Source organism: Haemaphysalis longicornis, unplaced genomic scaffold (assembly GCF_048455015.1).
Source record: "Haemaphysalis longicornis isolate Haplotype H1 unplaced genomic scaffold, Haemaphysalis longicornis Haplotype H1 scaffold_9, whole genome shotgun sequence".
Lineage (NCBI taxonomy): Eukaryota > Metazoa > Arthropoda > Arachnida > Ixodida > Ixodidae > Haemaphysalis > Haemaphysalis longicornis.
The window spans coordinates 54,350,423-54,494,601 of NW_027526460.1; the positions used below are offsets into that span (position 1 = coordinate 54,350,423).

At 47.0% G+C, this 144,179-nt stretch overlaps 4 protein-coding genes, 1 long non-coding RNA gene and 1 pseudogene across 7 annotated transcripts; 1 reads left to right on the plus strand and 5 right to left on the minus strand.

Annotated features, from left to right (window-relative positions):
• Positions 1-10,708: 10,708 nt before the first annotated feature.
• Positions 10,709-14,822, minus strand: LOC144152715 (uncharacterized). The gene is made up of 3 exons (XM_077684122.1): positions 14,665-14,822; positions 11,376-12,904; positions 10,709-10,842 (listed from the first exon to the last, which is right to left on the minus strand). The coding sequence occupies exons 1-2, from the start codon at positions 14,699-14,701 to the stop codon at positions 11,394-11,396; spliced, it is 1,548 nt and encodes a 515-aa protein (XP_077540248.1). The 5' UTR covers positions 14,702-14,822; the 3' UTR covers positions 10,709-10,842; positions 11,376-11,393.
• A 10,639-nt stretch (positions 14,823-25,461) lies between these two features.
• Positions 25,462-28,616, minus strand: LOC144153195 (uncharacterized; annotated as a pseudogene). The gene is made up of 3 exons (XR_013319316.1): positions 28,598-28,616; positions 26,452-27,565; positions 25,462-25,880 (listed from the first exon to the last, which is right to left on the minus strand). The product of XR_013319316.1 is annotated as an uncharacterized LOC144153195 (transcript).
• A 10,033-nt stretch (positions 28,617-38,649) lies between these two features.
• On the minus strand, positions 38,650-106,969 carry LOC144153197 (uncharacterized). Its single transcript, XM_077684851.1, has 8 exons — positions 106,813-106,969; positions 103,663-105,641; positions 60,664-60,811; positions 57,682-59,040; positions 50,562-50,578; positions 45,909-45,975; positions 39,336-40,654; positions 38,650-38,806 (listed from the first exon to the last, which is right to left on the minus strand). Exons 1-7 carry the CDS (start codon positions 106,847-106,849, stop codon positions 39,354-39,356), a joined length of 4,908 nt encoding a protein of 1,635 aa, XP_077540977.1. The 5' UTR covers positions 106,850-106,969; the 3' UTR covers positions 38,650-38,806; positions 39,336-39,353.
• Positions 61,190-79,185, plus strand: LOC144152717 (uncharacterized). Of its 2 annotated transcripts, none has more exons than XR_013319213.1 (3): positions 61,190-61,448; positions 71,376-71,491; positions 79,082-79,185. It is a non-coding gene; the product is annotated as an uncharacterized LOC144152717 (long non-coding RNA). The 2 variants fall into 2 exon arrangements; XR_013319214.1 differs by lacking the exon at positions 61,190-61,448 and adding an exon at positions 61,639-61,726.
• On the minus strand, positions 81,997-87,729 carry LOC144152714 (uncharacterized). The gene is made up of 3 exons (XM_077684121.1): positions 87,573-87,729; positions 82,668-84,842; positions 81,997-82,122 (listed from the first exon to the last, which is right to left on the minus strand). The coding sequence occupies exons 1-2, from the start codon at positions 87,607-87,609 to the stop codon at positions 82,699-82,701; spliced, it is 2,181 nt and encodes a 726-aa protein (XP_077540247.1). The 5' UTR covers positions 87,610-87,729; the 3' UTR covers positions 81,997-82,122; positions 82,668-82,698.
• A 28,477-nt stretch (positions 106,970-135,446) lies between the features above and the next one.
• Positions 135,447-138,587, minus strand: LOC144152716 (uncharacterized). The gene is made up of 3 exons (XM_077684123.1): positions 138,431-138,587; positions 136,600-137,034; positions 135,447-135,606 (listed from the first exon to the last, which is right to left on the minus strand). The coding sequence occupies exons 1-2, from the start codon at positions 138,465-138,467 to the stop codon at positions 136,607-136,609; spliced, it is 465 nt and encodes a 154-aa protein (XP_077540249.1). The 5' UTR covers positions 138,468-138,587; the 3' UTR covers positions 135,447-135,606; positions 136,600-136,606.
• Positions 138,588-144,179: the final 5,592 nt, after the last annotated feature.

Genomic DNA, 144,179 nt, shown 5'->3' on the forward strand with positions numbered 1-144,179 from the left:
CTGTAATAAGTAACCGATAATATTTTTCGTAATAATGAAGTGTCCAATAAACACCCTTTCCGGGCTGACGTCATGCGTCGCTAAATCTACGTATTACGGCCGTAAACGAACCATGAAGACAACATACAACATTGGGTGCTTAAAAAAGCTGCTATCGATAACAATGATGCCAATTTTATCTTAGTCTTCAAACAGATAGATGATATATAGAACAAAAAGAAAGCGAACCACACATTCTTGGGTAAACGCGTAATATTGGCGTTTATAGATACAAAGAGCAGGATCCAAAGAAGCAGGGTACCATAAAGCAAACGAAGGCGGTCAGCAAATTTTGAACGCATTTCGCTGGTAAGCTTGTGAAATGAGCTTTCGTATCTACAGTGTTCATCTCGTGACAATGTGAACGCTGGTCGTACAGAGAAGCTAGGTCCCTTCCCTCTTTGAACGGCTCAACATCAGAGACCTTTATTATGACAGCAGAGCAATGCCATTCTGGCGACAATTCAGTCTTCCAGAGTGGCGGGGGGGCGCTGCGGTCGCCGGAGCGAGCGTTCGTGCCTTGCATCGGCTCCGTGAAATATGCCAAATTTCGGCGGTCCATCTCACCCCACCTGGCCCACTTCGACACGTGAGTGTTCCGTTTGATCTCCGGAACCCGTGGACACCAAGTTTGGGCCATTTCGCCCATTTTTGGCGAATTAGCGAGTGTTTTCGTGTGTGAGGCGAGGCCGGCCCGACTAAGCCTAACGTCGCCACCGGCCACGGCGGCCACGTGTACGGTCGCCGCCGCTACCGGGGAGGCCTTGCGCCTCGCCCCGGCGGGCTCCGCGGATTTTCGCGGAGCCATGGAGAACGAAGACAACGAGTTCCAAGAAATGGACACTACGCCCGCTGCCACGACGACGACGGATCCGACTCGCAAGTGTCGCCGCGACCCGACCGGCCGCGACGACGCCGGCAACGCGGCGAGGAAGACGGTCGCCATTACTGCTCCTACCTCTCGCCGGACTGCTACCGGGGGTGCCGCCAGCGTCGACGACGACGACTCCGTTGCCGCCGCCGCCGTGACACTCGCCGACGACGCGGAAGGTGGGGAGGACTCTGTGGTGTTGTGTGCCGGGTGGACTCAAGTGGTTTCCCGCCGCGCAAAGAAGAATTTGAAGGCATCGGGAGCCCCGTCGCAGCAGGGCTCCTCGCAACCAGGTAAGCCGAGCACCTTGGGCTCAGCTTCGAATTCTAATAGCAACGCGCGCGCGGTCGGAAGACAGCAGCCCACGCGGGCTCAGTTCGCCGCCAAGGTGAATGCCGAGATGGCGAGGGCGGCTCGCATGCCGAGCTTCGCGTCTCGCGACGAGATCCGCGTGGTCGTCCGGCCGCGCGGCGGGTTGGTTGTCGCTAAAACACCGATGACTGCGTTGCGGGGAGCCATCTTCGCCGCGGCGGGAGTCGGTGAAGAGGAGGCGGACGAGGATTCTGTGTCCCCGAATGCCGCCCAAAATATTATCGTCATCAGTACGCCCAGTGAGAAGCGGGCTAACCAGTACGGATCGACCCGAGCGATCACAGTCGGGGAAGTGATGTACGAAACGTACGCGTACTGGGCCACCCCCGAGAACACGTCCCGCGGCGTTATACGCGGCGTAGGCCACGAGGAATCGGAGGAAGACATCCGGCGCCGCGTGGTCAATGCTCACAACCCCACGGCCATGGCCGCGCACCGCCTGGGTGGGTCCACCTCGGTAGTGATTCTGTTTGAAGGCCAAAAGGTGCCGCATTACGTCAAGTACGGCGGCTTTATTACCAAATGCACCCTGTACCGCCAACACCGAGAAGTCTGTAAGACCTGCGGACAGGTGGGGCACAGAAAGGACGTGTGTCCTACGCCAAACGCCCAGGTGTGTTTCGCCTGCGGCAGGAGAAATCCGGGCGCGGACCACGCCGAATATTGCCGACCAAGATGCAGACTGTGCGGCGGCGCGCACGTTACGGGCGCCGGCAGCTGCAAGAACAAATTTAAGACGCCGCTGCAGATCAAGAAACGGCAGTGGGCCCGACAGCAGGCCGAAGAGCGAACGACCACCAAGATGGCGCCGGCGCCCTTGCAACCGGCCCTGAAGGTCAGACTTTCCAGAAGGGACGAGTTCCGGAAACTGGAGAGGAACCACAGGGACGGGAGCAGGGCGGAGAGCCGCGATTGGCGCAAACTGACACCAGGAGAAGGCGGCCCCACGTGGGCCGACGTCACTACCGGAGGGGCGGCGACTGCGGCGATGACTGCGACCGCAGCGCCGCGACGGCAGCGCTCCGCATCGCGGCGGCGGCAGCAGCAGGGAGCGGGGAAGAAGAGCTCCGGCGGCACGGCTGCAGCTGCGACAAGAGCAGAACAATGGGAAAGAGAGGGGTCCGCGCCGAGGGGAAGAGGCGTCAGCAGTTCCGGCCCGACGTCGCGTCGCGCTGGCAATAAAAGCGGCGGAGGCAGCAGCAGCGACGAAGACCACAGAGCAGCCATGGAGGAGATGCGGGAAGCCATGAAAGAAATGCGCGCAGCCATGCAGCGCCAACAAGCGAAGATAAACACGATGCAGCTGACGATCAATCAGCAGCGCAACACCATCACGCAACTCAAGGCGGGCAAGAGCCCGGGCCCAGCCGTCGCAACGACTGCGGCGGTCCAACAACAACAGAAGAAGCCGGCGATGGCGGTTGTAACGAGGGATTCTACCTCGGGTGCACCGTCACCGCAACCGACCACGTCAAGGGCCTTCCAATTCACCGCAACCGTATCGTCTTCCAAGAAGAAGGAGACGGAGCGGGAGGACAGGAGGAAGGTAGAAGACCAAGAAGAAGACGACGAGGAGGTGTTCAGCGCAAGCGACGACGATGGCGAGGATGGCGACGGCGGGGACGCCGCTGCCAGGACGTCGACGTCGTCGGCAGCGATGGCGAAGACTGCGGTCGATGCCGCGGCCGCGAAACAGCCCCTGGGCTACGCGGGCCTGAACAACCGCATCCGTCAACTGACCAACATCACAAACTACTGGGGGAAGAATCTCGAGAACCTCGAGCACCGTCTCCTCAACAAGATCACCCAAGTCATGCAGCAACAGCAACAACAGCTGCAACAGCAGATGCAACAGCAGTTCCAGCAATTCCAACAGCAGATCCAACAGCAAATTAGCCCCGAGAGGTTGCAGGCGCTCGTCGACACCGCCGTGCAACGTTACTGCAACGCATCCGAGTCTCCACTGCCATCGCCATAATGGGGGGTCGCCGCGGAGAAGGAGTGCTACGCGTCTGGCACTGGAACGCCAACGGCTTTCGGTGTCGGAAGGCAGTACTGCAGCAGCACCTGCGCTCGCTGGATCCGTCGGAGCTTCCCGACGTGATAGCGGTGCAGGAAACGCACGCCGAAGACCCGAAGGTGATGACTTTGCCCGGCTACCGTGCGCACGCCAGCCCGCCGAGCGCCCGCGCATGCGGGAAGGGGGCGGCGCAGGGCGTGTGCACGTTCGTCCGCAAGGGCATCGCCTGTATCAAGCACGAGAAGTTCCTGGGCAACAAGGACACCGCCATCGAGCTCTGCGTCACCGAGCTGGTGCTAGCCGGCAGGAACAGCAGAGGTCGAGACAAGAACGCTAAAGGGAGGAAGACGACGACGACCACGGTCTTCGTCGCGAACGTCTACAGCAACCCGCAGCACGGCAAGCAGAAGTTCAAGACCCTGCTGCACAAGATCAGAGACGCGGTCCACCAGTCCGGGAGAGACGGAGTGGGAGGAGGAGACGCCGCGGCGATCGTCTGCGGCGACTTCAACGCGCAGCACATGGAGTTAGGCTACACGCGCACGACGGCCAAGGGCAAATGCCTGCTGGACGACGCGAGCGAGGCCGACTTCACGTTACTGACGAACCCGGCGCACCCGACGCGCATAGGGACGTCGACTGCTCGGGACACCAACCCGGACCTCGCCTTCGCGCTCCTGCCTGACGGCGGCGTGGCGCGGTGGCGGAACACGGGCCACAACCTGGGCAGCGACCACTACATCGTGGAGGTGACGGTGCCGCTGAGCCATCCCCGCGAGGGCAGTGGCTACGGCGGTGGCGCCGGCACGAACATCAAGCATCGACTGACCGACTGGCACAAGTTCCGGGACGCGGAGCTGGGCGAAGTCGAAGACGTGGAGAAGTGGACGGCTGACTTGGTGGCCGCGACTGAGGGCGCGACGACCGAGATCGAGACGTCGAACGACACGGAGAGCGTGGACCCTCGCCTCGCGCACCTGCTGGAGGCCAGGCGTTCGCTGCAGCGCCGCTGGAAGCTCCAGCGCCACAACCGCGCGCTGCGCAAGCGGGTGGCGGCTCTCGGTCGCGAGATCGAGCGTTACAGCCGTCAACTGAGCGCGCAGCAGTGGTTCGCGCTGTGCAGCGAGGCCGACGGACAGCTCCACCGCGGAGGCACGTGGAAGCTGTTGCGCCACTTAATGGACGAGAGCAAGAGCAAGGAATATCAGCGCAACCGCATGGCGCAGATCTTACACACGGCGACCAAGCAGCTGGGCGAAGAAGAGATGCACAAGCGCCTGAACGAGCGCTACCTCCCTTCGACCCCGCACGGAGACCACCCGGAATACGCGGGCCCGCCGAACCCCGCCCTCGACCGAGACATCGAGGAGTGGGAAGTGAGGCAGGCGACGCAGTCCCTGAACTGTCGATCGGCCGCCGGCCCCGACAGGGCGACCAACAAGGCGCTCCGGAACCTGAGTGATGCGGCCATCTCGTCGCTGACCCGGTACTTCAACGAGTGCTGGCGCAGCGGCCGTCTCCCGCGCCAGTGGAAGACGGCCACGACCATCCTGCTACCGAAGCCGAACAAGCCGCCGGGCATCGAGAACCTGCGCCCCATCTCGCTCACGTCGTGCGTGGGCAAGGTGTTGGAGCACGTCCTGAACACCCGGTGGCAGAGGTACCTGGAGCAAGAGGAGTTGTACCCGGACGCGATGCTGGGCTTCCGCGCGAAGCTTGGCACCCAGGACGCCATGTTACTGCTACAGCGGGAGGTCCTGGAGCCCCCCGGGGGACTCCCGAAGAAGGACAATCGTGCGATTCTGGGCCTGGACCTGCAGAGCGCCTTCGACAAGGTGCGGCACTCTGCGATCCTGGCTCAGGCGTCGCGCCTCGGTCTGGGGCGCCGTTCCTACGAGTACATCCGTTCGTTCCTGTCCCGGCGCACGGCGCGGCTGGAGGTCGGCGGAGCGAAGCTGGAGGAGCGCGAGCTGGGCAGCGTGGGGACCCCGCAAGGCTCGGTGATCTCGCCGCTCCTCTTCAATCTAGTCATGATCGAGGTGGCGCGGCGACTGGAGGAGCTCGGGCCGGCCATCAAGTACTGCATCTACGCGGACGACGTGACTATCTGGGCAACGGGCGGCAGCGACGGCGACGTCGAGGCCGGGCTGCAGTCGGCGGTGGACGCCGTGGAGGCCGCGCTCTCGGGCACGGGACTTCGGTGTTCGCCGCAGAAGTCGCAGCTCCTGATCCTGCCCCCGCCCGGTCGGTGGAGGAAGCGGGCCGCCGAGGAGGCGGAACGCACCATCGTGGTTCGTGCCGGCGACGGGGCGCCAATCCCGCACGTCTCGGGCCTTCGGGTCCTGGGCATGTTCGTGGACGCGCACCGGACCAACGGCACGGCGGTCAAGCACATCGTGACGAAGATGGGCATCGCGACGCGCCTGGTGAAGCGGGTGTCTTCCCGCTCGCGAGGCATGCGGGAGGCGAGTCTCCTGCGGCTGCTGCAGGCCTTCGTGGTCAGCCACGCGGCGTACGCGGGGGCCTTTCACCGCTGGACCAAGGGGGAGCGGCAGCGCATCGACGCGGCCATCCGCAAGGCCTACACGGGGGCCTTGGGGCTCCTGAACGGCACGAAGACGTCGGCCTTGCTGTCTCTGGGGGTGCACAACACCCTGTCGGAGATTAGCGAGGCGCAACGAGCATCGCAACTGGCGCGCCTGGGCAGCACTGCCGTGGGACGCCGTATCCTGGCACGAGCGGGCCTACAGCCTCCTGACACGGGTGGCTGCGGAGGGCCCACGGCATCATCGGCTGCCGGCGGCGTTTCGGAGGCGGACGAGCTGGTCCCTCTTCGGGACGAGATCGCCAGAAGTTTGATCGTGTACCCGCTCCCGAGGAACGTGGACCCAGAGAGGGATGCCGGCAGACGGGCCGCGCGCGCGCGCGCGCTGGCTCACCAGTACAGCGAGGACGACGGTGCGGTGTTTGTGGACGCGGCCAAGTGCCGTGGGCGACCGTGCACGTTCGTGGCGGTGGCCGCGCGGGCCTCCACCGGTGAACTACTGACGGCGGGCAGCGTGTGCGCCCGGTCGGCGAGCCAGGCAGAGGAGGCGGCGATCGCCTTGGCCCTGGGCCTGCCCGGTGTGCGCACGGTGCTCAGTGACTCAAAGACAGCCATCCGCAACTTTGCTCGCGGCGTGGTGTGTGGTGGCACTGCGCGGCTCCTGGAGTCCTGGCGGACGACGGGGGCTGCAGCGCAGGGGGTCACGAAGACTACGATCATCAAGTGGTTCCCGGCCCACGCGGGCCGGGAGCTGGCACCCGGACTATGCAACCGCAACGAGGAGGCGGACGCTGCGGCCCGTGGTCTCGCCACGTGCCGGGTCGCGACATCCCGTCCGCTGTCGTCATCCCTCGAGGACTGCGGTGAAACAACTGACATCGACGACGACGAAGAAGCGGAGCCCCTCACCGACTACGGCGGGGTGCTTCGTTGGCATCGGGACCAGAGGCGTGCTTTTCCGCTCCCGCACCGGGACCTGTCTCGGGCGGAGGCGGTGAAGCTCAGGCAATTACAGACAGAGACTGTTCTAACGCCGGCGCTCGCGCGGCACGTGTGTCCGGACCTCTACGAGAGTGCTCGGTGCAGTGTGTGTGAACGCGAAACTGCGACCCTGACCCATATCATGTGGGGCTGTGACTGTGCAGTGCGCGACGGTGGGGGGGATAGACAGGACCCACAGGACCCGTACCCACCGGACGTGCGCGAATGCGTGGGCTCTGCGGAGCCCCAACAACAGAGGAGGGCCATCCAGCGGCTCGAGGCGGCTCTGGCTCTGCAAAGGCGAAAGGGGGCCCCGCGCCCGCCCGTCCCTCCCGGCACTCCGCCCTCCCATGCGGGAGGTGGGGGTCGGGGGCCGACGGTGGCGGCCGGGAGCGCTCCGAGTAGCTCGAGCGGACGCCGAGACCAACCGCCTCGGGGTCTAAGCCCGACGCCCTAGGACTTTTGCGACTTAGGGTGGTTAGATAGAGGGGACGCGACCGAGCCCTGCGTGGCCGGGAATCGTGTCCTTTGCACGCCGGATGCCTGAATAAAGTTCCATCTCTCTCTCTCTCTTCCAGAGTGGCACTTTTCGCCCTATCTTCTGGAACATTTTGTTACTCTCGAATCTGGATGACTTCAACGAGGGGCGACGCTAGCGCCTTTATTTCATGAAGTTTTGTTTTGCTTTTTATATTGAACTACAAACAGTCATGTAGCTTTAATTAAAAGAACACTGCACGTTTTAGTCCGATGTTGAGGTGTTCCGTAAAAAATTGGGGTGGTCGTCTTTTTGCCTATGTGAAAGTGTGTAAATATTGCAGCCAGATTTATTACTTCAAAACATTTCGCTTTGTATTCAGGCCACGCAGTGTAGCACAGAATAATATAGCAGTAGAGCGTGTTTGTTTTCATTTGAATGATCAGTGCTTAAACTTGCAGTCATAATTGGAATGTTTATAGAGCACAGGTGCTCTTCCCTATTCTTGGATAGGTTGAAGTAAATGCCCTATGAAATAATGACCAAGTGACCTATTTCGCGGTGCCTCACACTGGCCTGGAGGTAAGCGTTTGTAAAAGTGCTACGAGTTGTGCCGCGCCTCCGCCAGATGGCGCCACGGGTCCCGCGACCGAGAGAAGACGCAGTGAAACATCCCCCTCGCGAGGGGCACGATCAAATGCAGAGCATTTCCGGGGCGCACGACGTTAAGTAGTTTGCGTTACGTTAATGTTGTTGCACTTGTGGCAACTGCTGATGAGAGAGCGCTCGTCAGCAGTAATTTGAATGAGTCAACGATATAAGGCGCGTTCGTAGCATCCCATTCTGCGTCGGCTTTGTGGCGCAGTGGGTAGAGCACCATGTACATTGCGCTCCCCAGCCACTTTCCGGGGATTTTTCAATTACGTCGCAATACGAAAACATAAGCTGTTGGGGCCGCCTACCCAAGCCATTGCTGAGATGCATGACTGGGTGGGGCTTTAGCCGACAGAGGCTCTACAGTTATTAAGTTTGGGGGCTCGCCTTGTCGTCGTAGCTCGCTCGCTGGACCCAAGTAGAGCCACCAAGTAGAGCGTGCCGCAGGGACTTGAAAGCCAGGCGGTTCATATAGTCATAAGCGTTCGAAACTCGTGAACCGCTGGCGTTTGTCAGACACCTCCCCGTTGATTAGCGCAAAGGAAACTGGAGGTACATTTGAGGCAAAATATACGTAATTATCCGGCAGCACCCGCGTTCATTTAGTAAGGAACGCTGGTTCGGTTGGTTTTTACGATTGTAAGCGAAAAAAATTCGCCGCGTATCTGCTACTGTCGTTGCAAATGTCGGCAAAAACGATAGTCTTTGTCAACATTTGCCAAGTAAATGCCTCCCCTTTGCTTTCCCGCTCACCTTTCATGCTGTTTCTGTACCGTCGCGCTCATCCCAAGGTAAACAAACTAAAGGTTTGCTCACGTTAATTTAAATTTACCGCGTTACACTGCTACAGGCCGGGTTCATCGATGCCAGCGCTGCAGTACGGCGGAGACGCGCGTGAATCGAGGAGACCTACTTCAACGTTTATAGAACCGCGTTGCCGCACTCCACGTGCGTTCCAAGCAGAGCGTGGAACCTATCCAATGGAACCTTTCATTGCTGTTGCCGTGTGATTTCTCAAATGCCGCCAGGAGCGCGGCAACAGCAGGCGACGGTTTTCTGCAGTAGATGTAGAATATCATTTGCTATCGCAAAAACCAACCATTTATTAATTTTAATAAAGGAACACTGCAAATATCCCTTATGTAATGATGTTCTGCCTTACGTTTTCGTAATGTCTTGTTCTCGTTCAACAATGTAGAAAAGTATGAACATTGACCCGGGACCTAGACGTTTAGATTTGGCTGTGAGTATATAAGACTTTTGCGCAGATTTTGCTTCCCTTTGGCCGGGTGGCTGAATCGAGTCACAGACAGACAGACGGACAGACAGACGGACAGACGGATGGACGGACAGACAGACAGACAGACAGACAGACAGACAGACAGACAGACAGACAGACAGACAGACAGACAGACAGACAGACAGACAGACAGACAGACAGACAGACCAAAATTTCTGGGTTTATGTAGCCCAAGAAAGACTATCGTCTTCAATAGTGGCAGTGCAACACCGGCACATGCGCGAGCGAAAGAGAGAGAGAGAGAGAGAACAACATCTTTATTGGTCGACTAAATTAGTCGCAGATACCAGCCTCCTGTAGGGGAGGCAGCATCTATGACTGCTGGCGTTGGAGGGCCTCCATCGCGAACTGGACGGCTCCCCGTTGAGAGTCTAAGTGTTCCTTGCCCACCGCACGAGCAAGATGGGGTGGAAGCACGTCTTTTGGGTCCGGAGTCACAGCACATGTCCATAGCATGTGCGCCATAGTAGCGCGACTAGCACTGCACAGCACACACACATCACTCGGCAGTAGTTCGGGGTGGACGTGTTTCGCCCATACAGGGGTCCACGTCGCACGCACTTGTGTTCATACAATTGCTGGAGGAAAAGCAAGACCAAAAAGAATAGAACTCCCGCTGGCGCAGTTTCAGGCAGGGGGTACGCGAGCACTGCTAAAGCGGGAATTTTGAAATGCGTTGCACAAGCGTCCGTTGAATTCATCAGGAGAGGAATGAGACAGGGGGGTGAAGAGCGTGATGGGTTGGTAAGAGTTCAGAGATAACGGCGCCACAACCCATAAGGCCGAATCACTGCTCTGCGCTTCCGACAGCTTTCACATTGAGTGGAACGGCTTTAATATTTTTATAGATTGCCATGTGACGTGAATACTGCACATATTACGTCACTGTAACGTGAAATGCGAAAGGTATTCTATATTTTCTGAGTTTTCTAGTTTAAAAACGTTTTTGCTGGCTAGGATGAAGCGGAGTGAGTATCCGAAGGCTATTGCTTTCAAACTGAACAAAGTTGTAGTTTGTCTTTATTGCCCCTTAAATTTCTCCATCTATCGCATTGCATGCTTTTGCGCGTTTGAAAATTCTACCAGCATGATTATATTTTCGGTGAGGTGTGCAAGTTATTAAATGATTGAATAAAAAAAAATACACATCAACCCGACTATGAACACGCGCTTTTTAAAATTTAACTAAGCACCAAGTGTAAGCGTGTATTTCTCCTCGTAGCTGTTGCACTTTGTCATCATGATCATTGTGTCATAATTACAATTAACCAGACAGATTTTCTGTGCTTGGCCGATACTTTCCCAGAAGCTAGGATGCTAGAAAATTGGTGTCTATATTTGGTGTTTTTTCTTCCAAGTTCATGTGTTTAATCTTTGCGTCGTGCATAGGGTGAGAACTGCTTGCTTCGCAAAGCAAGGAATAGACGGGCCAAGAGAAGACACAATGCTGGCTTCAAATAGTTTATTTAAAGACCCAGCGACGCTTTCAGTGATGACCATAGAATATAGATAGTAGTTGATCTCAAGGTACCCTTGTTGTGTATGGCCCTGGTAATTCTATGGTCTCCATCAACGCCGACGGCTGAAAAACAAACAGAAAAAGCACCTATATAGCAAATATATTCATGAAGGTGTCAAGCAAAAATGTTTCGTTGTTTGGAATTGTAGTTGTTGATCCGTGGGCAAGTTGATCAATATGTCTAAACACGCTGAATTACGAATGTATCTACCAGGCTCATATTAAATTCTCTCCTCTTCCAACTTATTCTTGCAGCTCTAACAAAATACCGCATACCACGTTAGATTCTTGTGAAAATCTGGCTGCGCCTCCGATTCTAAATCAGGTTTGGTATCCGGTTAGTCGCGCCTTGAGAGAAATATTCTACGTTCAAAGCTATCTTGCATATTTAGGCACTTAGTTTTTAAACAAGAATAATGATAAAATGTATGATTCAGGCGTCACCGTTGTCATCCTTTCGTAGTTGATGCGGCGGAATTTTTGACTCGGTGAAGTTCAACAAGCTCAGAATAGAAACAGCTTTATGGAAACGCTGACGCTTCACAATTTGATGGTGAACGACGCGTACATGTTTATTTCACGATGCATTGTCTTACCTGCGTATATAGGCGAACCTATGCGGAAACCTGGAAGCTACCAGATTGAAGGCCACTGTATCCTCCGAATCCACCAAAGCCGCCTCCGAGGCCGTATCCTCCGAATCCGCCAAGTCCTCCAAGGCCGTATCCTCCGTAACCGCCAAGTCCGCCAAGGCCGTATCCTCCGTAACCGCCTAGTCCTCCAAGGCCGTATCCTCCGTATCCGCCAAGTCCTCCAAGGCCGTATCCTCCGTATCCGCCAAGTCCAAGGCCGTATACTCCGTATCCGCTAAGTCCTCCAAGGCCATATCCTCCGTAACCGCTAAGTCCTCCAAGGCCATATCCTCCGTAACCGCTAAGTCCTCCAAGGCCATATCCTGGATATCCGCTAAGTCCTCCAAGGCCATATCCTGGATATCCGCTAAGTCCTCCGAGGCCGTATCCTGGATATCCGCTAAGTCCTCCAAGGCCATATCCTGGATATCCGCTAAGTCCTCCGAGGCCGTATCCTGGATATCCGCTAAGTCCTCCGAGGCCGTATCCTGGATATCCGCTAAGTCCTCCAAGACGACCGTATCCACCGAATAGTCCTCCTAGGCCATATCCACTGGGTCCGTATCCTCCGAAGCCGGATCCACTGAGGCCACCATACCCTCCGAGACCACCATAGCTTCCAAGACCGTATCGTCCGAAGAGGCCATATCCGCCAAGGTTGTATCCAACGGGCACTGGAGCGACGACTGGAGCTGGGAATGGCACTGGCCTAGGGACTGGGACTGGGTGGGGGACTCGAACTGGAACAGGGTGTGGGCGGGGGAAAGGAACTGGGTATGGGCGTGGAACTGGAACTGGGAATGGGCGTGGAACTGGGACTGGCCTTGGAACTGGGACTGGGAAGGGGGCAGTGACGAGGTGGGTTGGGATCGGGACTGGGAAGCGGGCTGACCTTCCACTCAGGGGGTCGACAACTTGTCCAACTCCGGTTTGGAAGCCGACGAAACCTTGACGGACTCCGTTGCCAAGATGTCTGACGCCACGGGCACCAGCGAGGAGTCCTCCCAGGCCACCGTATCCGGTGAGGCCACCAAGTCCTCCGAGGCCACCGTATCCTCCGAGACCACCGAGTCCTCCGAGGCCACCGTATCCTCCGAGGCTGCCGTAGACTCCGTATCCACTGAGTCCTCCGAGGCCGTACCCGCTAAGTCCCCCAAGACCGTATCCGCTGAGTCCTCCAAGGCCGTATCCACGAAGTCCTCCGAGGCCGTATCCTCCGTATCCGCCAAGTCCTCCAAGGCCGTATCCTCCATATCCACCAAGTCCTCCGAGGCCGTATCCTCCGTATCCGCCAAGTCCTCCGAGGCCGTATCCTCCATATCCACCAAGTCCTCCGAGGCCACCATATCCGCCTAGAAGACCATAGCCGCCGCCAAGGCCGCCGTAACCTCCGAGGCCGCTATATCCTCCCAGGCCATATCCTCCACCGAGGCCGTATCCGCCGTAGCCGGAAAGGAGGCCACGGTAAGCCTGGCCGAAGGTGCCATGGCAAGCTGAGGGAAAGCATAAAAGTTCCACATTAGGGTTTCGGTGGTTTTGAAAGTTAGGGTAAAATTTATAGAAAACCAACGCTTTAAACCAGCTGGTCTCGTGGGCACCAAGAAAGCCTTCACCATCAGGGTAATGGCACTATTTACAGAAAAGTGATAGCGATGAACTGTTTAGCGATCACTCGTTACCACCTCATCGAATAAAAGGAATAAAATACGACAAAAACAATAACGGCTGGCATCGGTATCTCCAAAGGGCGTTTTGTACTGATTAAGTCGGCCGCCTGCAGCATTTGGTAGAAGAAACCGGGTATGTATATGTGGGATGGGAAGCGCGCATGAAAACGCTTAAATGAGTTGCAACCCTTACAATATCAATTTCTCCGACACCCGTCAAGACTCATATCTGCTATCGGCGTTCTTTGTTCGCCATCGCAAACTTTGAACAATGTGTAAGCATTGCTGATACGCCACATTTGTTTTAAGTCAAATGCGGAGATTTCTAGAGTGTTCGGCGCAAATAACCAAGGCAGAGAACTTTAGGCTTTGACAAAACCGATCTAAATGGTGTAACAGCGCTCGAAGTACCATAAATAAGGGAGGGTAGTGCGATACATTAAGTAAAACAGGGAAAACAAATCAATTCCAAAGTATAAAACAAAACAGAAATAGAGCTACAGGGACCGGCCACGAGCCTCCAGCATGCAAGCCTGGCACGATATATCTACTCGGCTGGGATGAGTTCACAGAGGCTCAAACTGGCACTCCTATATTTCAGCCATGGTGTTGGATCGCTGAAGCTAGGTGTGAGCTTGCTGTACTTCTAACAAGATAGCGCATGGTGGTGCTAAAGCTTTGCGAAGTTACTACACCGATTGTGAGAAAACATTCTCAAGAAGCCAAAACGAAATTCTCTGCTCGTGATCTCGATTTCCTCGCAAGTTCCTAACGCACGTTCGCTGCCTGGCCCAGTGATACCCTATGGTAGGCTCGTTGCGCACCCTCAGCGTCCCGCTCCTTCTGTAGCCGGGCGAGCTGTAGAGAGCCTTCTCTTCTGCCCAGGGATTGACACGACCAGCGCAGATTACATAACTGCTCGCATCCTGCTGTACGTTCACGAAATATAAGAAACAGACCGGTTGCATGAAGGGCCTCAAATGGTCTCGTGTTAATGTAAGCGTTTCCGATTAGGCGCCATTATTGCTGGAGTAGTGATATGTATTTCTTACTACCGCTGTTCCAATAACGAGTGCTGGCGGACAGTGCTTGGCGTTTTGAAATTTGGATGTCGGGTAGGTCACAATGGAGGCGTCTTCAAGCTATTTTCTGGGTGTGAGTGCAAACAGGTTACATTAGGGCGTATCGGTGGATAAAGGCTTGCTGATTAGTGGCTAACACAGTGTGAACAGCTAACCAGCTTAGCACAAAATCGGTTTCCAGGACATCGTAACCAGAGGTTCCTAACTCTACACAAAACTGTGGGGCCTATAGAAATTCAAGATTCAAGATCGCTAAACTTCAAGCACACACGATCAAAAGTCGCACTTGTGTGGCAAAGGTAGGCTTTCGCGTTTCGCGCTCTGGGTACCCAAAAGAACAAGTCGTCGCTGGGGTACTACGATTTCCTTCGCGCTAGTGATTTTTATAGGATATAAAGATGCAGTCTAACTTTAGGTCACTTCGCGTCCCTTAGTTTCAACTGCAGCGTAGAAAATTAAAATTAGTTTAAAGGAAAGAAAAAAAAAATCATTGTTGACACTCACCGACGGAAAGGAGTGCGACCACGAGGAAGGCCTTCATCTCGGATGGGACCGGGCTGCAGCCGAAACTGGGTGCTGTTGGAGGCTTCGGCCGACCATTTTATACGCTTCAGCTGCGCATTGTTCGTGTCCTGAGGACGTGGAGGTGGGCCACAGTAGTTGCCACGGGCAGAAAATTTTGACTCCAACAATGCCAAAAAATCAGAAAGAAAATTTATTTTCGAACTTCACATTCTGAGAATGTAGGTTATTGCTCCTCACACTCCTAGTTCACGAAACAATGTGAACAATATAAAGGGGTCACGGAAGTCAGCAGGTGAGCTGCTAAGAGGGAGGGTGGAAGGTGCAAAAAAAGCGCGGCGTTTTCAAATAAAAACGCAACAATCGTCCTCGAGGGTTGACGTAACTGCACTGCTTCGCTAGAGTATAGGAAATTTTCAAGGATGGGTCTGCATAGCATGGCTGTGTGCAGTGGTACAGCTTCAACAATTGTAAAAGGACCGTTAACTTTAGAGCCCACCCGCTGAGCAGACGGGACTTGAAATGGCACATGTGCATTCGCAGATGACCGAAAAAAGTGACCTGAATTTTCTTCTTGAATTCGTGTAAATGCGAAAACGTTTGTTCTGACGCCTCGAGCACAATCTCTTTTGTGTCTCTACCCAGCAACAGAAGCCCAGTTGTTTTGTGTACTATGTGTGTGTACGTGAGGCTACGTAAGAGTTAACTAACGTAATACTACAGTAATAATCATAACAATTATTTCACGTTATTTCCCGGTTTTATCAGCGCGCGTACTTTCCCATCAACGACCTCACAACGTCGAAATTGACGTCAGCTGAGACATCGTTCCTGGGGAAACATTGAAGTGCCGTAAAAGAGGTAGGAGGTCACCTGTCTCTCATTAGGCGTCTAGGCGAGGGTTTAATTGGATTGTGCAATGGAATTAGGCAACCACATTTTAAAACATTGAACTCGACATTTGGCGAATTAAACCAAGAATGAAGTTTCCACTCAGAACTTTATGAGTTGGAGGGATTGAGAAAGAAGCAAGGCATTTTTTCATCAATGCCGGCCTCGTCCCGTTCTTAAAACAATCACATTTCGTTAATTTAAACTCCGCTGGAATAAAAAATCTATTTGAATACAGCGGTCGAAGTTCGAACTAACAAGGGGCACTACAATCTTCTCTGGTACGCAGTGGCAGAGGTGACGTGGCAAAGCTGCTGGTTTCGTTATCTTCTGGTGTGTAGTGTCTTGGCGTCCAATTAAACCAGAAGAAAGTTGAGGTCAACCGAACGAGTAGTCCCTTGCAACAGTTCAGTAGTCGATAGTAGTAACTGTTTGGTGGTAGCGGTAGTCGTGGGGTGTATACATATAGTGGTTGCTTGTGCGGGAAGGTCTTCTTGGAATGATGCGCGCTGAACCCACGGAACATTTTTTGCCTTTTGGTATTGTTTGCGCGGTTGGCTTCGGAGATGATGTCGATGGAGGCAGCCTGTTTCGAACTTATTGGTACAAAGGCGATGGCCGCCAAGCGTAAGCTTTTATATATCAGCGCGTTATGTATTTTGATATAGCAGCACACTGCGAGTCCCAAAAGTACCAGTTTTCAAGGAGCTGGTAATAATTTAACCGTTCACTTAGTATAGATAGCCTTAGGCATATGCCGAATAAGGGAATCACAGTGACTGAGCCCCAACAGAGACCACGATAACCACGTTAGTTGTGTCGTCTGCTATAATCAAACACCAAAGTGGAGTCGGCAGCTGACGCCCTGTGGCGCCCCATGCAACCAAGCCTCTGTGCAAGTACATTGTAATGCTGTGTGGGAGCTCACTGTATTTTTGTGGTAAACGAAATGGACAACGGAGAACGCACGTATTCTGCACCTTCCCAGGTTATCATATGTGCGTCTTTCAGATGTTTGAAACGCGTACACAGTATTTAAAATGTTGTTTTGTTGCTACTTAAGACTGCACGAAGGACCGCTTCAAGATTTCACAGAATTTGTACCGTTAAGTGTTGCATGAAACAACAGAAGCACGTTTTCGTTGCACGCAGAGGCGCTTGCTTGCTTGCTTGCTTGCTTGCTTGCTTGCTTGCTTGCTTGCTTGCTTGCTTGCTTGATTATGAGGGTTAACGCACCAACCCTACACAGGCTATGAGGCGCTCCGTAGTGGAGGGCCCCGGATTAATGTTGACCACCTGGGGATCTTTAACGTGCGCCTAAATCTCGAACACACGGGGGTTCTCCCTTTTCGCCTCCATCAGAAAAGCGGCCGCCGCGGCAGATGAGCGGTTAGTGCACGTGAAGTACGCTGCACCAACGCTTTTGTTCGTCTTGGAAAGCAAAGCTATCTTAAGAAACGGGTACAATTTTCTCCCTGGATGATACATTACCTACTCATTTTAGCACCGAAAGGTGCAACAATATGCGCGAGGCTCCATGAAAATATTATAGTTCCATGAGTTCTACATATGCCACCGCTACACAATGGGTCACAGACTTCTGTTGTATGCGACCACGCTGCAGCACCGTCACTTGTACGCTTCCTATGCTCACCAGGGTGGTTTGAAGAGCGGTGGGTGCGCGTTGTTCCCACCACAAGCCATCTATGGACGTATGGTTCCTTCACGGGTATGTTTTACACAGGATAGCTTTTCCTGGGCTACGTAAACAGGAAAATTTTGGTCTGTCTGTCTGTCTGTCTGTCTGTCTGTCTGTCTGTCTGTCTGTCTGTCTGTCTGTCTGTCTGTCTGTCTGTTTCTTTGCTTGTCTGTTTGTTTGCTTGCTTGCTTGTTTGCTTGTTTGTCTGTCTGTCTGCCTGCCTGTCTGTCTGTTGGTGTGTTTGTTCCTTGGTTTGTTCGTCTGTTTATCTGCCTGTCTGTCTGTTGGTGTATTTGTTTGTTTGCTTGCTTGCTTGCTTGTTTGTTTGTTTCTTCTGTCTGTCTGTCTGTCTGTCTGTCTGTCTGTCTGTCTGTCTGTCTGTCTGTCTGTCTGTCTGTCATTCAGCCACCCGGCCAAAAGATAAAATAATTCTACAACGAGACGTTTATATAGACAAAACTATTCCAAACAACTAAATCTGATACCATGCTTTACTTTCAACAAATAAAAGTTGAGCAAACATAAATAGATTAGGCATGGTTGAGGTGAAATATCAGTGCATAACTAGCACTACGCAGTGTTCCTTTATTGGAAAATAGTCAGGGGCTTGATATTTATGAGAGAAAATCAATATTACGCGTTGAAAACAATATTTAGATCCAAGAACACAAAAATAGCTCGCGCGCGACCTTGTAGACCTCGTGGCGGCATTCGAATTCCAACAGTAACGAAGTTTTCCAATAGATTGCGCACGAGCAGTGGAAGGCGGGAACATGGAATTGACTAGAGAGAACCTCCACAGTGTTTATCGCGGGCAGAGCGAGACGGGAGGCGAAGAGCGATAGAGGTGGGCGGGGAAGGGACGACATGCATTTACGCGGCAGAGGCGGCAGAATAATGCATTTAGACGAGATTTGCTGCGAAGTGAGCAGGTATACACCCCTATTTATTTTTTCGGTGCCATTCAACCACACACCGCCGTTTTCAACAACAACGAAAAAATCTTGGTGAATTGATAAGGTGCTACAACAAAGTTTAACGCAGATTCGCTGAGACAATTCGACATTAACGCACGAGGGGGGGGGGGGGGGGTTGCCTTTTTGTGATTCTTGGTTATCTTTTTTCAAGAAAGGTTATAGTTGCGTTAAAGGTGGCTTTGAATGAACATACAAATTAGCACGCGTTATTAGCACACATTTTGCATGGCTACACTACTGGGAGAAGTTAAATGACGCCGATTCCCCCATTATTGCAAGTACAAGGTAGTTAGTTAGCTGTGGTAAAGGTGCGTAGGCGCGAACGAATCAGCAGTCATCCACGCGGTAAACAACTTGTTCAAGGTTTCAAGGTTTAGACACACAGCGCTAAAAGCACTGATTTTTTATCGCTTGACTACCGTGAGAAGTTGAACAACGCTAACGACACATAATTAAATAAATATATTGTTGCGTCAAATAAAACAGAGCTATGAGGTAAAAGACGAGAAGCGAAGTTATAATTTGATATTTAACGTGAAGCAGCGGTACATTTTTATATTTAAAGGGACCCTGCAACACTTTCGGTAAGCATTCTCATTCTTTCCTTCGCGACTGGAACAACTGCGAAAGCTATAGTTATCGCCAGCATAGAGCGGAACTATGTGATTTGCTCGTCGTACCAGATACGAATTCCGTTTCTGCTTGGTTTTTGTAGCTTTTTTTTTAAGTTGCTATCGAACAGCGTTCATTGCTTCAACTGAAGGAAAACCGGCGCCGCTACATAGCTTTAGTGACGTAACTCGAACCGTCGAAGAACGTCAAGACCGGGAAAGAGATAAAAATCCTTTGAGCGAGTTTACAAGCTATCTGATGGGCATAGAGCAGTAATTTTTGGCTCAGGTACTTTGCGACCCCGTAATCTAAGTACTGGGTGTGTGTTGGGTGACTGCGTTCTGCAAGCATTTAAGATTTCAAAAAAAAAAAAAAAAAGCTGAAAAAAGTGTTTCAGGCTTCCTATACGAAATTTTGCATGGCGTTCCGCCCCGAAATGTGGGTGCAGTTACGCAATTGAAAAAGCACAGACCAATATCAATACAGTTAAACCTGAATGTAACGAACCTCTAGGCAACGAAGTCCTCTATTTAACGAAGTTTTTCAATTCCCCCCTGCCAACCCCATTTAAACCTTTGTTTTTCCGACATCCATGTAACAAAGGCGTTGCGACGGTTAACCTTGATATAACGGACTCGCTACGCTGTTTATCCATTGGTTTTTGCACTTTTCCAGAAAATCGATTAGCGAAATGCACTACTTTAGCAAATGTTGCCCGCACCGCAAACTACCGCGTGTTTCAACGTGCGGTGGCGCTGTCGGTTGGGTGCTAGGCCTAACTGCCTGCTTGTAGTCATGCGTCTCCACTGCTATCTGTGGTATCGGTTCGCCGGTGATGATTTCTGCCGCCAGAAAACGGAAAGTTTTTTTTCTTTTTTTTTTAGGACAACCTCGCAATTTTAAATGCCGCCTCCGACGGTGAGAAAGAAGAACGGAGCCACCCTGTACAGTATCCCAGCTAGCACCCTCTCAGCAAACTTGAGTGCGGAAAAAAGCATTAAATACGGGGAAAGGCATTCTTTCAGCATAAGCTACCTCCCTGAAACGGGTTAAGGCACCTAGAAATGTCAAAACCAAAAGTGATACTTAATTTACGTTTGTGTATACGGGGCTAAGTCACCTTGCTTCTTCGGAGTGCCGTGCAATGGCTGATCTCGTGGGAAAACAGCAGTTGCAAATCACGCAGTCTTTCACTGTGAAATAAATTCTCGAAGGTTGAGTTCGCCTTCACTGATGTCTGGCACTTTGGTTTCGTTTCTACTACATTCACGCGAGCCTGAACTTCAAAACCTGCATGTAACGAAAACCGACATGTAACGAAAAATTGCGAAATTTTGTCAACTTCGTTCTATTTAGGTTTAACTGTATTACCCGTTTTTGCGACGCAAACCAAAGGCATATGTAATGCAGACTTTCTAAATATACCTCTCGTGTAGTTTGGTTCAGGCTTTTCAACATGCCTCTCTAGAGAAAAAACCCGCGATACTCAAGGAAAAAGAACTAACATTGAATATCTTTTCCCAACAACGCGGTAACACCAGGATTTACGTCGATTTATCCGCTATCCTTCGATTGTTGAGTCTTAAAATTCTGATGTGTAAATTACACTCAGATGGTATTTGCGGTACAACTTATGAGCTCACTAGATCTTTGACCGCCTGCAACAGCACACGTTCCTGGATAGATTTTCGTCCGAACGTAGATGCAATAAATAAATAAGGTACACAAGGAGACTTTTATGCACCTTGTTATACCCCTCGTATGTTAATAACATGTTCCGTATTTCCTGGTATATAGTACTGACGACACTGGCTTTCTAACTACAGAAAAAAGAGAACCACCGTTAAAAAAATCGCCAACAAACGTAGTAATTTTTCAGAGAGGAACAATAACAATTGTTTGTGCATCAATAGCGATAAAACGAAAGGCATTGTTTAGACCTAAAAATAACGTTGCAACTCTACTAAAAAAACGCTTGGCAGAGAACAAATTGTTATATTTGAGAAAACGAAAGTGCTAGGAGTTCGGTTTTTAAGAAACTTGGGTTATAATATCCAGGGGAAGGGTTAGAGCCACAGGAAATAGGCAGAAAAATAGCTATACAGCTAGAATTTGCAGCGTTGTTTCTAGGCATAAAGGTTTTAACAAAATTTTTTGCCTTTTCTTTTCTAAATTACGCACATTTATTTTGAGTACAACCACAAAAATCAACCTAAAATAAGATGCTCGTGTTGCAGAAATAACCACAGGAATCGTCGGAAATGCTTCGGGTGCATGCCATTAAAAAACACTGCTATACCAGAGCGGGATTAACATTACTCACCCAAGGTGCTTTCACTTAACCTAAAGTTACAATAATGCAGCTAAAACGAATAACCCATTGCATGCTGAACAATTTTACCTATATAAAAAATTGGCCGCGTATCTGCTCTTTTCGTTGCAAATGCCATCAAAAGACGATAGTCTTTATCGGCTTTTGCGAAGTAAATGCATCCCTTCGCTTTCCCGCTCACCTCTCATGTTGTTCCTCTTGCGTCGCGCTCCTCCCAAGGTAAAGACGCCAAAGGTTTGCTTAAATCATTTTAAATTTTCCGCGTTCCACTGCTCCAAACCGGGTGTCTCGATGCGAACGCTGCCGTACGGCGAAGACGAGCGTTAATCGAGGCGCCCTACTTCAGCGTTTACAGAACCGCGTTTCCCTACTTCACGTGCGTTGCAAGCAGAACGTGGAACCTATCTAGTGGAACCTTGCGTAACTGTTGCCGGATGATTTCTTAAAACGGCGCCAGAAGCTATAGTGGCGCTGGTGACAGCAGGCGACGGCGGAGTGAATTCTTTTTCTGCAGTTGATGAAGTATTTAATTTCGCAAAAGTCAAGCATGTTTGATTTCTTATAAAGGAACACTGCAAATATCACTTCTGTATTGATTTGTTGTCTCATATTTGCGTAATGCCTTGTTCTTCTTCAACAATGTTGACAAGTGTGAACATTACACCGGACATAGACGGGTAGATTTAGCTGTGACTATATAAGACTATTGCGCAGGCATTGTTTTGCTTTGGCCGGGTGGCTGAATCGAGTCACAGACAGACAGACGGACAGACAGACATACAGACATACAGACAGACCAAAATGTCTGGGTTTAAGTAGCCCAAGAAAGACTATCGTCTTTAATAAACCCAATGTACCACATGTTTCACTAACGTACACAGCAACACTTAAGAGTCACCGCTTGCAGACATTGGAATTGAATATCCCCGTTTTTCTATGGAGTATTTGACTTCAGTGTCGAAGAAGAAGTTGTACAAAGATCTCGTTGAAATCTGCTTTCCTGTGCCACTATACAGATCCATGTTTCGAAGTGGACCAGGACAAAATGTTTTGAAACGTGTAAAAGCAATGGTTGTTCCGCCGGGTGTTAAAACGTTTTTCTTTAAGCTTCATGTTGGTGTGCTCCCGGTTAAAAGGTGGATGCTTGAGAAGGGTTTGTTCGTGCCCTGGGGAGCAGACTGCTGGCTATGCAAGAAGCCGGAAACTGTTGAACATGTATTTTTGGACTGTTGGGATGCGGTGTTTTTGTGGGATGTACTTCAGAGAACTTTGAAAAAGGAACTCCCCTTGGATCCTCATGGTATACGGTTTCTGGCAGTTGAGAACGATAATGGAGTGCCTTACGACCTATTGAGAGAGAGAGAGAGAGAATAAACTTTATTTAATGAGACGAGTCAAGCGGGCGGTTTCCTCAGTTCAGGACCCCGTTGGAGCGTCCAGCCGCCTCAGCTCGGTGGATCAGCCGAAGCTGCTCTTCGAGGCTAGAGCTGGCCAGCACTTCCTCCCACTGCTCAATCGAGGGATTTGATATCGGGGAAAGTGAGGGGTTAAGCTATTGATGTTGCTGGTCCTCCACGGAATATTGAGGTCTCGAATGGCAGCTCGTTACTCGGACGTTGATGGACGGCCCGCGAGGCAGTATTTCTGTGAAAGCGTTCATCGCATTGTAGAAATGTGGAAGCGTCAACCTTGTACACCCGAGTGGCTGCAGGAAGTAGAGAAAGTGTTGTCTATGCCCCGTTTTTAGACATAATACGCTGGCTTAGGCTAAGCTAGCGTTTGTTATCTGTAGCACGTTTTTGTGATGTCTGAAACCGGTAATAAAAAAAAAAAGAATATCCCCGTCGTAACAAACAAGTCAAGTGCGCCTGCAGTATAAATGCCACTTGTCTTTTAACGAAATATGAGACCCCTATTTACTTCAACGATGCCCTGTTGCTTTGTTTTAAGTTGTGTATCTTGCTCGCTGTTTGTCATTTCGGTTAAACGCTTACGTTGTTCATGTGTAATGTACTTTTTTCCATTGAACGTTAAGGTTTATTTACCGTATTTACTCGCGTAATGATTGCACTTGTATTTTCAAAAACATTGAAGGTAATTTAAGGGTGTGTTTATTATCGGGATAAATTTTTGCAAAAACATTTTTAGACCAAAAAAACTCAAGCAAGTTGCGGGCAAACATTCTTACAATAATGCGCATGAACATAATAAAAATATTAAATAAACCATAATAAAAACTTCGCTAAGATTCATCAGCTCTTTGCAAGGTGACGCAAAACGCAGTGTTTTTTTTAATTACGGAATGCGCCGGAACGAGTTTGCCGCGAGGTGACAACAGGTCGACCAATAACTGCCTGCCCATTGTCACAGTGTGGGATATCAAGAGAGACATGGCTGCCGACGTAGAAAGCTGAGCGCGTTTTTTTTCTTTGTCTTGTGGGTACATTATGTGCCTTTAGTGAAAGTTTCTTCCTCATCAATATTGGACGCATGCTTGCCGTTATAGCTAATATCGGAAAGTGTGTTGCTGTAACGTAGCCATGTCCGCTTTGCAAGGGAAGGAAACAGAGGTAAGCACGACCATCATCAGCTAGACTTGGCATCGATAAGACATATTTCTGCGCCACGTTCAAGGTGCGTTCATTGCTCGGAAAAACAAAACAAAAAACGAACTTTGAAGACAAACTTCAGGGTGCGATCATTACGCGAGTGCGATCATTATGCGAGTAAATACGGTATTTAGGTTTTCGGTGCTTGCCCGTTACATTATTTTACGCACGCCTTATAATGTTAAAAATTCAACACCCCTCCTTTTAACACCGATGATGGTTGAACGTGAAGCTTTCTCGTGACAAATTGTTTGGTTGTCTTCTGAGTTTGGGCTTAGTTTCGACCATATCGAAATAGAGAAATCCGATAGGCGCCGGCTTCACAACGCGACGGACCCAGGTTTGATTCTGGCCACTAAAGCGTTTTTTTCTTCCACTTCCCCCACGATCATTCATCTGTATCGCCAGAGAAAGGTGGCTTTCGTGCAGGGCGTTTTTGTGTTGCAGACGTCATCGGTGAGAACACTGAAGAAAAAGTTTTGTGGTATTTACACCACCGCATTTTAAGCTTGATTTATTCCTCGCACTGATGTTTTTCAAACTGTAGTTCTCGAGCGTTGTTTTGTCAATTTTCTGCTCTAGTCCTACCTTCAACTGCACTGTGTTGCTACGACAGACTCATGTCCCTAGTTGCTGACAAATGTGGGCTCAGCCGACTGGTGAGGCTTCCACCGAATGCAGTTTTTTAGACTGCACCACCCTTCTACTTTAAGAAAACAATGTCATTTAATTTGAACCGATTTTATTTCAAAACCACGGTGGCTGCCTTTGAGATGAAGCCAAAAATCCAAAATGCCCCTTTGTTGAGATTTCGGCCTACGTTAAAGCTCCCCAGGTTGTCAAAATTATTCAGGAGCCCTCCACTACGGCTCGCCTTTGGCCTAGGTGCTGCTTTGGCGAGTTAAACGCCGAAGTACGAATATGATTTTATTTAAACCCCCGCCCTTTCCAAAGAATCGCGCAATAAGTAACTAGATTTGCCATCATAAATAACCTGAAGTGTAACAAGCAAATTGATTCGTTCGTCACTAATACGAACAGCAAGCGTTAAATTTTGTCACTTGAAAGCACTTCAAAAGCTACTGCACGTTCAAAATAAAGCTTCCTAGTTCCCAAAACTACAGTCCTCTACATGTTTGATTATGGCGGTATCATTGGGGCACGTGCATTCCCACTAGCAATAAGAAGGTAGAAAAAGTGAAGTAGGCGACAGGCGGAAACATTTAGAATAGCTTTTCGCGCACCGCATTAACCGACATCTTAACAAAAGTAAATTATACAAGGAAATGGCGCCACGGCGTGATTATAATTATCATTGAGAAGTACCTTGTTCCTTTTGGGACGGCACTGGTGAATGTACATTTTATCTATAACCGGTTTGTTCACACCGACAAGCTCTATTTATATTTTTTTCAAAGAAGTAATAAAATATCGTAATAACCTTCCTAACAAGAAAGTGTTCGTAATTAATAATGGTTATTGCAACACCTAGCGTCTTTAAATGTTTCTATTGCTGCCGTGGTCTTCCCTAGCTACCTCATTGTACCTTTTTCTGCGTTTGAAAACACCACTCCGTACTACACCGCTAAGATATCAGCAAGGAATCTTGCATTAATATTACAGTAAACTTGTAATATAACCAAATGTTCTCACCTGGTGGTAAAATCTGACCAAACAAAAAGGGGAAGATTGCACTCTTCGTCGTGGTCTTTGCACATCGTAATCACATCAATAATAATCACATGCATTATTAACCAGGCCGATTCTCTGACATTGGCTGCTGGTTTTCTCGAGATGGATGCTGGGACGTCGGCGTTTAGAGTTGCGTTTTTCCATGAAATTTTTCAGCGCATTGCATCTCCGGTTTATTTGGCGTGGGAAATATTCGTTTTTCGAATGAAAATAGAAATGGACAAACCCACAAAAGACACAATTCCGAATTTAATAATTCATTTGAAAGACCCAGCGACGTTGTCTGCGACGACCTTAGCAGATACCGCAGTAATAGTTCTCAAAGAGCTACGAAGGTTTGCGGGATAGGGTCGTAGTAACTCTATGGTTGACATAAGCGCGGAAGGCTGAAAGAAAGAAAAAAGCAAAGAGAAAAACGTTTAGCGGCAAAAGTTGCTACAAGTCCGTGTGCAGAGGAATTGCGCGAGGACTCACTGTGCGCGGTCTGTTAATGCGGAAGTGGGGAATAACGTGACCACGTAAGGTTGGCTACCACAAAGTTGTTAAAGCCTAGTTATCTTTTAAATACATCTACCAGCCCACGCCGTGGCGGATTGCTCCGTTTAGGCTTAACAAACGAGCTGCATATTCACTTGAATAAGGAAATTGTGCTGCGCTTCCGAGCTGAAATTTATTTTGGTATCCTAAAAGAGGCGCCTTGGCCAAGAGCTTTGATGTTCTAAGCCAAAAGGCATTTTGAGTCACTTGCTTTTAAGACAAGAAATATCGTAGGAGAAATAATGCGTGATTAGGGCGTTATGATTATAATTCCCTAGCACCTTATGAGATCACGTTTGTCCTTATAAAATAAATATGCATTCGGAATGTACAACATGAAATAAATAGTAGGAAAGTTGACGCGTCATATAATGCTGGTGAAAGACACGTAACTATTTGGTTGAAGCTGTATTGGCTTACCTTTTTTTTCTGGAGAGTCTATGCGCTAATTTGGAAGCTACTAGATCGTTGAAGGCCACTTTGTCCGCAGAATCCGCCAAATCCGCCGAGGCCGTATCCTCCAAATCCTGAAAGTCCTTCTAGGCCATATCCTCCATATCCGCCGAGCTCTCCAAGGCCGTATCATCCGTATCCACCAAGTCCTCCGAGGCCATATCCTCCGAATCCACTAAGTCCTCCGAGGCCATATCCTCCGAATCCACTAAGTCCTCCTAGGCCATATCCACCGAGAGAGTATCCTCCGAGGCTGGATCCACTGAGGCTACCAGAACCTCCAATGTTGTACAATCCGAGATCACCGTATCCTCCGAGGTTGTAGCCTCCAAGGCTGTATCCTCCGAGGCCACCATAGCTTCCGAGGTTGTCCTTCCAACGAGGCCGTACCCTCCAAGGTTGTATCCAATAGGTACTGGGGCGACGACTGGAGCTGGGAAATGCACTGGCCTAGGAACTGGTTCTGCGTGGGGCACTCGAACTGGAACTGGGTGGGGGTGGGGTAAAGGAACTCGGTATGGGCGTGGGACTGCAACTGGGCGTGGGGCTGGGACTGGAATTGGCCTTGGAACTGGTACTGGGTGCGGGGCAGCAACAAGGTGGGTGGGGATCGGGACTGGGAAGCGGGCTGACCTTCCACTCAGGAGGTCGACAACTTGTCCAACTACGGTTTGGAAGCCAACAAATCATTGGCGGACTCCGTTGCCAAGATGCCTGACGCCACGGGCACCTGCTAGGAGGCCTCCCAGTCCACCGTATCCTACGAGGCCACCATATCCTCCAAGGCTGCCGTATCCACCATATCCAGCAAGGCCTCCAAGGCCGTATCCTCGGTATCCACTAAGTCCTCCTAGGCCGTATCCTCCGTATCCAACAAGTCCTCCAAAACCGTATCCACTGAGTCCTCCGAGGCCGTATCCTCCTAGGCCTCCCTAGCCGCCTAGAATAGCATATCCAAGGCCGAGGCCGCCGTACGCTCAGAGGCCACTAAAACCTCCCAGGCCATATCCTCCTCCGAGGTCGTACCCACCGTACCCGGCGAGTAGGGTGCGGAAAGCCTGGCCGAGGGTGCCATGGCAGGCTGTGTGGAAACAAGAATTTGTGTTACTCCATTACTGGTGTAAGCTCATGTAAAATTATATAGAAATCTATAAAAATTTGGTAATCTTGATTAAGACGGGAGAAAAATCTTCCCAACACATACAGAGCTCTTTACTTCCGAAATAGCTTTCAATGACACGGAAGTGCACTGACGAGCAAATCTCGCCGTATTTAATTCTTTCGTAACAAATAAGAGCCTAATGATGGGCTTTGGGCTGCAAAAAGAAATGGTTTTGTTGAGGAGGTTAAAAAAGTTTTGAAAGTTACCCTACTTTCATGTGCATTTTACTACCCTAAACCTTTCGTTGGGTTCTGCCTGGATTAAAGATATCGCGTGGCGGCTATGGAGATCGCTTTCAGCCCATCGTTGCCTAGCTTGGGGTGGTAACTGCGAGATTGTTTGTACCATGCTTGGATGAGTTTTGTGCAGAGTGCGTGCCGGAATCTATTCCGACCATCATCATAGTTGCATCAGGGAACGTACGGGCTTATACATCTTCCGCAAGGCGTATGTATGGTTCAATAATGTGCGGGATGCACTCGTTTCGCACATGAGCTTTGGGTGTAGAATAAAAAGCCACAATAATTATTATTTTGCCATAAATGAGAAAACATTGTGGAATCAATTTCAAGTAATCATATTACGTACTTTAGTTACGGAAAAAAAAATGAAATATGCTGGATGCAGTACGCTTCAAACAAGGGTAGTTCGAATCGATTTTTTGAAATGTCGTATTCTTGTTATGAACGATCTATCTCCGGCTTTTGCCACACCTGAAAGTGAGTGCTCAAGCTATCATATATACTCCCTAGAGAACACCAAAGGGAGTGGTGACCTTTGCTACATCGTTTACTCCGACACCCGGGTTTCCTTGAATCTCCAATATCCCTTCCTGGTTCGTCGTCCTTATCCTTCAGCATGACGAAATCACTCAGAGTGAAACATACGGAGTAGCGTAGCGTTTGGCGCAATTAACTACGGCAAATGACTACGCCATCTGACGAAACCGACCTAACCAGTCCAGAACCATCCGAAGTGGTTCTTTCCGTTTCATACTATGAATCACGGCTACGCCAAAATAAAGGCGAATATTCAATCTATTATAAGATTTTGAAGTGCGAATATTCAGACATGGGACGAACGGGACAGAGACAAGTGCTGCAGCGCTAGCGCTTGTCTCTGTCCCGTTTGTCCCCTGTCTGAATATTCGCGCTTGAAAACCTTATAAGGGATTGCCAACTAGTTTGAACTCACACGTTGTTAAATTAGATCTATGCCTCCTTAATGGGTGCGTAACGGCTATATCTCTCTGTATTAGGGCTGATGGCTTGGTATTGGCTCATGCAGTGTGACCAGCAGCTCGACGTTTGCACAACTGGTTTGCAGCGCATGATAACCCACCTTTCTACCTTTACAGACAACAGTGTGCCATTTAAAATCTTCGTGATCGCTTACCTTCATAGCCAAGGAGTTTAGAAGTCAAATTTTTATGGATATAGTTGCGTAGACATGCTTAGGTCTCAGATGAACCCTCGAGCCCCAGATACCACAAAAGAGGTCTTTGAGCATGTCATTGGTAGACCATTCATAACTTGAAAACTACAGGGCCTTAAAGCTTGTGACCTTTATAGGATATTAAAATTCAGTCTAACCCTTGGTCGCCTAACGCCACTTCGTGTCTAAATCAGCGTAAAGCCTTCAGTGTAGTTTACAATAAAGCAAGAACCAGTATCTCACCGACGAAAAGGAGTGCGACCATGAGGAAGGCCTTCACCTCGGATGCGACCAAGGGGCTCCTGCAACACTATCGGTCTGCAGCCGAAGCCGGGTGCTGTTCTATGCTTTGGTTGAACATTTTATACGTTTAAACTGCGCATTGTTAGTGTCTCTTGGACGTCGATGCTAACCACGATTGCTGCTACGCTGTGAGAATTGTTATTTCAACAATGCCAAAAGAGCAGAAAAAACTTACTTTGTAACGTCGTAATATGGATGGCTAGGTATTACACCAGCTGATTTGTGTTTAACAAAAACAATAAAACAATACGAAGTGCTCACGGAAGACGCGAAGTAGACTGTTAACAAAGAATGTGCTGCAAGTTTTCGAATAAAAATGTAGTAATCATTCTCTAGGTTTGACGCTACCGCACTGTTAATCATGAGGGTCGGAAACTTCAAGGATGTATCTGCAACGATACATCCGGAATATTTGCAGCAAGGTCGCTAAACTTCACAGCATACACGATGCAGAGTTAGATTTGCAAAAGCAGGAATGCAGGGAGAAGTTCTCGAACAAAGCAATAAGAAATATGTTCTTAAGTTCACGCAAATACGAAAGCGTTTGTTCTGATCCACGAGCTGAACATCTTTCGTGTCTATGCGCAGCTATGCGGCCCGAGAACCTGGCTACCTTCGCCTACGTAACGGTTAACTAGCAATACCCAGAGGTAACCAGAAGAACTTATTTTCGTCGTGTCCTCGTTTTTTGGCAGGCATTATTGTTTTTTCAACATCTTTATAACTTCCGGAGGTTTGGCGACGTCAGATGTGACATCCCCTCCGAGGGAAAGATTGAAGGTAAGCAAAGGAGGTAAGAACACCTTTTACTTATTAATAGTTGAGGAAAATGCCTCGTTACTTTGTACAATGAAGCGCCGTAAACCACAACCTGAAGTTGAACTGCTTGGAATGAAAAAAAATATTCGAACAAACCAAAGTTTTATCCAAACGGGAGGCCCCACAATATTCCCGCGCGTGAAGAGCAGAGGAGATGCGGCACAACCACGACTGGCTTTGGCACAAATTATGGGTATTCTAGCTCGCAGTTTAACGTATTTTGGCGGCTATTAAAGGCAGACGCAAGTTGATCTTAATAAAGGATTTGTCCCTCCCTGCGGATGGTATAGTAGTGGACTGGCGTCTGTGCGAGCGAGAGAGAGAGAGAGAGAGAGAGAGAGAGAGAGAGAGAGAGAGAGAGAGAGAGAGAGAGAGAGCTTTTATTGCCGCGAGGGCTAATTCGGGAAGGGGTGGTGACCTTGGGAGGAAGGCCCTCGGTGAGTTGGGCCGCCCGATCAACGATGGCTTCATGCACCGCCGAATCCGAGGTGCCCAACGCGCTCGCCCAGTGCTCACCGTCTCGATATGGGGGAAATGTGGCTTCTTGGAACGGTGCGTGCTGAACACATGGAACAGTTTTAAAGACGATAGTCTTTCTTGGGCTACTTAAAAGGAGAAGTTTTGGTCTGTCCGTATGTCTGTCTGTGACTGGATTTAACCACCTGGCCAAAGTGAAAGAAATACTCACAGTCAAATCTAAACGTCAAAGTCCGGTGTCAGTGTTCACACTTGTCAACATTGTTGAACAAGAACAAGACATTACGCAAATAGTAGGCAGCAAATCAATAAATAAGTGGTACTTGCAGTGTTCTTTATTTAAAAATTCATGGATGCTTACTTTTGAGATAGCAAATGAAATACTATATCAACGGCAGAAAACCGTCGCCTGCTGCTGCCAGCGCTACCTCCTGGCGGTATTTAAGAAATCAAACGGCAGTAGCAACGAAAGGTTCCACTAGGTGGGATCTACGTTCTGCTTGGAACGCTCGTGGAGTAGGGAAACGCGGTTTTATAAGCGTTGTAGTAGGGTGCCTCAATTCACGCGCGTCTCCGGCGTACGGCAGCGCTGGCATCGAGACACCCCACTTGGAGAAGTGGAACGCGGTAAATTTAAATTGACTTGAGCAAACCTTTAGCGTGTTATCTCGGGAGGAACGAGACGGGAGAGGATCAGTATGAGAGGTGAGCAGGAAATAGAATGGAAGCCTTTATACTTGGCAGGTGCGCCAGTCGACTATCGTCTTTCGGCGACATTTGCGACGAAAGGAGCAGATACGCGGCCATTTTTGTCTTAGGGTATTTTCTGGTCAGTTGGATTCGTAGAATATGTTAAGGGAGTTAGGCTGTTTCAAGCTACATTGGTAAAGATGCAATGGCCACGACGTATATACTTGTATGCAGGAGCACACGCATATTATGATATAGCAACACATCGAGCTAGTTTCAAGCGTACGAAATTTCAAACGGCTACGAAAATTTAACCCGTACGTTTATTCTGGATAGCAGTAGGCACGTGCAGAAAAAGGAAATCGTAGCTTCCGAAAACCAACAGAAATCGCGTCGACCATGTCGTTTGCTGCAGTAATGTCCGTAAGCTGAGACGGCAGCCGAAGATCAGTTGCGCTGCCACGCAAGCAAGTTTGATGAGACACAGGACAGGGGTGGTGTGCGCGTCAGGAATGGCTTCGGCGACGCCAAAGTTTAATGGCTTAACATGGAGAGAGAGAAATCACTTTATTTTCTAAGCAAATTGGCTAGGAATGCGTGGTGGCCGCCGGACGAAGGCTGGCGGCTACGATGGCGGCTCGGTCAACGAGTAGTTGCACCCCCGGTTGCGAGCTGCCCAGCGCGTCCTCCCACTGCTCGACGCTGGAGATGGGGGGAGTGGGTTAAGACGACAGGCCCACATAGCGTGGGTTAGTGTGTCCAGGGAGTCACAGAGGGGAGAGTTGGGTGTAGGGAACTCAGAGGGATTGCTCTTATGGAGGAGGGACCGACTGGCGGGGGAATTAGTTTGAAGGAGTCGCCATAGGCGCTCCTGAGCGTTGGTGAGGGATGTGTGGGCTAGGGGATAGCGGCGACGGGAGAGCCGGTATGTGCCCTGCAATTAGAGTGATCTTTCACGCCTGTAGTGCACTGTGCTAGTAGCATTGCCGTGCATTTTTAATACATGAAAGAAGCGAGACTTTGAAAAAAGAAAGTGACGAAAACTTTGAAGTGGGATTTCTCATAATACACTGTCCACTGAGAAAAGGAACATTTTCTCTTCAACTGTATGTGTTTGCACAATCATTTTGGGGGGAGTTGTTGATTAATGCAATATACACACCCTGAACCAGAATAAGCGCGTTGTCACCCAAAAGTATGTTTTTTATTCACACTTGTTCTGTCGAATTGATTAAAATTTGTGTTTGTGATATGAAATATTTTTTTATATATCAATGGTTGTTACCACTATTATTGTTGCGGTTCAAAAAAAAGCCTGAGACATTTAACACTTATAGGAAATGGTTCAGCTTTGAGCCTGGAAAAATATTTCTTAAAATGTTTCTTAAGCGGAGAAGAAAGGCTAAAACACTATAAAAATTTTATTTTAAAAACTTTTTATAATTTCTGCGTGCAAGTTCTCATGCTGTTATTAAATATTTAGTGTACATACTCTGAAAATTTTCAAGTTGATTGCTTAAAAACGCAGCGATGTTAGCCGCGCACATATTTGAACACCTACGTCCACTATCCATCCGAATCAGCAAAGACATTCGCACAGCAAACGATTTGTTCAGAACTAAGGGATACCACGTTATTAAAATACTTCCCATGGATATGCAATTGCGAGATATTAAATGATGCTAACGACACGTAAGTGAGTGCAAGTAAAATATAGTTAGTTTGTGGACAATGTGGTTACGCAGGTTCGGATCAGCAAACTCTGTTGATTGGCTGTAGAACTTTCGGTTGAACTTTGCGGCCGCGCCTTGGACAACTTGTCCAGCCGACCCCCCCCCCCCCCACACACACACACACACACACACACTTTTTTTTTTTTTTACGACAGCACCCTCCGAAGCTTGTGTCGTTCGTCTGCCATTGTCAGGAGAACCCTGTTGAATGGCTGTTGAAAGGTATTCCGAAATTTGCGGCTGAGGCCGTCCCCACTTGAGTAGTGCCCTGGACGGCACCCTCTGAAGCCTGTTCCGCACGCTGGTTATCGCCAGGAACATCCTAAAATCGTTCCACTGGCTGACCATCGCCAGGAGCATCCGGTTCACCCTCTTTAGTGCCTTCACCTCTGAAGGCGGCTCGTACTGAACATGCACCAGCGGCCTTACTCTTTTCCTGCTGCTATTTTTGTAGCGTGAGCTACACTGGCCGAAATCAGGCAGTTTCGCGTGGCTCCTGGAGAGCCGTGCTGCGCATGCGCGAGGAGCAGTGACGTCAAACGGTGCACAGAACGTTGCTCGCTGCCCGGCGTCTCTTACACACCCCTCGCGCCCAGCGTCTTCGCCGACCTCCATTCCGCACGTGGCGGCCCAGTTCACTTGATAATCATGCGAGGGGTGGCCGGGTGCGCAACCGATGGCTCGTGCGTCGCAGCAACACCGGCGTGCGCCTGCGGAACCAGCTTAGCCCTGGGGCGATCGATGACGCTGCGCCGGAGCCGCTTCATGAATACACATGTGTCACGCGTAATGCGTATACCATGGATGTGTCATTGAAGCAGCAGTAAGCATGATAATCTAGCTAATCCTAGACAACCAGGAAAGTTAAGAATAGCCAGCTGAACCCCAGCTCACGCTACGTATATCCTGGCGTAGCCGAGCTAAGCCACTGTTATTTTTTTTTTCCGGCACGCGCTGCATTGGCCTTTCTCAAATATTCTTCCTCCCACCCATCTGCGGCACTGCTGTTTCCCTTTGTTGGCATGCTATCACCGGCTCGCGCTCCCCAGGTAGCACAACTTCGAAGAGATTTAAGGCATTCGCCAGAAAATACGTCACAGCTTGCAGTCATTGGCAGTTGGATTTCGAGTCCGTTAAAAAAAAAAAAAAAAAAAAAAAAACGAAAGGCAGAAGTACATATGCCGCGAGTCTGCAAACAAAATTTGCCATAATTAATTTGGTTATGCCTTATTTAGTTATTTCATTCGTGTATTTTACTCCCTGTGTTCCTGTTTTACTCGAACACTTAATTTGAGGAAACGCTTATGTTCGTACTAAATCTATCTTTCCCCTAAACAATTCAGTTTGCCTATTGATCTTCGTGTTTGCGCGTAGCTGATCATGCTGCAGTCAAATCTCGGTATAACCAATCGCGCTGGACCACCGAAAATCATTCGTTATTTCGCAATGTCACTGTAATGAAAAACTGGCGCTTATAGGTCAGTGCTCAAACGTAGGAATGAAAAGGACGTACATTGGCAGTAGACGCGTGTGCAGACAGGCAAAATCTCAAATTAGAATGTTGCACTCATTTCAAAGCTACTTTATTTGAATAGATCAGTTATTTTCTTCTCGCGCGTGCAGCACGCACGGCCGACTAAGAATGCCTCTACATATACCACCTTGCGCAATACGTCATCGGGTACGTCATTGCACCCAGCAATGAAAGTGCGGAATTTGTTCATGTCCACTAAAACATTAGTGTTCGACATGACCTCATGATCTGTGTTCGGTAAACCACAGTCGCCTTCCTTCGCGTCGTCATCGTCATCACTAAAGACAATGAATGCTCTCGCTTCTTCTTTGCTTTGTCGCTAGCTGCATTCATCTTTAGATCTCGCACTAACTTCGCAGAAAAATCACCCACACCACAGATGTACCGGTCAGCGCTCGTGATTAGCGTGAAGAACGAACAACCGGCCACCGGCACCCAACACAACGAGAGAGAAAACAGGGAAAGGCGGCTGGACTACTGCTGGGCTACTGTCCATTAAAGCACAGCTTGTGGTGGTGCTAGCTGATGGCACTCTACATAGTGTTGATGATAGCTACTGCACTCAGGGTATGCACAGAGAAACGGCGGTTTCCGTTTCACACGATAGTTGCATCGCTGTTACTTCTAGCAGAATTCATAATACTGATGTTCAACGGGGAAAGTAAATTACACGGGTTATTTTCAAATATGCGCTGTATTGAAATTCGTAGTTAGGAAATATTTTTACATTTAAAATATGGGCAATCTGGCGGGAAGAACTGTTTCTGTAGTGCTAACTTTCATGCCCCATTTGTCGCATCGAGTGGAGATGTCACACAAAGCCCTATCTAGCCGATGGTGGTCTATAGCAGACTGCACTTCCGTATAAATCATGATATAATCCGCGAATATCCCAATATTCACAGTATCACCAACCAAAGAGACTCAATCATTAACATACAACAACAACAAAAAAAAAAAAGCAGTGGCCCCAGCACACTTCCCTGGGGGACACCTAAAGTGACTGTTAGGGAAGAGGAACAAGGACCGTCAATATCTACAAATTGCGTACGATCTTTTAAATATGAATTAACCCAATTATCGACTGTTAGTGAAATTCCTGCTGCTTAAAGTTTGAAGGGAAGGCTGCCATGAGGAACCCTGTCAGATGCATTGCATAAATCTAAATAAACATCTAGTTGCCCGGACTTATCTAAGACTGAACTAAAATTGTGAACGGCGGTAAGAACTGCGTAACGGTAGAAAATCTCTTTCTAAAACCATGCTGTAAGAGGCTCAATGTTTTATTTTTTTCCAGTACATTAAGGATATGGTTAGCTACAATATTTACCGTGATCTTGCAACAACAGCACGTTAAGGAAATTGCTCGATGGTTGTCAACATGCAAGCGGTCACCATTTTTAAAAACAGGAACCACTCTAGCCATAAACCAATCATGGGGCAGTACGGACGTTAGAAAAGATTCACGAAAAATTACTGTTAAAAACCGAGCTTGTATAGCGACGCAGAAAAGCCTTCGGGATTTCATCCGGGCCGGTAGTGCAGTTAGGGTCTAATCGCAGAAGCATATCAAAACCTCCTTTAAAAGAGACAAGCTCAATCTGTTCTGAAGGAGCCTCCAGAAAAATTCATCTCCTTCATCTTTTGAAAACACAGAATGAAAAAAGGAATTGAAAGTATTAACAATGAAGTGACGAGATGTTTCAACCTTCCCATCAACCAATAATTGATCAACAGATTTACGTGCATTGCGGATGTGATTCCAAAACTTTCCTCGATCGTTTAAAATGAACTGTAGCCAAATTTCGCCATAATACCGTTTCCTTGCAGATATCACGCGGCTTGAACATTTGGACCATCGGGACTGCGAGTCTTCTTTATACGTTTAATTTGCCGTTTTTTGTGAATAATTTCCCGGTTTACCCATGGATTGACCCTTTTTGTTCGTTTTTTCTCGTCAGGTTTAAAAGATTTCAGACAAAATTTGCAATGCTCCTTAAACATTTCCCATAAATGCCGGAGATCGTTACCTTGAAAGTTTTCGTAAGCTTTGTCAAGGCAATCCAAAACGAACTCGTCTCTCGCCCTGGAGTAGTCTGATATATTTATGTTTCACTAACGACGAACTTTTTTTAAGTTATAGAAAAACATTGGCAACTACAACCTTCTGATCAGAAATCCCGTCCCTTACACGTTATGAATAATAAAAAAATAGCGATCTAAAAGCACAAGATCGAGTATGGAGCTAGCTGCACCGAAAAATCTGGTGGGCTCAAAAACAACGTGATTTAAATTATGAGTAAACATAATGTCGGATAGAATATCAGAGTGTTCTGCAGCACCGACACATCCAGTAGGCCAATCAATACTTGGTAGATTAATGTCGCCAACAAGCATAAGTCTGGTTTTACGGAAACAGAACAAGCGATCTTGAAGCTTTCTCACCAAAGAAAAATCAAAACTGGGAGGCCTGTACAGCGTACATAGAACAAAAGTCAAACCAGACAAGTTTATCTTGAGAAGTAGGCTTTCATGGTCTTCAGTTTGATCTCACATTATTCTTTAAGCTTTCACATTATTCTTTAACAAAATAGTCACACCCCCACCCCGTGACCCACGGTCACGTCTGAAGACCGAAAACGATATAGGAAAAACGCACTGGTCACTGATACAGCTGTTTAACCAAGTCTCAGTTATAACCTCTACGTCGGAGTTGTGCGCAAGTAATGCAATTTTTAAGTATTCGGCTTTATTGACAACACTTTGGGCATTATTATTCTACACAATGAGCCTATTGCTATAAGAACTACTGCCGGGATCATGTGACTTCGACTGCGACTGCGCGGGGGACGAAATGAGCTTAACTCGTCTACTTGTTCAATAATCCCAAACATATGTTTCGTAATTAATTTTAAGTTTATCGTCATAAAGTTTTGGATGTAGACCTTCATCCTTATCCTTGCGGGCCGATTCCCAAAGCAGTTTTCGCTTGTGTAGAGTTTCCATTGAATCATCAATCTGAACGTAAATGTTCGAGCCTTTAAGTTTCTTGACATTACCGAAAACAGCCATCTTCTCATTGAAGTTTTGGAAGTACAAGATTACTGGTCGGGTTTTTCGTTCGCCTCTCCCGTTTTCATTTTCGCCGCTACCGGTCTACTTGGTGCGTTTCCAAGTGTGTGGATACGCCCAACGGATGCAACCTTCACGCCAAGCTCTTTACTAAAAAATATTGCCGATAACCTTCTCTTTCAGTTCATCTTCAGATCATTGTTTAGCCTCGGGTACATCAAAAACAACCAAATTTCACCGACGGCTATAACCTTCCAGATCCACTACTTTTTGCTGGTGCGAGATAACAGACTTATGGAGCGACTGCAAGTGTTGTTCGATTGGTGCTATAGGTTGCAGGGAAGTTTGAAAGCCGGTTACATGTCTTTCGATCTGTTCTAGCCTAGCCGAAGGAAGTGATGCAGCTCTTCTTTTACACCTGGTGGCCCTGGTGACGTCACACCTCCAGCGAAGTGGCCGAAAGGCGGACAGTCGGGCGTTAGAGCGTCATGCCAAGATGTCACGTTCGCAGTTGATATCACTGGATTGCCGAAGTTGCAGAGCATGTTGTTGAAACTGGCGAAACCAAGGAAAACCTGGATAAGCAAAACGAGCGGCATGCCTAGAACCAAGTTCGCCAGCGGTCCGCCGTGCCCAGTTCGAATATAACCGAATTCCAGCCAGCGTGTAGCAAACTTCAACCAGACAGAATGCCGTAGGTTCGATTCGTCGTCGTTGCCGAGGTAGATCATTCTAATCACAACAATAATCATATTTATGATTAACAGGACTTAATATCTGGCAGAGGCCGGTGTTTTTATTGAAATAGATGCTGGGAAATCACTGGCATAATTTTTTTTTCGCAAGAAGCTTTTGTGCGCATTGCAACCGATGTATATGGGGGAAGGGGGGGGGGGGGCATTCTTGTTTTTCAAGAGGGAACAAAAATAATCAGCACAGAATTCACAATGGTGACTGCAATAATTTATTTTTATTTTAAGACCCAGCTACGCGTTCTGCGATGACCATAGTATGTACAGCAGTAATCGTTCTCTAAGAGCTAGGAAGGCTTGCGGTGTCGGACTCTGGGCACTATATGATCTGCATCAGCGTGGAAAGCTGCAAGAACAAAAGCAAAAAGACATGTTATGGCAAAGGCTGCTAAGAATACTACTACAGCATACGCGTGACAAACTACACCCAGAGTGAGTCATACACTCTGGGTGTAGTCTGTTGATACGTAAATGCAGAGCAATGCCATCTACAGGTCCTGGTGAACTGCTTCACTTAGCCCTAGAAAACGAGCTGCTTACCTCTTTGGATCATTAAAATATCGTGTTACAAGACCACTTCTAGGTCTTTTTTTCGTATCCTAAAAATTTCCCGTTGCCCAGGGCTTTCGCTCTTCTAATGTTGAACTAGTAGAGCCAATTGGTATTCAGACGCGAAATACGCTAGGACAAATAACGTGTGAATAATGCGTTAGCACTTGAATCCTTTCGAAGCTTTTAGAAATAAGATTTGATCCTACTGAAATATTTTGACCTTTGGATGCACAGCAAAGTTTACGTATAAGTGGCACTGTTGATAGGTCACAGTCTGCTTGTAAACGACTTGGATTTCTCTAGTTGACGATGTATTTGCTTACCTGCGTTTACGGGAGAGTTTATGCGCTGAATTGGAAACTACGGACTCCTTGAAGACCACCGTATGCGCCGAATCCACCAAATCCGCCGAGGCTGTATCCCCCGAATCCGCCAAGTCCTCCAAGGCCGTATCCTCCGTAACTGCTGAGTCCACCTAGGCCGTATCCACCATAACCGCTAAGACCGCCAAGGCCGTATCCTCCGTAACCGCCAAGTCCTCCAAGGCCGTACACTCCATATCCGCTAAGTCCTCCGAGACCGTATCCACCATATCCACCAAGTCCTCCGAGGCCATATCCTCCGAATCCACTAAGTCCTCCGAGGCCATATCCTCCGAAACCACGAAGTCCTCCAAGGCCATATCCTCCGAATCCACTAAGTCCTCCGAGGCCATATCCTCCGAATCCACTAAGTCCTCCTAGGCCATATCCACCGAGAGAGTATCCTCCGAGGCTGGATCCACTGAGGCTACCAGAACCTCCAAGGTTGTACAATCCGAGACCACCATAACCTCCGAGGTTGGAACCTCCAAGGCTGTATCCTCCGAGGCCACCATAGCTTCCGAGGTTGTACCTTCCAACGAGGCCATAACCTCCAAGGTTGTATCCAACAGGTACTGGGGCGACGACTGGAGCTGGGAAAGGCACTGGCCTAGGAACTGGGACTGGGTGGGGCACTCGAACTGGAACTGGGTGTGGGCGGGGGAAAGGCACTGGGTATGGGCGTGCAACTGGAACTGGGAATGGGCGTGGAACTGGGACTGGCCTTGGAACTGGAACTGGGAAGGGGGCAGTGACGAGGTGGGTTGGGATCGGGACTGGGAAGCGGGCTGACCTTCCACTCAGGGGGTCGACAACTTGTCCAACTCCAGTTTGGAAGCCAACAAATCCTTGGCGGACTCCGTTGCCAAGATGTCTGACGCCACGGGCACCAGCTAGGAGACCTCCCAATCCGCCATATCCTACGAGGCCACCGTATCCTCCGAAACTACCGTATCCAGCGAGGTTTCCGAGGCCGTATCCTCCGTATCCACTAATACCTCCGAGGGTGTATCCTCGGTATCCACTAAGTCCACCGAGGCTATATCCTCCGTATCCACCAAGTCCACCGAGGCTGTATCCTCCGAATCCGCCAAGTCCTCCGAGGCCGAGACCATATCCTCCTAGGCTACTGTATCCGCCTACAAGACCATATCCAAGGCCGAGGCCACCGTATCCCCCGAGTCCACTAAAACCTCCCAGGCCATATCCTCCTCCGATGCCGTATCCACCGTATCCGGAGAGCAGGCTGCGGAATCCATGGCCGAGGGTGCCGTGGCATGCTGGGTGGAAACAAACATTTATTGGTGAGGCTCCACTGCATTTGTAAGCTGATGTAAATTGTAAAAGGGAGGAGTAAATGTTTATTTCACAAGCGTTGGTGCTGCACAAAGTTATCGAAAGTTTGCCATCCTGATTAACAGGGGGCGAAAAGTCGGCCCAACATATATACAGAGGTTTGATTCCTGAAAAAGATTTGAATGACTCAGAAATGTTCTCAAGAACAAATTTTACCGCATTAAATGTGTGTTAATCGGACAGATTTATGGGAAATACTCAAGGTGGAGTAAGTTCGCCCTGTTCCAGGACGGAGTTTTTTCAAAACTGCGAAGTTTATGATAAAGCTGCACTGCTTTCCTATGTAACCGCTTCGGCTGTATTTGTTTGGTGGACGTCAAATTTTCCTGCGCATTAAATTGGTTCGGAAAACTGTACGTACTTATGGCAATTTGAAACAGAGGAGCCTAATTATGGGCAATAAGACGCAAAAAATGGTTTTGTTCAGGAGAATGAAAATTATTACGACAGTCACCCCAGTAGTATGCTTCCACTACCACCTGAGACCTCTCGGCAGAGCGAGTTTCCTTTAAGGATGGGGAAATTGAAGGTATCGCGTGGCGGCTATGAAGATAGCCTTGAACTTATCATTGCGGAGTTTGGGCTGAACAATGGGAATTAGAGAGAAGAACCTTAACAAAAGCTGGAGAGGACAGCCCCGCTAACGATAGGGCTTGCTGTTCCACCTGGGTAAGCTTTGTGTCGAACATTCAGTGGAATCTATGCAGTCATAATCATAGTTATAGTAAGCAAGTTAGTTTCTTAGACCTGGTCCGAAATAAAAAAGTATGTTTTAATATTGTGGATACTAGCCTAGTTTATGGTAATGAGATTGGTGTGTACAATAAAAACCCACAATTATCACAGTGATCGCCTTGACCGACGCGAAATTGCTTAGAGTAACCTTAATTCGTCTTGACCACTTATGTGAATAGCGGGATGCAATACGCGTTCAAACAGAAGTTTCTCGCACTACTTTATTGAGATGTTGTGGTACGGTATTAAGCCCCCCCCCTTCTATCTTTTGCTATGCGAGAAACCGCGTATATAGGCTCTGATATGAAACTGGTAGCACTCATGAGAAGGCCAAAGAGAATTTTCTCTTCCTGTGTGTCGGTTACTGAGACACCCGCAAATCCTCATATCTTAAGTCTCCATTCGTGGTTCGGCGTCCTTATGCATTAACCTTGCGTATTTATTGCAGATCGTGCAGATAGTTGTTAAAGGGATGCATTTAGTACCGCAGTGTTTAGCGAAATTAACCATGGCAGCTTATCACGCCATCTGATGACAGCTACTTAAAAGGTACAAAACCGCCCACCCGAAGTTTGACACATTATGCAGAGGAGGACGATAAATTTAGTGAGTGCACCGTGAAGGCATATGGAAATCTCATGTGCAGTAATCGCCTTTTATGAGAAAGCCAAGGTACACAAAATCGGGTTCGTAATATGTGACAGTTCGTTTAAAGCGGGGATTGCAGTTGATTGCACTGCAGTGGAAACCATGAAATATTTGGAGTAAGAGGGGTTTCGAATAAAGAAATTTTGTCACAACGAGTGTGTTCCACTAAGAATGTAATTATTTTCCAGGACTCATGCAGAAGTTTCCACCTTGCAAGCCTGACACTAAACTTTCTCACCGCGAGCTTGTCGGTTGAGAGGAGCTAGGCTAGTATGAAACGGGTGCACATTATGCTGGAAGGCTGAAGGTGCAAGTTCTTTGTTCCTCTGAATGAATGGGAGCATAGTGGCATGAAAAACTGGATGGGTCTGCTCATTACAGTGTTTACAGGGTGGCGTGCGTAGGAACCCAAACTAAAATAGCCTGCGCTCGTGTGCCCGCTTGCCTTGCTTGTTCCACTCACTGCCTAGACGCCCTTCTGCTGCCTGAACTGTCCATGCCGTTGAGGGGTTCTTGGCCATTGCGGTTTCTAGAGGACCGTTCGTCCTCGCTTTGGTGGGAGGGAAGGGGGCGGAAGTGTATATGTTCGGGTGCAGAAAAATATTTACCAAAGCTAATCAATGCTACGATTGCGGCATGTTAATGCTTTCGCAATGACGCCAGGTGTTACGAATCGGTCCACCGCCCTACTTTCCCGCATCACCCCCGGCTGTGCGGCGAAGCCACTGCGTGCGCCTTTCAATAGGCGCCAGCGTGTCGGTGACTCATACTTTCAAGTTTCGACAAGCTTGGGTCAGACGCTACGCTTTCGGCGCGTTTCAAACTTCGACGGTTGCCGGCTCGGCGAGGCACGTCGCAACCCGTTCAAGGACACAGAGGCCCCGCGATCGCAGCGGAGTCCTCCTGTCTCGCTTCTCTCGAAATCAGCGTGCGCCGCTGTACTGACTGCTTACGAACTATTGGCGGTGAGCTCGACCACGGGCGGCGCTGCGAAGCGCGCCTCCGTGACGTCAGCTTAGGGATTCTCGCATATGTCGTCTGCTTCACTCGGGCTCGCTCTCCCCGCTATTTCTTTGCGCTCAGTTGACGTCTGATGCTTGTGCGCGCCAGATTTTGCGAGTGCGTAACTTTTTATCATAACAATAGACTTGAAATCACATAAACTAGCTCAGGGCGTGAGTTTAAGTATGGTTTTGGATACCGCTACGGAAGAAACATTGCCAGCGGGGCCCCATTCTTTGCGAAGCCGCTCCTGTGCGGAGCGCGAAGAGTCGGAGCTAAGCGTCAGCTTCTGTACTGAGCAATCTTTCTAACAAAGAAAACAGCCAGTTGCTAGTAACCGACAACAACGAAAATCAAGACCAAAACAAATTCCAGGCCTTTGGGGCTGTCGGTTTTGGCAGAAGGCATTGCGATTCCTGGTAATCATATGTAAAGTAGAACAGTTTTTGCAACCTTGCCGAACGCTCGAAAGTGTTGCATCACATCACTTTACGTTGTCATGGCATGAAAGTATGCCGACATGCGCTATGACACGCAAAAAATGTAAATTTAGTTCCAAATAACCTTATGTATGTACAGGCGCGTGCTGGCTTCATACCAGGTTTCCAACCAGTATGGAGGTTTATTGATCAAAACAAGTCACGTCTACGGTAAAGATACAGTAGCACTATGCTTGTTCAGACCTGGTGGGCTATTTTTGTACATTTCCCGCAGCCATATCTTCCCAATATTCAGATATGCGTTATACGAAAACTGCACTCAAGATGATGTGGAAGAGGAGGAGTAGGAGGAGGGGGAAACTTTATTTAACTTTAAAATCGAGCTGATTAGTGGGCTGGGTTATCAGTACAGGACAAGAGAGTAGGAGTAATTCTCTTCAATCCATCGGACGTCATTCCGAGTAGACCAAGATTTATTTTTTACACCTGGAAGGGTTGGAAAACGATAAAGCGCTGCTAGGAAATATTCATCGGTTTCGATTCTTGTAATATATGCACGTATGCTATTTATTGTGTTTGTTAGCGTGTATATCGAGCCTTCAACACCGTAATCATGTCATAATTGGTCGGGTTGAGAGTCAGTTTGTTATGATAACGATGGTTACGAGAGAAATTCGGAGCACAAAAGCTGCCTTCGAGTACTCTGGTCAACGATTCCTGGGGCGCGATCGCGGTGGCGTAGCACAAACCTCTTTGTATTTGCATGTGAATAGGCAACGCACGCTGCGGATATGCATCTTCTCGCGCGCATTCATAACGAAATCCAATTTGTGAAAAAGGGAATGTATGCCATACAGCATTAAGAAAATATACGCACAATCTTCGTGAGCCTAACAAACATTCCCAAACCTACTAATAAGACATTTGTGATGGTGCAGAAAAACTAATGAGTTGGGAACACTTCATAAGAGCATCTCAAAAACAATTCAGGGAAGCCTATGCATTTCGAATACTTATCGAGGAGCTCTGAGCACTGAACCCCGCGAATAAGCAAAGAAGGACGAGTTATAAACGATCTTCTGACCGAGGCTCTCAAGAAGGTTGTTCTCTCACTCTTGAAGTGTTGCAAACTTGGGGGGGGGGGGGGGGGGGGGGATACAGACTGAAGTTATTCAGATGTGTCAGAAGCTGGCAAAAATAACTGAATTACTAGAAACACGCTTTTTGATGCCCTAAAGCATCAAAGCGGGCGATTTCTAGCGCAGGCACTGCTGCCCCTAACAAGCGGAGTGTAGCAGACGACAGCGGCGCGAGTCCCTAAGCCGACGTCAGAGCCAGGGGGCGCCACTGAAACATCTCATCGCCAATGGAAAGAGCGTTGTGTGTGTCTGTGCGTAGCGTGCGCAAAATGTAGAGGGAAGGCTGTTTTGACCATTACCGCTTTTTAGTATAGATAGAAGCCCCGCAAGCGCTATAACCCATTCCTGTTAGAGCAGCGAATCCATGCTGTCACTCTGCTCGAGTCCTGTATTGTAACCTCGCCCGTCGGGGCATTGTACTTTGGCTTCGGCTCACCTCTCGCTATGAAGTAAACAGTTACGTTAGCCTGCGGCTTCTGGACTTCTTCACGGCTGCAACAGCGGCTGGCCGCTCGCTTCACCCCGCTACCACACGTATGCCGGAGGCTACGGAGCTCGGATCGGGTGCCCCCACTCGGTCGCAACACAGGGTTTCAACATTGTGGCGCCGAGATTGCTAACGTTATAACGTGTCCGCCTTTTTTACTTTTCCCTGTTCTGTTCACGATTGCTGGCGGATAGCGGTTCGAGACACTTCATACTTTAGATGGCGACTCTGTCATAATAAAGGAGAGATTTATATGCTGTGCTTGTAGTTGCACAAAGGCACATATGCGTGTATTAGCACTGACGGCTGGTTAGTGGCTGATCCGGCGGGCACAACATGCGCGTCTTAGTTCGACAAGTGGTTTAAAAATTGTCATAAAGAAAACTTCCGCTCTTCGCACAAAACAACGGGATCGGTAAAATCTGCTTGACGGCTAAACTTCATAGCCCAAATGTTTAGAAGTTGGACTTGGTGAAAATACGTTTATATATTTAGGGCTTAGATGAACGCTAGAGCTAGGAATATCCCAGAAGATGAAGTCAGTGTGCATGAAATTGTGAACGCTTCTGTGGTTGGGATAGCACAATCTCGGCCAAGTTTAGATCCTTTATAGCAGCAAAAAATACGGACTAACTCTAGGCAGATTGATGTCATTTAGGTTCTCAAAAATCAGCGTATAGCGTCAGCGTTAGTCTACAGGAAAGCAAGAACCACAGTTGCTACTTACCGACGGAAAGGAGTGCGACCACGAGGAAGGCCTTCATCTCGGATGCGGCCAAGGGGCTTCTGTAACACTACTGGTCTGCAGACGAAGCCGGGTGCTGTTCGATGCCTCAGCCGAACATTTTATACGTTTGAACTGTGCATTGTTCATGCCCGGTAGACGACGATGCTGGCCGCGATTGTTATTCCAACAATGCCACAAAAGGAGAAAAAAACGTAGTTTAGAGCTACTGCAGTTGCAGTATTTAGGTTACTGCACCACTTAACTCGTTTTGCGCAAAGGCAATCAGAACAATGTGAAGGGCTCACGGAAGTCGCCAAGTAAGCTGCTAACAAAGAAGGTGCAACAAAATGAAGAGTTTTCGAATAAAAATGCAACAATAAATTGTTCTGGAGGTTTGACGTTACTGCACTGCTTGTCTGGACGGTCAGGAATGTCAACGATGTAGCTGTAACGATTCAACCGCAGCAATTGCAGCAGGATCGCTAAGTTTACTGTGGCGATGCTGACAAGTCGAACTTGTACGGGTGCATGCACAGACGACCTAAAAAAGTGCTAAAATGTTCTTCGCAAGCTTGTTAAAAGCAAAAACGGTTCTTCTGACGATTCGAGAGCAATCATTTTGTGTCTCTACTCAGCTACAGTTTCTGAGAAGTTCTGTTGTACACTACACTTGCGTACAAACCATACCGCAGTCTAATGATTAACTAGTTCAGTGATATAGTAATTAACTGAGCAAATAATCTTTGAAGGTAAGCTTTCTTTGCTTTACCGATTGCAACCCTATGCGAAAACGCACTGCGAAAAAGCCAACTTTCTCTAACGATAATTATGATCGCGGGTGAAGTGAAGGATCGTTGAAACGCGAGGCTTTGTCTTGTCGAAAGCCAATGTCTTCGAAGTCCAAAAAATCTAAATCGTTACATCCAAAGTGCACTGTAGGAAAGTCAACTTACACAGTGGGTTTCCACGAAGGTACATCAAGGGTAGGTGCACAGTCAGCACGTTATCCCTGGCCGACCTCCCCAAATGAGTACGTGGCAACCCTTCAAGTGAATCATTACCACCAAATTACAGACGACAACGAATAAATCCCTCACGAGATTGGGCTTTGATTAGACTCGGTTTGCGGCGGAAGAAAGCGTCGCGTTTCAATCCTCTGCTCGATAAATAAAAAAATATTTACCCTCCTCCTCCTTGTCGTTAGGCGAAGGGGATTTGATTTTTTTTTAGTTTTTATTACTTCTCGGAGTGCATACAGTCGAACACGGATATATCGAACACGGGTATATCGAATTATTGTCTATATCGAACTCATAAATTATCCCCTTGAAAATTCTGTGTAAAAGTATAGGAATTCGTACGTTTATATCGAACAGTATTTTTCCCGACATTGGGTATATCGAACGCCGCGCAAGCTGGAAGGTGCTCTTCGGCGGTCGCTGCACCCCCCATTGAGGTTGAGGAGGATGTGGAGGAATGCGCGGGCATGGCGAAGGCTGGCTCGCGGAACTAATCCCCCCTACCGGACAGCTCGGGCCCCGCTACCGGCCGCCGTAGCGTTAGCTGACGGAGCCCGGTATGCTAAATCTCTCTAGGCACACAATCCCGAACGCTCAGAAAATGTGACATTGCGAGGTAGGGATGCCCCGACTGCGGACGTCTTTTTTTTTCTTTTTTTTTTTTTTTTTTTTTTTTTTGCGGCTGCGTACGTTCCCCGGTTTGCCGAAAAAGATACGTACGTTCCCCGGCTTCCCGAGACGACATCTTCCCCCGATGTCGTCTCGGGAAAGGGAAGAGGGAACGAAGGCGCTGGCAGCCTCCTCCTCCTTTTGCATTTTGCTGCTGTTGCTGCTGTTTGGCGAGTTGTCCCGCACCTTTCGGAGATCACTGTTTCTCTCGGAGATGACCATCGCGAGCGCTTTGTTGGAGTCCGGTCAGAGAGCCTTGGAATTGTTACCTTCAAAGTTCTTGTGGTACGTGCGCGCTGTTCTTCTTTTGCGTGCGTGTTGTGCATGGTGTGCGAAGGCGCGGCGTACTGCTGGAATTTTCTAGTTGTGCAGCCTCGAGAAGATCGAGACCAGCGTTTTTATTTTCATTTCCAGGACGAAGAAGCAGGCCAAGATCAGCGATTTTTTTTTTTTTTTTTCACGGAAATAAAGCGTCCTGTTGCATCGTGAGTGTGGAATTATTTCTCATTCTTGAATGCGATGATCGGTAAGTGATCGTCCGCCATAGGTGAGGTCTCAGAGCCCATATTTTTTATATCGAATTTTTCATATATCGAACTATTTCGCGATCCCCTTGGAGTTCGATATATCCGTGTTCGACTGTACTTCCTAACGAACGTCCCGACAACTCCGGAAGTGTTTGTGACGTGGGAAGAAACATACTCTTCAGAAAATATTAAGGTGGAGTAAAGAAGGCAGGGGGACACCTGATCCACAGCATAGGTGTGGAGAAGTTTTCGTTTCATTGCTCTAATGACAAGGAGTCAACGTCCGCTTTTTAGCAGTGACTTCAAAAAATTTGTAGCCTACGACAAGAACTCAAGTCTCGTCACAATAATTTACGAGCTGAACGGAGCAAGAACGAAAGAATTTATTGCCATGAATACCGAAAAAATATCGAAAAAAATTCAACCTCCTTAACATGAATCAGAAAGGTATTTAAGATGTATTTTTATGAAGCGAAGTTCGGATTTTCGGGAGGACAAAATACCTCCCCAAGTGCAATGCGGCCAAGGTGACTTGGTGCAACTGCTAACAACTACCTCTCCTGGTTCGTAGTATCTTAGTGTTTCTTGTAGGAAGCCTCAGCATAAGCCTCCTGCAGCAGATGGTGTAGTAGCGACGTTTGTTACAACGTCAAGAATTGATACGTGCTGAACACGCAGAAAATTCTCATGTTTCATATTCTTTTCCTTATGGGTTGGCTTCGGTAATGATGTTGAGAAAGTTTGGTACTTTTGATTCATACTGGCACACCAATGATCCCTATGTACATAACAGTACTTCTTGGTTTCTCTTTATGGTCTTCACGCGGGCTTGATGGAGGCGGAGTCCTGTATTCGTTTTGAAGCGGGGCTTTATACCACTCCCCAACCTCCCCCCCAATGTTTCAAATGCTGTCCTTCACTCGCGCAGCAAAAGTGCTTTGAGGCAAAGCCAAATTACTAGCAAACAGTGCCGTCTGTCACTTTCACTCTGTTATGTTGAAAAATTCTTTTGGGGAAATGTTCCTGATCTCAGGAAGAAATCACACTTCAATCGGCCGCTATTGCGACTGTATTATTGCACCTGTTTCATTTACGTGGACAGAAGTAGCTCATCGTAACACCTAAACAATTAAGAGATGACGTCTGATGTCATAAGCACCAATTTTACAAGGGGGGAAGATAGAGAAAATGGCAGCAATTTAACTCGTATTTTATCGGAACTATCCGGCAAGAATTATATGCCCCCATGGGTGGCGAACAATAACTAGACAGGAGAGGCGCTTTTTCTACGATTGCTACGATTGTTGGGATCTGAAAAGCATGATAACAAGACACTTTTACCTTTATTCAACCTTAGGCGGAGATACCCGTCTGGATTGTTTTGCTCAATCATGCAACACCACCATTTTAAAACAAAAAGCACACTCATTTTATTCGGCACCGAAATAAGCCAGGACATCGATATCAATTCTGACCACGGCATGCGACGCTCAACATTAAACAGCCTGACACGGCGGTTTAGCGATGCACCAGCACTCGGGTCTCGCAAGTGAATGAATTACACGAAGTGTCCCTATTATTCAATTCTCGTTCGTGGAGTCCAAGTGCAAATCGTTCGCACTTCGCACACGCAGTGCAATGCTCTCAGCTTACACCCCATTGTGCGACGACGGCCCAGGAGAAAATTATTGAATGCCCCAAATTGACGCCGCCGAAAAGCAAAAACCCTAAAAAAAATCTGTAGAAATTACGAGAATTATCTACTAATGCGTAGTATTCTTATGCCGCTTGTCTTGAGTGTGAGTTTCTACAGCCAAAGGTATTGGTTTTTCTAAATCCTGTCCGCCCAATTATCTCCATTTACGCTATTATAACGATTTGAAGTGTAACATTCGCGAAATCTGCCTCATTGTGGAAATGTAGGGCGTTATATGGATTGCCATTTTCCGTAATTGCTTAACATTTTTCTTATTTCTTTGTTTTTCAAAATTTCGTTCCACAAATTATCTGCCTGTACGCTGTTATAACAACGACATTTGTAACTTCTGGGAAATCTGCATTATTTTGGGAATGCAGGGCTTTGCACGGTTAGCCATTTTCTGTAATTTTTTTTACATTTTTCTTATTCTTTTACTGCTTCAAAATGTCTTTGTACCAATTATCTAATTTACGCTAATATAAATATTATGGGTGGAACTTCCGCAAAATCTGCATTATTGTTGAAATGCAGGTCGTTATACGGTTTGCATTGTCCGTATTTTTCATATTTTTGTTCTTTATAATTTTTTTCAAAATTTTGTTCGGCCAATTGTCAAACCCGGTTATGGCGAACTGCAATATGCGCCACGATTAGTTCGATATATCAATAGTTCGAAATAGCCGAACCCGCCTATAACGAGTTTTTTGCTACGAGTTCGCAATACGCGGGACCCCCTCACCCCCACCCCACCTCCTCCTGCCAACCCCGCATGCAGAAACGAAAATAATAAAGTATGCCATTACCATGCACAAAACCATCTATTTACTGCAAGCAATAAAGCTACTTTCCGCTGTAACTACCTACTTTCCGAAAAAGCGGTGATTGTTGTTTTCACTTTCGTTTTGGCGGCGTCAACGAGCACAGAATTCTCTACATGACACATCATTTGCATCAGTTGCAGTCCGTGTCCTTCTATATCAAAACAATATTGGTGGAGCACATTGACTGCCGAAAGCGTTTCATTGAGCACAGGACGGCTTCCACCCGCGACATCCCCGCCTCTTCGGTGCTTCCAGCAGCGCCAGCAGCCATGACATCCGCGACGGTGTCGGCGTCCGAGGAGCTCAGTGAAGGCAACGTCGTCGTCAACACTCAGGCAATCCTCGAAGGGCACTCCTTTCAGCACAACATCGGGAACGTTGGCGGGCTCTTCCCACAGTTCGCCGATGCTTCCAGCTTTGTCTGGACTCGCTGACTGGGAGGGTTTAATCGTGAGTCAGGCGCGTCGGAAACAGTTACGGACAGTGCCGGAAGTCACCTCGCTCCATGGGGGGCTCAACCTCTCCATCACAGTCAATCAACATCTCGATCGCCGCTCCGAGGCCATGCATATTGGCGGCAATTCTAGGCGCGCCGAGTTCGATATATCAGATGTGAACTTCGATATAAGGAATATGTTTCCAGTGTACTTTTGTAACTGATCTTTCTTTGTTCGATATATAGCATAATTCGCTCAATCCGGGTTCGTTATAATCGGGTTTGACTGTATCTCCATTTACGCTATTATAATGACTACAGGCGGAATTTTCTCGAATCTGCATTATTGCAAAAATGCAGGGCGTTACACGGTTAGCGATTTTTCGGAAATATTTTATATTTTCCTCAACATTTAGTTTTTTTCAAAATTTCGTTCGACCAATTATCTCCATTTACGCTATTATAACGATTACAGGGGAAAATTTCGCGAAATCGGCATTATTGCGGAAATGCCAGGCGTTATACGTTTTGCTATCTTCCGTAATTTTCAATATTTTTCTTATTTTTTAGTTTTTCATAACTCTGTTCGAACAATTGTCTCCATGCACGTTATTATAACGATTACATTTGAAACTTTCCTGAAATCTGCATGATTGTGGAGATGGAGGGCGTTACACGGTACACCAGTTTTCTGAATTACTTCATATTTGTTCTATTTTTTTATATTTCAAAATTTCGTTGGACCGATTTTTACGCTATTATAACGATTACACGTGGAACTTTCTAGATATCTGCATTATTGTGGATATGCCATGCATTATACGTTTTGACATTTTACCTAATTTTCTAATAAATATTTTTCTTATTTTCTAGTTTTTCAAAATTTCGTGCGACCAGTTATCTCTATATACGCTATTATAGCGACTACAGGTGGAACTTCCGCAATATCTGCATTTTTTGTAGAAATGCAGGGCGTTACACGGCTCTGGCTGTGGGAGGACTCGGCAAAGAGTGCTACGCATTATTACTGCGCAAATCCCCCACCCCGACACGCTCACCAACACCACCACCCGCTTCGCTAGCCGTCCGAGTTGGCCTTGGTCATTAATTTCTGGGCAGTATGCCTGTTAGAACTGAAACGTTGTCTTTGAATGAGAAACAAACGCGACCGTCCGCGTTTTCAATCAGAGCACCGGCACTCGCGAATTTCGGAAGCTGCCTTCTGGCCGCGGCGATATCTCGCGACAGCGGCCCGGCATTCCTCAACCGGAGCATTCCGTAAACACCCCCGCATACGTACGCCCAAAGCCGCTGCGTGCATAGAAACGCATCGTAGGGTCAGATGTGTAGCGTACTGCACATGTGCACCACTAGAGCGGTGCACGGGCCAAAAATTTGGGCCCGAGCCCAGCCCGGGCCCGGTGCTTATCGCAGTAGGCCCGGCCCGACCCGACGAAGAAGGCCAACGGGCCGGCCCGGCCCGGCCCGGACCGAGACCTTAACCTTACGGCCCGGGCCCGGCCCGGCCCGGCTGCGTGTTTCCAACCCAAATACCGTAAGGGCCCGCGCCTGATTGGAGCACGTTTGGAAGCGAAAACTACCTAAAGGCGGTAAACCGCATCGTAAGGGAAATGATAATAGGCAAAACCAACATTAAACGGGCAAAACAACCCAAATTAAACAACAATCATGCACATATCCCTACCGCCGCTGTCCTTCGCTCAGCAACATACGAAAGAATTAAAACCGACATAAAGGTGACCGCACCGCCCAACCTAAAAAAAAAAAAAAACACGAACCAAGAACCGCCAAACCACGGACAAATTCATGGTAATGTTGAAAAATATTCAAGAAAAGTAGCCGAAACCGAAATGGCCCAAACCACTGAAAAGTAAAAAAAGAAAAAGAGCTGGAGCTCACCTAAAGGGAACAAAACCACCCGGCATTTTGTGTAGAATTTAATAATGTGCCAGAAATGAATTAAAACAAGCAATTAAAAATAGAATGGAACCTTGGGCATTTGAACCTGATTCTTGCGATTGCTATCCAGAAATGAAACCTGTATGCGAGAGGACCCGCCGGTTCGTGTTTGTTTAAACAGGATGTGTACTTGCTTTGTTGTTTCGTCCGTATACGTTTCCTTTTCTCGAGAGTATATAGGGCTGTCGGACTCGGTCCCTTCTTTTTATCGAGACGCAAAGTACACGCGTGCATTTATGCACATTTTATCGTTGCCGCTTCACTACGTTCTATACCGACTCATATCGCGTATCTATAAAGTTTCAATCATATTACATGTTACTGTTTAGGCGGCTGCTGGCGAATTTAAACCACCTTACTCCCCTGTTGCACTTTTCCTTTGGTCTTCGTCTGCCGGTCACGACGCCCGAGGGCACAGGCCGCCACCTCCTACCATCAGCTACGCTCGCCACGATGTTTTCCCGCCGAAACAAAGAGCAAAACTAAAGTTGAATTGTCACCTCAGTCTTTGACAGCTTCACTTTTGTTGGCTCAGAGAAGGAAACGCAACTCTGAATAGGGCGCTGCTACAGAAAACAGATGGAGATGCAGGTTTGTCTAGCAGTGTTTGCAGTTCAAAGTGTTCGATCTTGAAAATTTGTTTTCGCCCAAACTTAGAGGTGGAAACTAGTCACGCTGAATTGCCATTCGTTGTACTTCCCTAGGCGGTGTGTCGCTGAGGCGCATGTGTTGCTCAGTTCATCCCAAGAGATGCAGTTGCAGATCTCTCACACTTACCGGCTTGCCATACGCCCACATGTGCCTCAGGGCCTAACGATAAGTCCCGTGGAATGTGAAAAGAAACTTGGCCCGTGCTTTTACCGCGTCAGCAACATGTAATTTCTGTGACATCATAGAAAACCTAAGTATTGCTTCACTGTGCCGGGCCAGCCCGGGCCGTCAGGACGGCCCGGCCCGTCCGAAGCATTTACATTTCGGCCCGAGTCCGGCCCGGGCCCGGGTGAAAAGTAAGTCGGGTGGCCCGAGCCCAGACCGCTGGCCGGACCGGGCCCGGGCTATCGGGTAAGCTCGAGCCCATGCACACCTCTACGCAGTACTGACCCGTATCTACGAGACGTACGCTCCTCCAGGAACGCCAAACTAAATCTGTCTAAATTTTCTTGGTATTTTTTGTGACTTTCTTACGTGGCGTTACGCGTATGCCCACGCGTAAGCCTGGGCAACGCCGGGCGGTCATCACGAGACGTGCGCTCCGTGCGCTCGGCTAGGCCCAGTTTTGTGGTAACGCTCCAGGGTGGAACTGAAAGCTTAAAGGGGCCATGCAGACAACATAGAAGTTTGTTTTCTTCGTAAGATTTCGTCTTTTATAGCGCCCGCACGCGCTTATCCGGCAGCTAATGTTACAGGGGCGGTATTGAAACAAACTTTCAATGCGTCATTAGGCTCTTCATCCTTGCTTACCGTCAGTCTTTACAGATGGCGCTGCCATACTGAGCTGCGGACCGTTGTCTATCGTTGCTTTGTTTTTGACTGTATTTGCACCTGGCTTGTTTTCGTTACGGTAATAAGTAATCGTTTCGTGAAACATGGGGTATCCTCAACAAGCATGTTCACATAAGACAACGTCGCTTACGTTAATCGGTCAGTGTAGTCTAAAACAATTATAAAGCGGCGGGCTGCGGCGCAGCTAGAACAAGCATAGTGCGCCCAGTACCAACAGCAGTGCGCATCGGTACTTCTATGTTTACGTCTATTTTCGTAACTTTCATTGTTTACTCCACCATTCTTACTACTGTAAATTGAATGTACGCATTATATTTAAGCGCAAACAGCTCGTTCAGCAAGCTTATAAGCCGTGCCTAATTTGCGCTTGCTTTTGCGGGCCTCCGCGAATCGCACAGCTGGGCATATGGCATCATAGGTTCTGTGGAGGGAAATGAGCTAGTGGGTCGCATGGCCATTCCATTTTTCCCCTAATTGTATAGCTTATTTGAGCGAAGTGTGCGTTGAAAGTGGTGTCACTATTGATTTTAACAAGGCAGTCTTTCGAATGAACAAAACTTGCGTTTTGTCTGCATGGCCCCTCTAAACAACTCTGCTGTTAAAACTGCCCAAGTGTACGCTAGATCGAAGGGAACCAGAAGAGGAAACGTGTGGACTTGGCATGCGTGCTCGGTTTGCCAATAGTATCAATGCTCACCACTATTGTAGTTCAGCAAGAGGAACTTCGAAAGAAGCTAGAAGTTTTCGGCCCCTGTGTAAAACAAACGTGAGGTGCGAAGCATTAGATAATGGAATACGTCCTGTGTACATGGTTTAAAGGAGCACTGACACCAATTTTCGGCGTTAATATTAATGCACACTTCGCTTCCTTCGCTCAACCGAATACCCTGGCTAAAATATGAGCGGCCTGCGACGCGAAGAACATAGTTCAGTTGGATCTCATGTACCGCGCCGACGGAGCAGGGCGCGGAGCGGCACTCAGCAAATGGACATCAGCGTGACATCACCCCGTGAAGCCAAAAGAAGTGACGCGACAGCGTTCGTCAAAAACTCGTGACGTCACTTCACGGGCGTGGCCCCACGAGCGGCGAGCGGGCGCCGGTGATGTCCGCACAAAGCGGTGAGGTCAGGCCGGGATTCTGTCATATGCGCCGTTCGGGATGAAAGCGCGGGTATTTGAAACAAACGATTTTCCGGCCGTTCAATGTAATTAACTATCGCTCGCTGAATTATTTGAAGTGCTGTTTCAGGTTCGCCAGGCCATTAAGCATCGATAAAAGCAATACAAGTGTAACATAAAATTTTCGTGCCATTGCTCCTTTAAGGAAGTTAGAGCAGAAGGAGTGAACGTGGACGGATCGTTAATGCACGAAAAAAATGAGCACATCGCGCTTATTTTCCACATTGAAGACCCTGAAGAGTCTGGCGGTTGGCTTCACTGGTTAAAGCCACGGCACGGATTGTCATACAAGACAGTGTCCGGCGAAGCAAAAAAATACCGTCAGCTTCTTTTCTTGCGTTTCAGAAGAATTTGCTCCTGGATGTTGAAAAGAGAAATGCAGAATAAATTGGCTAGCTACTTCGACGTTGCTAAATAAAAGTGAGTTCCTCACGGAGTATGCATCATTTTCGCATAATGCGTTTTATTTTCCAGTTCCAGTGGATAATGTATCAACGGGATTTCCCTGTATTTATATTTGGCACGAGAAAAACCATGCTATAAATGATTGACACTCATTCTACATTTATCAATCTAGCTGTTGAAAATGCACAAAAGCAGTGATGATACAACATCGATTGCAATTTGTTTATTTAAAAAACAGTAATTCTTTTATGCGATGAGTATATCTACAACAGTCCTGGGTTTTGAGAAGCTCCAAAAGCGAGTTGCTTTGGGTCATGATGGCTTCATGGTGCATACCAGAGCCTAGAGCTGAAAAAGAAACAAAGAAACAAAGGGGTGCCATCATTAGAATATGTCTGTACCAATCGGGACAAAAACATCACGTGGCATTCTGTCTTATTGTATGGGTCAGTGGTCAGTTGATAAGAAGTCTATTACAAGCCTCTCAATATTCTGTATAAAGGCCACATGTATGTACAATATTTTAGGAAATCGAAATGTTTTCGATCAGTGGCCGTTAAAAGTGGAGATTTTCTGTACTGTAGCTGGCAAGATTTACTCCATGGGTGGATGTTAAGCTTCTCCTCCCACAGAAAAAACTCCGAGGAATTATAATCCGTCCTTATGAGTGCAGCTGTAAACGCATTAATGCTTAATTAAACGTCACTGAATGCGTCTTCGATTTTGTCGCTGCGAGTTCTGTGTAAGTTTTCCCGCGTTGTACGTGCGGTGTACTGGTATGGATGGTCACCCTTCGCTCGAAGACACGACCACCTACGACCTATGTACTTTATATGTCCTAGTGGTACGATACCTACTACCATGAAAAAAAGCCCTGCGCATTAGGGAGTGCTGCATAACTGGGTGAGGCCAGCGCGGCATGCTTGCTGACATTTTGCTGCCGCCATCAGCTGAACGGCGGCCGTAACCTCCACCGCGCAATGCGCTTTCCGCATCGCTCTGCCCATGCCCACGCCAAACGGGCAGATGCAGGCGGCAAACATTGGACAATACACCAGTGCGTACACGTGCTGCACGACTGGCACTAAATAGAAAAATCACGGTTGATAAGAGTTGGACAATGTATTTCCGCGAATAAGCTTCACGTGTCGCAGCAAATGCGAGGATTAAGAGCTCTTTTGCAGTTACAAACAAACGATGCCGGCTTTTAAGCTGGATGGGCCATTTATTTCTTTTGCATAAAAAGTTGCACTTGGGGATGGAATTTGACGTTTTGCACATACAGATGTTTCGTGGAAGTTTTTCTTTAACTTCATTTGCTACTGCATATAGCATTGTTAATGTTATGCTTATGTATTTAGGAAGCCTTTCTGCAGAACTCCTTATTTCTCCATTAGCTATAGAGCATGGGAAGCACAGGTACAGTATTTACACCTTTCTAGTTCGGGGTCAAGAAGAAAGAACTTTCCTCCTACATAGCTTAGTGGCTTACCTTCGTCACCAAGGTACGGCTGCTGGACTACTCAGTAGTTACCGAAGGATCGGAATCCGCTGTATCCGCCGAATCCACCAAATCCTCCGAGACCATATCCTCCGAATCCACTGAGTCCTCCAAGACCGTATCCTCCGAATCCGCCGAGGCTGCCTAGGCCGTATCCGTATCCACTGAGTCCTCCGAGGCCATATCCTCCGAATCCACTAAGTCCTCCAAGACCGTATCCTCCGAATCCACCTAGGCTGCTTAGGCCGTACCCTCCGAATCCAAGTCCGCTGAGCCTGTATCCTCCGAATCCACTAAGTCCTCCGAAGCCATATCCTCCGAGTCCAGCAATACTGCTTAGGCCATATCCTCCGAATCCACTAACTCCTCCAAGGCCGTATCCTCCGAATCCGCTCAGTCCTCCGAGTCCACCGAATACTCCTGGGCCATATACTCCGAATCCACGAAGTCCTCCGAGGCCGGATCCTACCAGTCCGTTACCTCCCAGCCCGTAGCTACCTAGGTTGTATCCGGTGATGCCACCATATGGGCCAAGGCCACCATATCCGAGAAGGCCGTTGAGACCGTAGCCTCCGAGGCCACCATAGCTTCCAAGGTTGTACCTTCCAACAAGGCCATATCCTCCAAGGTTGTATCCAACGGGTACTGGGGCGACGACTGGAGCTGGGAAAGGCACTGGCCTAGGAACTGGGACTGGGTGGGGCACTCGAACTGGAACTGGGTGTGGGCGGGGGAAAGGAACTGGGAATGGGCGTGCAACTGGAACAGGGAATGGGCGTGGAACTGGGACTGGCCTTGGAACTGGAACTGGGAAGGGGGCAGTGACGAGGTGGGTTGGGATCGGGACTGGGAAGCGGGCTGACCTTCCACTCAGGGGGTCGACAACTTGTCCAACTCCGGTTTGGAACCCAACAAATCCTTGGCGGACTCCGTTGCCAAGATGTCTGACGCCACGGGCACCAGCTAGGAGGCCTCCCAATCCACCATATCCTACGAGACCACCGTATCCTCCAAGGCTTGATACTCCGTATCCACTAAGTCCTCCGAGGCCATATCCGCCAAATCCGCTAAGTCCCCCGAGGCCGTATAGTCCGTATCCACGAAGTCCTCCGAGGCCGTATCCTCCGTATCCGCTTAGTCCTCCGAGGCCGTATCCTCCGTATCCACTAACTCCTCCAAGGCCATATACTCCGTATCCACCAAGTCCTCCGAGACCATATCCTCCGTATCCACCAAGTCCTCCGAGGCCGTATCCTGCTAGACCGCTGTAACCTCCAAGCAGACCATATCCACCACCAAGGCCATATCCGCCCAAGCTGTATCCTCCAAGTCCGTATCCACCGTACCCGGAGAGCAGGCTGCGGTAAGACTGGCCGAGGGCGCCGTTGAAGGCTGCATGAATGCACAAAAGTGAATCGTAGGGTTATAGAACTGTGATTTTCTGCATTTTTTCTTAATTAGATCTCCATGCAAGCAATAACAATTTGCCTATCCGCTCTTGAGGGCTAAAGACGGCGTCGATGCAGCTTTCAAGCTTCTATCAATTAACGTCAAATTTTGTATACCAGAGGCCATTGCACTAGGCGATGAATAGTTTCTGTACATCCAGTGTGCTTGCGGTTCCGGGATGGATTGAAATTTTATTTTTGTTAAGGTCTTTACTATAAAGCCGTCAAAAAACAAGAAAAGTTACCTTCACCGGAGCAAAACAAAAACGTATTTTTTGGAAACGATCATTACATTGAATGTTTACTCTTTGCTTGTGTTACTATAAGCCTTTTAACAGCATAGTTCGCTTACCAAAACTCCATATCTACTCCCTTGGGACCCTTATAGCTGTAGTTTAGTCGCATTCACATATTGTCGGTGTACTTGGAAGGAAATTGTTACACTAATGTATGCCGGGCCTGGACCGTTGTTGTTATGCGTCGTATTATTACACCGACTACTTGATTGGTGTAGCATGTGTTCGTATACTTAGACTCTCCCCTCTTGCTCTCTCCTTCCTTGTAAATTTGTTTGTCTCGGTCGTAATTGTTAAATGGTTTGTGTTTTAGCAATAGAAATACTATTGTACGTAATAGGTATAGTAAAATGCAAGTAAGCTTGGTGGTAAGAGTCGTGACCGTGCTAAAGTATTGTCAATAACTAATAAATAAAGTTTGGCCGTTCGGTGCAATGATGGCACTCATTGTCTGGAAGGGGATTGGCTTGGGTTGATTCATCCAAACGCCCGTACTCTCTGTGTAATTTGTATAGCTATCTCAGATGAACCCGGATACACCAGGGGCATTATTGCCGTAGAGGCAACTTGTATGAAAGTGAGAGAGGGAATGTGTGGCTTTCTCTTCCCTGTTGCGTATTGCTTCCTACAGTGCATTTAGTTTCTTCTCGTCATCCCTGCAGAGCAGCATGTAGGTGACAACCCGAAAGACCTTCATGCTTTTCTCTAATAAAGAGCCTTGTATATGACCTGGCAAAGTAGAATACCCCGACCTTGGGTCGAAATATATTTGTCCTAATTACCCGTGTAAGAAGGAGAGATGTTTGGAAGCCACCAAGGACGTGACAATGAATATAATGAATATATACAATAATGAAATACTCATTACGAGCGTATTTGTAGCTGGTGTCATTCACTAAGGGGTTTTATCGTGCTAGAAATAACATCGCAATCTTATTAGAAGTGACTCGTTTGCTACCTTAGAAACGATGTCCCAAATCACGTTTTCAAGGTTGTTCAACCCTATACAAGCTCGAGCTCAGGGTACTGTCGGATATGCAGAAGCAAAAGCAACATGCTTGCTTCTGCAAGGTCCCTGGAAATACGTGCACATCGCGGAAGACATATAGAATGTTTTTTTTCTCTGGTTACAGCGACCTCAAGCATCAGCAAGGGGTGTAATACGGCAACAGGACATTGAGATGCAATGGTTAGCAGATATAGCGAGCTATCCTTTAAGTAATTCTCAAGCATTAATATTAGGGAAAGTAGGGAAGACCTGAAAAACTCACCAACGGAGAGAAGTGCGACCACCACGAAGGTCTTCATCCCTGATATGGCCAAGGAGCTTCCACTGGTGCTGTTCGAGAATCCGGTCGGAGATTTTATATATTTGAACCGCGCATTGTTTTCCCGCTGTTGCCGCGGCGGATAGCCAAAGAACAAAAATTAATGTCACCCTGGTTTTTGTTCTTTGTTATTCAGAATGCACTTCATGCCAGACAGCAGTTGTTCAGAGAAAAAAAATAATGCTGTGAAGATATATCAGTAGCGACATTACGAAATCATAAAAAGGTTCCTTCGCTGCTAAAAACGGGTGGAAGAAAGAACCGTTATAAAAATTATGAGAACAGTATATGGAGCAAGATTTGTCTAAACTAACCTTTACTGTCGACAGTCAAGGGCTTATGACAATAAGAGCACGGTAGGCATTTTTTTGTAGCGTTGAAGCATGATAAAAAAATCGCGATAATTATTGTGAACTTAGCACAGTAGAAAAGTATTGTTAAAAATTCAGCGATACGAATGGGAGTTCGAGACCTCCGTTAGCGACAAGAAAAACTGCTGAAGTGCTACAAAAAAAGAATCCAATATTCAAGCCTAGGGCGGAAAATTGGAACCGGGCATAGAGTTATTGTAGTCGTGATTTTGGTCGAACGACTGCATTTAGATTCGCAGCGTGAGTGTGCCCTAATTTGAGAAGGAAGTTACGGCGAGTGGTGCTGCATCATGATTTTGAGTTGCTGGAGACATGACTGGGACTTCCGTAGTCATAATCATGACCGAGCACTGAGAGGTACAAAATTATCTTTGTTTTAAACTAGTGATTTTTGGCATAATTGCGCAAGCACATAACTCTAATTACGCATTTTTGTAATTGTAATTTGCAGTTGAATTTCTAATCTTGTAATTTTGTAGTTTTGTATTTTGAAAATTCCCATGTTATTTTTGCAGCTATGTATCTGGTTTTTCAGTGCTACATCCCATCAACAGAAATGAGCTCATGTAATTGGAAGTTCGAAGGGAACGAAAATTGCAGAGAATTATTACGGCGTCATGACAAACTAATCAGTAGTAAGTTAACCCCTGTCGGAAATGAATTTGTTTCAGCAGTCTTAAGCCTTCCAATTTTTTATGACATGAGTTTATCCCAACTTGAAGCTCGTTCACTCCCCTCCCGTCCAATAAACGTTTTGCATGAGAGAAAAAGTAAGGGGTACCTAAGTTTTCCCTTATGTTGTCAGAAAGCTTGAGGATGAATTCTCTCACAGAGTTGTGCAAAGTAATATTGCTGCATTTTGTGTCACTGCGTTTTGTGCTGATGGCTTTAGTGTTGCTGATGTCTGACGTCCCGAAACCCTAAAGACGACAAAGCGTCCGTATTTCGTGGTTCTCAACACCACAATTTTTCTGTTTGCGTATTTTCTCTTCGTTGCTATGAGGAAAAGCCTTTTCCAATCTCCCTTGTTAAGCCTCTGCTAACCCTTAATGTCAGGTAGCCCTACTGTTGAGGCTAACGATGTGCCAAGATGCGTCAAACGTGTACGTTAAGCTGCGGATTCCGCGTGATGACGTTGGACCTAAAAGTAGGAGGTTAGGCCTCGCTTCGAACCGTCGTACTCCTGCGTCCTTATTGCCGTCCGCTGCGCCAGCTATTCGACACGTTACGTTTTGGGCTTTTCACCATCACCAATTTTCTCGCAGCGACATGACGCGTTGCAGCAAGTGGGGAGGTTAGGCCGGCGGCTCATAGGGAGATTCGCAGCCTGTAGGAATTAAGAAGCTAGGCTTTCGGCTTCACCTTCTTACCTGGTTACACGGACAATGGGGGGGGGGGGGGGGGGGGTGCGGGTTTTTATACTAACCTTGGCAGGTAATGCATCAGCGATACGGACACATTAAAATTAAGACAGATTTTTTGCTTGAGACCCAGCCAGTAAAAAACCAACGGCCGAATTTGTGGCCCTCAATACCAAACATGCCGCAGAACATTTGACCAATGCGGAAGACAGCTAAGGAACGCAGCGGAAAGTACTAACAATACCTGGGTCCGGATAGGCCCTAACTAGAATTTAAACCTGTAAAAATAGTATAGCAATTGAGCCCCAACGAGCGAGGGTAAAATTATCAGCGCTGTTGGGGTTACGCGAGGCTTGAAAGAATAGGTAGCTCCTTTCGAGGTACAGACTGAAAGGACCACACGTATATTAGCGGCCGTTTATCAAGACAAGAATAGAGCATCTAGCCACGATGACTGGGAGGAATGCAGCGAAATCCAAGTAACAAAAGCTTGATGTGGGCGAGTTGGTACATACTGCTAAAAATTAATCGGCGCTAAAACAGGGACTAAACGTCCCTGTTTTAGCGCCGATTAATTTTTAGCGAAATCCACCTCTTTTTTTTACACTTTGTAAGACAGGCTTCAAAATGTTCAATGGTGGACATCGTTTGTACGACCAAGGGCCTCCGGAAAGAATGAAGCTTGGGTACGATTGCTAATCGTGAAAGCGATAACAGGGAATGGTCAGAAAATCAAGAGTATTTAATGGTCACGACGTGGCGAGAAAGTTGAATAGGAGGTAAATATTAATGGTCCGAAGAGCGCACATTTCAATAAGACGCTACGACGGTGAAGCATTTGTCAGGTTCTTTTAGCATGCCGAATAGGCAATAGATAGGTATTAACCTAGTACCTGACCATGACCTGAGACAATATGGCAAACCTAGGAGAGTATCACATAGACAACCCTGCTGGGGGAACAGTTTAAATAGGCAGTCGGACTGATAAAGTGATGCAATGGTTGTGTTTGCTGCGAGCTAGTAACAACCTGAGAACAATTGATATCTTGGTCTGAAAACAGAATAAAAGATGCATATAGAAAAGACTCAATGGTAACAACAAAAAGAAAATCGACTTTATAGTGAATGCAAATCTAGGTTTTCTGCAGGATATTGATGGGGGAGGCAATGTAAAAGGCAACCATCACAAGGTCTTGGGGAGCACGGTTAGGTTGTATCTCCGAAAAGAAAACACGAAACGAGAACATGGAAGGACGACAAAAGTTGCAATCAGTAAGAGACATTTCCCGGGATTTGACTAACGCTTCAGAACAAATTCGCGAATTTCACCGAACAAAAAGAGATAGCGTGGACATACAACCATGTTAGAAGACGCTTTCGGTAGACCGTTCCGCTAAACGGTTTGCTTTTTAACACGAGTGAGGTTATGAGAATTTCAGGTTCAAGGCAGAAGACTGACGTGAAGTGATTGTCAAAATTAAGGGGGTGAGTGATATTCGTGCAAAGATCATGGCGGATATTGAAGAGGCTTTAGAAAGTGGGAAAAATGAGGGGGAAAGAAGAAGCTTGAAATGAGAAGACAGAAAGTAAAACTTATGCACTCGATCACGGAAGGGGCGGCATAACAAACCCCTTGGATGAGATTTTAAAAAGTACGTAAATATTTTATTCATGTTCGCTCAATAGCACGGTTAGGCCGGGGAACAGTAGTAAAAAGACTAACTTGGTAGGCTAGATAGATTACTAGGCCAGCACGGGGACACCTGTTTGTAGCGCAAGCTACACTACGCTACCTCGGGCAGTCTTCGCGGGGTGACCAGTTTTGCCCTTCAGCGCTAGAGGTCAAACCACACCCTCTTCCGCAAACGCCCGGCACAGAGCAGCGGCCCGATAACGGGGAGAGATAGGCGGCAGGGGAGAGATAGGCGAGGTGGGATAACAGACGTGCGCGGGACCCGTGCGCGGGACGTGGCGGAGGAAGGCGAGGAGGCCGCCGCAGAGATAAGCGCACGCTAGCAACGAAGTCCACGAGGCCACTTGCGGCGCAGAACCGTGTGCGATAGACGACGAACATCCAGTTGTGGTCTCTCGTACAGCGGTGAGGCTTAAACAACACCATGAGGCGAAAAAGAGGAAAAACGCTACCGTCGCGTGCAGCTTCGCTACCTTCAAGTCTTACGCATTAGTGTGAGCTTCCTTCATTTTTTATGTTCAACCCTCATTCTGCTTGCTCTGGAAATAATTGATCGATTGATTCATTGATTGCTTGGGACATGCCTCAGCAGCATCGGTTGCAATAACTCTGCAGCAGTAAACATTCCTGTTTGTAAAACGCTGTCCAGTATCCACTTCGGATATGTGATAACTATATGTATGTACCACCCAGTTTAATAGCACTAACTATGGGCTGGTGGCAAAGATACGGAGCCTAGGCCTAACGTCAAGCTTTGACGCCTTTCAAGACCCGCGGCTTCGAAAACGTCGAGTACAATGAGCAACGTTTCCAATCAATACCAATACACGAAATGACCCCTGAAAGCGCCGCGTTAGCCCTACGGTTAACTTACTTTAAAGCTGAGTCTGACGACATGCTAAGCAGCGTGCGGTTCATTGTACGTTGAGCTGCACGTAACAGTTCACGACGTCAGACCTGAAATCGTCACGTTAGGCCTAACGTGGGGCCGTTTGATACCCGTGTCGCCTCTTGCTTCTACGGCGGATAATCTTTTAGCGAGCGAGTTATGAACTGAAAAGTGCGAGAGGCTTCATATACGGCCACGGCGATGGTCACGTACACTTGCGTGTAACAAGCAAAATTATGTAGGCACATTTGGCGACGTTTTTCTCAGGTTTTCTTACGATCCTCGTGGTGTCCGTATGCATGCCAGCATAGCACTGATCCGTTGTAAATGTACATTTACTCATCTTAAATTTTAGTTTATCATCATATTTCTCAGGGATCGGTGGAATCCATATGATATATCGCTTAGCCGATAGTTCTTTCTTGCAATGGTCGGCATTTGTGTGTCTAATTGCACCTTCGCAGTAACTCGGCTTTTATAATTTTTTTTGTATCATTTTAAACTATGACTATTTTATATTAAGAGTAGCCTGCAATGTATGGTTAAGCTGGGCCGGCCTTGGTCACGGACGCTTTTTTTCAGGGGGTGAAATATTATGCATAGGTGTTTTCGATTAGGCGCACAGAATTTATTTACTCTTCCGTAATAGAAAGACTGAGTAGTCAGGGGTTCTCAAAGTTGGTTGGGTAGAACAGAAGGGTTGCTCGGCTTCTTGTTTAGTGTTTCCTGAACCGCCTGTTTGTCCAGCCCTCTTTAGTTACGTTTTTTAAAGGAGCCATGAATAGAAAATGCAAGTTGGTTTTATTCGAAAGATTTCGTGTTTTATAGTGCCCCCAGCGCTTGTCCGGGTACAAACGGTGCTTTATTCACTGAGAAATTAAACAATTCAGGTTAAAATTTTGATTTTACCGCTCAATCGTGCGTTTTCGTGGTCCCAAGTGACATCACGGGAACCGACCGCTCTGCAGCCTAGAGTACCTTCATTCACGCATCCGCCGTACAGGGTAGAGACACGTATACGCTGGCGCCGCCATTTTCGGTTGCTCGCTCGCCGCCGAAGCAAGTCATTGTGTCAAAACCGCGCTAAAATTATCGCCGCAACGCGGTTTACTGGAGAAGTTTGAATCATATTGTCTGTTTCGCGTTGCTAGGTCTCGTGGGAAACGCAAAGAATAACGCGTTGAGCCCGTTGGCCCAATTGCGGCGGCACGGGACCGTTCAAAGGTTGTCTCCACCCTCTACAGCGGAGTTGGTTTGTTCCGGCGTTTCTTTACGTTCCGTAACCTAGATGGCGCCACCATACCGTGGCAAGCGTTTGGTTTGTTTTTGCCCGCATTTAAACCTGGCTTGTTTTTGTTCTGGGAGAAAATATTCGTTCCCTGAAACAGTGCTCGCTCGACAAATGGGGTCACGTAAGACACCGTTGCTTGCGTCAATCGGCCAGTGTCGTCTGAGACAACCCCAAGCCCCGTAGTGCTGTGCAGCTGGCTAAACCAAGCATGCTGTGCGCAGTACGAACAGCAGAACGCCTCAGTACTTCTATGTTTACATGTGCTTTCGTAACTTCCACTGTTTGTCCCATCATTCTTATTGCTTTGTAAAGAATGTGCCCTAAATTTAAGCGCAAATCGCTCGTTCGTCTAGTTTGTAAGCTCTACCTAATTTTCGTCTGCTTCTGCCAGCCTCCGCCAATCGCACAGCTTAGCTCATGTGACATCATAGGTTCAGTTGCGGGAAATGAGCTGGTGGGTCGCATGACCATTCCCGTTTTTCCTAATTATGTAGCTTATTTGAGCGAAGTTTACGTTAAAAGTGGTGTCAGTATGATTCTAACGAGACAATCTTTTGAATGAACCAAACTTGTGTTTTCTCTTCATGGCTCCTTTAAAGGAGAACGCATTAAGTGCCCTATTTGTGAAAATCCGTCTTCGCCATCGTCGTCGTTGTAGTAGTTGTTGTCGGATCAAGAAAATGCACGGGGCTGTACAGAGTAAATATACAATGAAATTTGAGCTCGTGTATTTACAATAGCAGCTCAATGCTCTACTACACTGCTCTATCTCCGCACTTTGGTAGCGGAGAACAGAAGTTGTCGTCGTTGTTCCTTGATTGAGAGCACATACCCACCTGGGAAATTGGCCAGGAATCAGGTTCATTGGAGGGCTAATCTGCCCGCTTCACAAAACTCACAAAACTCCGTATTAAAAACGTGATAGTTGTGGAATGGTGCGTGACTAGTGACACCTGAACGTGATTGCACGTGAGCAGAACAGGCGGCCAAGTCGCACAAAATCCTGACCGTAGGGAAGATGTGGCGTGTTCTGACGTAATTCGATTCGTAATACAAAAAAAATGAAGAAAGAGACGCAAACACGGTGTATTACAAAAGAAGCCGTTGAAAAAAAGTTCCGTCAAAAGACAAAGAAACGAAAGCAAAGAAAGAGACGCAGGTACGACGTAGCCCTAAAGAAGTTGTTAATAAGTACCGCCAAGCTTTCGCCTTCAAAGCACGCTCGTGAGCAGGCTTGATTGCTCCGAAGAATATTTCTTACCAATGTAAGTGCGAATAAAACGTTCCTAGCACAGAAAACTTGACGCAGAACTTAGGTGGATTCATTAGCAGATGTGAGGGTTGCTCTAAGTGAGGAAGATTCCTGCATCACCCCCTGTTGTGATCAAAGCTTATTTCGCCCTTTTTTACAACGCATATGCTTTCGAGCGCACTAGCCGTGCATTTCGCAGCGTGTTCAGTTTATCATGCAGAATCCTGGCGAACAATCACACACACTCTCCTGCCTGTTGCCAACGAGATATTTGGGGCACGGGCCAGCGCTGTTATTTGAAAAAAAGAAAGAAAGCCGTTCCACTCAATGTGAAAGCTGTCGGAAGTGCAGGGCTTTGATTCGACATAATGGGCTGTGGCGCCGTTATCCGCTCACTCTTAGCACCCATCCCGCTCTTCGCAGCCCTGTCTCATTCCTCTCCTGACGAATTCGACGAAGGTTTGTCCAACGCATTTCAAATTTCCCGCCTTCGCAGTGCTCGCGCGCCCCCTGCCTGAAACTGCGCCAGCAGCAGTTCTGTTCTTTTTGTGCTTGCTTTTCTCCCGCACGTGCCGGTGTTGCACTGCCACTTTTTTTCGCTTACTATTGTAAAAGCCAATCCAGCGAGCGTTCCTAACTAAATGAACGCGGGAGCTGGTCGTCAATTACCTATATTTTGCCTCAAATGTACCTGCAGTTTTCTTTGCGCTAAGCAACATGCAGATTAATGACAAACGCCAGGGGTTCACGTCTTTCGAACGCTTATGGCTATATAAACCACCTGGCTTTCGAAGCCTGTGTCGGACGCCGCGACGACGGTACGCCGTGTGGCTCTACTTATGTCCAACGAGCGAAGTACGGCGACCAGGTGATCGCCTAAAGTGCTCTGCACTTAAAAATATGTGTAATTGTCCCGGAATCGCGGGAAACTGTCGCAGAAACCCATACCAAGACAGCTATCCGACTTTTCAAGCGACCGTATACTCTGCCTGCAACCCGCTGTGCTACGTTTTTTGGAAGTCACCCACCGACATATTCGATGACAATTAAGCGAGTTTACAACCGTAATACGTGTATAGATTTCCTTCGTTTATAGGCGTACCGCATATACCGATTGGACGCAAGGCTCTCACTGCTATCCTTGGCTTCATGCGTTCAGCCATGGCGATACTCAAACGCAATTCACAGCGCATGCACCTTCATCAGTCGCCTGTCACCCCGCAGGCGAAAAATAATGAGGAGTAAAAAGGCGTTCAAGGGACCCTTCAACCCTTTTTTCAACTTTTTTCAGATCTTAAATGCTTGCAGAACGTAGTCAACCAGCACATCCCGTACTTTGATTAGGTGGTCCCAAAGTACCTCAGCCAAAAATTACTGCTCTATGCCCGTCGGATAACTTAGAAACTTGCTCAAAAGATTTTTCTCCCTTTCCGTGTCTTGGCGTTCCTCCACCGCTCGAATTACGTCATTACAGCGAAGTAGCGGGTATTGGCCGGCTTTCCTTCTGTTGCAGCAATGAACGCATCCGATAGTCACTCCGTGCTGGTGATAACTGTACCCTTCGCAGTGCTTTCACATGCGCAGGAAAGAGTGAAATTGATTATCACAAGTTTTGCAGATTCTCTTTAAGTGTGGAGCAGAAAGCTTTATATGGTGTTGGTTCCGCGCTGGCTATGACATTCGCTATTGGTGGAAGCATGCTTGTCGAAAATCGGTTCCTGTGTGCGTCCGGTATAATCCCGGTAAGGAAGACTGGTTGCTTTATTTGAGCTGGACGCGCGGCTTAGCCATGCTGCGTAATTCACCAGGCGCCTGCTGCAAAGCGCCTGTTCCTGCTCTTGCTTACGTTAATTCCGTAGGCTGCTGGAGTAAGGCCGGGTTCAGACTGTTGTCGCAACTGTTGTGATATCTTTAAATAATGACGTCATTTCACGTATCCATCAACCCAACTGCGCCAAACGCCGTTTTTTTTACGTCCATAGCGCACGATATGGCTGTTACGTCGGTAGTCTGAACATAGCATTCATTCAAGCTTTTGCGCAAAATGTGCGCCGGGCCTTGCTTGCGTCAGTCGGCAGGCGAAACGCGCGTTCGACGCAATGAACCTCACCGAGTCATCTGGATTCTCTGCGTTAGTTGCGCGTCGAAACACAAGCGAAGTCAACAATGCGCAAGCATGACGCCACGTAACCAGAGCAAACAATTGTTGTTGTGTTGCTGTTTTTGGGTGACGTTGAGTCAAACGCAAGTTGTACGTGGAAGCAATTGTGCAAACACTTTCTTCGGTACTATAAACAATGCACATAGTAGGAGAGGGCTCAGCGGCGACAATACGCAGGCTGAAAGGTGTCGTAAGCAGAGAAAGTTTCGCTCAAACTGGCGTCATAGCGCCGCCAAGCCGGAGAAGACTCATTGGCGCTGGATATTTATGCATGTAAAATATTAAGCGAGTGAATTACATGCACTATGCTATGAACCATAGCAATGTAGGCTGTAGCGGAATAACCGACTATTTTTTTGGCATAAAATGGAAAGTAAAGAAAGAATGACCTTTATCTGAACAGAAACTAATTCACTTCTGCTCCAAGCGCTCAGGTATAAGCAGAAAAATTTACAGGGCCCCTTACGTTAGTCCTAAGATGACTTGAAGATGATAGCCTGAGTAGGGGTGACACAGTTCCATGTTCTCTTTTTCCATATTTACGCTTAGAGTAGACATATCTTTCTACCTCTTCCAGCGTGACTTTTGCACCGACAATCCTTGCTTTGATGCCCAAACAAATTTATTTTATCATCCACATTTTTCTCATCTTATTTAGCCTGGCTAAGTAGTCACGTTAATGCGACTACTAATGAATCGTATAAACCTGACGGGTTACTTAGATTAGTCATCCCCTTAAATCCCTGTGTCACCAGTTTAATCGATTAGTGATTTGTCTTTATCCCCTGAGTCATCTACTTTAATCACGTAGACACCCATCTAAATACCTTTTAGTCGCTCTGAGACGCTTCGATCCCCTTGATTACCTTATTTCACTGAGTCACGAACTTTGTTTAATTGATTTAACTTTGATTCCTTTGAATTAACGTTTATATCTCTCAGTTAATTTTTATATGGCATAATTCACTTATTTCAGTTTGATATTTCTTAATTGCCTTTGAATCCTTCTAATCCTTCATTCATTTGATTCTTATTTGTGTGTTTGTGCGTATATTGTACCCAGTGAAGTATGATGTTATCATATTCTTTCTTCTGTCTGTAGTTGGGCTTAAGCAATATTGAGTACTGAATTCAACAGAAGAAAATACTCTGGGGTTTCGTGATCATTTTTTCAGGGTGTGTGTATAAATTTACCCTCGCTTGAACTACTTAGCCGCATTGTAGTTTCTTATTATTGTAGTTTCTTAATATTGTTGTGTTGCTTGAACCATATGCCAATGTGTCAACCATTATTGAAATCACTGCATTTATTTTATACCAACAAAATTTTGTTTACTCTTATGTTCTATGATTTCCTTGATCTGAAAATTTAAATTGATTTGATGCTGTGAGTTGTATTATGTCCTTTTAATTGCAATGTATGTGTCTCTATTGTATACTTATACGAAATTTCATGTTCACGCCCTTCCTGCTAAAACCCCTAACGGGATTGGCAGTGTCTTAAAATAAATAAATAAATAAACCAGCTATGTATTCCCCATTCATTCATTTGGTCCTTCTTAATTCAGTTTGGTTACTGTTAATTCATCTCGATTCCTCCTAATTCCCTTTGAATATTGCTTTGTCATTTTTCTTAGCTTTGCCATCCACTCATGCGCAGTCAAGCCTTGGTCCGCTCTACGTGCCTCTACGAAGTCGGGGTCGCCCGGAATCTTTTCTACGCGATGGGTGTTGACGACCAGACTTCGCAACGGTGAGTTTTGACGACCGTTTCCGGAACAAGTACGACGAGGCTTCCGTTTTACTAAGCGCACAGTATTAAACTAATCCACGGATTAAACTAATATCTGCGCTTGATAAGACGAGAGTTATCATAGCAAAAGCAGTCTCTTTCAAAGACAAGGAAGTCAGTAAAGGTTCTGTGAACCAACAAAAACGGCCTTTTTTTCCGACTACTCGGCGACCGGGAACAAAAAGGGTTGTCAAGCACGTTGAAAACCAAACCAGCACTGACGACCAGGCCACGTATACTTCATAAATCTCGTTAGAGCACAGAACCTAAGCTGAAACGGACAACATCACTCGCATAACCCGCCGCCACCTTTACTCATATCTAAATTTAGTACAGTTAAACCTGGATATAACGAAGTTGACAGAAATTCGCAATTTTGCTTTACATGCAGATTTCCAGCCAAAGCTCGCGTGAACGGAGTAGAATTGAGATCAAAATGCTAGAAATCAGTGACGGTGACCTCACCCTTCAAGAATTTATTTCTCAGTTAAAAACTGCGTGATTTCTGTCTGCTGCTTTTCCACAAGCTTAGTCAATACACGGCACTCCAAAGAAGCCAGGCCACTTACCCCTGTATTCGCAAACGTAAATTGAGTATCACTTTCGCTTTTGACACTTTTCAGTGCCTTAACGCGTTTCAAGGACCAAAGTTATTCTGAAATGGCGCCTATTCGCGAACTTGATTCTTTTTTCCGCGCTCAAGATTGGTGAGGGGTGTGCCGGCTGGGATACTATACCGGACGGCGCCATTCTTGTTTCTAACTGGCGGAGAGGACATTTGAAATTACGAGATTGTCTTGAAAAGACAAAACGTTTCGTTTTCTGGCAGCAGAAATCATCGCCGACGAACCGACACCACAGAGAGCAATGGAGAGGCTCAGTGACTACACGCCGACGGACAAACCTTGCACATAATCGACACCGCACTCACGCGTGAAAACGCCGGGCAGTTTGTGGTGCGGGCAAAATTCGCTAAATTAGTGCATTTCTCAAGCCGATTTCCCAGATAAATAAAAAAAAAAAACAACGGCTCATTAGCGCAGAGAATTTGTGGCATCCAGGTTAACCGTCGCAACGCCTTCGTTACATACAGGTCGCAAAACATTGGTTGCAATGGGACTTGCAACGGAGAATTGAAAAACTTCGTTAAATCGAGGAATTCGTTGCATAAAGGTTCGTTACATCCAGGTTTAACTGTAAATGGTACAAAATTCGATCCTTTTAGAAGGAGAGGGGTGGGGGTTCTGTAGATGCTACAATGCCGCTGTTGGCGACACAGGCTTTCGCATGGCAATTATCTGGCTGAGAGTGCAGCCTTTTTATTAATCTACTCTATGGCGCATGTCCGCGCGCACCCATTTGGGAAAAGGCGAACTGGAAATCTCTATTAAGCCTGCTATATGTAATGACAAAGGAATAACATTTATATTTGCAGTGGAATAATAATATTTGCAAAGGAATAATATTTATATTCTCAGCAAATTTATTGTTCCTGTCTGTCGTGAAGAAGGTCAGTTTATTCATAAAGTAACTTACCGATTTATTCTACACAGCACATATCGATGACCTACCAATGTTCTAGCATTTTATGCCTAATTTTAGCCACCGCTCCCAAAACAACTTGACCCAGTACGTACCTTGATGAGTTTATGGGAGACAAACTACAACATTCTCCGATTTTTATTTCCACCAAAGTGATAGTAATTCTGAAGGCGTTGCAAACAATAAGGTTTCATATTTACATTTTATACATGTTATTTTAAATATTACAAGAAGTTATCCGAACCGTATTTGATTTTACAAGAAGCTTTTGGAATCCTATTCAACAAGTAACAATTTGGGCGTCGCAAATGGTAGTACGGGAAGCGTTTGCTGTCATATTGCCCATTTTTACGCGTTCGGTGTTTTCTCCGTCATTAAGCTATAACTGTTTTATATAGCATATTTTTATTCTCAGCACTGTCACCTAGAGATATAGGCATACTTTTTTTCACATTTAGCGCATCTTTAAATAGCTGGAATTCGTTAGGTTGGTAACAGGTGTGTACACAAAGTTTATCGTTACAATGTTAAACTAGCTCTTGGTTTACGCACGATGCAGGCTTTTCCTAAGCAAGTAAGACAGTATTAAGTATACCGCCACTGACATCTGTCCCAATTACAGCCGCGATAATAAATAATAAGAAAAAAGCTGCAAATGTCGTCCAAAGACAATAGTCTCACTCCCTAACGTAAACACTTTTTTTTTTTCCCAGCCCACACCCAGGCTCATCCCTCCCGTCTCGCTTCTCTCAATATAAACAGTGTGGAAGTTTGTCAGAGCTAATTCGGTTTTCTCGCCTCATTCCACTGTTAAAGCGCCGTCTATTCGAACTTCTCGTTACTGTTGAACCTAGAATGCGGCCACGTGGTCCAGGCTCGAGCGCTAGTCCTTTTTGTGTTTTTTGGTTAAAACACTGTTTTCAACGTGTAATTTTTATTTGCTGCCGCAAAAATCAAGCCGCCGTCTTTTTTTATTCGAAAAACACTGCAATTACGACTTTTTTATGGATAATTTCCCTTAAATATACCTAATATTATCTTTTTGCTAAAAAAAGATGACAAGTATGAATTCTGTTTTCAGATTTAGAGATTTGGAACATGTTTGCCTATATAAACTTCTCATTCAAGAATTATGTTGAAGTTTGGTCGGCTGGTTAAATTGAGGGTCAGGCAGACAGGCACACCCAAAAATTTTGCGTTTAGGAGGCCCAAGAAAGTCTATCATTTTTAATATCAAAATTTCTGCTTTTCTGCTCTCTGGCGGCCTTATATCACGAAGCATGCGAAAACATGGTTTAATTCGTGTACGTTGCCAGTGCCACTAACGCAAACAATGCCAAGACCAGGTAGTGAATAGAAGTTTACTACGTCAAACAAGCTTGGCGACTGACGCAAGTAACGGGAGGTATACAGGCTTTGCGCGATAGCGCGGACGGAGAGCGGGCGCTGTGCCGACAGGACTAACGTAAGAACAGGAGGTACAGACGGCACGGCGCCCAGGAGACGACTATGACGAAGGCACGCAACGTCACTAAATCGCGCTCTTACTTGAAAAATAAAAAAAGCCGCCTGTCTGCTTAACACGGAAGGAAGCCCGGCGCCGCCAACTAAGGGTGCCACGAGCAGGGGTGCGCCGATGCACTGAGTCGTCTGCTCGCCATCGCTTTTTTCTTCCCTCCACCCGCACCCTCTTCCACAACAGTGGGGAAGGAAGCGCGAAGCGGAGGCCACGCGAGGTATAGTGATTTTGAATTTCGCGCCAAATGCAGCGTGACACTACACGAAGCGATGGCTGAGTACGTGACTTCAAGGCTAACCGCAAAGACGTAAAGTTGAATAAAAGAACCGGATGGACGTTTTTAAACTACAGTATGTCTGAGCTAAATTATCGTGAAGCAGGCTGTCCGAAGAATACAACCTAGAAGAGGGCGTACAAGGTTCAGGAGAGAAGACTAACATAATCATACGCGGAATTTCGGCATTCGTTCGAAGCGAAAAATAGGTCGATACGTCTGTGACATTCCAAGCAAAGCGCAAACGTAGTTTAGGTGAAAGTTACTGCTGACTGAGTTGCGGTTTGTTCAAGACAAAAGGAAGCTCATAGGAGAATCGCATAAAGACGACACAAGGAATGGAGCTCGACAACAATGCTTTGATCGTATTTACTGCCTCCACGGGGCACTTTTTTCTGTGTTAATATAAAGCTCAGCCAACCGATGATAGTCAAATGCAGTGGTTCTAAAATAGAAGGGATGAACTATACGTCCGGACATTTAGAAAAGCCAAAATGAACCAAGCACAACACAATGCGTCGACGTGCTTTCGAAGTTAAAGAAGGATTCCAAGTAAAGCAGAATTCCAAGAAAAGGCTGTTGAGTAATGTCTTGTTCTGTATCCGAGGCTGCAACTTGGTCACATGACGGCATGAATACGACTAGTCACAAAACAAGATGTGTCCTTTCTTTACCATCTACAATATAGCTTTTCTTTTTTACCATGCGAAGCAACTGCGGAGTATTTAGTAACTAAAAAAGCGTGTGTTAGTAGAAGCAGTGAGCGATTAAAACGTGTGAATTTCCGTGAAATCCACACATTCTTCGTAGTTCTCATGACAAAATGTAAGTTGTAGTAATCGTCCTTCTGCTTTTAAATGTGCTTCATCAGAAGCATTTAAGAAAAAATAAATGCTGCTGCTGATGATGATGATAAATGTAAAGAGATCAATCTCTCCCTGAATCTTCTTCGGTTAACCATGACTTGAACCGATATTCGCAGACGAGACGTCTTGCGGGTGAGTTTCGATCCTAGCCGTGCAGACTAATATGGTATTGGACTCGATGAAAACAAGTTAATTTTTTTGTGTGCCGAACTGAGAAATGCCCTAACAACGAGCGTTAGAAGGTCAAGCACCTTGTCGACTAAAGTTACTACGTAACCCATCTATTCGATCCATGCTTCCTTAAACCAGTCCACACCCAAATTACGGCAAAAATATACAGGAATTTCGAGAATGGTGTATAAATGCCTAGATGGTTCTCTGAATTTTCAGTTTGTTCTCTTTGCCGAGTTTCTTGTACTTGCACTATTTAACAACTGCGAGTGCCAATGATGAATTTTCGAGCAAATGCATGACATTGCATGGTTAGTGCACTTTCAAGATTTTTTGCCGTGATTCTGATTGTCTTTTTGTTTTTTTATTTTTCTATTCGCTTTCTGGGGCGGTGTTTAAGACACATAATATTGATTTTGTCCATTGATATTATTTTCTGGATATTTTTTAATTCCATTTTTCTTTTTGTTTTATTTCCTTCCACCGTTATCCCTATTTACACTATTATCCGGATCACATGCGTTAACCTCGTCTGTCATGCATTTGGTGCAAATGCAGAGCGGTGCTATTTTAAGTGTCTTAGCACAATTTTGTTTGTTTCGGTTTGTGTTTTCAATTTTCTGCATATTTTGATTGATTGACTGTACGTTTTAACGCGCAGACGCAACGCAGGTGATGAGGAGCACCGTAGTGGAGTGCTTCGGATTAATTTTTAGCACCTGGGGATCTTTAAACGCGCGCCGAAATCTCGTACACACGGGTGTTTTTGCTTCTCGCCTCCATCAGAAAAGTGGCCGACGCGGCCGGGGATCGAACCCTTGTCCTCGTGCTCAGAAGCACAACCCCTTAGCCACTGAGCCACCGCGGCAGGTTTTCTTCCATTTTTGTCGTCGTTCGCCCTGTGGAAGGGTGTATAAGATGACTATTTTTTGGTTTTCATAGTTCCAAACTACCCGTCTTTTATTTTTAAATTGTTTTGTTGAGGGTGTTTTGAAATTCCTTTGACCAACTGTCTCAATTCGCGCTATTATAGCGAATAAAGCTGTTAACTTCTTGGATTAAGCATTGTTACGCAGATACAGGTCGTTACAGGGTTGATGAACTTGCGCGATATTTTTTGAATGCTTAGGATTGCTTTTTCTTCGGTGTATCTTTATTTTGTCTTCGTCGTGTGAGAGCTGTGACGAAGATAGCATTTTGATGATGATGATGATGATGGTGATGATGTTTGGTTGTTAATGGCCAAGGCCAACTAGGGCAAAGAGCGCGAAGGAAGCGGTTAGACAACTGAGATGAATAGGTGACTATTAAAATTGGTTAGCAAGAACAGGAGTAAAATCAATTGAAGAACGTGAAAATGGCTGGTTTAAAGAACCAGGTTGTGATCATGTGTGATACGGAATGAAGTGTAGAAATTTAACTTTTAGCGGCGCTGGCATCATACAATCAAGAAGACCAACTCTGGGCCGTCCAGCAGGTCCGAGAGGCAATGGCTATGCAGGCCCCGGAGGACCCCGATGGGGGACCGTAAAGGGACGGCCCAGCCGTCCCCTCGAGGATGATCTAGTCCCGATCGACGAGCGCTAGCGTCTCGACGTCAGCGTTAGTTCTGCAGGCTTAATAAAAGTTTATTCAATCAATCAACCAATCTGATAAAAGCTTAAAGATGTTTTACAGAACACATAGGATTCTACCCTAAAAAGTAGGCTGGGTGAGGTGGAATGTGTCGTTTGTAAGGTTCTCTAACGTGTTTTATCGGGTTGTGTCAAGTGCCTTGCGTTGAATGAGTATGTGGATTACGAATTGACCTAGTCCACACCCGCTGCACACAGGTCTTGGTTATCCAGTGAGTAGGGGGGAGTGTGTTACATGTGTACTGCAAGATAGTATTTTCAAAGTTTTGGCAAATTTCATATTTTAGCTAGTTTCTATTTTTATTCTTGCTTTTTAAAATTTTACGTGGAGCAGTGACCTTTATTTACGGTATTATAACAGCTACATGTCCTAACTTCACCAACTATGATTTTGCTCACATGCGTGGCATTCCCCGCTTGGCGCTTTTTGCAATTTTTTGTGGTGTACCGGTACGTATTCTCGGGTGTTTTTATTTTCCCCTTCGTTGTGTGGAGGCGATATATGAGATAAACGCTCTTGATTTGACTAGTTCATTTCTAGTATTTTGCAGTTTTTAATTTTTAAAAATTTTCTTCTACAAATAATGCCTATTAACCCTAATACAACGATTATTAACTATGCTAAATATGCCTTTTTGTGTAGATACAGGGTGTTACACGAGTGGTGCTGTAGGACACTTACGCAGAGAAAGCTTTGACATTAAAATTTCCGCACGCAGAAAATAGTCCTAAAGATGTCAAAAAAGGATTATAGAAACGCAGGTGATGAGGCAGTCCTGTGTGCAAGGTTGCAGCGGTCGTGGGACCCCTACTAGGATGGAATTAGGACCGTGTTATGAACAGCGTTAGCTAGAACGCCGGAATGACAACTGGAACATACTTGTGACCTGACCCAATCTTCAAAATGTACAATACATGCAAAAAACCCCGGTAACAACAACGCGACAGCTACGCTGTAGTCAGGATGCTTAAAATTGTTATCACATGTAGTTATCAGAGCTGTGCGAATACACTGATCCCTGAGTATGTTCCTGGTTACGAGGGTAGAATTGCTTGAGGCTGGGCAAGCTTGCCCATGCGAGGCTGAACAGGGTACGAAGAATGTAGGGAAGAACAAATAGGACTTCGTGCTTGCAAATGGCTCTAGTATCGCCAAGAAATGGATTCTTGGAATCTGCATTCTACAACTTTGGAGAGCGTAGCACTATCACTGCCCTTGGCAAGTCGGTTCAGTAAGCAGGTCTTTTATTTTTCTGCCAACAGAATGGAGTCTTTGAAGCGAACGCATCATGTTCATGTGCTTCCTAGATGCGTCCACAACCTCATCTGCGACTCTATTGTGTTCTTTCTTAGGGTGTCAGTTCCTTGTATGTGGGCCAAGCATGCGTAGTCGCGGAAATGGAGGGCAACGCCGCACGTTGCCCTCCAAGGGCAATGGAGGGCAACGCCGCAAATTGGGTAATGCCGCACGTGTCCTGTCAAAGCATCATCCTGTTTGTCCTTATGAGTACTTGCAAGTCAGTTGATACGCTCTCTAGTTTTTAGGTGGTGATAACTGTCCTTGCTCATTGATAAGCAGTTAGAAAAGACCTTGGAATTTGTGGCAATCCCATGAAGGTCTCGTACATTCAGGTCTCGGATAGTCAAATTAAGCAAAGTACGTTGCACCTAGGCGTCTTCATGACGAATTCACATGGCTAGGCCTTGAGTGTGTTCAAAATGGTCCTAAAGAAGAGATGCCAATTTAACATCAACCAAAATCGGCAATACCATAACGACCACGGGTTGGGCAAGGTGAAAAGAAAGGTTGGTAGCCTGAAATGCTGCAATTTCTAAGAGGTTGTTGGAAGCAGTGATTTCCGCCACAATGAAAGCATAGAAAAGCAAGTAGCTCACTCAGCCTACATTTTAGTTTGTTATCAGTTTCTTAGAGGTCCAGGATTCTGAGCTGCGGTTCACACCAAGTCATCGTTCAGATTATGACGAAACGTACTCCTGAAATAATGGTAGTGCACTGAAACCGGGCCTCATATTGCGAGTTCAAACATTTGTATTAATGACGCCTTTGCAGTTGATAAATGGAATAGAAGACACAGTTACCTTCTTCGTTACAAAATTCCCCCCTTTCACAATGCGGACACGCAGGCCTCATCTACGCTCCAAACTTTGCGTCAGAGCCCAACTGTTCTATGTACTTAGCTAAATAAGATCTTCTGTAAAGGTGATATAAGCCGTTGTTGCAGCGACATCTTGGCAGATGGCGGGCACAATTCAGTGAATAAATGTTGGGGTATCTGTGGCGCACTGACGGTGTACTAATGACATTTCACCTACGCGCCCACCCTGTAGAAGCACCTCCGATAGTGTTAAAGGCGACTGTAGTCTCGTTCATGTTTTTAAAGAAGCCATGAAGGCAAGAAAAGAACAAGCACTTAAAGGCAGTTTTTGACTGAAAGAACGCAAGAAAAATTGAAAAACGTTACAATTTGCGTTACAGTGACGTAATATGGGCAGCGGTGACATGATATGGGCCAACACTAGAAATATTGTTATCATTGTGTTACCTACACGTTTGCATGCAATTGATACGATCGCACGAAACTTCAGGCGCTACTACTATCGCCCAGTCATGTTCCTTGGCAGTGGCTTCGGTCGGCGGCAGCCAATCGCACAAACAGGATTCTGTGACGTCACAGAAAAGTCGCCGGAGTGTCATTGGTGAGTCGCCACTGTTTGGTCTGTTTTCTTTAATATATAGATTATTTCTTTGAAGTTTCCGAATAAATAGGTATCATTGTTACCAGAGTAACCAGTATGTTTGATCAACCTAACTTCGGTTTTGCCTTCATTGTCCTTTAAATACACCTAAATTCATCTTAATCCCGACCTACTAGTCCTTATTATAATCACCACTCAATCATTTATTAACTTTGGTAATGATTACCATCTCTTGTGCAAGTTCGCTTTCGTTCGCTTCTGGTCTTCTATGGTTCACTTGTGTTTTTGCGTCATTTGTTTGACGCCGCCATCATTCGAGGTCGACTTTCCAATGAGGGAATGAGGTTTTAATAAAAAAGATAAGACGCCTGCGGGTTCCACCTGTGTTGTTGGTATACAAGGCGCTCGATTTACTGTTTCATATTAAAAGGCGCGATCGGTCAGCCGCCAAGCAGTGCTGGTGGCCTGGTTTTTGTTAATTTAATGTTTGGTCCAGTATAAATAACCTACACATATAGGTTCAGGTTCTGAGTATCTACGCTACATATGGGTTATGAGACGCGCAGCAGTGGAGGCAACGTATCTATACAGTCGTCCTAGATTTCGTTCACGTACGCCGAAATAAGGCAACGAGCAGGTTTTGTCATTTGCCGCTATCGGGAAAACAGCTGCTGTGAGAGGTGACCAACGCAGACCACTCACGATCGGTAACGCAACGCCCTATTAACTCGAGAGCCATCTGTACGCACATAAGACCATATTTTGTGAGGTCGCCCAGCAGATAAGAGTCCAGTGACAATAGGAGCAATACAAATGCCTCAATTGCAAGATTCAGTCTAACTCAATTTCATTCACGATGCCCCGCACGTGAATTTTTACAGATCCAACACCCACTCCTGCACACCTCATTTCCAGCTGCACAATTCTGCGGCTTACTTTTGATATAGTAGCTAACGATTAGAGAAAACGTAAGTAACATCGACACTAACGGTTCGGATCATGCTATTGAACTGAAAAGAGCTCACCTCATAAAATACAGTACGTTAACCCCTTTTTGGGCCGAGTGGGCAAAGATCGGCGTCGCATTCTAGCGCGATAACAGTTTTCTTCCGAGAAAAATGTAAGGTTTACTGTTTCTGTCAGTTTCGACCTCTCTGACGTATGCGTCTAACATATATAACTACCATGTCGTGCGCGACCGCACACGGGAAGGTGGGTTGCGCTTCTCACGTTCCTCCTACGGCTTTACTAAACATTTCTCACAATTTTTAGATGACAGCCCCCTTAGCGGACATTGAGGCAGTCAGCCATTTTACTGTTTACAACCGCTTTACAAACCAGTCGTGTGGCAAATAAGCTGCCAACCCCAGCTTACTATCGGTGCACTCCCTTTAAAACCATCATGAGATCGTGGGAAATCTATCTTGATCAACTATTTTCATTACTATTTGAATTGAATGAGAGACAGCTGGGCAAGTTGGAAGGGGTTCATATTCAAAAGTTTAACTGCGCCAAAGACAAACTGCGCTCGTCTGTGTCCTTTCTTGTATTTGTCTTTCGCGCACTTAAACTTTTGAATAAGAATTTGAATTGAATTTGAACAATTGTTTTCATTAAAACTTTATTTGTTCATCCGTTGTCAAGAATTTGTTTCCATTTCGTTTCGAAGGCTTGAATCTCCGGAATGGTGACTGGGAGGGGGGGGGGGAAGATGGCACGTAAAAATGAACGAGACACGGTGCTAACTTCGGCTTGTTTATTTTCAATGCCAAGTAAAGCTTTTTGTGACAGCTATATTTGAAATAGCTTTAGTAGTTCCGCAGCTGACTGGTAGGGCTCCATGATTGATCCATGGTTTCCTTCAGCTTCTGCAGTTGAAAAAAAGTACTCATCAAAAATTGTTTTAATCTGACGGCGGCGCGTCATCAAGAAATTGATTTTTCGATAATATGTGCGGGTATTCTCATGGTGCACAGAGAGAAAGCAAGGCGATCAAGATTAAGATACACCGTATCAGAAATAGCTACAAGACGTGATTAGGCGCAACAAAAATATCCTCTTCTCCTGGTCACTCCCCCCCCCCCAAACCAAGCTACTTTTGTAATAACGATAGGCACATCACTGTCCCAGATACATATAAAATTCCGTCACCCTCCTACATTATTTTGCTCCTGTAACTGGAAATCCAAAGACTAAAACTGTAAGGGGTTTGGTCTAGTTGGTCTCATGGCAAGAGGGTCACAACTGCAAATGAAGGACTTAACATGTCAGTGTTGCAAATCACACAGTAACTTTGGGGCCCATTGAAGATATATGTACACAAAGGTTAATAGCACGTGGTAGACGGCAGGTGTCAAATTATTTCTAGGAGGTAGAACACACAAATGTACCTATCTTACGGCAATCCCCTTACCTGCATTTCAAAGGCAATAATCTGAGGTAACTCAGAAGCGACGGTATCCTCGAAGGCCACCGTATCCTCCAAGGCTGCCGTATCCTCCAACGATTCCAGATCCGAGGCCGTATCCTCCGAATCCACCGAGTCCTCCGAGGCTGGAAGCTCCGAAACCACCAAGGCCCCCGAGGCCACCATATCCACCAAGGCCGGATCCTCCGAGGCCGTACCCACCGAGGATACCGTATGGACCGAGACCACTCAATCCTCCGAGGCCATATCCACCGAGGCCACCATAAACTCCGAGGCCGGATCCTCCGAGACCACTAAGTCCTCCGAGGCCATATCCCCCAAGGCCGCCGTAACCTCCGAGGCCGTATCCTCCGAGACCGCCATATCCTCCAAGACCAGATCCACCTAGCCCAAGGCCATTACCTCCGAAGCCGGGACCAAATCCTCCAAGGCCAGAACTACCGCGGCCTCCATAACCTCCTAGGCTGGAACCCCCTAGACCGCCAAGTCCTCCCGGCCCAGAAACACTGGGGCTGCCATTACCTCCGGGGCCGGATACTCCGAGACCACCATTTCCACCAGGTCCAAATCCACCGGGACCGCCAAAACCTCCGGGGCCGGATCCTCCAAGGCTACCATATCCTGCAGGCCCATATCCACCGGGTCCACCAAAACCTGCGGGGCCATATCCTCCCGGTCCAAATCCACCAGGGCCGCCATATCCTCCTGGGCCACCAAAACCTCCGAGGCCACCGAAGGGACCCAGGCTATAACTTCCTAATGGACCATACCCTCCATAGCCGAATGGCACTGGTGCTACCACGGGAGCTGGGAACGGAACTGGTCTAGGGACGACGACTGGGTGAGGGACTCGAACCGGAACTGGGTGTGGCTGTGGGACTGGAACTGGGAATGGTCGCGAAACTGGAACTGGGCGTGGAACTGGGTAAGGAGCTGGACTTGGGACTGGGACCGGGTATGGGGCGGCTACAAGGTGTGTGGGAATCGGTACCGGGAAACGCGTGGACCTACCACTCAAGGGGTCGACCACCTGGCCCACACCCTGCTGGAAGCCCACAAAACCTTGGCGGATTCCATTTCCGAGATGCCTGAGGCCTGGAAAACCGCTTAGAAACCTTCCCAAGCCACCATATCCCCAGGGGCCACCATAACCTCCGTACGGTCCGAGGCCACTCAATACTCTGGGCCCGCCGTATCCTCCAAAGGGGCCAAATGGTCCGAGGCCACTCAGTCCGCCTAGGCTGCCATATGGTCCCAGGCCGCTCAATCCTCCGAGTCTACCATATCCTCCTAGGCGGCCAAATGGCCCGAGACCACCTAATCCTCCAAGGCTACTATCTGGTCCCAAGCCACTCAATCCTCCGGGCCCACCATATCCTCCGAGGCGGCCAAATGGTCCGAGACCACTCAATCCTCCTAGGTTGCCATATGGTCCCAGGCCGCTCAATCCTCCGAGTCCACCATATCCTCCTAGGCGGCCAAATGGCCCGAGACCACCTGATCCTCCAAGGCTACTATATGGTCCCAAGCCACTCAATCCTCCGGGCCCACCATATCCTCCGAGGCGGCCAAATGGTCCGAGACCACTCAATCCTCCTAGATTGCCATATGGTCCCAGGCCGCTCAATCCTCCGAGTCCACCATATCCTCCTAGGCGGCCAAATGGCCCGAGACCACCTGATCCTCCAAGGCTACTATATGGTCCGAAGCCACTCAATCCTCCGGGCCCACCGAATCCTCCGAGGCGCCCAAATGGTCCGAGACCGCTCAATCCTCCTAGGTTTCCATAGGGTCCCAGGCCGCTCAATCCTCCGAGTCCACCATATCCTCCTAGGCGGCCAAATGGCCCGAGAGCACTTAATCCTCCAATGATACCATATGGTCCAAGGCCACTCAGTCCTGCGAGGCCACCATAAACTCCAAGGCTACCAAATGGTCCAAATCCACCATACCCTCCGAGAACACCGTATCCCCCGAGGCCACCGTTTCCTCCAATGCCACTTAATCCGCCTAGGCCTCCGTATCCACCGAGACCACCATACCCTCCAAGGAGTCCACCAAACCCTCCAAGACCATATCCACCCAAGCCGTATCCTCCAAGTCCGGATCCACGGAGTCCAGATAGGGAACGGAAAGATTGGCCAAAGGCGCCATGGCAGGCTGCAAAGAGAAATACACCAGAAGAAAACCTTAGAATGGGTTTGCAACACCCTGCTTCTACATATAGGTTTGTTTAGTGCGTTCCAGCCGTTACATTTTTCCCCAAGAAGGCGCTTCCGCCCTCGGGGACGAAGGAAAAAAGGCGAAATATGTAGACATCGAGGCAACCTTTTACTGTAACATAGCATTTGCATTGCTTAGATGGTACCAGTGTTTTACTTATTATAGTAAAGGGCCCATATGAAAAGCGCTTTGAACAGCTTATATTGTACCTCTTTGAAGTCTTTAAAAAGCGCAAACGATGCTGGTCTGAGGGAATTTTATCCCTTGCAGGGATTTGCGCGAGTGTCTTTTGAGGTGTTTGAACGGATGCGCATGTTTTTTCCATGGAGTCAATCAAAGACAGATAAACTAGTTGGCGCTCGGTATTCGCGCACAGCACCCGGCCCACTGAGTGACATTTTACGATTTCTTTTTTTCTAGGATGGGAACTCTATGGCTATTTCATACATGTGAAGTTGCGAAAAAGTATCGTCTCTACTGGCGCGGCTAAAAATTATGTTCAGTCGGTGGCCTACGGCGGCTTTTCATTGCTATTAATAGCATTGCCCTCAGCGGAATACCGTATACTTGTCGGGGTGGCGCAGCTGTCACCGCGGCATCGATGCTGGGTTTGGATCGCCCGTATTTGTGCTCCTTCGTCGTGATAGCGGTAGCTCCTTCTTGGCGACTAGTCGGTATTCGTTAATATGCGCTGGGGACTAACCTTAGCCGTGGACTTCGCTATGGGACATCGTATCGTTTTCTGTTTTTCTTCAGTGGAGAAAAATATATACCGATTTTGTATTCCTAGACCCCTTTCGCACACACCCCTGCCAATACCGCTTACACCCGAACCACCCAATTTCCGTAGCTTCACACATGGAATTTTTACTTTAGAAATTTGTTGATAGTGAGACGCGTAGAAGTTGAGGGGTGTTTGAGGAGGCAGGAAGCGAATATTTTCTCTGTAATTTAATCTTTGGTTTTTTATCTCTTCCGGCTGACATGGTAAAAAAATAAAGGCGCAAGTGGGCTAGAAAGTCGCAACAAACACATGTGCGCACAACATTGAAGTTAGAGTCGTTCGAAAGTGAATAAACGAATTAGAGAAACTTAAGATTCGCGGAGAAAGATGATGTGTTCTTGAATACTCTGAAAAATATTATTTTACCTGACTCGTTTGTTCCCATCACATTTCCCACATGTCTCCCAACTTTCTGATTCGTTAGTTACAACCCACACAAGGGCATTAAAATTTGGTTAGGTTCTGGAGGAGTGCATTCCGAATTTTTGAAACTTCTGCCAAACTTATGCAGTAGTTCCAGCTGTTCAAAATTGTTACAAGGACCATGAAACAATCTTCAAAACTTTTCTTTTTGTAAATATGAAATTCTTTCATAATGCAGTCAACAAGTGCATCCAGTACTTATTATAGGAGGTGGCAAATAATTCAGCCAGAGATACCAGCTGAAACTTGATCGAAACTGAAACTTGATCGAAATATCTTTCTCTGTTTCCCTGTCTTGGCATGGTTTGAGTGCTGGAATGATGTCATTCGAGCGATGCCGCTGCTATTGGCAGGCTTCCTTTTAGTCGCATAAATAAAATCATTTTATAGCCACTGAACAAATCCTCAACAAAAACAAACCATAACTGGAAGGCACAGCTGTTGCGACGAGAAAATCACACCGTGACGCTTTGTGCAGGTCGCACATCTTTCACATTGCTTCCAGTTACGAATGAAGGAGCGAAAGCGTGTATCGGCAGTGCTTCCAGGTGCCTCAAAATATGCGAATGGAGCTTCAAGAGATTTCACAAGCTTTGATAAAAAAACGTTTTTCATAAAAAGCAAACGAGCCTAATGATTGGAAGCGGCATTGTGAGTCCCATGAATTGTATCTTTGTTATTATATTTTGTGCTTAATAAATATTTCTTTATATACTGACTTGTGGCAAGTAGCGGAATGCATAGAGAATGGTTTTTGGAGTTCCTTTTTATGCAGCCACGTAATAATGACTGCTAGGGTCTCTAAGCGGAACACTAGGCAACACAAAATATCGCTCTCTGCAAAGTGCAGAAATCTCGGTCCAGCTATAATTAAAAATGGAAACCTCGAAGAAAATATACCATCCGGGCAGCCTTAAACTGGCAAAGGAGCACTGTCCGCACACTGCCATGCACGTTTGCTTATAAACCACCGATGGAATGACACTAAATGTGTCTGCTGAGTACCAGTGCAGAAAGGGCTGTATTTCCGGGTACTAGTTGCCGGAAACTTTGACGAAGCGATCTTTATCTACTGCAATAGACACTGAAAGGCGTGGATGGCTCGTGTGCACATCTCCACCAGAAGCCGCCTATCAAAAAACTGTTAGGAGCTCTCAATGCAATGATATAAAAATACATTAGCCGTATTGCCCCCCCCCCCCCCTACCCCTTGAGATAGGGCCACATGCAAGCCCAAATGCGAAACTTAAGAACCTTAGGCAAATGCACCGCAAAGAAGCTTGTGCTCTTTGCGCAACGCTAACTGGCCTTTACTTGCAGGCGCACCAATTTTCCGGTCACAACATGAGCTGGCAAAACGTAAGGTTACAACCTAACGGTCGGCCGCTTCACCAAACTTGAGTCTAAGTCAGTGAAACCTCCAGTGTTTTCACAAACAACAATAATCCTGAGAAACTCACCGACAGAGAGGAGAGCTACCACAACGAAGGTTTTCATCCTTGCGGCGGCCTGGGACTTCCGCAATACGACCGGTTTGCAGCCGAAGCCAGGTGCTTTTCGAGACCCAGGTCGGGCCTTATATACGTTTTAGAGCGGCATTGTTTGGTTCCTGTATATGTCCACGTAAGGCTAACCACAATAATAGCAACGCGCAAAGCAGACCATTGTTTAGGCAACCAAGAAAATCTAATTTTGAGCTTTGTATTAGGGAAACGCGGATATGTCTTTCCATCAAGTGAAGAAGCATTGTCATATCGGCTTGAGCGACCGACTTCGCCTGCGTCGGCGGAGCTATACGGGGTTAGAGAAGAACTTAGATACATTCTACGCCAGCCGCCGACATGTTGGACTGTTTTCTCTGATGACCATGTCCAGCGCGGCATAAAGTATTTTGACTATGTTGCATACGTCGCTGGACATAGCGTTAACTTCCAGTGGCTTCCAGGCCACAGCGGCGTTATTGAAAACGAGAAAGCGGACTAGGCTGCCCGCAGGGGCCTACAAATGAGAAAAAGAAAGAAAATTTTCTTCACGAAGCATGATGCCGCCACAATGACAAAGGCACTAGCTCTGTTGGAAATGAACCGTTAATGGTCTTTGCCGCAGTATCATTACGTTTTTTTTTACATTTAATAGACCCGTATGTCTGAATTCGGCTGCCAGAACGTAATTGTTTCATAGGCTTTGCCTTAATGCAGCACTAACAAATTCCTATCTACATCGGATCGGCCAAACATCAAGCCCATATTGCGGTAAGTACGGTTCACTTGAAATTGTTGAACATATATTACTGGAGTGCTCTGCCTATGCCGACTGAAAGTGCCGTTGACAACATACAATTGATTGTCTCCACCCTGGAACATTGACACTTAGATAGGTACTTGGACCATGGCCCTCTCCCTCCGCTCAGCGAAAAACCCAGTCCGCGCTATTCGAATTTCTCCAGGACATTGGTATGCCAACGAAATTGTAGTCCTCCCTTAATTTCAGGGAACTTTGAACTCGATACCCTGAACAAGGACTGTATTTTATATTTTCCTTACTAGTACTCTCCTCTCCTTCATTACACTTCCTACCTTTTTGCCTCTTCTCCTTTCCCCGCAGAGTAGCATGCCGGCGAACTGATGTCGGCAAACCTCTCTGCGTTTTCCTCTTTAATAAAGAGTTTTTCTTTCTCTCTGGCCTCACGGAGAATCTCTTATCTATGAAAAAAATTACTTATTTGCTTTAAGCGGTGATGGCAACGTTCGAAAAAAATATCTGAACGCACTATGTTTCAGAGGGTGCCATAAAAATAGCTGTGAAAAAAAAAGAAAAAAAATGTATTCATTAGTTGCAACACTAGTTTCATTAGCAGAAAATCTACCGCCAGTGGGCTCAGAGGCCGCTGCGCCTGGCTGATGGCTTGGCTGTGTTTCTGACTAACAGCGTAGTAATACTTCCGTGGCTACCTGTAACGGAGGTGCTGACCAGAGACGGGACTAGATAGGGAAAGACCGACAACTCGATGGAGAGATAACATGAGGGATACTGGTGGCATAGGATGGGTTAGTGAAGCTCAGGACAGGAGCAGTTGCAAGTTTATTGCAGAGGCATTCGTCCTGCAGCAGACATTAAACAGTCCGCCGCCGCCGCCGCCGACGATGATGATGATTTTATTAGGTTTTTTTAGTGCTCTAAGGGCCCGAGATAGACATTACGTAGGGATGTTCGAAACAGAAGAAGACAGCTCGGGTACAAAAATTCGCAGAGAGGGCTTTAAAAGTCACATTTTTCTCTTGTCAGAGCACATCATTTTGTTCTCTTTTTTTGTTTAAGAGGGCACTGGTTAACGCCACTGTAATGTAATTGGGACGCAGAGGCACGAAACGATGCTACTAAAGGTAAATCATATGTTGCGTACATAGGCAAGAAAAAGTCAGTGGGTAGATAGAATGTTTTGCGACGTTTCTGTGAATTCAACATCTGCCACGACAAAGAAAAAAAAACAAGGTAAAGCACAGACAAAAGTAACCTACATTTACAGAAATTTTCTACCAGCCCGTTCCCTAAGGTTTAGCTATATGTTTTGGGGGATAAATAATCACCACGCGGTTTCACTAGAGGATGACCTTAAAAAGCATGAGTCGGTATGCGAAAATATACTGGCTGGTAGCAAGATTTATTCCTGGATAGCGAAATCTAGAGGGGAGTTCGGGCACATTTTTGCTCTAGTGAAGGTTGGTCTAATAATAACAATTATGAGAATACTGATAACATTATTCATATTACTATTGTTATTACTATTTTATTGCGTCTTGAGACCAGGTGAGCTTGTCCATGTAGGGCTGGACATGCTACGATAGATTTAGAGAGCAACCAGGACCTCATGCTAACTGGCTGAAATGTCGTCAAGGCGCACATGCTTGGTACGTACGAACATTGCACAGCCTTAGAGAACGCTGCACAACCCCTGTCCTTGGCAAATCAGTTCCGTGAGCAGAGCCTTTTCTTTTTCTGCCAAGACAATGCAGATTGGAATGAACCCATCATTTTTATGTCCATCACAAGTGCGCCCGCAACCTCAGCTGCCCCTCTATTGTTATCCTTTTTTTACAGTGTCTGCGCCTTCTGCCCAGGCCGAACATGCCTATTCACGGAAACGGGAAGCAATGTGTCTGCATGGCGGGGTCTTGAGTAATCCCTCTCGTTTCTGTGTCGTCTCGCTGAAACATCTTCTTGTTCGTCCTAGTGAAGTTGTGGGTGAGTTCATAACCCGTATGCTCATTGCTCGGAGCAGACTATTTGATAGTGTTTCGAGGCTATATAAAGAGTGATTGATTAGATGTAAGCGAAAATACCTTTTGGGAGATAATATTACGTTGGAAAGACGCAAGGGAGACGGGGGACTGGGGCTGCCCTTATGGTGTTAACGTTTAATGGAACATATCTATATACACATGATGATGATCACACATGCTTGGTGGTGTCCTCTTCTACATTCAACATATTCGCGCCCGCGGGGGACTTAGCGCGGGGTGAATAGTACGCCCGTAGTCACAATATTTGGTTGTACATGTCCGCGTTCCTCACAGTCACGTAAGATGTCGGATTCAGAAAATTTTGGTTTTTCCGGTGCTCAAACCTGCTTCACAGTTTGCGAGTCGAAGAGTGTCGCAAGAATAGCACAAACAACAGAATCGCGTCTTGTTTTCGAGATGGGTAGACTGCATTTTTTATTAGTTTCGCGTCGATATCGTTGTCTAGGAGGTGAAAATACTTTACCTTCCGGAATCCTTTCTCAGCCTAGAACCTTAATTTTACGATGGGTTGTGCAACCTAATAGGTTCCCGGCACACGGGATATTTATGAGTAGCCTTTGTCCAGCTTTTGAGCTTGTTTTTGGAGAAGGTCTTCACAAAAGCCCATTTACGTGGCTTTCCCCCGCCATCCACGCTGTCATAGCTGCCTCCTGAAGAACTCAGCTCGACAGAAACAATAGCCTCATCGGTGTTCCTTTGTTTACTATGAGAATTCGACTTTCTTGGCGAGGATGAGAAGCTGCCGAGTTTGTTGGCACCAAATATTACGGCGGAAAAACGCAAGCGAGAACGCGGCCATGTCTACCCCTTACGACGCTGACGTTTGATGGGATATAGCTAGTACACGCGATGGTGATTACCGTGAGTGCGTGGTGCAACCCTCTTGTTCCATTTTAAGCACGTATAATTAATGTATTTATCTAAGTGGAACTTGCCCACGAAGTACATCACTGCAAAGCGTCTTTATAACTGTTGTTCCCGCTGAGACATTGAGAGTGCTTCAAAAGGATTCTAAAGAAGGAAAAGGGAGCAAACACACCTAACATTGGAATCATTGGCCTTACCATGAGCCCCACGGGTATCCGAGTTGAACTGTAAGATTGGTAGCGTGAAATGGCGAAAATGTCTAAGAGGTAGTGAGAACCATTGATTTCAGTTACGACGCAACGTCAAGCATACCATTAGCAGAGTCAGTATACATTTCAGCTTGTAGATTTTGCCCAGTCGATTAAAAGGCCCCGGACGTTGACCTAGCTTTCAGGAAACACCGGAAGAGCCAAATTACGACCATATGCATTCGTGGAACAAAGTAGGGCAAAGGCGCTGTGCGTGATGCTGCGGGTTCAATTAAAATTTTGCATCAGTGACGCCTTTGAAGTTTATCAAGTCGAACAGACGACCTAGTTCTCTTGTTATGCAGTCTTTATTCAGGACTTCCGGCTTTGCACCAAAAAATCACACCTTCATCGACTTTGCGAAACTCTAGGGGTGTACGAATATCAAATTTGGGACTTGCGAATAGAATATAAATAGTAAAGACTGAGTGCAGACCGACTCAGATATTTTTTAACACCAACAGTAAGAACTAACTGTGAATCGATTCAAATATTTTAGGGGGCAAATACTTTCGCTTTAGTGTGTACTGTACAGTTTTTAAAACAGGGCTAGAAAAGAAAAGTTGCAGAGACATCTCCGTTTCGATCCGAAGATGTAAGGCGGGATAGCGATATATCGACTCCCGCGGAGCGTTCTCGTACGCAGTTGCTGTATTTCTAATCAATGCTTCACAAGCACTAAAGTTCATCGAAAAGAGAAAGACTGGCAACGAGGGTTCTTAACAACCGTAGCACAGGAGAGACAAATGCTCCCTGCGCTTCTGTGGCTTAAAATGGGTGTGAAAGATTGCTGACGCGAGGTGCTGGTCAGGTTGAGCGAGGAGGCATCAGTGTCAGTGTTTCAAAGTGTTTGTATCAATGACGTTGTATCATTGCCCTCCTTTCCAAACTTCTGTTGCCGTAGCTCCATATCACAGGTTCAGCTGAGCCCTCAAATCTTGCTGCCTCAGTCTTAGCTTCCGGTTGGCAGCGGTGACGTATTTCCGTGGATGCCTGATGGGCACGGCTGATAGCGGACCGCTAGGAGCCACGGGGGAATCGAAAAATTTGCCTAATAACGCTATCGCGTTAAAAACATAACTTAGGGAAGTAGGTCTTAAAGGGACACTCAAGACAAAACCGAAGTTGGTCTAAATAAATAGATCAGCGTCCACAGAAGGCGAATATACCAGCCTCTGGGGCAGTATCCTTAAAATATGCTCGTATATAATCACAACAGGAAGCGATCAGTAGCCCGGCAGAGATGATATAAAGAGTAGCTGACCGGATGTGCCAAGGGTACGTGACGGAGAACAGTACGAGGAGCGGGAACATGTGCTCTCAAGGAAACCCATGAAATCTTTCTTTACACATTTACTTTCGGAAGTCATAAACAATTATAAATGTGCAGGCAAAATTCAAGCCATGATGATGATGATTAAAGGCCTCCCCTTTGAATCGGGGTGACGGCGTGCGCCATCTAGCCTATGTTGTTTGAATTTAAATTTAGTCCCTCAATTCTCCCCTGCCGCTACCCCTGGCTGGGATGTTATTTTATCGACTTCCCTGCTTTTTTTCCACCAATACTCTCGCCGCTTCTGAGTAATACCTACTGCTGACCAGTTAACACTGTTGAGCAGCTGTAAACCGGAGGACCAGACCCTTCTGGTGACACGGGCCAAGACGGCTATCAACGCATGGATTTCCGGACTAGGGTTCCGGACTCACATTGGAGCTCATTAAAATGTTTTCTCTCTCAGCTCTCTCGCTTCCGGTCGCTGTTCGCGCCAAGCAAAACGTCATAAAATGGTGCGAGGGAAACGAGAGAGATAAACGCGTTTTTAAAGTGGTAATTTCTCCGCAATTGAAGCATCTTTCACCACCGAATAAACGCTGACAGTGCTGCGGGGCAGTTGAACTTTTGCATAAACCAAGCTTGCTAGCTGCCATTAGTGTCCCCTTAACACATCGGAGTGTTTATGTAAAAGTACTTGACAAAAAAATGGTGCAAAAATAAAAGATTTGGAAAGCATTCGAACAAAAACGTGGCATACATTATTGCTAACAAATGCGGGTTACTCATCATGTTGGGAATACAGGAAGCATATAGCATGTGACAGCCTGCAGTTCATCCACCAGTACTTTAAGAAAACCCGCCGCGGTGGCTCACTGGCTAAGGAGTTGCGCTGCTGAGCACGAGGTCGCAGGGTTCGATTCCCACCCGGGCGGCCGCTTTCCTGATGGAGGCGAAAAGCAAAAACGCCCGTGTGCAGGAGATTTCGGCGCACGTTAAATATCCCCAGGTAGTCCAAATTAATTCGGAGCCCTCCACTAAAGCGCGCTTCACCGCCTAGGCGGCGTCGGTGCTATAAACCCTGCAATCAATCAATCAGTAGTATAAAAAGATGCTAGCTATGCTCCCTAGTGGCCCGTATAAATTCACTGCAAGCATTTCCAACAAATGTCTCTTGATTTCTCCCTCAGGCCACTCTACTGACAGGAAACTTCAATTTGGGTTATAAACATCACTGAAGTAGCGTTCCATTTCAGCTAAGAAACATCAGACATGTCATACACTACTAGATTAGCCCAAGACTGCTACGTGTTAGGCTTCTTTGCCCAGCGGTGTAGTAGTGCAAAAAAACCACCACCAACCGGAAGTTTGTGCGGTGAAGCTTGAGAGCGCCAACGTTGTGCGGCAAAGCTACCTTTATTGCTCTTATATTATTGCTCTTTATTGCTCTTATAGAGCCGGTTGCTTGCGAACTAAGAGCTTTGTGGGGAAGTATTCACAAAATGACGGGGTATGGGTGGTCTACGGAAAAGAAACAGAAACTATGCGGCACATAGTGTTAGAATGCGAGGGTATCCATCCAAATATACATGAGGGAAATATTCGGCTCTCAGAAGCCCTAGGATTTAAGGGTAGCGCAGTGGAAGTTAACTTCAAGGCTGTCGAGGCGACGAAAAGAAGATTAGAATGCTGGTGGAGGAAAAGCAGAGAGGGGATTGTTGCCTAGGACAGTTACCACCTGTATAATATAACATACAACATAAAAAAGTATGTTGTGCCTAATAAGATTTTTGTGTCTGCCCTAAGCAGCGCTAGCATTAAACCAAGAGTATTTAAGATTAAGGGTAACAGAGTGGATCCCTAGATAAGGCAAGCGATGCAAGGGGCGGCAGAAAGTTAGATGGGCAGATGAGATCAAGAAGTTTGCGGGAATAAATTGGTCGCAGTTAGCACAGGACCGGGGTAATAGGAGATTAATGGGAGAGGCCTATGCCCTGCAGTGGGCGTAGATAGGATTATGATGATGATGATAATAAAACACAGGTATATTAGTCCCTTTTGGTAAGATGATGTGTCATAACCCCGCTACAAAGGGGAAACCAATAGCAATCAGCATATTCGCAATTTAAGACGATAGTTTTTCTTGAGCTGCTTAAACCCAAAAAATATTGGCCTACCTCTCTGTCTGTCTGTCTGTCTGTCTGTCTGTCTGTCTGTCTGTCTGTCTGTCTGTCTGTCTGTCTGTCTGTCTGTCTGGCTGTCTGTCTATCCCGTCCGTCCGTCCGTCTGTCCATCTATTCAGACACCCGGCCAAAAGATAAAAACTTCTTGAAACGAAAAGTTTATATCGAAACAACCATTCCAAATCACTAAATTTGGTAAAATGTTGCATACTTGTCAACGTTGTCGAGCAAAAAGAAATCCTTAGGCATAATATAACAGAAAAGCAGTACATAACTGATACTCGCCGTGCTTTTAAGTGCGAATGCACTTCTTAAGCGAGCCTGAAGCGTCCGCCGCCGTCCGCATAGCAACAGCTGCGGGTGCGCGCGCTCCTCGTCTTCCTTGGCAACGGGGGGAGATGGGCGCGCGCTGCCTGGCCGCTGACATGGAACATACCCACGTGGGGGATTGGCCAGGAATCTCCTCGTCTTCCTTAGCAACGGGGGGAGATGGGCGCGCGCTGCCTGGCCGCTGACATGGCACATACCCACGTGGGGGACTGGCCAAGAATCGGGCGTGAGAAGGGCTAATGCACCCGCTTAAAGGAGTACTGACACGAAATTTCAAAGCTGAGATCCGCTTTAGCAATCAAGTACAACGACAACACAAATAGGTGTCTGTGAATAAATGCATCTTTCTTTCTTTGTAGTTGTGCGTGTGTGTGTGATCTCTCTTTCGCAAACATTACCGAACCGCGCAAATTCAACTCGTGCATTCGCACTTTCAGATTCTTCCCCTCGGGGAAATGCGGGGAATGTTTTTAAAATTAAAAACAGATGAGTGCTAGATTTTTGCGAGACAGGTACAAAATTCTAAACCCTTCCCTGCGGAATTAGGGGTACATACTTAGCTTAACCTCATTGAAAACGAAAATGACCGAAATGGCAACGCAATGATTGCAAAACGGAACCGAAAATGCTTCTACCAAAAGAAAAATGCAATGGTCGAGATGAAAAGGCAGAACCAAAGTCTTAAGGGGGGATGGAGGAAAATAGAAGTGGGACATTCGCGAAATCAGCATTATTGTGGAAATGCTGGGCGTTATGCGATTTACGCTTTCCCGTAATTGCTTAATATTTTTCTTACTTTTCTTAGTTTTTCACAATTTCGTTCTATAAATAAATTATCTGCATTTAATAGGTGGAACATTTGCGAAATCTGCATTATTGGGGAAATGCCATGGGTTATTCGTTTTTCCATTTCCAGTAATTCTTTATATTTTTCTTACTTTTTAGTTTTTCAAAATTTTCCTAACAATTATCTCTGTTTACGTTATTATAGCAATTACATTTGCAACTTTCTAAAAATCTGCATTATTCTGAAAATGCAGGGCTTTACACGGTTCGCCAGTTTCCGTAATTATTTCATATGTTTCTTATTTTTTAGGTTTTCAAAATTGGGTCGACCAGTTATCTCCACTTACGCTGTTATAGCGATTACAGGTAGAACTTCCGCGATACCTGCATTTTTGTGAAATTTAGGGCGTTAGACGGTCCTGGCTGTGGGGGTACTCGACAACGAATGCACGCATTAAAAACGACTAAAGATTGGAATTGTTTAATACAGTGCTAATTATTATAACAGCTTTAGAGAACGTCCCCCGAAGTGGCGTCCTCAAATGCGCGCCAGGGGCCCAATTCTTCTAAAGAGGGGCGTTGTTTTGAAACAACACGGTTGCCCCATGCAAATGCACGTGTTCTCAGGCTGGGGCACCGCTTTTAGGGGCAACGGACGGGTGCAAAGCTCAGGTAGGAGCACTGTAACAAGGGCACAATGCGACAAGCGAAACAAGAGGAGGGGGGAGGGGGGGGTGCAGTGCGCGTCGCTTTGCGCCCTCGTTACAGTGCTCCAACCTGAGCTTTGCACCCGTCCGTTGCCCCTAAAAGCGGCGCCCCAGCCTCAGAACACGTGCATTTGCATGGGGCTACCGCGTCGGTTCAAAAGAACGCCCCCCTTTAGGGGAACTGGGCCCCAGAAGTCGTTTAAAAATGGCGCCAAACGCGCCCCCATGTGGACCCGCCTGGTCACTGCAAGTTTAGTTTGACGCATAGTGGCAATTACATTGTTATTTTTTTTTAAACGTGTCATAGCGTTTATTTTTACAATTACTTTACAAAAATCGAAGTTGCTATTTGCCGCAACGGCACGGCGCTAGTTGAAATAACGTTGCGCAAGCATTGCGAAGCGTTTGTTTACGTCAAGTCGTTCTTCTATATGCTCTTTGCCCGCACGTAATTGTTTTCCTTTTTTGACATATTAGAGCGAACTTTCGCGCCTGAAGTCCCCTGTGATAGTAGCGTTGCCTCGCTTTTGTCGGAATCCCCGCAAAAAACAACAATTTGAAAAACAAAAATTAAAAGAAAACTTTGGAGTGCAATTTCTCAAAACACATTTCCGCTGAGATACGGAACATTTTCTCTTCTCTTAAATAAGTTTCCAAAACAGTTTTTGAGAGTTGTTTCTCAACTCCCGAAAAATACACACGTGTACCATAGACACATTCTGAACCCGAATAAGCACGCTCTCACCCCAATTTCTTTTTTTTATTTGCACTTTTTTCTGTCTAAAAATATTAAAATGTGTGTTTGTGCTGTGTAAATATTTAAAAGAAATGGACGGTTAATGCCACCATTATTATTCTGCTTCAGAAGAAAGCCTGGGGCATTTAACTAATATAAAAATGTTTCAGCCCTGTGCCTGCAAATACATTTCTGAAAATGTTCCTTACGCCGAGACAAAAAGATAAACTAACTTTAGAATTTTATTTTAAAAGCTATCACGTTTCTTGGTATGAAATTTCGCACACAGTTAGTGGAAATTTTACACATACACCCCCAAAATTTATGCTGGTTACTCCAAAAATAGCGATGTTAGCAGCAGACGTAGTTAGACACCTTCGTCACTATCACTACCGCCTTAAAGGGGCCCTCAACATGGTTCAGGGTTCCGAAAGTTGCAAGTTTACAACTGCAATCGCTGGAGTATTCTCCAAAAATATCCCGCCTAAGATATGGCTTAAAAGCGTTGAGTATTAGCCGAGTTTCGTTCATTAAAAAGGGCCAGCAATAAGGCCTAGAGCTTTAGCTTCTGTGGAAGCTGTGACGTCACCGACTAGGCACAAGACCACCTGAAAAAATAGGGACAGGTTCGAGATGCGGGCAGCCATTGGCTCGGCTCGGCGGTACGTCACGATTTTTTTAGCAGTCACCGGCAATGCCCCGCCTACATGTGCCGCTAGGCCCGCTACGGCGGCGCCGGTCGGCAGTCGGACCGGATCGAACTTCCGTGAGGCCGTGCTCATCGCTGTACTTCTTGAGTTAGGTAATTAACTACAAATCGTGAATTAAATCGCATCAACGAAAAAACCACTGGCCACTGTTCTACTGTTTTGGAGACATTGTGTATTAGGTTTTTTTCGAGCAATGCCATCGCTCTTTTTTTAAACATTTTTGCATGATAGCTGGGACACCCTGTATAATCTTTGGGAAACTGTATCTCCAGCAACGCATATGTGAATAGCAATGAAGTCGACTTAAGAGGCGCTCGGCTTGCGTCCCTACAAAGGCCTTATTGTAAGAGGTCTTAAGGAGGTGTTTGATAAAACGCCCACGGATCATACTGCAACAACACATGTCTTACATTGCATCTACAAATGTCGTCCCAACAACGTATTTTTAGATGCAGAGCATCTCATTCACTCGCCTTGTCCCTCCGACGTCGTCGTCGTCGTCGTCGGCGTTGTCCGCCCCTCCCCCATTCTCCTCGCCGCACCAGCTGCGCCGCTCACCCCCTCTCCTCTCCGATAGCGAACACTCTCTCTCGAGGGGCATTGGATTGGATTGGATTGGATTGGCTTGGCTTGGCTTGGTTTGGATTGGATTGGATTTGGATTGGATTGGATTGGATTAAAGTGGATTTTGTTGGATTGTGTTGCGACATAGCCGCGGCAGACGCGCTGGGGCCGGCGCATGTTCAGTACTCTCTCTTCCGCGGTTTCCTCTCCTTCGGGCGCGCTGCGCATATAACCGGTGTGCCGTTCTCCGGCGAAGCAACATCCACGCTTGGCTCAAACACCTAGAGTCCACGCCGCTTTACAAGTACGCCAACGTCGTCATCGACTGGGACCGGCTTACGCAGTCCGTTCAACGTTATGCGCGCTATAAAACGCGGTCCCTTCGCCGCTCCGCCTATGCGTCGCATCTACACAGGGGTCCCCGCGAGGGGAGGTGGGAGTTTTTGTACGGTACTGAAGTTGATTCCAAAAGGTGCCCATAGGGAAACTAGGGGTTTTATGGAGTGTTTTAACATTGCTTAGGGCATTCTTATTCTCATTGAAGACGTCTTATGGTGCCGCTTCAGTGTTTTCTCAGCAAAAAAATTCGCGCTTAGAAGTGAAGTAGAATTTAGGGGGAGATCGGTTCACTGGGATACATGGGGTCTCTTGTAGGTATTCTATAAAAGGACGTAGGCCGTCCCACTTTGCTTTTCCCTACTTTGCTGTCAAACCGTTCAGATGACACTTCAAAATGTCTTTTTAGCAAAACACGAGTATACAGCAGTAAAGCCGACTTTGGATGGTCATGGTGTATAGCAGAGTGGGTTAAGCATTTATTCGGCAATTGTCCATTGGGTGTTTCGGCTATAACTTTCATTAGTGAGGTTTACTTGCTCAATTTTTGCTAACGAGTTATTATTAAGGATTCGGGCTGCCCGGTTTGTCTTTCTGCAGCTCTGGAAGTACTTGCTAAGCAGTTCATTTTTTTCGTCCCTCCCGAATATCGTGCTCACTAACGGAATCGTTCATGGGAGGGCGGGAGATTTGAGGCAGCCACTTCTTGTCACAATGTGTGAGGATCATTTCTGTTGGCCTCTGCTCAGCGTCGTAGTTGGGGTTGCAGGTGCCTAAAATATCACAAGGTTGAGTAGCGCATGCGCAAAAGCGGACAGCCTGGTTAATGACTGCTGGCCGCGCCGGTCCCACCACCTGAGTTCATCAAGCCGAGCGTGAGTTAAAACGCAAGCGGGCTGCATAAATGGCCACTGATCACGTGCCGCATGTTTACGCAGACAGCCAAGTAGAAATTGAAGCACTACGCATGTTCCTATATAGACGGGCTAAAGACGCGCCTTGGTTGAGGGAAGTGCATCACTGTTGTTCCACCTGGAGGTGTTTGACGTGCGTCAGAGTATCATGCAGATAGATTTAATTTCTCGTCTGCATAAAAACCTGCCATTGCAACCGGTAATTAACCTGGCGGCTTTGTTTTCATCGCGCCATGGTACGACTACCAGGCTACCACGGTGGGTGTACCCACAGCATAATCATACGTGGTATGTGTGCATAAGGTATTCATACAGGGTGTTGCGACGACAATTGGAACACTTTAAAATTTATTCCTGACCGAACCGCCGCTCTGTTCACGCTCAAACGTCGCACGAAGGTCGCAATTTGTGGTCTATTTTGTTTGATACCGGGAACAATGACGGTACTTACGCGTTTATCCTGAAAATAAATAAAAACTATTTTTGCCTACGGGAAAATGGCGGCTGGTTTGAACGTGAGCCCGAAAACCGGGTTTTCTGATCGTCTGCTGGCTCATTCCTAGGTGCAATTTTTGATAGCCTGCTGCACCATTTGGCTCCTTCCTACCGCGAATCCCAAACGTGCGTTTCGTTCTGCATACCCCAGGTGGTTTCGTCGTTCCAACATCAACTTGTACTGGCTCGCACGTCTAGATCAGCCGCCATTTTCCCATGGGCGGAAATCGTTTTTATTTATTTTCAGAATACACAGGTAAATAACATCGTTGTTCCGGGTATCAAACAAAATAGACCACAAAGTGTGACCTTCGTTGCAAGTTTGAGTGCGAACTGAGCGGGGGTTCACTCGGGAAAAACATTTAAAGTTTTCCAATTATCGTCGCAACACTGTATATCGTGGCACGAATACGAATGTAGGGGGGGGGGGGGGGTGAGTACCTATAGCTCGCTGCGGTTCTAAGTTTGCGACGTGGGTTAGACCACGAAGAGAGGCCGTGATCAAGACAAGTAGTAATAAATAGACAAATAAAGGATAGAATGAATCACGGTACTGCGGTGTCAGCCAGAGGCCATTTGCTAATAATTCGGGGAACAGCTATCAGCGCGAAAAACTGTAAATAAAGCGGAGTGCTATATATGACACTCAGTTCCAAGTCATCTTGTACTTGATGTCTCACTTGTTTCTGTGCGAACGCAAAATTGAAATTGAGAGCTTTAAGCGCTGGAGCTGCGCACCAATTTATAACCGTACTGTAGGGAACGGTTACATACCAATTTAGCCAAACAAAGGTAATTTAACGTGCGCGTAATTTTCTACCTGTGCCCGGTTTTGTTTCTGGCCTTCATTAGAAAAACTATCCTTGAGACAGGGAAGGAACATAGGTAACACAATGACTTAACAACTGAGTCGCCTGGGCGTGCATAAAATGGCGTAAAAATAATCAACTTGATGCCAATAATGAGTTGCATGCAGTTAATCCATTCCCGGACGCCGATTACGTGTTGAGCGAAGAGCCATTCTTGCCGATTGCTTCGCCAGCTGCACAACATTACCATTCAGTAATGAGAGAGTCGTTCACTGGTGCAGAAAAGTGAGCTCACATTGACGCAAAATTTGAACCATGGCAATGGCTTTGAAGCTACCGCATTTTTATAGATTCACGAAGGCGAGCGTTGTTTCAGCTGGTTGGACAATGACGGGATTCTTAATCAAGCAAATTAACATTTTTGTTCGGGTAGGCGTTTTATCATCCCCGCTGGGACGTTTTGTAGCAAATCTGTATACCTTTACCCCCCCCCCCCCCAACGGTTTCACCACCGTGGGCAAAAACGCCAAGGCGCCAACGCCTAAGACGTTGAGCGCATGCGTCAGACTAAAAGGCATAAATCCTATAGCTTAGTTTAAGAAAACGACAAAATGAGCATCGAAACCGCATTATGGATGATAAGGTGCCTGTGAACAATAGGACTCCCCACCATGTGTTCATGGTAATGATTTTGTTTCCAGAATATCTTTGAAGACAAGGCAGGACTACTGTCACTAAATAGAGCAGTTCTTGCCCTTGACGCCGTAAGGCTAGGCAGGGCCCAGTATTTGCCGCATTTATGGACACACTTCTGCTGCTGAAATGCTGTTACACGCGCTATCTTTGACTCGCATTCGGAACGACTGCACCCGCAGAGCAGGGAGGAAAAGCTAAGCCCACCAGAATTGACCGACTAAAATGCATGTACAACAAAATTGCGGTGCCCGTGAACCGTCGAAGTATAAACAAATGTCTGTACCCTGTACCCTTGTACCCGTAAACGCTTGACCCTTATTTGGTGGTACTAGCCGAGCGAAAGCGACAAGCCCCCGATAAGACGAGAAATATTTCATACCCTCCTCGATCACCATTGTAGTGGTTTCCAACAGCTGTGGTGGACATCCACTTTCGAGTTTTTTTTTTTTTGTCCTTCAGAACTACTATGCCGTATGTTACGGCACCAGATAGGTAGGCTTGCCGGTCTCAGATTACTTTCGTACGCGAAACAGCTTCACTAATAATTTCGTATGGTTGTTTAGGCGAGAACCAGTGTGGTGGCAATTAAGACCCCCATCGCGTTCGGTGCTTGCTATCTTTTCTGTGTCACTAGTGCGTCAGGCAAGCTGTAATTACCAGCCTAAGATCGGCGCAGTCTCTTTTAAACCCAGGTAAGTGCATTTGAAGCAACTGGCACCTTGATAAAATATTTTTTTCATAAGCCGTTCCTATTTTATTGCAACATCATGTACATTCCCATTTTGTTGCCTTAACCCACTGTCCCCACTTCATTCCTACCCCATTTTGAAAAGACAAAACTTCATAATGATGAAGCTGGAAAACGAAAAGTCATAAAAAATGGACTGGACACAATGGTGACTTCAGCTTGTTTATTTTCAATACCAAGTAATGTTTTTGTGATGACTATATATGAAATAGCCTTAGGTGCTACGACGCTACACGGTGGCGGGCCATCATTGCTCCATGGCTCGTGTCAGCACCTGCAACTGAAGAAAAGCATTAAATAGACCATTTTTTAAGATAACGCTGAAAAACGTTAGAGCAAGTTTTTTAATAACGTGTGCCTCTAATTTGTTGGCGCGTCAATAGGACGGAAAGTGGTCAAGCTTAAATGGGCATAAGGGCCACGGATCAGTAAAATATCTCTATAAGCATTATTTTAAAAACCTTTCTCTTATTCCCCCTGGACTCCTACCAGAGTGTATTTTCGCAATATTCTATAAGAACATTTCTGTCGCGAATTTATTCTCTGATTGTATCAGCGTTTTAAATTTTGTACGGCTCCTTGGACGTCCTACGTTTGAAGCCACGAGGTATTTTGGACCAATTGTTCTTTTACCCCTTCGCTCACAACTGCAACTGATGAACTTACACTGCCCATGTTGACTATCTAAAAGTGCCTTCTTACACACTGAGGAGTTCTGTACGATCACTATAGCACCTGCTATGCGCCACATTTTAAAGCATTTTTGCCTAGTGGAACCAAGAGATGCCCCCTCTATTCTATCAAGTGACTTACCTGCGTTTTAAAGGTGGGGATCTGAGGTAACTCAGGATCTACGAGATCCCTGAAGGCCACTGGATACTCCTCCGAGGCTGCTGTATCCTCCAAAGCTTCCAGATCCTCCGAAGCCACCAAGACCTCCCAAGCTGTATCCTCCGAAGCCTCCGAGGCTGGAACCTCCAAAGCCACCAAGCCCTCCAAGTCCCCCATATCCACCAAGGCCGGATCCACCGAGGCCGTATCCACCGAGGACGCCATAGCTTCCGAGACCACTCAATCCTCCGAGGCCATATCCACCAAGGCCGCCGTAACCTCCGAGGCCATATCCTCCAAGACCACCATATCCTCCAAGACCAGATCCGCCAAGGCCAAATCCACCAAGGCCACCATAACCTCCAAGGCTGGATCCTCCAAGACCACCAATTCCTCCAAGGCCAAATCCACCAAGGCCGCCATAACCTCCGAGGCTGGAACCTCCGAGACCACCGAATCCTCCAAGACCAGAGCTACCAAGGCCGCCGTAACCTCCGAGGCTAGATCCTCCGAGTCCACCGAATCCTCCGAGGCCAGAACCACCGAGACCACCAAAGCCTCCGAGGCTCGAACCTCCAAGTCCGCCTAGTCCTCCAAGGCCAGAACCACCGAGACCACCAAGGCCTCCGAGGCTCGAACCTCCGAGTCCGCCTAGTCCTCCAAGGCCAGAGCTACCAAGGCCGCCGTAACCTCCGAGGCTAGATCCTCCGAGTCCACCGAATCCTCCGAGGCCAGAACCACCGAGACCACCAAAGCCTCCGAGGCTCGAACCTCCAAGTCCGCCTAGTCCTCCAAGGCCAGAACCACCGAGACCACCAAGGCCTCCGAGGCTCGAACCTCCGAGTCCGCCTAGTCCTCCAAGGCCAGAACCACCGAGACCGCCAGAGCCTCCGAGGCTAGAGCCTCCTAGACCTCCATATCCACCAAGTCCAGATCCGCTGAGGCCACCAAATCCTCCAAGGCCGTATCCTCCTAGGCTACCATATCCGCCGAGGCCACCAAAGCCTCCAAGGCTGTACCTTCCAAAAGGACCATATCCTCTATAGCCAACCGCAACTGGTGAGACGACTGGAGTTGGGAAGGGCACTGGCCTAGGAACTGGGACTGGGTGAGGGACTCGAACCGGAACAGGGTGTGGCCGTGGGAATGGGACTGGGAATGGTCGTGGGACATGAACTGGGCGTGGGACCGGGTAAGGGAATGGCCTTGGAACTGGGACTGGGTATGGGACCGCAACAAGGTGCGTGGGGATCGGGACAGGGAACCGCGTAGACCTACCACTCAGGGGGTCGACCACTTGACCTACACCCCGTTGGAAGCCGACGAAACCTTGGCGGATTCCATTTCCGAGGTTCCTGAGACCTGGAAGGCCACTTAAGAATCTTCCCAAGCCGCCATTTCCCCAGGGGCCGCCGTATCCGCCGAGGCCGCCATATGGTCCAAGACCACTCAGTCCTCCAAGGCTACCATATGGTCCAAGGCCACTCAATCCTCCGAGGCCACCATATGGTCCAAGACCACTCAGTCCTCCAAGGCTACCATATGGTCCAAGGCCACTCAATCCTCCGAGGCCACCATAACCTCCGAGGCTGCTAAGTGGTCCGAGGCCGCCATACCCTCCAAGACCACTCAACCCCCCGAGGCCACCATATCCTCCAAGACCACTTAGTCCTGCGAGACCACCATATCCTCCGAGGCCACCCAATCCACCGAGGCTGCCATACCCTCCGAGACCACTCAATCCTCCGAGGCCGTATCCTCCATAGCCGCTAAGTCCTCCGAGGCCACCGTATCCTCCGAGGCCACCGTATCCTCCGAGGCCACCGTATCCTGCAAGACCGCTCAGTCCCCCGAGGCCACCGAATCCTCCCCCGAGGCCACCGTATCCTCCTCCAAGACCACCGTATCCTCCTCCGAGGCTACCGTACCCTCCCAATCCGGATCCACCGAATCCAGAGAAGCGACGGAAAGATTGGCCAACGGCGCCATGGCAGGCTGGAAAGAATACACCATAAATGAACGTTAGATATATTTTACAATTCTCTGACTTCCTCAGCAACGTAAGCGTACGAACTCATGTGAGATGTCCTATTTACAAACAAAGGATCCACTACCGTTACCGGTGACGGAGGGATTAAGGCAAATGATATGGGCACCGAACCAATGTTAGGCTGCAACTGGGCGCTGATTTGGCAAAGAAAGTACCTAAGCTTTACTTATTTTTTAAAAGAACATGACTGTCATTAACTCTAAAAAGCACGTATTTGACCCATTGTAGTGGCTTTTCGAAACGGAAACGATGGCTGTTTGAAGGCGTAGGATCACTGCAGCGAGCAAAGGTGCTTACGTAGTGCTTACGGTCCTGTGCGCGCGCATGCGGTTATAATGACGGCGGTCGAAGACGGGTGGTGGAAGTTGTTGCCGCCGATTTATTGCACCTAGCTCCCGTCCCGGGCAGCGACGCTGTTATGATTTATGTCCTTCAAGGAGCGACGCTCTCTACGCCTGTTTCATTATATCTGCATTCGCGGATGCGTGTTGCCAGCGTTGTCGCGGCTTAAAAATAGTACAACGATACGTTGCCCGACCGCGGCGTGCCGTAGCTAGTGCGTTGTACACCGCAAATTGCCTTACGTGTCACGGTGACTTTGTGGTATCCGCAGTACAACCATTACCATTCGGTTTTTATCGAGCGGATTTGTTTCAGCTTCGACCCCGCGTATCATATCAGTCTTTTGTCGTAATAGCTGTAGCTTACACTTGTAGCGGCTATATTTTATTCAGGCACTTAACAGAGGGATGAGCTTTCTTTGGGACGTCATACACGTTAGTGCAGAAGGTTTTCCTTCTTTATTTTTTTCATTTCTTCAAGGGCATCAAGTTTATCGCATTTTATCCGTCTAGGGTCTCTTTTGCCATTTACAACAGCTCGCGTCCAAGCAACCTCGTCTCTGTGGTTTCACACATATATATGGTTTGTATAAAGTTTTTGAAAGTAAAAAAATACATTCAAATTTTGGAACTTATAAGGATTGGGTACGTTATTTTTGTACGTGAAGTGTTTTTTGTGCCCCTTCGGCCAGATATAAAGTGTTGTAATCGCCAAAGGGCGAAAAATTTGCGTTAGCCTCAACTACAGCCAAAAAATACTTGAAGAGCAACTCACCGAAAGAGAGGAGGGCTACCACAACGAAGGCCTTCATCCTTGCTGTGGCCTAGGACTTCTGCAATGCTATCGGTCTGCAGCCGAAGCCAGGTGCTGTCCGAGACCCAAGTGGAAGCTTATATACGTTTTGACGCAGCATTGTTTGGTTCTTGTTGACGTAGACGCAATGCTAGCCCCAATAACAGCAATGCGCGCAGCAGAGCATTGTTGCCGCAAAACTAGAAGAAAAAAAATAGTTATTGAGCTTGTTGTGGCCCAATGCAGGCCTGTGTCCAAGCAGAACGTTCTTTTCTAAAATAAAAGTCGGAAATATTTTTGATTATAAGTGCAATGGCAAGGTCAGAATCAAACAAAATTCTAAAAGAACTTTGTTTCGCAGGGCATCTTAACAACAGTTTTGGAAGGAAACAAACATCATTAAAAAACGTGGATGCTTCATCCTAACAGCATCGCTTTTATATGCAGTCGCGGTTTTCGAAGTGCTGGGGAGGCAGCTGGTGACCTTCTAACATAATGCAGAAAAGGAAACTCATACAGCTGAGAACTTCGCATGCATTCGCATAGGCAGCAATATGTTTTGTCATACAATTGGCTGCATGTCTTGTTCCGGAAAAAGATTGTGGTTGCTTAAGTGCGCTCGTATATGTAACTAAATCCGTCCGCTGGAACTCCGGCCAGTACACGTAGCGGACAACAGTCTTCGACATGTACTGGCTTAAAATATACAGTATTGAAGACGGTTAAGGCGTCCCACTAATGCACATCTGCTAGTAGGTTCCACTCGTGGCCATGGAGCCCGTATTTTTGTTAACTGTCGCCTATACCACTTCATACGCGCTCTGGAGGTGTGGTATTCCACCAGCAACTCTAAGAAAACCGCAATGTTCCTCTTTCTCCCAAAACTGTTAACATGGTTTACACGAGGTTTATATATATATATATATATATATATATATATATATATATATATGTGTGTGTGTGTGTGTGTGTGTGTGTGTGTGTGTGTGTGTGTGTGTGTGTGTGTGTGTGTGTGTGTGTGTGTGCACGTGCGCGTCTTGATTTTTAAAAGGCTCCTCCTTAACTTAATTGAGAAATGGTATACATTTAAAATTCACAGAGAGTGTGAAATACATAGAGTAGATTTATGAGAATAATAGAAAGTAATGGATTCAAATACCAGCGAAACATCCCTTCTTCACCTTCTTTTGCCTGTTGTTCCGCAAGTTTGGATGACCAATTTTATTCCTGCTATATGTAAATAATATTGCAAATGACTAGAGTGGTAACATTTAACATTAAAATATCCCCTCGAATTATCCTTAATACTTAAAGAACACAGTATATGTGCCAGCTTTATATCTTGCCGGTAGGTCCGCACTCGCAAAGCGCAGACAAATGGCCAGGTTAAAAGTTTGATATAAAGTGTAAAATAATATCTTCAGTTAAGACTACACGCTGTATTTCTGGCACGTACGACGAATTTTTAATCATACAGGATACACTTATGTTGTGATTCCATGTGCCACGCGTTGGTACCACCAAATTTTCTTTCCTTGCAAAAGCTATAGTCAAGTCTAACAGCGTTGACTCAAATGTATTAATTAATATTCACACAAGTGAACCATTCGGGCGTAAACGGGCATTATTTGTATTCCGATTGCTGTCTTTTTTAACGGCGAACAGGCATTACGTGTTTGTTCAAAATTCTTTCTTTCCCTCTGGCACCCAGTATCACCACACGACAAGGATAACACTATCGGGAATGAATAATAATTATTAATAATTTATTACTTGTAACTGCATTACGTTAACGATTCTTGCTGGTGGTGGCAAATTAGCGCACAGTTACGAGGCTGCTGAAACCCACTCTATGGTGGCTCCGCCGAACAAGGCGAAACTGACGCAGTGACTCTCGGAATCGGCGCACAATAACTGCGACTGCTAATTAGGCGTGATACCAACGTACATAAATGGCTCCGTGGTTACGCAGTTTTCTGATCAGTCAACCGTACAGTATTGGCGGATGAAGACGTAATTTTTTGATGCATTTATATTAATCGGAGTAGCAAAGGAAACGTCTACGCGGAGCAACTGCAACTTACCGATGCTGCAAACCACCTTTGTTATCATTATTTGTCTTTGTTGCATGCTTTTCACGAATGATACACATTTCGCTTATCCAAACTTCCTCATTTTTCTTTGTCAGTGGATATAAACAGCTACCACTCTGTATAGTCGACAAAGGTGGAACGCCAAGCTTTCCAAAATCGAGTCCAACACCATACAAAAGAACCCAGAAGTGTGAGGTGAGTTGATTTGCTCTGTCAAATTTGGTCCATCCATGTGCCTCACTCCAAATCCAAACTGGTTGGACCGTGCCAGAATGGAGCACTCGTATTGACGTCGGCTTCATAACGCGAGCGATCCAGGTTCGATTCGGAGAGGGGAAACGTTTTAATTTTTCTTTGCTTCATCCACGGTCATCATCATCTTCAAAGTTGGTTTTCCTGATGTTTGTTTTGCATGCAGACGACATCGGTGAGGGGCAGAAAGCTTACCTTTAAACTTCCTGGAAAAAAAAATAATGTTTCATCCATTGTTCATTGATGTTGTTGTGTGAAGGGTGGAAGCGTGTCAGGCAAAACGATGTTGTATTGGAAAAAGAAGGATCCTATACATGCTGAGCCTTAGAGTATGCATAAACAAGAAAAACATGCTTGGTTATAGATACTCGAGTTCAGTTTATATTTTCAGTCCGATTACATCGGATTCGGACACTGGATATCGCTCTGGGTAAAAAAGACAGCGAAGCACATCTTATGAATCGTGAATGCGAAAGCATGAATGCTGAATGTAACGCCTGAGAAGCCTGTTTTGCACCTCGCGTTGCCGAAGGGCTTTGTAATCTTGCCGTTGAGATGCTTTTGCGAAACCCGTTGACACTTTCGAATGGCTTCGATCTGCCTCCTACGCATTTCGCCGCAGTTATCTGCCACCGTGCAATACGGCGGCGGGAAGTTTCGCTGCTCATTTGTGCCTGCCTAGTCATCGTCGACCAAGAAGGAGAAATAAGAGACTGCCTCACATTAACGAACACCAGTACAGCGAAGGCCGAAACTGGCGCTCTTCTATTGGCCGTAAGGTACGGAGAATTCGAAGGAAAAAGCTGCCAAGTTATTACGTAGTCTGAGATAGCTGTACAAAACATTATAAATGGCCGAATCCACAAAAGGCTCACAAGAACTTTACCTCTCAATATCACCAAGTTCCAAAACATCATGTGGGCAACGGGACATGAGGAGCTTGAGGGTAATGAGAGAGCAGACGAAGCTGCGCGAGAACTTACTATCCGCTCATCCAGTAGTCCTACCTTACTAACCCCTCTCCCCAATACCTTCGGTGAGCGCCTCAACATTCAATGAAAAGCCAGAGCTCTTTCTCCTACACCAGAAAAAAGCTTAACAGCTGGAGAGACTCAATCTCTCAGACAAATAAAGACGAACACCTATCCCAACATCCTCAGACTATCGAAGATGGTCGTCGAGATTTTCTCAAACGCATGGAAAAAGTGCGGTGAAATATCCACTCTATTCAAGGCATCCTAGGGTTGCCGTATTATATGACCCTCAGTAAACACCAACACCGAGTTATATGAGCTATGGGAGGCAGCTCTGGCCAGCTCCCACCCTTGGGTTCAGAAGTATCTTATTTTTAGGGCCAAGCCTAGGGCAGAGGAAACAGGGGCCCTGGAAGGAGGGAACCTATCCTAGCCCACTTAAGACATTTTATTTCAAATAAGGATTTCATCTCTCTCTCTCTCTCTCTCTCTCTCTCTCTCTCTCTCTCTCTCTCTCTCTCTCTCTCTCTCTCTCTCTCTCTCTCTCTCTCTCTCTCTCTCTCTCTCTCTCTCTCTCTCTCTCTATCTTCCGCTCGTTACGCATCCTTCTTTCGCTCCCTTCATCTGCAGTGGACTGGCGTGGACGGCAGCCAAGCCATTTGCAACTGCTGAGTTTCAGCTCGTGCTACGGCACCCCGCGTGCTATGGAACGCTCCCTAAAGAGACACTGTTGCTGTCCCAGATGCCCGAAGCAACTGCCCGTATTCTCACTAAACCGACCATTCAGTTCTTTCTCATTTATAATTCCCGTCAATCAGATACAAGGTCCGCTAGCCAGTTCACGCAAGATAGATGCCAGGACATGAAAACTGACCGCGTATCTGCTCGGGTCGGTGCAAATGTCCTCGAAATACTATTGCCTTCTGCCGCTCCTACTGCGTACCTGCCTCACCTGTCTCCTGAGCCCACCTCTCCCGCTGTTCCATTCCTGTTTCGGTCCACCCATAGGAGGTTGGTGGTGTCCCATTTTGCCCCATTCGTACTGCTGGCGCGATCGGTTGGGACTCAGCGCTCGAGCCACGAACGCGAAGCTCGGGAGCCAGCCATCTTTGTATTTCGTGGTCGAGCACATATCTGCACATATCAAGAACATATCTGCTTTTAATTAAAAGAAAATGGCAAATACCAATTATGTATTGACGTTCTTCATCGAATTTAATTATTATGATCTCTTTGCTGAACAATGTTGACAAATTTTTAGCATATTTCTAGATTTTTTATATTTAAACGTTTTGTCTATATAAACGTCTCCCTCACAAATTGCTCCATCTATTGCCGTAAATGCTGAATCAAGAGACAGACAGACAGACAGACAGACAGACAGACAGACAGACAGACAGACAGACAGACAGACAGACATACAGACAGACAGACTAAAATTTTCGTGCTTGAGCAGCCCAAGAAAGACTATCGTCTTTAAAACTCCAGTGGACAGTGTTGCTAAGTGTTGCAGTGTTGCAACAGTGCCATGCTAATAAGATTTTGATAAAAGCGTAGATGTTGCGGAAATTCTCTTTGTTTGGAGAAAAAACCCCTAGTACTGACCAATATTTTCGTTGTCTATCACTTTTCAGGTTGGAGTAAGAAGAAGGGGGAGTGGGGCGTCCCACCATGCCTTGTTGTGTCGCGGACAAGTTGCGCTCCTGCTGTGTGAGCAACGAAGCACACGCTTTGGTTTTACTTATAGGAGGAATAAACATTTATTTCAAAAACAGCCATTTAATCTTGGTCGGCTTTCTCAGTCCAAAAAGCCGTGAATTAAATATAAAAAACAATACGAAATCCCAAATTAACTTTCTCGCATACCACATAGAGTGCTGCTAACTCCAGCGACGGCTGAAATTACTTTCATTGTAAGTAATCGACTCATTGAGTGACATTAGTAATTTTCCACAAATAAATAATACCCTGAATTGTTTACTCTATTAATCGTTTAGCTAACGTTTGGCCAGTCTCTCTGTATGAAACGGGTTATGTGCGGCGAAATCAACCAGGTGTGCTGTGGGTTTGCACATAAGGTGAAAAATGGTGAAAAATGTTGATTGTTTAGTATTGATTGTTTGATTGATTTATTGACTGAATCTTTTATTGGAGGAAGGAGCGCGGCGTGCCGTACGGTGGTGAGAGGGAATGGAAGGAAGGGGATTACTAATCAAGGGCTGTATTCAAAGAGGGGATTCTCGTTAAGGGGCAGCAAAGTCTTCACCGGGGTCGGTCCCAGTTAGACTACTCGCGCTAGGCCACTTTAACTGCAAAAGCAGCGATCCTTTGTAGAAACAGGTTATGTGCGGCGAAATCAACCAGGTGTGCTGTGGGTTTGCACATAAGGTGACGTTGTATTTGGTGAAAAATGTTGATTGATTTGATTGATTGTAGGGTTTAACGCGCCGACGCAACGCAGGCGATGAGGCGCGCCGTAGTGGAGGGCTCCGGATTAATTTTGACCACCAGGGGATCTTTAACGTGCGCCGAAATCTCGAACACACGGGCGTTTTTGCTTTTCGCCTCCATCAGAAAAGCAGCCGCCGCGGGTGAAAAATGTTGATTGTTTAGTATTGATTGTTTGATTGATTTATTGACTGAATCTTTTATTGGAGGAAGGAGCGCGGTGTGCCGTATGGTGGTGAGAGGAGGAAGAGGAGGAAGTGGTAGTTGGGGGTGGGGGAAGGGGAGATAGAGGCCGGTAACTGTCTGGCGTTTCGCCGACACCTCAACCGGCCGAACGGAAGCGAGAGGGGGGACAGTAAAAAGAGTAGAGAAGGAGGGATGGAGGAAGAGAGGGAGAATACTAATTCGGCACGCGACTCTTCCTTGTAGCACGCACCCGTCCCTGCAGACAGGGGAAACAACTACTGGAGAAGGGGTTACACACTGGTTGGCGGTTGTGCTGGTATGCATTATACATTGGTTAGCGGGTTATGCAGGAGTGGATCACAAGGTTGGGGCTGTCGGGGGGAGAGGTGGGAGGGGAAAAAAAGTAATAATAATAAAAAAAATTAAATAAGGAAAATAAAAAAGAAAAAAAAACAGTACATCAAAAGAAAATTAATAACAAAAGAGGTTAAGCAGCTGAGCCGCAAAACAGGACCGGAATAGGAACGAACAGTGCGGTGTTGGATAAAAAAAATAAAAAAAAAAGATAATGAGAAAAAAAAGGAAACGAGAAAAAAAAGGAGTACACTAGATGCTAAGTAGTAGCTAAACTCTAATAACAACAATAAGGAAAAGGTTAAGTTGATAAAAGGTAGTGGATAAATGTTAAACAGCTGAACAAGATATATAAGGGTTGAGCTAAACAGAGTAGATGAGAGGAATGGAAGGAAGGGGATTACTAATCAAGGGCTGTATTCAAAGAGGGGATTCTTGTTAAGGGGCCGGAAAGTCTTCACCGGGGTCGGTCCCAGTTAGACTACTCGCGCTAGGCCACTTTAACTGCAAAAGCAGCGATCTTTTGTTTTAAAGTGCCGCCTAATCCAGTGCGTGCTTCTGTGCGATACATCTGCACATACCGTGTTGATGAAGGCTTCTTTGGGTCTGCTGCAGGAGGTTATGTTGGCAAGATACCCACGGGGTGTTACCTGTTGGTAACGTTGTCTTTTACTCTTCATTAGTCGGATAAGTAAGAGGGCTGAAGGAGTTTGGTGAGGAGGCTGAATGAGGAACCAGTGGAGGCGTGAAGTTCTAATACTCCTGGGCAGCTCGTGAGTGGACTGGGCCCCTGGGTCGGTCTCCTGGTGGTCTGGAATTCTGTCAGTTCTGATGTGCACGTTGCGGCTTTTGAGAAGTTCCTTGTGTAAGAGTATAGAGTGGACGAGCGGGTTGAGGGAGAGTGGCTTGTGAAGTTCTGAAATGGCTTCGAATGAGTTTTCCAGAATGCGTATTCTGGCTGGCGGTCGGGGGTTGAGGTCGGAGCAAATTTGACTAAGGGCACCATTAGAGGGATGGAGTTCGCCTTCCAGCGCAGTTGCGACGTTATGTCTGAGGGCGAGTTGACCACCAAGAGATGGATTCTTTGGGCAGGTCCATGCTATGCCAATGTGTGAGGTTTCCACGCTGCCATCCGTATAGATTTCGATCTCGTGGGCAAGTTTGGACTTATCAAAGTTATAGATACGTTGAGATCGTGTTGCCATTTTTGAGCGGGCGATGGGTGTGGTGAGATTGCCGTTGATGTTTTCCGAGATTGCCTAGGGTGCTAAAGGGAGGGGAAGGTCGATGACCGGGAGAGACTTCTGCTCATCCCATGCTGTGAGAAGGAGCCCTTGCCGGGTGATCCCGCGCTTGGTGTCTGCCTGTTCACGAGTTTCTTTCATGATTCTGTCTATAGGAGGGAGCGCAACTGCTCGCCCAAGAGCTTCCGTTTTTGTATGTTTTGGGAGGCCCGTGATGGTATGCAATGTGGCTCTATGGAGCACCCGAAGGTGTTTTGTGTTAGCTTTGTTGAGCTTGTAGACTGGAGCTTCATATGCGAGAGTGCCGATTTCAACTTTCCGTGCCATGCAGAAACATGCCTGTTGACGCACGCCCTAATAATTGTTAGAGAGACTCGCGATTACTTTGAGGACGGCCTTCCGTTTCTGTCGGATTTGATTCACCCATTATTTAGTACTATTACGACCGCCAAGTGGGATTCACAGGAACCGGACGTGGCTATGTGTCGCTTGGATAGTTGTGTCTCCAATGTACAGCTGCGCAGGGTCCATGGGGTGCGTTTTGGTGTAACTTGATGCCATCAGAAGTTTCGTCTTTCTGGGGCGAGTTCTAGGCCGAGCTTCGGTATGCAAGTTACTGTTTGAATGTGATTAAGTCCTATTTATTTAAACTGTTATTTTCTTCATCAAGCATTGGACAGTAGCTTCTCGGCGGCATCCTTTCGTGGGTTTTACCTCGTGCCCTTGATTTATCTATGTCTGAATTAACAACTCAGATATCGAGCCAACTGCCATCGCCAGAAAAGAAACGTACTACTCAAGTTCACAAATCGTAGCTTCGGAAAGTTGCATTGATGCCTTAGGGGGAACCAAGTTGTGGTCAACATTTGTTTTACCCATCGCGACATGTTGCTTCCCTAAAATCAAAGAGCGATGTTTAGAGTGCCGCTATTTCCGCCTTCTGGTGTAAACTCGCATTGGATTAACTTACTACATTCTTGAAAAATTGCTGCTGATAGTCTTGGAAACCCAGGAACACTAAATGAGAGCTGAGTGTACTGGACCCCATGTCGGCTTCGCAATAAAAACTGCCAATGAAAGTAGTACAAACTTTATTAGATTAGGTAATTTTTCGAATTCTTATACAGAGGCGTTATTCGTTGCGGGAACGTATTAAATTTTCAATCAGGGAGGTATTTTTGGTAATTTATGAAGAAAAAAAACATGTCCAATCCTAAAGATTACTTAGTTCAAGAGAGTAGCCGTCGGCGCTCTATCATTGCAGCGAGCATCCCCGCGGGGTACGTTAGCGTCGGTGTAATCCTGATCGATGGGGTAAGTACCTTATTACTCGGTGCGTCCGCGCAGGCTTGTATGCATTAGACACATTTTTTCGTGTGGTGCAACCTTACTATGGCCAGAAAAGCATTGAATGACTCTGCTATGGCTTTAGTGGCGTGCTTCCGAAAGAACACAAATTTTATTGATATATATGTATACATACATACAAATCAATCATTATCATTTACGTCTTATGTCATTAAAGCAAGTCAACGATGTTCATTTTTCATAGAAAAAAATTCAGTGTCGCATACAGGAGGAGGTCCCAGAGTCAGAGACCGCAGGGGGAGCTTCTTATCAACTTGATAATGGAAAAATCCGCTCAAGTAAATAAGCTGCTTTATGTTGGTCTTCTAGAGTGCGAAATAAGGTTTGATTCAGTTGTGTAAAGAGAGAGAGAGAGAGAGAGGCATCTTTTTTTGCCCTTTTATAAAAGCTACTGAATTGCGTAAGAATTCTACGAACAGGGAGTAGAGAAGACATACAACCTTTGTAAAAAGTTTCCGTGCCACACCACAAGCTTTTGGGTCACAGCGAATCGAAAGTTAAAGTATCACGTTCAGGTGTAACGGATTTTTTTTACTGCAGTAAGACAGACACCAGTACTATCGCCAGCATGCTGGCATAAAACATTTCGTATTTATTCGTACATTTCGCTTGTATAGTAAATGTTTTGTGGCCTATTGCTTTTTGACACGGCCGAGAAACTTTAGATAAAGAATTTACATGGGGCTTTTGGAGGACCCCTAGAAGGGATGCGCGGGAACAATAGCGCCTAATACGAAGAATAGGAAGTTCCCTGATAGGAAGGGCATCAAACAAAAAGACATAATCTCACCGAAATTATTTGCTGCTTGACAAGAGGACTATTTAGGAAGCTTGATCCGGAAAATTTGAAGAGAAGAGCAAACTGTGCATAGCTGTGCCGCTTGAAATTTGCGGATGACATATGCCATCCGAAATTGATGCAATTATATCGTATTAATCATTGATGTGCAAAAGGTACTCCAGTAAGAGCACTCGGAAAAACTATTCATAGCTTTGGTGGATTTGGTTGGCAAGCTCATCAAGCAAATTGGACCTATCGCGTTCCAAATTCAGTGAGGGAGAGCAGCTGGCGTTCCGGTAATGGTTGTTCTGTTTTAATCCTGATATAAAATAGTCGACTGAAATTTCTCCCGAAATCGGCATAAGTGTTATACCCACGAAGTGATATTTCGATTAAATAGCCCCTATATGATTTCTTTATGGCCTGTTGAATATATAAAATGAAAAGTAGCGAACCCAAAATAAATTCCTTGGGTACGCTTTGGTAAACGTTTTTATTTTTGAAAAGGTTTCAGCCAAATATTCTGTACATTGTCGGTTTTATAGTTTTCGGGAATGTATATATGTATATGCAGAAAAGGCGGGTAGTTTTGAATTGTTCACTTGCCATTTGTTCCCCAGGCTGGCGCAGTTTTCTGGCATCTAAATACTTGGGCCTATGTTTTTTAAGCTTTATCGACAGTACGTGCACAATTGGGGGCCGCTTTTACGCCGCTGTTCGTTCAGCGTCGCAATGTAACCAGCACAAGCTCTGCCGGCGGGAAAAACCTAGCAGCGGCGCCGATGCTCCACGTAATACAAAGACCACACTGGCGCCAACGTAGTAGCGCCATAAGTTCATAGATCGCGCCACCAGTGCCGTAACGGGAGCGCTATGTACCTGCGCGCCAAGTGCGAATACCTAAGCTGTCTGCGTCGTTTGCATGGAATAAATGATCAGAAATTCTCTCTCTCTGTTCGCCCCACAGTACACAGAATCGTTCTATATTACAGTAATCATCTTCACCTCGTTAACAAATGCTTTCGTCCCTCCACAATGCTGTGAATAGTTTCAGGGTTGATACTTTGTTTTAAGGTGCAGGTAATTTTTTCTTTCCGGTTTTTGGTCCTTCGAGAGGCATAAGCCACTGATCTATTTTCACAGCCGACGCCATAATGAGAATAACCGAGCAAACGAGTAGTAAATTATGTACGATAGTGCTCTACGCAATGGTGTTACAGCCAGCTTCTTGCAACCCTGGCGAAATCAATTTGTATTATTATTTCCTGCTACATTAGTGCTGTACAGAGCCGTAATGCCTGTGCGTATAATAATAAATATATGAACTACTAGGTTCTTTTTTTAGTCGATGCGAGGAATGAAAAGTCCAGTGTCTTGGATTTCAGTGCACATTCTTAGATGGCCGAAGTGAATCCAGATCCCCTACTGCGCGTCATAGCGCAAGTGTAGTATCAGCGCGTAAAGCTCAGAATTGTATTTTTTGAACGTAAGTACAAGTTACGTTTGATCATGCAAGTACCGATGTATGTTCGGACTCTCTCACGGTGGTAAAAAAGTTTCTCGCGCCTTACGACATGTTAACTGAACAAATACAAGCCCGGGAGGAATTAAACGACCAACAAACCACAGCTTTGACGTCACGTCTATTTAACTACTGGTATTAGGGAGTTTTTGTACAGCGTTTGTTGCCTTTCGGTACGCTAACCCTACATTTTTGCGTCACGCTATGTGACCACGGCGAGGGGGGTGATAGTAGAGCGTCTTATCAGTTTTGCGTAGCGACACGCTAATGCTTACGGCGCCATCTGTCGAATATTTTGCGCGAATGAATCGCCGGCTGATCTGCCAGCGGAGTGCCGGAGTGCTTGGACATTTTACGACTATCCAAACAAGTGCAAACAAACGCGTTCCCGTTAGTATTGAATGCAGCACGTCCACAATACAGTCGAACACGGATATATCGAACACGGGTATATCGAATTATTGTCTATATCGAACACATAAATTATCCCCTTGAAAATTCTGTGTAAAAGTATAGGAATTCGTACGTTTATATCGAACCGTATTTTCCCCCACATTGAGTATATCGAACGCCGCGCGAACTGGAAGGTGATCTTCGGCGGTCGCTGCACCCCCGATTAAGGTTGAGGAGGATGAGGAATGCGTGGGCATGGCGAAGACTGGCTCGCGGAACAAATCCCCCCTACCGGAACGAATTTGCGCTAAATGTCTCTAGGCACACAAGCCCGAACGCTCGGAAAATGTGACAGTGCGAGGTAGGGATGCCCCGACTGCGCACGTCCTTTTTTTTTTTTTTTTTTTTGCGGCTGCGTACGTTCCCCGGCTTGCCGAAAAAGAGTTTTTTTCTCTCTCTCTCTCTGGGTCTGTCTTCCCCCGATGTCGTCTCGGGAAAGGAAAGAGGGAACGAAGGCGCTGGCGGCCTCCTCCTTCTTTTGCATTTTGCTGCTGTTGCTGCTGTTTGGCGAGTTGTCCCGCACCTTTCGGAGATCACTGTTTCTCTCGGAGATGACCATCGCGAGCGCTTTGTTGGAGTTCATTCAGAGAGCCTTGGAATTGTTACCTTCAAAGTTCTTGTGGTACGTGCGCGCTGTTCTTCTTTTGCGTGCGTGTTGTGCGTGGTGTGCGAAGGCGCAGCGTACTGCTGGAATTTTCTAGTTGTGCAGCCTCGAAAAGATCGAGACCAGCGTATTTAATTTCATTTCCAGGACAAAGAAGCAGGCCAACATCAGCGATTTTTTTTTCACGGAAATAAAGCGTCCTGTTGCGTCGTGAGTGTGGAATTAGTTGTCATTCTTGAAGGCGACGATCGGTAAGTGACCGTCCGCCATAGGTGAGGTCTCAGAGCCCATATTTTTATATCGAATTTTTCATATATCGAACTATTTCGCGATCCCCTTGGAGTTCGATATATCCGTGTTCGACTGTATATGAATAATATTCTCTCACTTGAGTACGTTCAATAAAGAAAGCGTTGAAGCCCCGTGGCACTTCTTTGGTGAAATCGCACAGAACGGCCTGAACCGAATGCCTGAATGCATACATTTTATTCAATTTCAAAACAATCCAGAGATGCGTTTCGGCCGAACACAATGTCATAACATTCGTTGCAAGTCTGAACCGCGATTGACAGGCGATCGGTTGCCTCCTCCTGCTCGTCGTAAATTCGGCACTCACTTCACGCGCGGTTTGCGGGGACGAACAGCGGGTCACTTAACTCTGGCGCGCAAGCCGATAAGGCCTTTGGCCACGCACACTATATTCATACTCGATGCGAGGTTGAGTCGTACGTCGCTCGCGAAAGATAATCCCGAGCACACTCCGTGATCCCGAGCATGGCAAACAATATCCACCCGCAGAAGCACAACCCCACATTTCGATGCGAAGCGAAGGCGTTCACAACACACAAACAGAGCTTCGGTCACTGCCCTGGCTACAAAGCTTCGTTCAGACAGTCAGCGATGTCACGAAGATGCAGAGCTGTGCGAGGGCGACGTGCTAACCATTCGGCGTATTTAAAAACCCAGGAGCAGAGAATTTTGTCCATCGGAAGCAAATTACTGTCCACAGAAGAGCGGAACCGTGATTGGAAGTCGTGCTACTTGCCGCCTTGTTGAAAACGCAAGCGGCCTCGCGTACGCTCGCTATTTTGCTGAAATAGCGTCCGCTCGTCTTCCGTAAATGCAGAACCTTAGCGTACGGAGCATGAGCAAAGCGAACGACGCAAACGAATATATCGCTCGATCACTTTTTGTGTACGGCTGCGCACGTCATTCTAAAATTCCCTTACGCAACGCTGCCCTTCAACCGCTTTTGCTACACATCTGGAACATGTGCTGTCTAGTGCACTGGCGCCTGACTTGCAATAGTCGCCAGGTGCAATCGGCACGGATTGTACTGCACGACACACGAGTTGCAAGAAAGCTACCATTCGTTCTGTGAGAAGCGTACGCTTCATTGCGCGCATGCGTGATGCATGCGCACAATTCGCACCAGGGGCCCTATTCTCGGCCGCACAAATTCACAGTGAACTGTGAATTTGCCGGAAGTATTTTCTGATTGGTTTTCAGTTTTGGTCACGTGCATCCGGTTGACAAAATGGTTGTGCGTGCGGTCATCATTTTGACGTTTCATGACGTGTATGGGCACCGGTTCTAAAGTTTGCCTTATTTCTCTTTGCTGAAACCGTATAATTCTTGCCCGGCAATGAAAAACTAGACTAAACGCGGCGGACATGACAACGTACGCCTCTCTTTGCTATTCAACAGCAATACAGCCTGTATGTAACGCACTCTCTGGGATTGGCTGAGAATGCGTGACGTAATTTAAACAGCTAGCGGGAACGATTAAGTCATACATTGGCAACTTCAGCCTGCGTAAAAGTGGCGTAATGTTACATAACAGCTTCAAAATGGCAGCTCCTGTCGCCTTCGGTGCCGTGAAAATCCCGTGAATTTGCAGCAGACGCAGTTTCGCGTGATGCTTGGTTTAAATCATGTTTTCTATCGAAATAAATTACATTTTTGACTGTTTTCAAGCCAGCGATCACGGATCATACAAATAACGTGCCGCAGTTTGCTTAAATGTAAGGCAATAAAATAAAAAAAAATATTTGTTTGTCGTAACACCAATATACCAGGCCAGTACAAGCCTCTCCATGACAAGGAGAACCCAATGCATGGCATTTGTCCACACTTCTACAAGTAAGCTGCTGGGTCGCATGATCGAACTCCAAAGAAAAATAACAGAGAAAATTGGCTGCTTAAGCATTACTGCGCTGATATAAGTGCAGCATGCCGAATGAGTGAATCGGCGACATCGGAGCGCTCCGCGGTTATCAGGCGTAGTGCTTCGCGGGCCTCATACGTCATACCAGCGATGGTGGCGATCGTCTTTTTCTGTGATAACGTCATAAACTTGTAACATGGGAGCAGACGATAGCCTGGCGGCGGTGGTGGCCGGGAATGTGATAACGCAACAAAGCTTGCATTGAAATAAATTGAAATAAATAGATACGGTAAAAAAGATAGTATGATGCTCTTTAGCTCAACATCCCCCTTTCGCTATCTTCTGGATGAACGTTGGCGCCACTTTTGACCTGCACAAATGTGTTTCCCTTTCCAACCTCAGCTACCGCCTTATATTTAAATACATGCCAAGGGTGTTTATATCTTTTATGCAAAATATTTGATACCTTGGTTGTGATCTTTATGACGGAAGGGTCAAATTACACTGCATGTAGTCATAGCTATACGTGCCTCATGTCACTGATTGCTTACGTTGTGCTTACGCAAAAATGGCGAATTCACTGTGAATTTGTGCAGTCGAGAATAGGCCCCAGCGTCCATGGTCTGCTCTGTTTCACCACGAATATCGGTAGTGGCATCAACAGTTATATTATCAATTGCACTCGCATTATGTGGTGGCGCTCTACCTGCCCTCGAGCCCTTCGCATCACCGGAGTATGAAACCGCGGCTCCGAACGGCGCGCAAAAGTCCGACGTTGCAGTTGGCAGCCGCTGTGGATGTCGACACAAGTTCATCCGCACCGTATCCACGACTTTATGTCTGGTAAGTACCCTCTAATACGTGGTTGAGTATAAAAACCGAATAATTTCATTGGAGAAATGTTTCACGCGAACGCCAATTTAGTGCTGGGTTTCTCGTTCGTAAATGTTCCGCACTCAGCAAAAGAACTCACCTCCGACATTAGAACGCGGTGGCTGGCAACCAGCTGATCTGCGGCGGCGACTTCATACGCGTCTGGAGACAGGTAGATCGTACTGTGGTGACTCAGCAGTTTTTGGCATCGAGGTATTACTTTGTGTTCAGTGGGCAACAGTTTGGAAATGACGCAGTTCCTGCTGTCAAACGAACCACTGCGCTCACGTTGCAACCTGGTGCAAGACCAACTCACACTCACTCGAAGGTGTGCGAAAACGCTAGGGTTTAATTGCTGATAAGGTTTTCAGACTCACGAACGGAACCATGACATTTCGCGTAACGAACGCTATGGCGGTATACAACTGACTATCGAATCACTCGCACACACCTTGCACGAAAACACAAGCTCACGTCGCGGCCAGCGGCCTGCCTGGCTGCCATGAAGGCATAGACAACGTTTATAGATATCTATAAACGTTGGGCATGGAGGCGTAGAGGGGTGCCTGATCTGCGGGCCGTGCACAGAACGTCGCCTTAGCAACAGGCGCTTGGACACGGATATCGCGGCGGACACACATGGTTGCCAGCATGAATTCCACACCAATGAATACCTTCTATAAGCAAATGCAGTAGTTCTCAGCCATGACTGCCCCGGGGACCCCTTTTGGGCTTGCAAAATGATGGGGGACCCCACGACGAAGCATATGTGTGTGGGTGTGAAAATGTGAAACAATTTGTACTGGAATATATAAGTTTTCTAAACACCTATACGCTGCCTTTTGTGGGTGTTTTTTTCTCCTCATAGCTGGCGTGTTGTGGCAAAAAAAAAAACAGACGCTAAACTAAATATACACGTAATGCAGCGAAGCCACCTTTTTGCATTGCAAGAAAGTGCTGGCAAAAGCGAGAAAAGAGGGGGGGGGGGTAAGGTTGAGGACGCTTCCTGGACCCCCTGGGGTCCCTATTACAGGGTCCCTATTCGTGGACCCATATTTAAAAAACCCTGGGAAAATGTCACAAAGGGAAGAACTGTGTCCCAATTACGGGGATCAGGCTGGATTTACATAGATATCCTGCCGGATAAGGTTCGATAAAAGTTTTCAGTGAGTACATTTGTGTGAGGGTGGTAATTGTATGTCGTCGTGTGCATTGTATTAGAGGCGCGAAGTGCTTTTGGAAAGATGCCTGAGAGGAAGGTCTTACCGCGGTCACTCCTAAGAACCCATGGGGCACCGAGGCAGCAACAGTATTGTGCGCAAGAAGAAGTCCCCAATCTCCTGGGCGGAGCCAAAACTAACGGGAGCTGTTTCGGCATATCGAGTCCAATGGTCAACTGTGGTAACAATACAGCGGTAGCCATCCGCAGTTGAAGGCAGTGTCCATACAAATCAGTTCCGACAACTTCGAAAGACCTGGATGGGCATGGCAGTGTCTTGAGGAGTCCGGCAGGAGAATACGTAGGTCTCTGCGACGCTGGCAAGCAGTACACGAAGCGACGCATCGCGCGACACTGGTGGAGAGGAAAGGCCAAAAGAAGCGGCTGCGGACACGATCGTATGTCTTGTGAAAGTCTAAGTGGCCCGTCGTCGCATCATCATGCAGGTCTGCCAAGGTACGCGAGTGCGGTGAGGGGGGAACGACGGGGACCCATTTTCTGCCAGATTGATGGTAGTTGCATAGCTGCAGTACGCCCTGCACGACCTGGAACCTATTAAGTTCACGGCGCAAACGACTGTTAGGTGCAGCGATGTTCCGTGCGGGGAATTTCCCCTTTTTTGGAGAATTTCCGGCTCTAATTTTCGCAAAAAGGGAAAAAGGGAATGTTTTACTGATTCGTGGAATTTTAGGAGTTGTGGAGACGAAAGAAACTTAATGTCTGTAAACCGGCCCTCGCATCATTTATTCCTTTGTTTCCTTTTTAAAGGATCCCTTAACACTTTGTCGGTTTCATCCTAAAATATCGGCAGTTGTGTTCCCGCAAGCCACAAGTATCCAAGACTGCTTCCAATCCAGTTCGTAAAACAGGAGGGAGCATAGGGGGAAGAATGCCCCATCACCACAAGCTAGTAATGCGTGAAGGAGGAGCGGCGGAAGGGCTGAAGCCTGTTTGCATTTATTGCTGTGAAGTATACAGAAAAGTATTTCGGGTGCGCCTTAGTGCGCGTGCTGTCAACGAGAGATGGCGCCAGAATTCTCGGCGTTAAGCGAGAATTACCTCGATTTAACAACATGGCTTCTTCTTTTAAGTGCGATGCACTTCTTAAGCGACCCTGAACCTGCGTCCACCGGCGATGTCCGCATAGCATACCCACGTGGGGGATTGGCCAGGAATCTCCTCGTCTTCCTTGGCAACGGGGGGAGATGGGCGCGCGCTGCCTGGCCGCTGACATTGCACATACCCACGTGGGGGATTGGCCAGGAATCGGGCGTGAGAAGGGTAATGCACCCGCTTAAAGGAGTATTGACACGAAATTTCAAAGCTGAGATCCGCTCTAGCAATCAATTGGCGATGTCCGCATAGCATACCCACGTGGGGGATTGGCCAGGAATCTCATCGTCTTCCTTGGCAACGGGGGGAGATGGGCGCGCGCTGCCTGGCCGCTGACATGGCACATACCCACGGGGGGGATTGGCCAGGAATCGGGCGTGAGAAGGGCTAATGCACCCGCTTAAAGGAGTACTGACACGAAATTTCAAAGCTGAGATCCGCTCTAGCAATCAAGTACAACGACAACACAGATAGGTGTCTGTGAATAAATGCATCTTTCTTTCTTTGTAGTTGTGTGTGTGTGTGTGTGTGATCTCTCTTTCGCGAACATTACCGAACCGCGCAAATTCAACTCGTGCATTCGCACTTTCACATTCTTCCCCTCGGGGAAATGCGGGGAATTTTTTCATACGGCAAGTTTTAACTTGGAAGTTTAGCATGCAAAGTGAGCATGCAGTTTGGTACAAAACGTGAAATGCATAGTCAAATGCTGCTTCGGGGATGATGTAGTAGAATTTCATTCACGCGGAAACTCTGATTCTCTGAACGGCATGTGCGCCCGGAAGGCTACGTAAAGTAGGATGGAGCCATCCAGCTTCCGGAAGCCCTTGGCTTTAAGGTTAGCGGAAAAGTGAACTGGACAGCAGTAGAGGTTAGTAAAAGAAGGTTAGAATGTTGGTGGGAAAAGAGCAGAGAACAATCTGGGAAGACATGCGAACAAAGAAGTCAGACTAGCACAAAAGTTTCGTAAAAGTATTTGCTTGTTATTGTGATATTATTTTTTATTTATTTTGTTTGTATTTTTTGGCGAGGTGATTTTACAGTGCCGTTGCGACTAAGGCCGCTGTGCAACGCCACCCCGGTACAAAGGGGAAGCCACTAATCATCATCATAATCATCATCATCATCACCAAACAGGAAATCACGTAGAGGCCTATCAGCTACCGAAAGAATGCGCAGGGAATTTCGCAGGGAATTCTTGACAAACATGCGGGAAAAAAGGGATAAAATAGAGAATTTCTGAACCTACAAATGGGAATATTTCTCCTCAGTACGGACATCACTGGGTAGGTGGTTCTGTAGATCCGGTCAGGCGATCGACGATTGCCCGACAGTCCATGTCCCCACGTAGAAGGGTTTTAAGTTCGCAGGGAACGTCAGGAAGGACATAGTCTACGGGAGCAAAGAGGAAGTCATTGCTGTGTGAAAGCGAAGCCTCGCTACCAGAAAGTGTCACCAGTGGGGAACGTGAAGGGGCCTCCGCGTCAAGGTGTTTCTTGCCTGATCTGTAGCGCACAGCGAAGTCGTACTCTTGCAACCGAAGGGTCTAACGGCCCTTCGGCAGATTTTCCAGTGACGACAATCGGCATAGACGGGATGGTCTCTCCCTACTGCGAAAGGGCGGCCGTACAGGTACGAACGGAAAGCTGGCCCGCTCAAACAACAGCGAGACACTCGTGCTCGGGGATAGCACAGTTCCTTTCTGCGGATGTAAGTTAACGACTAGCATATGCTACAACACGCTCACGATGGTCTGTATCGAGGTGGAGGAAAACGGCGCCGACCCCATGTTCTCTAGCGTCTGTGTGGAGAACGACAGGCCTCGATTCATCAAAATGGCACAGGACGGGCCCTCATGTGAGTGTTCACATCAGCTTTTAACATGCCTATTCACGCACCAGTCCAGGTGAAAGAAAATCCGCTACGAAGAAGCTCGTGAAGGGGGAGGCAATAGCGCCGAAATTTTGAACGAAACTTCGACGCCAAGCCCAGGAAGCTTCGGAGATCTTTCTGATGCAAGGGGCGAGGAAAAGTATGCAACAGCTGCTATGTTGTCCAGGTCTAGACGCACGCCATCCTTACTAACAACATGCCCCAACCCTTTGGTGCTTTTTCATGTGACAGGACATTTTTTTGGCATTGAGCTGAAGGCCTGCATCAGACAGGCATGTGAGGATCTCTCCCTGGCGTTGTAAGTGTTGTGAGAAAGTACAGAAGAAAACCGTAATGTCGTCAAGGTAGGATAGGAAGTTTTTTCATTTAAGGCCACGGAGGGCGTGTACATCATTCGTTCAAACGTGGCGAGAGCATTGCACTAGCCGAAAGCCACGACATTAAATTTGTACAAGCCATCTGGTGTCACGAAGGCTTTTTGAAGCAAAGCTTTCTACCTCTGCCAGCCAACGGTTCTTTCGTGGCGTGCGCGACAAGAAACTCCCAATGCGGCTGGGGAAGGGGAGGGTGGTTTTCACTCACGTAGATGGCACGGCGAATGGTTACCCGGCGTTCCCCGCACGCAGGTGCCTGCTCACACCAGCGAGTGTGTCAGCGGGACAGCTTTGTTGTTGTTTTTGGTAAACTTTTGGATACACAGACACACACAAAAAGATCCCCAAAGTCAGGGGTTCTGAAAGGCAATATAATTATCTATACAGACGGGAGGACCTGACGAATGTGAGCCACCAGAGCTCGCCATCAGGCCGCTCGGTCCGGTCAATCCGGCGGCGCGAGCCAGTCTTGGAGAGAAGAGGGAGGAGGTGAAAGGAATTTAAGATGAGTTGAGAGTGATGGTTGCGAAGCAGAACAGTCCCAAAGAACATCCTCCGCCCCTACCGCAATCATGTTGTTTTTTGGGCTGGGGATTTTAACGCTCCACATCCCGATTGGCTCTACACGTACACCTCACCAGCAGGTCAACTCTTAAGGCGGGTCACTCAGCAACTCCGATTCTCTCTGACCTAACCAGTCCCACACGACAAGGCAATAGCTGCCAATGAGATACGGTTGCCGATCTCACTTGGGCAATAGTCTTACCTTCGGCTAAATGGGAGGCCAGTTTGGTCGTCTGCTTTAGCGAGGGTTGTTTTGGGCCTGTTTTGGCGCAGCTTCGCGTTTTTTTGCGCGCTTCGTTCGCACGGCTTAATTAACTTGTTCGACAGAACTTCCTGCGTAACCCGGAGCCGACGGAATTAATTGGTTGTACGGCAAAGATACGATAAGGATTGGTTTGCAGGGCGGGCAAACAAAATGTAGAGACCCCACACAGACATTTGGCCGCTAGAGAAACGCTACCTTTTGCGCACTGCTTGCCACGAATAGGACTCCGTTTTCTAAATTGGTGAATACAAATATGGTTGTGTTTTGACAGGTATTACCAAAAGCGAAAGGAGCAACTGGTTCTGATAAATAGCGATTATAAAAGTTCTCTCAACTTTCCCGCAATTCTCAAACTTACTAAACTAACTAGTTTAAATCGGTATAAATGCGCATCACTAAGTTCACATGCCGAATTATTTCGGTGTCTGCACTTGTGTCGCGCGGTGGTTCAGCCCCGAGCGGCTAGGTTCCACTTTGTCACCCTTCCAGAGACGCTCCTCTCCTTTTAAATGCAGAGCATTTCAGTAACTCACGATGTCACCCGCGTTGACGTCCGTAGTCGTAGTCCGCACCCCTCCCCCTACACTATATAAAAAAAAAATACTATCCGGCACCCGGTTTCAATCCCTCGACCCTGCGGGCGGAACGCAATGTACATGGGGCTCTACTCACTGCGCCACAAAGCCGACACAGTATGGGAGGCTACGAACGCGCCTTATATCCTTGACTCATTCAAACTACGTCAAGAAGCTGCTGATACAATGCATTCACTACCACCAGCTCCCCAAACACTAAACGTTAACGCAATACACCCACCCCCTATGCGACGCATTTACTCGAGTCCCCCTCGCGGGGAGATGGGCCCAATTTTTTTTCTTTCTGCCGGCGCATGGCCGGGCTACAGCGGCGACGTGCGCCGCTCTAGACCATCCGGGGCCGACACTGCTGCGTTCGGGACTCCACCCCCGCTAATCCCAGGTAACGGCTGGCAGAATCTCTGGTTTCAGTCTCTGTAGAGCCACGGGTGTGAATTCAAGTGACGTCGAATGATCAATCGTTGTGGGTGTCGCTTACAGCTAGGCAGTCCAACCACCTTCACAGCGTGGATTGGCGCCAAATATTTGTAGTCACGCATGGTACACAAACTTAAAACATTTCATATCCGAGTAGAAGAGCGGCCTGTTTTATTTCTGTGAACCTAGTACATATTGCCGCGAACCATACATTGGGTTTGTTTATTTGTGTTTTGCTTTTACCGCCCGGCTGCGCCGGTATGTGTTATCTCTGCGACAAGGGAAGCGCGTGTTCCATTCTTTCTTTCTGTGCCGCATGTGTTATCTGTTGTGATAGGGAGAGCATTCCGATCTAACGTGAACAGCCCAGAATAATCTTCTTGGATCTACTATGTTCTCGATGCGAATCGACGTTTCGAGAACCACGCGCGCCAAAAGATAAAAAGCCTGCAGTGCGGACGCCGGGGCATTCGATTCTGCGACGCTCGCCGACGCAAGTCACTTTGTTGACCGCTGCTTCGCCGCCTCTGTATTCCTTTGAGTTGTTAGGGGAGCACAAGTTTGCTCCAATAAACGTGTCTCTCATTCAAGACAACTGCATCGTCCTTGTCTTCGTGACATCTGGTGGAGGTGGTGGGTGACATCTGGTACAGCGTGTTGGCTAACTTACCTACGAAGTGATCCCCGATGGTGACTCCGGCACATCACGACGACGCACGCGGCCTGAAGTCGTCCACGTGGTTCGCTTAAAACCTTTCTACGGACGATGGCGAACTTTTATTTTCATTTGTTCGGACTGTCGCTTATGTTAGCATCGGGTCGATGCACTCTTAGAGGGGGGGTAATGCCGCGAACCATACATTGGGTTTGTTTATTTGAGTTTTGCTTTTACCGCCCGGCTGCGCCGGTCTGTGTTATCTCTGCGCCAAGGGAAGCGCGTGTTCCATTCTTTCTTTCTGTGCCGCATGTGTTATCTGTTGTGATAGGGAGAGCATTCCGACCTAACGTGAACAGCCCAGAATAATCTTCTTGGATCTACTATGCTCTCGATGCGAATCGACGTTTCGAGAACCACGCGCGCCAAAAGATAAAAAGCCTGCAGTGCGGACGCCGGGGCATTCGATTCTGCGACGCTCGCCGACGCAAGTCACTTAGTTGACCGCTGCTTCGCCGCCTCTGTATTCTTTTGAGTTGTTAGGGGAGCACAAGTTTGCTCCAATAAACGTGTCTCTCATTCAAGACAACTGCATCGTCCTTGTCTTCGTGACAATATTATTTTAGCAACTGAATTATGTTTTGATATATATGGAGAACAAACAAAGGTCATTGAGTTTTACTGTGTACCAAAGATAAAACTTGACTTGCATTTGCATTCATGTAACAAAGGTTAGTTTTCAGGACACATAGAGGCCACTTAATACATTTAAAAACCAAAATTGGGCAGGAGATCAACGCCTGAAATGCATGACGTTGTTTTTTAAGTTGCATCGGTGTGACACGCAATTTTTCTTGGACAAAGAAAAAGGTTGGGACTAACGCACCGAACCTATACCTGAACAAAAGGACAGAGAAATTTGTCATTTGAGAATACCTGACATTTCATTGACAAAAACAAAAACACCTGCAGAAATTCGGAGAATTGCCGTTACTGCGTAGCATTATTATATCGCGTGTCCAACTGTGAGTTCTTTACAGCCAGATTTGGCCGTGAGCAGCCAAAGAAGTTGGTCTATTTGTTGTTTTTAAGTTTTACTTTGTTTCTTGTCGCCAATGGTGTAAATGTATACCAATATAGCGATTGAGTGCCTTTACTTTGCCAATTATGTTTTTTTTCCCTCAGTTGCAAGACGTAGTGCAGGGTTGGTCCGTATTCATTTTTTTCGAGTTTGTAACGTTCTTTCTCGCGATTTTTTGGGTTTATACTCGTTTTTTGGCGCAAAGGAATAAGATGCTTGTTTTTCATTTCGTCAGTTCATTCTTTGAAATTTTTTAGTTTCTTTCTTAATTTGTGGATTTTCTACATTTTATTTAACTATTAATCTCTATTCACTCTATTATAACGATTTAAGGTTTTACTTCCGCCTTTTTTGTGGAAATTATCATTTTCACTATTTTTATTGTTATTTCGAACGCTCTACGTCGGGCTTGTTTTGTTTAGTCTTCGGCTTTTAGGGCAGATGTAGAAGGAGCATATTTTTGTAAACGAAACTTTAGTGTCCGTAGTGGAGCCGTTGTAGGCCAATGCGCCCTGGAGGTCTCTTTCTCTGACGATGACGATGAATGATCGTGGGTGAAGTTAAAGAAAAAAAAAACGCTTCCCGTGACCGGAACTTCACCATGCATGTTTAATGAAGCAACACTGCAAATATCACTTATTTACTGAAGTTTTGCCACAGATATGCGTAATGTTTTGTTTTCGCTCAACAATGTTCGCAAGCATGAACACAGCTACCAGACTTAGATGTCTGGAAATGGCTTGGGCTGTGTGAACGTCGCGTTCAACAACTCCTTTAACTTTGGCCGGGTGGCTGAATCGAGGGACAGATCCATTTACACTAGGTCCCTTTTGTGCACTATGGTGGCTTACCCCGCGATCCTGAATGCAGCGCGAATCACCACCATCAATGCCTGCTCGATACACAGGCTATCGGGTGGTGTTTGTTTGGCGGTACCAATAGGAACCCATGCGCCGCACAAATCTCTTCTCGAGCTTGGAGTGGGGTAGCCTTGGATTGATAAATGCGAAACTCAACCTTGTAGTGCAGCGCTAGTTATATTTCTCCCACCAGGCCGACCTGTTCCTTCAGGCGGCTATACAATTCTGGCCTCACTTGCGGCCATGACTCACCACAATAATTTCTGTCGATTACGGCTTCCGCATCACCGGATTCTGCAAGGAGATAACGAGTGCGGTGGTTCCACTGCAAATGCTGTTTACGGGCGAAAACCTGCTGTCTGTAAAGCCGCGAAACCTATAATTGGACATGCTAGCACAGACACTGTCACCACTGCTTTACCGTCAGCCTTTTGTACGTCAGGGTGGAGACGATGTGCTCAAGCAAGTTAGGAAATCGCCCTTCCCAGTCGGCACAACCGACTTTTTTTCCGCTTCTACGCGGTAGTGTTGCCATGCATGGCTCATCAGCAGGCGTGGGGCTTATTCCTTCCCTGGTGCGCAGGGTGCCCTCAGTGTAGAACGGGGCAGATTGCAGAAGACGTTTTCCTAGACTGCGATACGGCAATGTATTTCAGGGACGAAATCAAATCGGGCTTCCGAACCTCGTGGAACGTCACCTGGAGGGCTTCAAGTATCAATGGATGAAAGGGGACCATCCCATTGGCCGTGTCTGTGTCCTCGTCGTAGGCCTCCACTCCCTGTTGAAAACTAAGGTCGATGCAGTGGAGTGAGCCCTCCGCCAACAGCAGGCATGACGAAATTTTCTGAAGAAAGTGGAATGGACGGTTAGCGCGCTCGGAACACCTGGAACTGCGAAGAACGCTCGCCCGAGGCAGTCATGAGCTGAAACACTATACGACAAACGAGGAGAGGCGCACACAGGGAAACTTCTAAGCCCCTGCGAAAATTCGAGCAATATATGGGCCAGCGTATCTATGCCTCATTTGATTAATCCCTCATTTCAGTTGTATCTACATTAGCGCCGGCTTATGAGTCCCACAGAATTCGTTCAGCTTTTGTTACTGTATAGCCTGTGTTGCTATTGTCGTTGTTCGTGCTTCGTTGTTTCATGGTTTTCTTTCTGGATTTATGTTCAATGTCACATAACTACCAAAAAAAAATGTAATCGACGCATCCGCTATCATAGCTACTGCTGCATCATGTGTAACCTTCTGCATAACGTGTATGTTTATGTGTAAAGAAAGTTATCGTTAGAAAGACAGACAGACAGACAGACCAATATATCTGCGTTCAAGTAGCCCAAGCAAGACTATCGTCTTGAAAAGTGTCGTTGCATTATGCGGCCATACAAGGGGACGTTCAACATTTTTACTGTGTTTTGAAAGACAAAGCCGTATTTCCGTATTAATGCAGTCGAGTCTAGTTTATACGTTAAAAAAACGCGAGGATGAAATGTACAATCCGGGAAAACGTACTATCCAGTAAGAAACGTACTATGTGTCATTTTTAGTTTTCACAATTGAGAACGTAGCAACCAGGAAATCGCATGAACTGAGAACGTATCAACGCGGTTCTACTGTATTTATTTTTGGGGGTCGGGACGTTTTACTGGAATGTGCTAGTAGAACTACGCGCGCGTAAAAGACACAGACAAAATGGAGCCTTTAAGTAACTAACAACCCTGCGTATACGCGACTAGCGTAACCGTGATCGATCGATCGATTGATTGATTGATTGATTGATTGATTGATTGATTGATTGATTGATTGATTGATTGATTGATTGATTGATTGATTGATTGATTGATTGATTTCAGGGTTCACCGTCCCAAATCTACACTTGGGCTATGGGGCGCGCCCTGGTGGAGGGCTGCGGATCGATTTTGTCTCCCTGGGGATCTTTGACGTGCGCCCAGATTTTGACACACGGGCGTTTTCGCTTTTCGTCTCCACCAGAAAAGCGGATGCTGTGGCCGGGAATCCCCGCGTACTTGGGCTCTGCAGCACGACGCCTTAGCCACTTACCCACCGCGGGGAGTTACTTTCGTGAACGTGCTTCTATAGCCCACAAATTCCTGCTCCTCGAATTCCAACGCTCAAATTCCTCTTGTAAGCCACACTGCATCCCTCCATCGCCCGTTTAAGTCAAAGGCGACAACGCATTCACTACGTCCTCCTCTAGTTGACTATAGAGGCAAGCATTGGACGGGGTGTTCATGACTCGCGCTCGTTTCACTTTTCGGAGGCCCGGAGTTGGATCCCCAGACCCAAATTACCCCAATTTTCCTTCCAACTGAATGATTAAACTTACTCTAAAGGACGTTCGCTTAATGTTTCTATTGCGCTCCGAACATTATTTCACCTGCTGTTAAGGCGAAAGAATTGCTTAACTCGGCCGGTCGGAAATCTAAAATTGAGGCCAAGAGATGGCGCACTAAATAATTGAATTATTGCCCACTACATGGCTTAGAATTCAAAGAATAAAAGAGAATATGCAAGAATGTTCGGCGTGCACACCCAGTGCGGCGTATCGCGTAGCTCTTTACAAGCGGCTCGCCCCACCATCCCATGAACAATAAAGTTTCTATCTATCTATCTATCTTTACAAGCAAACATTCATGATGTGTTTTAAAGGGACCATGAAAAAAAAAAACACAACTTTGCTCAGTCTGAAAGAACTAGCCGTTGGTAACACACTCAATATCCTATCCACGATACTTGTTTTTTTAAAGGAGTACTGAAACTAAAGTTTAAAGCTTAGGGAACTATGTAAAATGCTTCCTTTTTATCAGGAGATATCTCCCAGCAAGTTTTAACAGTAGCTGTTCAGTATAACATATTTTAAATCTATTTTAATATCTGCCCGCACGAGAAAGCCTAGAACGGCCCACCATGACATTATCTGCTACTTGCCCCAAACTGCCGACGTCGGGGCTCCCGTGACGTAGCCGACGCGCTGGCTGCGGTTGGCGCGCGCTGCTACATCTTGTCCACACGTCATGGTTTTGGGACTGACGTCATGCTGGCCGGGCGGGCGGGGATGGTGAAGACCTCGGCCGGTCTGGGCGAGCGCGTGCGCTCTCTCGCTAGCGCGTCCAGATAGGCACCGGTACGACAACAATGGTGACGTCATGTGCTACCTCCTGTCATGGCGGCCTCTCGGCGTTCGTTTTGTCGAAAGCGAAACTGACACGAATAAACGACGCCGTAAATAATTGTTTACTCTGCCATAGACCGTCTAATGTGCCATTCTATGATTAGTGGGATAATAAGCAGGACGGAAAGGCCCCCGGGGTGTCCGCATTCTTGTCGGACTGCTGCCGGTCAGGACGCGCGCGGGCGCGTACGTCCCGACCGGCCGAGGTTTTTTTCACCCTCCTTACAGCATGACGTCAGCATTCTCATCGTCCTCACAGCATGGCGCGTTAGCGTCACCATCCTCACAGCATGTCGTCTTAACAGCATGACGTCAGTCCCAAAACCATGACGTGTACACATGGCGTAGCAGCGCGCGCCAACCGTAGCCAGCGCGGAGTCTACGTCACAGGAGCCCCGACGTCGGCAGCTTGGGTCAAGGAGCAGATGATGTCATGCTCGCTGTTGTATGCTTTCTTATGCAGGCAGAGGTTAAAATGGATTTAAGCAATGTAATATTGAAAGGTTACTGTTGAAACTTGCAGGGAAATATTTCCTGATAAAAAGGAAGCATTTTACATATTTATCTAAGCTTTGAAATTTTTTGTCCCCACTCTTTTATCTGAGAAAGAGCAGGAACTACAGAAGAACGTTGAAATTTCGCGCTACAGTGACGTGTCACAAGCAGGAGTGACGTAATATAAGGCAGCACTAAAAAATAGTTATAAGCATGTTAACCGAACGTTAGCATTCTAGTAATACGATCAAACAAACTACAGTACCAAATATGACATTATAGAAGAATTGACGAAAAGTAGCTGCATTGCCGCCACTGCTGCACCAGTTTTCCCTAGAATCCCCTTTATTTGTTCGGAATTTGCGATAAAATTGCTATCATTGTTGTCAGGACAAAGGAATCTCTTTAAGGAACCAAACTTGTGTTTCGTCTTCATGACCCATTTAATATCGTTCTACATAGAATGCCAGCAGCTCTGCTCCAATCCCCTACCCTCCCGTTGCAAAGAATGTTTACGCTATCACTCAATTTTATCGCAATAATGGTTTGGTAGGCACGACGCAAACGTTTTAAACGTCAGCTCGTTTATTTCAGAGTGCTATGAAGCTCTTTGTTTGTTTGGCCGAATCTCGTATGTACACTTAGAATTGTTCAGGTCCCAAGGAAGCTTGAAAGGGGACGTAGCTGTAGGTGTTGGCAGCTCTTTCCTTCGCATCAGCAACAACCCCTGAAAAAAGCAAAAGCAGGAAGTGCTCAGTTACAAAAGTTTCTCTGAGGATGCAAGATAAAGCAGCACTCGATTCTGTATTTTGTTTTATATCATGAGCTTTCCTCATAGACAAATAAAAAAAATCATACTTCCCTCCGTGTAACGACGGCGATGGCTGAACGCGAAGCTTTTTCGTGATGGATTCTTTCTTTGCTTTGCCAATCGCACACTGCGAGAATGTGCTTCTCTGGAGGTACGCACCGCGTTTCTAGAATTGCCACAGCAACTCTAGAGTGTGCACTCCGTAAGCCTAACGTTTGGGTTCGGCGTGTACGGCGCGAATTGGTACCTGCTGATTGGCGTTCGCTACGACCATGTCGAAATGGAGCAATCGGTCAGACCACGGCTTCATAACGCGAGGTACTCAGGTTCGAACCCTTGCCACGGGAAGCGTTTTCTGCGTTTACTTCACCCACCATTATTCATCATTGTCGTCAGAGAAAGTTCGCTTTCCGGCGGGCGGTATTGGCGCACAACGGCATCAGTGAGGACACTAAAGATGAACGTTAAAAAACACCCATAAACTTAAGGTGCGCCTTTCATTCATGTCTGCATGGTCGGTGAAGTCACATTTCAAGGATTGTACTTTGTTTTATCCTTTCAGTGTTGAAGCAGGGGCTTAAGCATTTAATTGGCACGGAAAACAAGCTAGTCATGCATTGCTCAAGAGACGAAGAATTTTTCATAAGTTTATGTATGCGTCCCCCCCCCCCCCCCCCTTCCCCGAACACACCACACACCTTAGAAATTTCGGAACCCATTACGGGTACCCACATCTCATATTCGAAATGCACTTTCACCTCAGAGTTTTTAGAATTTAGGGAAATGCACTTTCACCTCAGAGTTTTTAGAATTTAGGCACACGGAACTACCCTGTACACAAATATGCGCTACACAGTAGCATTTAAGCATTGCTTTTACTCCTACGAAGGCGTGACGCGGTGTTCTTACCTGCTATTTAGTAGTAACCATAACCAGGTAGGCCGTATCCGTATCCAACGCCGTAGCCAACTGGGGCGTACACTGGAGTTGGGAAGGGCACTGGCTGGGAAACGGGGACTGGGTGTGGGACAGGGACGCGCACTGGGTGTGGCTGAGCCACTGGGACTGGGTATGGCCTGGGAACTGGAACTGGGTGTGGGGCAGGAACTGGCACTGGCTGTGGGACGGGGAATGGGTATGGGGCGACGATAAGGCGGGTTGGGATCGGGATTGGGAAGTTGGCCCTAGCTCCGCTCAGGGGGTCGACCGCATGGGCCACTCCTGGCTGGAAGCCGACGAAGGCTTCGCGGATGCCATTGCCATGGTGCCTGACGCCGCCGTATCCTCCGAGATAGCCTCCCAAGCCACCGTATCCAAAGTACTGGCCAAAGGCGCTATGGCATGCTGGGAGAAAAGAGGAAGAAAGAGAACTTTCGTAAGCTAACCTTGACGACTATAAATGGCGCTAACTACTAAACGCCTTGTGCTGTTGTCAGAGGGAAATGCGTGGTAATTTGGCTGTAACTATTATAAGCAAAACTGGAAGCCGTTGTAAACGATGGGAAACATTATTCACAGCTAAATTTTGAACTGATAGGCATGGCTTATCTTTTTGTCCTTATTTTTGTTGGGTATTATGAAGTTGCAGCGTCAATGCAAGTGAAGTCATAGTGCTCTCTACCTCTGAAAGTGGTCCAGGTTTCCAGTATATTATTCGCCCACAATACTCAAATATATTTCCCGCTCAATCTTTGCTACAAGGAGCTCTGTAGCACAAAGCAGGTGAGTATTTTGTATTTATGGGGGCAATTCCCGGCCGCGGCGGCCGCTTTTCTGATGGAGGCGAAAAGCAAAAACGCCCGTGTGTACGAGATTTCGGCGCACGTTTAAGATCCCCAGGTGGTCAAAATTAATCCGGAGCCCTCCACTACGGCGCGCCTCATCGCCTGCGTTGCGTCGGCGCGTTAAACCCCCACAATCAATCACTATTTATGGGGGCACATGCAAACCATACGCTTCGGCCCCAGTGAGTTTATTTTGTGAGTTTGTTCATTTTGTCGAAATGGTACATAAAAACAGCAACGAAAGTGTTCGGCCAACAGCCGAAGCTAGTGGAGGCCCATATACAAATGCGTTGGCAGGAGGAGGAGGAGGAATAAACTTTTATTAAACAGCAAGGTGCTGGTGTCAGGGGCACTAAAAAAAATATAAGCACAAGCTTTATGGGAGTAAATTTAAATCGAGTAAATACGCATCCACATATGTCTACGGATACACAAACGTACACATATTTTTACTTTACACTCATTATGTACACAATGCCCCCATCTATGTAATGACATATATGCATAATGTTACCCTTGTACACAGGAAATTCTGACATCGTGTTCGATTCCACTAGGTTTTTATAACGCGAACTTTCAGACAATATGACACTTTTCCCGCTGACCTCGTTGCACCGTTTAATGTCAATCAAGCTATAAGTAGCCGGTGTAACGAAACAGTATGGCTTTTTAGTTGGAGTTGCATTACGTTTTCCGAAGGATCGCTAAAGAAAGAAATAAGGGACCAAAAGAACTAGGCCTATGTTGATTTAAAACTAGGCCATAGCCTGGTTAACGCTCATGCCTTATGTTTATCCCTATTTTCCTTGATACCTTGTAATGAAAAGGCTCATGATAAACGTGCATGCCAAGGATCTGTGTGTACTGAGCAACATACCGCAGCATACACTGCGAGGTATAGTGCTGAAGCTGTTCTTTCTTATATACCAAATGAGAAAACGTTTATACGAACTCACCGACGGCGAGGAACGCGACGGCGACGAAAGCCTTCATGGTTGCTGTTGCGAAGCGAGCTGCGGCGATGCTATGGATCTGTGGCTGAAGCGGCGTGCTGTCTAAGACTTCGGGCCTCCATTTTATACACTATAGCTGCTCATTGTTAGCGCGCCGTTGACGCTGGAAATGGACCCGGAGACCAGCCCACGCAAAAGTAGGGCATTGTTCTTGCGGCACGGACGCAGCGAGGTTTTAGATTTATTGTTGCAAAATTCAACCGGACATCCTTCCTCTCCCTTGAATTCTTTTTTTGGAAAGTACGGGCCGGCATCATTTCTTTAAAATACTCGTCGAAGCCTGCATGTTAAGCAACGGTATTAAAATCACTAAAATGTCGTTTATTTTTCACGTGGAAACTGGATTTTTTTTTTAAATTCTGGTGCAGCGACGTGACATCTCTGCTAATTTTGTAATCGACAAGTGAGCAGAAATTTCGAACATTTTATAGCTTATCAACAGCTTGATCTCAATTATATTAAACTGGAGGTCAGCTACATTGCCTGCATAGTGTCCGGTGATCAATGCCTTGCGTTTCCAGAGGAAATTCTCATTTTCGCCCGCATAGGTTATAAACTAATGATTTAGGATGTTGTCCCAAAATTTTATGTATAATTTACGCCTGCGTGCCAATCTGCATTCAATCACACGTTTAGTTACGGTGGTTGGGGTTCTAGTTGTGCCAAGAAAGATAGAAATTAATTGGCAGTAATATAAGTTACTAGTGGCTATTTATTGATGTGCCTAGAATCCAGCAAGGCCTTTGCATCCGGGAACTTAGGAGAGGATGAGAGAGAGGGAGGGGGGGGGAGATACAGAAGGAGAGAGAGAGGGAGAACTTCAGTATTCATCTTTGCTGAGCGTAATCACTCGGAAGGGAGCTTCCGGCATCTGAAGGAAAAAAATTAATTGGAATGCACCCGCAAGTATCCACTCAGTAAAAAACTGAAACCCCAAATTTAAACTACAGAACTTTAAAATATTTACCTTTACGTATTTGTTGACTGTAAAATTAATTCAAATTATTGACCTGAACTTCATGCGACCGGCTAGGAAGTATAGAGAACATTTCTACCTTGTCCCTAAAATTCACAAGTCACCGCGGAATCATTATTTACAAAGTAGTGATCTGGGCAAGTTGGTGTGGCGTCATTCTGGGCAACAGCGCGAAAAAAGACGTAAATGAAAGAAACGGACAGGACGAGCGCTCGTCCTGTCCGTTTCTTTCGTCTACGTCTTTTTTCGCGCTGTTGCCCAGATTGCCGTCATTATTTACGGCCCAAATTCCTGGCATAGCTAGAGTTTCTAAAAAAACGCCCCTACAGAAGCTATGTGTTTCACTTGCCAGGCAGTCCATTAGTTCGCCACGCACTGCTCCCCATTTCCTCGTGTATTAGAAGCGAAAAATCAACTTGGCGCCTACCAAATGACGCCCTCTTACTTTCTCTTGGCGTTGCCGCCGTCTATATCGAAAGTCACTATCATCGAAGACATCGAAGCCTTATCAATGGCTTTGGCAGCGATTCGAGATTTACGTCGCGTCGCGCGCTGTACCAGCGTGGCTGCATATATTCACGCAATTATGGACACATACCCAAATACTGTCCGTGTTTTGTGGTTTCGCCGTGACATGTTTCCTGCACACATAGCAGCAGATCACGTCTGCGACTGCAGAGATCCCCCACGGCCACTACATCTTATTCAGCGCCTACTATTAAAGCACTGCTGGTAGAAAAGGAGAACCTCTGCCGCGCCAGGGCCGCTCAAGTTCCACCGCGCGGAACGGACTTCCCTAGTGGGCAGACTCCTGAAAGGAGGTCTTGCTACGGAGGCCTCGAGTTGGCGTGGCGTTATCTTCAGCCGTAACCCACGATTGGCCTGCTCGCTATCACGCACCGTTTGGGGTTACCTGTCCCGAATGTACGACGCCTCCATCAGAAGCTGACGCTAAACACCTGTTGTCGACGTGCCTAGCTCTTAGAAAAGCACGTATGCAACACCTCCGGCGAACAGGGCTCCATCCTTGAAGGCCCCAAGATCGTCGGCTGGGGGTACGGGGATTAAATCCCGGTCCCTTTTCACATTTCGGGCTAAACAGTTGCAATGTTTGACCTTTGAGGACTTTCTCTTCAGCCGTAGGGCAATCTCTCGCAAAAGCTTGTACGTCACTTTACTAGACTTAGTTTTAACTCTAAGCTATTCTGAATTTACTCGTCTGACTGCTTAAAAATTTTTGGAACCAACATGCGCACTCTTTTCGAGCCCACCTATGCTAATATTGTTATGGGACAACTTGAGTTAACCCTATTGAGCTCTTTCTCACATAAACTATAGGTCTGCCTGCGCTACGTTGATGTCTTCATTATTTGGGAACACAGATGCCCTACTCTAAAAACATTTCTACGGCATCGTACTTTTCCGGGTCCGATTTATATCCCCATGCCAGTATTCTTATAAATAAGTAAACTCCGTGGATAAAACCGTCGCCCAGACAACGGTAAACTTAAAACCTCACTTTACAGAACTGACGGGAAGGCAGCAGTGCTCGAACTGCGAAATCCATCGCCATGACAAGGTAATCAGCAATGTTTGTAGAGCAACCGACTAGAGTGATGTCAACGTACTGATCCCCCTCCCCCCTATACATATACAAAAGCAGGAGCTTGCGGGTGTGGATTTGTCAGCTCGCTTGATCAGGCCCACAGTCGTGGACGTAAGATCAAAATGGATGTAGAGCTCCGCAAACAGCGTGTAAACGAAAGCGGCCAGCCGCTATCCCTAATAATTAAGCTCCAAATCGCCTTCCCCCTAATAGACAATATCTTGCAGAAAGGCTACCCCCCTTCAGCTAGTAATGATGGATTTAAAAAGACCCTCCCGTAAGCTGCGAGGGTCGCCTATGAGAGAAATGAGAACCTAAAAGATACCTCAGTGAATGCTAAAATTGGTACTTCTGAGCAACCCGTCGGAAGCTTTTGTTTCAGTCCCTGGTGCAAGTATTTTTGGACGACTACATTGCAAAAACGCATACAGACCGTACATTCACAAGATAAATTCATGTTTCACATGCATTTCCTCAACACTGAGTATATGCTGGACTGCTGATTGTATAATAAGCAGTATGTCGAAAAAACTAGATAGCCTCTGAGCTCAAGTTTTAATGGCCACCGGTAAGATTTAATAAGGTCTCAATAGCAGTCGCATAACATTTTAAACAGCCAGGCAGCAGGTTTGATGATCTTAAGTAGCACATATTGCACCCAAACTTGAAGTCTCCCAGGGACAGAAAATACAGGGCATCTTATTTGATCAAAAACTGAACTTCCTAGAACCCGCTGGAATGAATGCTTCCAAACGCAGCTTATACTGTTTAAAGCAGCCCCATCGGCACCAAGCAATTCTTCAAGGGCTGGAATTTACGAACTGTGCCGAGGGAACATACAAATACTTTGTCTTATTCAACAACCAACCAATACCAACAGTGGGCATCGGACAAGTTCGATGTGACACGTTCTAAACAATACCAAAGGGGCCGGTGGTATTCGTCATTAGCCTGAAGGAGTTACCACCCCTATTACAAGCCATCCCGAACCTGCACTATGCTTTACACGCATACCACCTAACTCTCTGGGTTTCCACGGGATCTCGGGGTGATTAGCAAGACGAACTTCAAGCAGCGATCCAGGTGGCCCAACAATCACTGTAAGCACGAGAAACCGAGTGTGCTACCGAAAAATCTTCCCTTTCAACCTTGTGCGAAAGTACTTACAAGAAATGTCCAGATCTCCTACAAGATCCAGAACTCACCATTATTGACTAACCTGTGCCCAATGTCCCACACCCATGCATCCTGAGCATCACCATACCAAAAGATGGCTCAGTGACCCAGAATATCCTTCCCTTGCAACGCACTCCCACCCCCCTCATGCACCTCATCGGTCTTCCATCAACGATTTGGGCTAAAAAAAAATCGACACACACAGCGTCATTTAAGCCATCCTCATCAGCCTGATTACGTACAGGACACCGTACTTGGCCCTGAGATCCGCTGGATAAACTAGACGTCGCTATGTGTCAAGCCTATAAAAGGCCACCCTGGGACTTCCTGCAAGGCATCAAGAAGAAAATTGACCACATCTTTCCGGGGGGGGGGGGGGGGGAAACCATGGGGTGATGCGACGCATCTGGGCGGTACTTGTTACGGTTGCGCCGACCATCGCGGTAGCAGACCTGTTAGTCTCCATTCAAGTCATCGGTGGTCATCGGATGTCATCGGAGCGGCGGCGGTGGAGCGACTGAGCGGAGCGGCGCAGTTATCGCGTTTATATGTACCGCGCGTTAACGGTGAGAGGTATGAGAGAGAGTAGTGCATGCGCATGTGTTAACCGAGTGCTAACGCGCGCTGACGCACAGCTGGCATGGCGAGGGAGCGAGCGCTAACGCAAGATGGCGCTGCGGTGAGAGCGGCGTTACCGCGCAGCTGGCGTGGCGAGGAGAATGGGGGAGAGGCGTGCAGACTACGGATGGATGGAGGGACAAGGCGAGTCAAAGAGATGCGTCGCATCTAAAATGTTGTACAGCTCGGGGTCTGTAGTACATGGGAGGAACTGCAGGAAACTCAGCGCATCTCATAATTCACGTGTCCCAGGCTGACGCAAACAGATAGGGCTACACTTACCCGGCTTGGCTACAGGTCTCCCTGAAAATATGAAAAGAATCAACGCATCCTTATAGCCATCCGACCCTCCATCAAAGTCGATCCAATCCTTAGAAATATTCACCCCATCTATAACAAGGCACACCGAGAAGCCCGGAGACGCAGCTTTAGAAAACGCTTCAAGCACTCCTTATTTATTAGATACGCGGACGCGTCGCAGTAACCACCCAACCTGCCCATTCTGTGGGCGTCAGCGACGCCAACGGTGCAGTACTGGCGGCCGCTACAGTTCCCACGACATTTATAAAGACATCAGAAGAACTTGCCATCTCTGGTCGCCACCACTGGGAACGAATACCTTACTGTAATGACAGACTCCCAAGCCGCCTGTCACAACTTCCTGTTAGGCCGCATATCACCCGAGGCCCTCGAAATTCTGTGAGGTGTGCACCATCTCCCAGAAATACACATCATCTGGACTCCCGGACACGAGTGCTTAGAGGGAAACGAGCCGCGGAACTCCACTGGCCTCGTTCATACCCACCTAACCGTTTTTCAATAGGGCGACGACACGCAGTCCCTTTTCTCCCCAAACCCATTACTCTACATCCAACCAGGAAATCCTAGCCCAATACCCCCCCCCCCCCCCGCCCCCACCCCGAACGACGAGAGTTTTTAGCGCCCATTTGCGTACGCGTAGTCGCCTCGTCCGCCGACCCTGTTTATTTTCCTATTTTGCTTTGCTTGTTGCAACATTTTTTGAAGAAAAAGTTTACTAAACTCGTTGAGCCGTTTCGCCGTAGCAGAGAATTTGACCTTCATTTGACCGCAGCTGCGCCGTATCCTTGGCAACGCACCATATGACTCGCTGTGCCCAGCTCTGCCGACGGCCGTGTTGGCTAGCCCCCGCCGCCACCTCTGCCGGCTTGGCGCATGCGCTCCCCGCAGCTGGGTCGCCGCCTGACCACGGGACCCTTCGCGTGCATGAAACCATGGATGAGAGCGAAGCCGGGCTTTCTTCTCCGAGCGTGGGGCTGGCGCGGTAGGCTTTGAGC

Excerpts from the sequence above, each read along its gene's own strand:
- LOC144152714 (XM_077684121.1), bottom strand. The coding sequence starts at position 87,609 with ATGAAAACCTTCGTTGTGGTAGCTCTCCTCTCTGTCG. Across the intron at positions 84,843-87,572 it reads GGTAGCTCTCCTCTCTGTCG|CCTGCCATGGCGCCTTTGGC; the intron begins GTGAGTTTCTCA and ends TTCTCTTTGCAG.
- LOC144152715 (XM_077684122.1), bottom strand. The coding sequence starts at position 14,701 with ATGAAGGCCTTCCTCGTGGTCGCACTCCTTTCCGTCG. Across the intron at positions 12,905-14,664 it reads GGTCGCACTCCTTTCCGTCG|CTTGCCATGGCACCTTCGGC; the intron begins GTGAGTGTCAAC and ends GCTTTCCCTCAG.
- LOC144152716 (XM_077684123.1), bottom strand. The coding sequence starts at position 138,467 with ATGAAGGCTTTCGTCGCCGTCGCGTTCCTCGCCGTCG. Across the intron at positions 137,035-138,430 it reads CGTCGCGTTCCTCGCCGTCG|CATGCCATAGCGCCTTTGGC; the intron begins GTGAGTTCGTAT and ends CTTTTCTCCCAG.
- LOC144153197 (XM_077684851.1), bottom strand. The coding sequence starts at position 106,849 with ATGAAGGCCTTCGTTGTGGTAGCCCTCCTCTCTTTCG. Across the intron at positions 105,642-106,812 it reads GGTAGCCCTCCTCTCTTTCG|CCTGCCATGGCGCCGTTGGC; the intron begins GTGAGTTGCTCT and ends TATTCTTTCCAG. Across the intron at positions 60,812-103,662 it reads TTCAGGGATCTCGTAGATCC|TTTGGCTATCCGCCGCGGCA; the intron begins TGAGTTACCTCA and ends TAATTTTTGTTC.